Here is a 144,179-nt window from a genome sequence, read left to right as displayed (position 1 = left end):
AAACTCCACACAGAAAGGCACGAGGGCTCCGGGAATCGAACCCAGAACCTTCTTGCTGTGAGGCGACAGTGCTACCCACCGCACCACCAAATGTCACACAAATATTGTGACTTTAAATCGGTCCATGGTGCGACAAAGGATGGGGACCACTTTTCTGTGGGTTTCATCTTATGACTTCGTATGACTTCCATAAAGGTTGCATCCTAAATAATATTTGTTTTTTAAATAGTATCTTTTCATAAGCTAGTATTTATTGCTGGAATTTGTAAAATATACAGTTATATTTTACTAAAATAATTTCGTGACTTCACAATGTGTAGAAACTCTGTTTAACTCATAACTGTTTTGCTTATTTTTGTGGTCCTTATTTTTCCTCTTGCAGTCCTTTTCTAATAATCTTCTGGTCAGAAGAGTGTGGATTTTACAGACAGACTTTGGCTCATAATTCCAGCATTGGCTCTGTTGGTGGTGTCATGTTGACAAACAGTGTTCCTGTGCCATTTAGCATATTTATTCATTAATTTGACATTTACTGTTGAGGAAGCAGATGGTCTGAGTCTTGGTTACAAGTTTTTGACACCCCAAGGACTCGGTGCATCGATTACCAATATGTTTGGAAAAGCTCATAAGTGTGCGCTTTTCAAATCAGTGACATATGAACACTATTAAAGCAGAGATACTAAAAGGTACATCACTCTCTAATGAGGGTATTTGCATGTGTGTATGTACTTGCATATAATCCCCAGCATTTACTTTAACGGGCATAAAATTCCAGATGGTTGGTTTACAGCATCCACAGGATTCATATTAACACAGCAAAGTCCTGAATGCAAAATTAACTTTCAGAACTTTCCAGTGAGAGTCCAAATGCCCTGGTCACCAAGAATTGCTTGGACAACATCAACATTTTTATAATTACAGTGTTCATGAGTATACTAATTCTTGGTAGATTAAAAGATAACTAACATAAACCGTCTTAGTAAGATGTTGGTTCACTGCACACTACTGAAATCCACTGACAGCGAATGCAAATTAAATGCAAGTGTCACTGAAAACAGAGAATTATAAATAAAACCAAAGCAATTACTCCTAATGCAGATGAGTGCAGATCATGCAGATGAATGACAAAAGATAGATGATAATATTTTTATTCGTGTAGTTAAAGCTGAAAGCAGAGGGTAGGTAGAGCAACATGGGCTGCTATATGACCGCTGCTAATAAGCATGTGATGAATCCAGAACAGTTCTGGGCCACGGTGGTACACTCAAGATGGAGGAAATTAAGGAGTTGTAATTATGTTTTCCTGTGGGGCTGCTGCATCGACAGCCAGATTATTCATCGGAGTGCACTGCAGCGTGTGTGACTGCTGCATGCTTACACTAATTTATCATTGGGAGTCTGCTCTTTCGTCACCTCTCTGCTACAGAGATGTTTTCTTTCATTGAGCTGTGAGCTTTTCATGACGCATTTGATCATCGTTAACTTCTAAACACGCACATGCTGCTGTGGCTGGCTGGTGGGGAGCTGTCCGTGCACTGTGCCCCAGCTTGAAGACATATTGAGCTTTCCCAGCAAGCAGATGCCTACAAAATCAAATTCAGGAGTCTTGCCAGTATGGAAAACAGTGTTGTCTCCTTTTTACTGCTATAAAATCATTGATGAGGAAAAGCCAAGTCATGCTAGCTAGCCAGAAGCAGCTAATACTGCAGGCAGCAGCCCATGTCTGACCCTTCAATCACACTTACTGCATCAAATGCGTCACCCTCTGATGAAAGGCCATTCATTTCAAATGAAAATCACAATTTTACTGCACAGACTTAAAGCAGGGATCTGCTTTCCTGAACTTTATTCCATACCTCTCTGTACAGCTACAGGCTGCATGAGCTGCACTGCATTTATTTACAATTAGATGCCTTTTTAAGTACAGTGTGAAGATGCAAATGTGTAAATCTCTTTTATTTTTCTTGATATTTCATTCCTTTCATATAAAGCTCTACTAGTAAATCTAATTCCACAGAAAGTAGTAAATTATTGTGGATTAAATCCAGTTAATGGTAGGGATTGATTGTTTGTTTGATTGTTACTCTGGACTCTTTACTGCTATTTAGTCTGGTTTGTCTTGAGATCATGTTGATTACTTCGGGCCCACAATATAAATGTAATATTTTATTTATATTTAAATTTCTATCTATCTGTCTGTCTGTATATCTGTCTATCTATTATTTTATTTAAATGTTTTATTTTTTTTTTTTTATGTTTTATGTGAATGTGGTGTTATTTATGTATTAATAAAATAAATGCAAGTGTCTCAGTTTATAAATGAATGAATGAATGAATGAATAAATATATTTTTAGTATGAGACACTTCACTTCAGAAAATGCAAATGAAAGAACTGAAATGTTATTACAGTGGCTGATTAAAGAAAACAAGGACCCTTTGCGTAAGATTTAGAACCAGATATATCGAAATATTTGTGTGAAATTGCAAAGATGAGAGAGAAAGACAGTCAGACACCAGTTATACAATCTATGGCAGTCTTTTCAAACATGGCTCTCTTTGGATGTTTTAAATAATCTGTGCTAGATCATCAACAGGTTTTACATTTCGGAAACATTGTGAATTGGAGTCACGTTATTACGTTTATTATTATTATTATTATTATTAGCCTACCTCAGGTCACCACTATGTGTTTGTTGTGCAGTCACTCACTCTCTTACACACGTAGGGAATTAGCTTTTCTATATCAAATAGGAGAACGCTGCATAGTGACAAAATTTGCTGTTCAAGATCTGTTACTCTGAGTCGCACCACAAATTTCAAGGGCAACTGTCCAAAAGACATACTCAACAGATTCACTACAGCATGCAATCTCTCAGAACTATTGGTGCACTCTACTGTGCACCACGAACTCTGATAGATATTCCCCAAATCCTCGCTCAGCCTTCACCATAAAAGTATTCACATTAGAGGAGAATACAGACAAGCCAATATTCATCGGCTCCCTCCTCTTTGATCCTGTGCTTGCAGTCTGGTTGCAGCGGCATTAGCAAACTGCTCAGACTGATTCTGATCCATTACACTATAGCTGAACACTGGGTGAAGATAAATTAGTGGATTGGCTACTTTGGCAAACAAGGCAGATCTCAATCATGTAGCTGCAGGTGTGTTTTAGGTGGATGCTGCAAAGAGAGGCGGCACACCGTAGTCTCAGTGGGCTGATTAAAACCATCACTGGACTTATTTCACAGGGTGAACGTGGTACTAATATTTCAAAAAACTATTAGAAGTTTTGACTTCTGTTCCAACAGTTTTTCACAATGTGTCAGACAGCATCCAATAAAAAAGAAAAGAAAAGATAATGGTGTGTGGTTAAGTGTTTTCGACTACAGCCTAATATGGAATAACGTTTACAGCTTCTTGATGAACAGCGTGACTGACAACACCTCATGATTGCAGGGAGGTGGGGAGTTATTTCCACACGCATGCCCCACACATAAATGGAGCATGATTTTGGCAAAGCAAGGATTTGGCAAACAAAAATACCTTAAGGACTTTCTCTTTGCTCCACAGCAGAGGAGGTGGAGCGGGGCGGAGAGAGATTATTCTTATCCTGTACGTTAAAAATGTTTAGAGTTCATTGACTTAGGGGTTTGGGATTTATGGATTACATTTCATTTACATGTTTTGCTCACATCAGGTAAAAGTCAGCAGAGCTGCAGCAGCACAGGGGTGTGTTTAAATGGTGGAGTTTTGCATCAAAACTGTCTCTGTAGACAAGACTGGAAAAGTACAAAAAAAAATCTATTTAATTTAGTAGTAGTAGCCTCATTAACATGTTTAATTATTAGCTAGAAAACTACCAAAAGATAACATTTATATGATAACAATAACCCATCCCATATATGTAATTAAATATGTGTGAATCATTTCCAGATTCTGAATACATATGGTGAATTATAGCTGACTTCTTCTTTAACTGTGGAAATTTTATTTAACTTTACAAGCCAACAATAAAACATTAATTTAAATATGAATGAGTGTCTCACTCTACTTTGATGGCTGTGGAGCATTCATTGAACATAGGATGTCTTTACAGTGAGCTGACAACTTGTGTTCCTGTACCCAAGAGTTCTGTTTCAAAAGGAAATGCTTGAGAAATGCAGTTGGATGCGCACCTTCTGACCACTTTACGAGATGCGCCTGTAATGTCCACTAATTCAAATGCACTGTGTCTGAATATGATTTTTGTGTTTTTAAGTATATTATTTCTTATTCCACAGAGGGCACTGAAACAATAGACCCCCCTCTGCATTTAATTTAACCTACATGTGTTTGGAAGGTAGGAAACCCACAGAGGCACGGAGGGGACATGCAACCTCCACACAAAACCACCCCGGGAAGCCTGAACCCACAACCTTCCTGCTGCGAGCTAACGGTGCTAACCGCTGTATCACCTTTCATCCTGCCTACGAAAAAGCCAAATTTCATGGCTCAGCCTAAACAAGCAATTATGCTGCACAGCTGGCCTCCTGAAATAAAAACAGAAAGAGGACCTGTTATGTTAGCAAAGTAAATAAGCAGTTTTTTTTTAAGGGTGATTACATATACTCTGTGTCCATGAATACAAATACAATATTCAAACACATTACATTTAACTTTCTTATTACTTACTTGGAGCTTTTGCCTTCAGATTTTTCTCAAATCCTCCGTTACAGCCTACTTTTAGATCAGCGTGTATGTATCAATCGTGTGTCGCAACCTGAATGAAGAACCTGCCCTGAGAGAGACCTTGGTGTTGTGTTCTCACATGGCATTGTTGAGTTCTTCTTTTTTGCGCCCCCAGTCATGGCATAAAAGAGAAAGTCATAGACTGTTCATCTGACTCCAAGCAAACTATTTTTCTCTTTTTGTTTATACCGAGCTCATACATTAGAAAATCCTTGTACAAACATTCATTGAGGTACCCTCAAGCAAGGCACTCAAATCCCAATTGCTGATGTTCGGTTGCCAGCAGGAAATACTGTGCTGGTACCTTTTGGATGAGTGTGAAGCAGGGTAGTGCACTAAACCTGCTCCAGTGCTGAACAAACTGGGTCTGAAGGAGCCGAAAAGCAAGAAATGTCAACAGTCACATCAACACATGACTTACTACATGACTTACAGTTTCTGCCCTGGCATTCTTTCAAATCCCTTTTTGAGTACAGATAAACAGAACAAAGCGCTGTGTACTATATCATCACTGAGTGCGAACGGAATTAATTTTATTTTGAACTTTGCTTTCTTAAACCGTTATAAATCAGACTGAGGCCTCTAACTGGAGCTTATAGAACTTGAACGTCCGGCTCTCTGACTGACTCCCAGGACTACTGCAGTCTCTTCTAATGTACTGTGTCCCATCCTCATCGGAAGGTTTACTTCTGAAAATAACAAGCGCACAGCTACACACTTCAGTCAAAAAAACAACAGTTACTCAAGGCTAACCTAAATTCTTGACATTTACAGAGATGGTGTTCAAAGCTGTGATTCACTTCTTCAACCTTAGGCATGGTTTGACTCAGCCTTACAAGTCTGATCGTATAAGCCTAATTGTAGTGTTTAATTAAACTCTGTCGTAAAGCAGTGTCAAGAACGATCAAAATAAAATGCTATATGACAAAACATATGTTAAAAGTATTTGTAATCCTGTAGGCTTTTGGCAAAATGAAAGACACACTTTATGTAGCTTGTTCTGTATGTTTGTAACGCTTACTTCTGCTCTAGCACACTAAATGTCAAGCATAGATTATACGTATTGAATCTGTTACATTTCTTTCTGTTGACTTGAACTCTTACTTTTTTATAGGATGAAGTATGATTTTCAGCCAGTTGATTCCCTTTGTTACACAGACCCTTCACTTTGATACGTCGCTAAATTTGATTAGGGTTTATTCTCTGTCCTTTGACAAAATTACATTTCCATATCTTCCTGAAGTGTCAAGTTGAAGCTCTACCAAAATATTTTTAGAGGAGATAACAGAAATTGTTAGAAAATCAAATGTCCTGAATGGGTGTCTGAGGATTTAAGTTCCTACTAAAAAAAGAAAGAACCCATAAATGCAGATTTTTGCTATTGTTACACACACAGCTTCATCTGCAGCAAATGCAGCAAATACTGTGAGCACTGAGCGTTATTAACCGTTCCCAGCAGTCAGGTGGTCTTTTTTCTTTCACCAGTCAATACCTGTCGCTCTTGGTGTACCTGGTATAACCCGGTCAGAGAACCCATGTAAACAGAACAAAGGCAGAAAATTAACTGAAAATCAAGCAGGTGAATGTCTAACACATCACAACATTGGCTTTTTCATTTTCACTTCATCAACAGGAACCGTAACTAGTGCAAAAATTAGAGCGATCCTTTTTCTGCCTGAAAACATTTATATGTAGCGTCCTTCCTACTTCTCTATTAAGAGATTTTCAGCGTCAGCTATTTAAGGGAGGATTAGCAATCATTGGTCATGGGGTAAAAATCTTCACATGTACAGCACTGGTTATTAAAATTATTCTGATGTAAGCAGTTTTGTTCAAGATGATGACCTGTTCATATTTAAATTCTTACACATCATCCTATGGCAGGTGGAACACCAGAAAACTATGTCCAGATTCGAATGACTGCAGACTTTGTCATCATAGCAGTGTGTTCAATTACTGTGCTCATATTGCGTAGCTAATTGATTATGTGCTGGCAAAGACAACAACACATCCTGGAAATCTTGTACTGATAATACTCATGCAGGCTCCTAATGTTCTCATTGATGAAAGCGGTTGCCATTCTATTGTTGACACGTTTTGTCTCTAAACATAATGCGTACTTTTGGTTTTTGCAACCTTGGAAGAGGAAGGAAAAACATAACCAGAGTATTTTCTGTAGCACCCCAACACATTGGAATTTCACTAACACTCCGTGTACCCTCTGCGCTATCTAAGCTTCCCCTTTCACTCACAATTGGACATAAATCCTACACGTGAGCATATGAAATGGGTTAAGTCCCCTATCTATGGTCAAACCCCATTCAGAGGGGATTTTGGTTGCAGGCATCGCACTGACTTACACATGTGAGGCAGAGAGACTGTATGGGAGCAGGAGAGACAGTCTGCATGATTGAGAGAGAAAGAGAGAGGTAGAAACTTTTTTTCCACTTTAGTCCTCAATTGGTTCTGGTGCTTGTTGCCTAGTAACCACAGTTTCCTTTGAAAGGCACTCTTCCTTGCTGAAAATATCACTAAAGATATATTCACATTCTGTCTACCAGACACTCTTATCGACAATGGGACAATAACGTTCATTTTGAAGAAACAATGCATGCAAGGCCTTCTTTTTCATTGAAATTTCTTTCTTCGAAGATGGTCCTGTATTGCCGAGTTTTCCGGCTAAGCTCGCTCAGTAGCCTTTGTGCGTAATGGAAGATAATGACTGCTTTCTGGCTGAAAAGCGGTAGTTTGCTGGTATGTTGGGTGTAATTGCTACAGCCGTATGTGACATACTGTTGGCAGGAGGCAATGTGGAAAATTTTTAATAACTCACGTTAAGTGCTATGGTATAGAGTGCGTTATATGTTAATCCGCTGATTACTGTCAAATCAGTCTATGCTCTCACACTGCTTTTAAGGCAGGTCACTAAAAAACTGTGCAGTTTACCCCAAAGCCCCCCCCCCCCCTCCCCCGCTTTACAATAGGGAAGCACAAGCCACACATACTGTAAGGTTGCAGACACAGTGGCCACTTTAAGAAAACCCAGCAGTCCACAATTGTAGCTGCTGACTCAGTCAGTTTGTAAAAACGTGTCATCACATTTGTACCTTAAAAAACAAAAAATATTATTATGGGCATCGATTCTAATAATGTTGAAACTCATGACGATTACTGTATGCATTGGATTATTGATTTAGCTGAATGCACATACAATAGTACAATGGCCTATCAGTTTTTTCTCTGAGAAAGGAAGGCAAAAATACAAGGATGAGTGGATCAATACAAGCTATAATTTGGACCATCACTAGATTATTATTATAGTTGGCTACTGTTATGGCAGCCATTGCATAATTACTGCATTGATACCTTAAGGTGAACTGCATTTCTACTGTTGCTTAATTTCATTACTTCTTGTCTTCAGAGGCTCTAAATTTATTATAGAACATTTCTTGGACACTACAGGCAATTAGGTATTGTTTTTCCCAAATGTATCAGATAGCGAACTGCTACTTACACAGTAATGAATCAGAATTAATAATCCTAACGGCCCTCAGCTAGAAATTAATATAACTGCGTGAAGCATAACAACAGTGGGAAAAATACTTTACAGTATTTCCATGTTAAGCTCATCTTCATCAAGTACTGTAATGTGTATATATGTGTGTGTATTTGCCAATGAGTGTATTTTCTCTTTTTTATGAGATAAAGCTGTGAAATATTCTGTGTAACAGTGTAGTCTGAATGTTTATTAATATAGTCATCCACAACAATCAATCATTCATCTGACTAGAAATCTGAACCTGGCGTTTACCATCATCATATGTCAAACTGAGTCACAGTGTTATAAAAGATGTGGACACTTCAATTGTATTTTGAGCAGATGATTTATAGGCTTCTGATATTTTATTGTGAGGACTAGCTGTCCCTGTCTTTATACTATGACTGCCCCAATGCTGAAGCAGAAGCCTGCCCTGCCCTGCTGAACGTGACAGTTTGCTAGAAAGCTGGAACACACATTGTTTTTTGATGGAGCTGGTCTTTTCTGTCAGTAACCCGTTGGACACTGACTTGCAGATTCAATCCACTAACCTGTCAGGTTCTATAAATTGCCAGCAAAATTGCAACGAATGTTGACGCGTGGCTGACGTGTAAGTAGATTCGACATAAATGTGATTGGGAACTTGATCAAAAGCAACAGAGATCCAGTGTGGAAGGGCAGCGGTGCTCCTTCACAGTGCTCGGGGCTGAATAGCAGACGGGGCGAATTCATTCATAGTTTACTCATGAGTCTAAAGGATTTACAGCCTGATGTTAACTTGTGTTGGTATAGGTGTTTTTACTTGAAATGTCTCCGACAAAGATGTTTGTGAGGCACAGAACTAAAACAAGTCAAGACAATTTATTTTCAGTTAAATCTATACACACCATGGAGAGGAAAAAAGGAGTTATTTTTGTTCAGCAACTCATTAAAACATGCTTGAGGGTATGTGATTGTATCACATGTTTTTGAGAGGATGAGTGTTGCATGCTCAAAAATAGGCCATCCAATCCAGTGAGGACTTCCCGAGTGAAGTTTTTCAATCGGATAATGACTGACTTGTAAGATGCAAACACATCCCCCACTTCTGATGCAAGTAATTGTTCATTTTCACACAGTTAAGATAAAACATGTTAAAGTGATGCTCTCTAAGTGGCTGTATTTGGACAGTACGCTGCTATTTGAAACATCATGGTTCATGAAACACATTATTATGAGATGGGAAAGCGTATAATTTACAGTTTGCTTTTTCACTTATTCTTCAGATAATCACAAATACAAATATTAGGATTTGTAGTAAATAAAACATAGCTGTGCTGTTTATGTGTACTGTGGAGAGTTTTGCAGAAAAGACAAGATTCAGAACCTTTGGTGTGTTGGCCAACACATGCAGATAGTTAATAAAAAGCATCAATTATCTGGTATAGGAAAATCTGTTTGTTGGTTTGTAGGTCTTTGCATGACTAAGTTGTTTACAAAGCTTTGCAACATGTGGCTTTCACTTGCAGTCATTCTCTCTGGTTTGAGTGAGATCATAAAAGGTTGTGTGAAGCAACAGTATTCATTTTCACATGTCTTAACAATTTAGTTTAAATTTAAAAGCTTGAGGGTATTGAAAAAGGCAAATTTGAATTCCATCCTTCTATGTGTGAATGAATATAAAACACAGTAAAACTATTGTTGTGTTGTTTTACTGTTTATTGTCCATTGAGTTGTCCCCATATTTTCTCCACTGTAACGCCGTTGGTTCTGAAGAGCAGGAGCATCATTTTCACTCATCACTTTTATAAAGTGTTTAATTTCACATAGAAATTTTGTCTTATGTGAGTAAAATCATTAGGATTGCAGTGACGCTCTTTGGCCAATTACAGTATTAATTAGGTACGATGACAATGGCCATTCATGCTACAAACATTTTCTAATGATCCTACTTTCTGTTTCAATCTTAGTCAGTTTATTTATTAAAAACTCCACACTCTCAGATTTCCTTCTATAGTAGTTTTGCAACATCTTCTTAACCTGGCTGATGGGGTGGCTAAGTGAGTGGGCACTAGAAGAGGCTTGAGCGCTGGTTGTATTTGTGTGTGAAGTAGGAGTTGCCCTTTTGCCCTAAGTGGGATAATAAGGGCATGTGCTCAATCTCTCCACACGCTGATACAGGATATTATTAACTCAGCGTACACTTGAAGTCAAGTGTGTGACTCTGCCATTGTAATTTGTGAAGCCAAAGTTCACCAACCTTTTAAGCTTTTGTTATCTGAGAGCGATCATTGCAGATGTATGCGATCTTGTCTTCAAAAAGGTTCGTTTGACTGAATCAAGCAGCTTTGGCTTCCTGGAGGCTGAGGGTCTCGGTGGGTACGGTGCATGTTATGACAGTCCAGGGTTCGTCACATCTTGACAAATGGAGTTGTTTACATCAGACGCAGCGTACACAGGACATGGCAGAATCAAGACAGATGGCCTTCATTTTTTTACACATTCTCTTTCATCTCCCTAATAAAACAGTGCAGGCTGAGGGGAAACGTCAAGGAGGCTTTCATTTACATCCACAATAAGAATCAATACTGTCTTTTTTTATTTTTAAAGATCAATCTTTCTGTGATTGAGATGACTTTTTATAGTACAGTGTTGTAGAGGAATGTTGTCTCCTTGTCTTTAAGGTTTATCCAATATATTTTAGGCAAAACTTCTAAAACAGTTTTCAACATTTTGTTCATGTGAATTCAGAAATGGTCCCTGTGGGTTCGCCCATCGCCGTCTCTGCTAGGAACGTGGCATATCCAGGGAAATGTAAGGAGCTGGCATGTCAGTGTAGTCCTGGCTACCAGTCAAAGTAGCAGAAATCCCCAGTTTGCTAGAGGAAGGAGGTGTACCACAGGAGAGAGAGGCCGTGTGGTTAGCACTCACTAGACAAGAAAAGTAGGTGGATGCTCGATAAACTGAGATGAGATCACCATCAATCTTTCACCCATAGGGAGAAATGCATAGGAGTCCTGTGGCTGAGGATGATGAATTGTGGCTACTTGAAGAGAGGAAGTTGCTATAATATTTGGCATTGTCTGGGGCGCTGTGTTACTCCACTTTGGAGACAAGCCTCAGTATGTTGACAAGCCAGAGGGCACAGCAATGAAATCCTCAATGTCTGTTGTGTTGCTTATGCACTGGGGCTTTGCGTTCAGCTGTTTATACATCAAGGTATGACAAGAATAGAAATCGAATGGTAGCGCTTCCATTTTTTAAACATTACCTAATCGAGTCTCATACAACAATATGGTTTGGACGCTTTGGGATTTCCACCATACAGAAGTAGAGCGCACGCCAACAGACTGTCAATCAAAAGTGATCCATCTATTACACACATGTGGGAGGGAGGCGAGGAAGCCATCTCTCTGCATTTTGGAGGCAGACGTCTTGGGGGGAGTCACGGTGCGATGGAGAAAAATGACCCTTCATTTTTGATGGCAGTGAGAGTGAGGGAGAGCTGACAGTTATCCAAACAGCTTTCCGTGCAGATCTGTGGCTCCGAATCAGTCACGCAGGCAGTGAGTGTGGTGAACTGGGAGGACGGTGACCCCTGCCAACAGGGCCCCCAGAAAAGAGGCTGTCAAAGAAAAAGACACTTTACACTTAAGTGATGTCTGACTCGCCTCTGTGAGTCAAGTGCTCTCTGCATGCAAGCATGCAATTTTATCTTTCTCTAATAGCGCCAGATGCTTGCCCACATTGATTTTGGTACCACTGTGGTAGCAGCTGCTGGTCCGGAGGTAGCGGTTTTCTATTGATTTAATAGAGTGACATGATTAAAATATTGAATCTTTTTTTATTTCCAGTTATTTTGTTAGTGCTACGTAATCTAATCACAGCAGACTATAAATGGCGTGCCTACCTCGCCAGTTAATAGCGCACTGTGACAAAAAATTATTCAGCTGCGTGTTGTCGGAAACAATAAACCGTCACTCAGTCAAGCATCTCTTTTGAATATCTAGTGCGTGATGGCTCTGCTTCTTACACAAACTGTCTCTCCCAATGCAATGAACAGCACTGCAACAGTACGATAACACTCCAATCTAATACTGTTGGAGGCAAAGCAGTCTCAGAGTTCTCACTATCATAATTGTCTTTTAGTCCAATTTACAGCATCTAATATGAAATGTTACCATCGCAGTAATTGTCTATCATTAAGGGAGTGTAGGACTGTGTTTATGTCCCGGTTTCTTCTGTAAATAGTCTTGGTTTACAGTAAGTCATTTTTGAATCATTAGGTAACAACAGGCCAAATATTGTTTGAAATTCATATCAAAGGGTTTAATAGTCTGTGACTCCATCTATCTCATCAGCCTGGATCCGTTAAATCAGTCAACACTGACTCATGGTTGACTCAGTTAGACCTTTTTTTACACTAATCCAAAGAAAAAGACTTGTTAAGGTCGAAACACATATTTTTGCTGAACGTATTTATATGGATTATAAAAATGCAGTTGCTGGTAAATTGGTGTCCTTGATAAAGACAAACAAACGTTTGGGAAAAGGGGTTGTTGGAAAGCATAAATGTGGATATGGATATAAAAAAGAGATGTATTCACTGAACATCCCTTGAAATATCTCTACAGTTAAATCCGCCATGAAATAGAATAAATATGAGACGTGTACAGAAGAGGTCTATTGAAGGCGTCCAGACACCTCCTGTAGGTTGTTCACCAGTTGACAGTGGCAAATAGAAAAATGCTTCTTATAAATCTCAAAGGGGATGTGAGAAATTGAAAAATGATGTCATGATCAAGCTACTGCTACATATGACATATTTGGTGTAAGGCGTGACATTCCTATCACATTATTCTCCCAATGAAGATATTTAGGCGTCCTGTAATCCTAATACATTGTGAATATTTTTTGGCCAATTACCCAGAGGTAAAAACAGCCTTCTTAAGTTCCTACCTTCCCCCAAAACAATTTTTTTTAAGAATGAATCATCTTTAAGTGCTCGTGTGCCGGCCCAAGATTAGTTAACCCCACAAAATACAAGTTCAGCCCCTCAAAAGTACGAAACTCTACCAATCACAGCTTTATTCTCACTTGTGAATGCTGTTAAGAGGATTCGATGCAAAAAATGCCCCTAAAGGTCAAGCCCATAATTACACTTCTTTTATCTAAGTGGAGAGTGTCACAAATCCAATCATCACCTGAATGAGGGATCCCCAATCTCCTAGTGAAAATGAGTTGGTTCAGAACTATGCTCTTACGTTATTGCACTTACATTATCCACAGTGAGGCACGAAACACCTTTAGCGACTAGTGGCTCTGTCTCGACATAATTGATCTCTCTCTCTCGCTCTCTCTCTTGAGCGCTGAGGATTCAAATGAGTCAAAATAATGCTGTATGTTTTTATACATTTCTGGTCCTCCTCTATTAAATGTCAAATGTTTACAACATGCCAGATTTGTGCTGCATTGCTTTATGTTATTGCTTTGTTGTCTTGTGGCCTACAGGTAATGGCGGATTTTTAGGCTAATTGTTTTTGTGACGTGTAAATGGGATGTTTCTTCCGTTTCATCTGGTTTCTTCTGTAGTGGGTGGCGGGTGGGATTGGCAGGTTGGTGTCTCTTAATGTTCATAGAGATCAGTCAAAATCTTTTCTAACCTCCAGAAACAATCATCTTCTCATGATACACCCAGTGGATTCCTGTAAAGAGAAGTGTTTTTTCCCCTGCATGGCAATATCTGGCTCAAAAACACATTTTCCACCAAGCACTAAGTAGTAGACTTTATTTTGTGGTACACAGCCTCACAATGGTGGCACACAAATGGCACTTAGAAAAATGGACTGTACTGTAAATGAAACAGCACAAGCTCACCATGCACTTTGCAGCAGCAACAGCACTGCATATTGATTTAGAGTGGAAAGTTAAATGAAATAGGTCAGAAAAATTGTAGGTAAAGATGGAGTTGCACAAATGTCAGCATGCTTTGGTGGTCAGATCCTTTCCCCACTGTTTACCTGAGTGCACATTTAGACAGAAAGAAACTAGTTTAATGGCAAAATGGTCATTGATTAGAAAATAATAATTGTTTTGGGGTTTTACCCAACAATGTGGCTCTGCAAATGTAAAAGTACTGTAGCAAGCAGAGGGGGAGCTGAAGCACGTGGAGCTAAAAGCCATACTGACTGAGGATTAAACCTCACGAGCATGAACGTTTAAGATTGCTTGATTTACATAACAGCATAAAAGTAATTGCATTCATGTATTTATTGCATATAGAGGTGTCTTTGTATTAGACTTTGTGACAGCAGTTCATCATGAAATACAACTCAGCACATCGGCGCCCTGGCTTTGGTGACATTAGCACAGACATCCTGCTCATCCAGCTGACTGTGCCAGAAGGCTACAATGCATGAGATTGCAGCTTCCCAGGGATCTCTGTAAAGATCCCCTGAAATACTGTAAAATAAAGTCTCCCTTCGATAATTGAGTGTTGTTAAGAACCAAAGCGATAATAAAGGATTACTGAGTGCATACACTTGGGTGTTGGAAGCCATGTTAAAAATGCAGTGTGGACTAGTTTGCTGTGTGGTGCCAAAAACAAAATTACAGTCTGTTCTTATTTTTAGGTCATGATTAATTTGTGGTGGTGTGGGTTTTGTGCTACGTGTTAATTAATGCAAAATAAGCAAGACTATTGAATTTATGAATAACATCACCACAAAGGGAGAATGGTTGTGCTTACCAGCCTAAGGCTTATATTCAGTCATACTAAGAAACATTGTTGTCTGGCTATGACAATTATTCGGCCTGCATCCTTATGAAGCTTATGTAAGGTTGTTGAATATGAATATTTCTTGTTAAGCAAGTTCAAACCTGTTCATACCAGACTGTTTGCTGTTGTCTTCTGCAATATTAGTTTCATCCACCGAAATCAAATGAAATGAACGCATTCTTCTCCAAAGCATTTTGTTTGTCCTGAAGTTATTTTTGTAAGCTTAATGTCTCCTAAAGTTAGTGTGTCATGTTGATACCTAGAGGGAAAAATATGGACAAAACTCAAATGACTCACCTCTTCGCAGGCCTAAGGTTGTCCCTTTCAATTTGGATCATGGCTGTTTTGGTGAGGTGAGGCCATTTTGAAGCCAGATTGTTTATGCTGCGTGGTCATTGGGAGTTCATGCTGAGCATCAAAGCTCACTTTTTCAGCGAGTCAATTTTGCGGCATTCCAGAGGCTACTCTCTCAGATTAGCACAATGGGGATTATCCCACCCAGCCGTCTGTGATCCTTCAACTGGCTGAGAGAGGCAATCGCAGCTGCACTCTGAGCAAGGAGGTGTGGATTGTGGATGGAAACAGGAAAGTTTTCAGACTGATTGACTATGGACATCAAGGACAAAGACAGATTGTCCAAATGTTGCAGGCTACATACAGTAATTATTACACACAACATTCCTCAATTCTAAAACATCGCAGTGCTTTTAGGCTGCAGCGCTTAGTGTTTTATCCAACAGACTGTACTGTAACACTATGCTCTGGCCTCGTTTACATTCATGGCTAGTGCTGAGGTTTGTGTAGGACACCACCAGCATGGTACATATAGAGTGGATTCAACACTCAGACTCCACCGCTGTGTATTTTCTAGCAGTGGAGTGACAGCCCTGTGCATTATACATATAGCTACTGTTGAAAGCGAATAAAGTAGCAACTGCATCAAATGATAGCTTTCTATTTGTTTGGTGACAAGCAGTCTTGCTTAGGTGTGATAAGTGATATGTATTGTCTGTATTTTCACAGTAGACTGCATGTTTCTTGGTGTTTAAAGTATGTTATGTTAAAGTCTGTGTCTGTATCCAAGCTGTCAGATGTTGGTATGTCAGAAGTGTCGAGGCATCCTGTGTGCGTGACAATTTGACGGAGCGTTCTGGTGGAGATGCACTGAGAACGCAGAGGGTTAACTGTTGCAGTAATTGTGGTCTTGATTGAAATGCAGTGATGGTTCTTGTCAGCACGTTTGTCTGCGCCACCTCTAGAGTATATTTAAGAGGTGTCATGCAGGATTCCATCCACAAGCTTATGTTGACAATGAAAATAATAGATTTGGATGGCTTTCAAAATTAAAATGCCAAAACCTTTTATTAGTAATGCACCACTGTCAAGCACATGATGACATGCCCTTCTCTGTCATGTAATGCCTGTCCTTACTGCAGGTGATACAAACTGGCCACTTTTCTGAAATTGTCCACACTGGTTTACAGTATGTATAACATGTATGATACAACATACAAGGCCATCCCCAAAGGATTGTGTTGCTACTGGTAAGGTTTATACAGCTTTATGTCATGATACAAAATCCTGCATCATCAATATGTGTGTAAGAAAAAACAAATATGAATTTATCGCATGTACCAAATTTTAATTATTACATATTAAAATGCTAAAGTACATCCTAAATATTTGATTTGTCAAATATAAATGTGTGCATCACTATAATGTGACTTGAAGTATTACTCACATCATTTTCTGCTCATCGAAGCACAAACATGCAGATAACGTTGACTTTTACTTAGACCCACTTTAGTGCAGCAGTGCGGTATAGGCCTAATTTGAATCAAATGTTATTACCCTTTAGCATATTTAACGTCTCGTAGACCAGTAATAGTATTATTTACAAAAGCTGCCTGCCTGAATCCTCACACTACAATTTTCATCCACAGCCACTACTTATGGATTCAGACCCACAAAATATAGATGAGCGGTAGCAGTCAGTTGAGTATGCATAATGCTGTGCAGTGAGTCACTCACACCAAGGCTGAATCCCATTGTGTGGACTCTGGACTACAGGGCGAATGCTTACAAACTTAGATGACACATTGCTGAGATCTCAAGGCTGAGTCCACAAGAGGCTAAGTGTCTGGGTTAGAAGAGAATGTGCTAGTCACGGTGAATCATAAGGAGGAGTAAATGTGATCTTAGCCAGACAAATGTGGGAGATTTCAGGACAAAAATGAAGGTAAAATATGAATAAAAGATGATTTTAAAGAGTGGGTGAATAAATAGTACGTGCGTACATTCTCTGTCACAATGCAATTCCAGTTCAACCTTAGTTTGGAGCTTCAGATTTGAGTGTGCGTATGTTGTTGTGGGCATAGAGTGTTCTGTCAGTTAGGCACGTACAGTATGGCACCTCCAGAAGTCAACAATGAATCACTGAACCGCCCCCATCACAGTGTACGCTACCTGCCTATAATTATTCACAAAAGTCAAGGCAATGTAAACATGTAATTGTGTGGAAATTTCTCAAAAGACTGTTGATGTTGTTGATCAAGCTTTTTAAGACCAATTCAGAAAATTCTAAATTTTGAAGGCCCGATCAATAAACTGTAGTTTGAATATGAAGGCCGTCTGCCTCAACTGGTTGGAGCTGGAGTGGATGGAGATGAGAGAAACAACAGGAGACCAAAGCAACAACAACAACAACAACGACAGGCAAGATCAGAACACACACAGGATGATTGGGCCAATAACTGCACACTGGAGACACAGCTCTGAGTCTGACGCTACCTGTAGATGAGGACAGGGAGAGACAGGACAAATAAAAGCATGGTTAAGTTAATTAATCACACGTTATGATGATGGCATGCAGGACGATAGGAGAAAAGGTGAGGAAAACAGCAGGTCAGTGAATGAAGGAGAATCCATGGAAGCTTAAGGAAGAGATCTTGAGCATCTGTAACTAAAACGCGCTAGCTTAGCTGTAGCTGCTGATGCTAAGAGAGGAAGACGCTTCTTTCCACCTCTGACAACTAATGCTCGCTCCGTGAGCCTCATTGTTTTGATGTAACTGATTGTGAACGTCTTCAATCACGTCATCCTCCCTCATTTAGCGCTGGCTCCAATTGAAAAGACAGAGCAAATGATATTGTTCCCTCACACTTGATCTCGCACAAGAATGAAGGATTTCCAATAACAAAGGCAGTTTAGTGCTTAAGAGGGTTTCTTTTTAAATTTACACCAAAGACATATTCTGTGATTGTACATGGGATCTATGTGTGTTACAGTGTTACAGTAACACCATGGAGCTCGTGGCAGCCTGCAGGCTTTCATTCTCTTGAATGTCATGTTCTCACATTTGGCCTCTACAAAGAAAAGCCAAGGCCAAGACAGAAAAGGATGTTTCTTACACCGAGGAAAAAACGGTTTGCTTTATCACTTATTTACAGTTTACTTCACGTGGGTTAAAAGAGCAAATTGTTTAATTATGTGAAAACGCCCTTAAACGAATAGACCCATTTTCATCTCTGTGTTGGAAACACTGCTGGAAGCCATATTAAAGGTCCTCAGGTCCTGACAATGAACAAATGGCAGAGCAGCTCCTGAAATGCAGCTGAGCAGGACTGAATTAGTACATTTAGATTGTTTGAAAGGGTGATTTCACTGCTGACTATCCTGCTCTAGATCTACTGAGAGAACGCCAGGTGACTCCAGCAGCGCTCTGGCACAGATATTCCAACAAGACCCAAGGTGGTGCCACAGCCGTGCCAAGTGCACCAGCGCCGCATCTGTTTTGCTGTTAAGTCCTGTTTTCTTGCCTGGCTGTTATGTGTGAAACCTTTTATTTGTCCACAGCTTGTGGACCTTCCTGACAATGCCATCTGTGGTTAGGGAGGTTTGTGATGCAGCTGCAGCGCTCTGGTTCATGACTTGCAGTGATGCCAGTGTAATTTTGATGCTGCCATATTAGCTTTGTTTCCAACTCTAGCATAAAACTCACTCTTAAAGTTTCAGGTCCTCTGGGATGGAAGCCTCTGTTTGGAGCTACAACTGGCAAAGGGATGTGTGATATGCATGTACAGCTCACTCCTTTTTTTATTTCAGGACAGTTTTACACATTAAATATGTAGAAACCACTTCATATTAACAGCAATATTATTCAAAAGCATGATTTAGTAAATAGAATATTATTTGGGATATAAGCCTTGACTGCAGAATGGGTAATACAGTACTAGGACTAAAATAATACAAATGTATACTAATACAGCAAATACTTAATGTCTATAATCCTGTTAAGAACCACTCCAATAACTAGACAAGATTTTAGATGAATCCAGCAATTCAGTAATACAGTTATTTTTTGTGTTTTTTCTGATTGTCAAACATCTGGGAGGCTTGTATTATTGCATCATACTTCCAGTTGATGCAAGAAGTTCATTGTAAAGTTATCCTTCCTAATGGCCAATTTGGAAGTAGCATCAACACAGCAAGCGCGTTATTTAGACCATACATTTCTTTGTAGTCATCCCTCACATATGACCCTCATTACATGAAAGGTCATGGGACAACTGGGACGATGGGGTTTTTGTTAAACACATTTTGGCACGTTTGTCATGCAAATAAGGGATTGTAAATTCCAAATTAGTTTTCCTTCCCCTGTTTCCCACTATTTCTCATTGTCACTCACATCCAGCCATCACCTTGCCATCCACCTCCCTCAGAGACGTTCAAGTTTGATGGTCTGATCCGACAAAGAGGAAATTACTATCATGGGATTTTCTGATTGATGGCACTGGCTATCCATCAGTACACAGAACGTGGAGAGCGGCTTCAGTGTGTCATTTGTAATATAAATTCAGCACAAACTTCATTGGTAGTTTTGGTGCAGTGTCATCTTCATACATTTACACTACTTAATTCCACGTGAACATGTCCAGTAATTTAGTATTATTGTCATGCTTGTCTTATTTCTTTGCTTCTGTAATACATCACAGTATGACTATTACGCCAGCAACCGCCACAGTGACACATCGCTCCTCAAAAGGGGGAATGCAGGTGTCGTCTTTGAAGAAAGAAGAAGGCGGAGTATATGAGAAAAATATTAGCATGGGTTTACATTTTATTATAATTATAAGAAAAGGAGGTACCATTAATTATTGCTGCTAATTATGCTACCCCAAATAATTAAACAATTATAAAAGGGCACCATCAATGACATTCACCCACTCTTTGACATTTCAAAATATCACTTAAAACAGCAACATTTAGATTATGGATTTTCTTTTACAGGCAAGACTGTGTATGTTTTTGATCATTTACAAAGAAGACAGGCTTTACTGTATAATAATTAATCTGACTTACAGTAATCTTTTTCTTTAAAAGGATTGCGGTAACGAGATGAGGCCAAGAAAACAACCCTGCCTCTTTTGTTTGTCTTTGTCACAGCAGCAGATGCCCAGGGAAAAGAAAATGATAGCCACTTGTTTGTGAGTAGCTGTGTACCTCCAACGCAAAGTCTTAGTCTTGGCTTAGTGACGACTGATTCTGTATTTGTCTGCGGACTGAGTCGGCAGGATCTTGTCATGTTCATTTGCTTCAAGAGAAGTGTAGCGGCCGCGGCTCCTGCATCCGAGCCTCTTTCTCTCTTTCCCTCCTTGTCTGTTGCTGGTGTGTGGCGGCACGCTGACTTGCACCTAAAAGGTCTTTGCCAAGTGCGTGAACAGAAAATTGTGCCCAAACCTTTGACTAAAGTCTCCCTAAACAGTGGGGCTCTGCCTGCAAGCATGAATAACATGGGCTCTATTTGTGGCACTCCTACCTCAGTGCCCTGGTGTCCTGCTCGAGAGAACAAGGCTAGAAATGCAACAGTGCCCCCACTTGGTCGAAGGGAGAAGCGCACCAACAACAGCCTGTCATTCTCGTGAGTACGTCAAGTAAAATGGGCTGGAAATTTGTCAGGGGTTGGATTGAGGAGCAAAGTGGCAGGAGATGCTTGAGGTGATTTGTGGGACTTTCTAGACAGCTGTGAACAGGTTGACATCATTGCAGGGTCTGCGGAACGTTCAGCTTCCTGACAAACAAGGCACAGAGGGGGTGGGGGGCTCCAAGGAAATAGAGCTATCCCGGAGGTAAGAGGTGAACGCTGACATGGTGGAAATTAATTCCAGCTAGTGGCTGGTGTGTGTGGTGACACGTGTTGCATTGCTTTTGATCTCTATTAGCTGGCTGCCATGTTGGCTTTGCTGAGGTGCAACGGTGGAGGAGCCGAGAGCCAACTCCACTGGACTCGGAGAGCTTTAAAGTCCATGTAAATGTGAGAGCGTACGCAAACCGTTCTGAAAACATGTCAATCATGGTAATGATTTCTTTTTGCTGTGTGGTTCCGGCGTATTTACATTCGCTGGATGTGATAATGAACAGCACACTGTTCCTCTGTGTGGGCGTGTGTGACGATTGAAGACTGACAAGGCCCATTTAATTAAGAGGAGACATTTCTTCTCATCTAACCTTTTGTCTGCTGCTATGGTTAAATTTAAGCAGAAGTCAACAAACTGAAAAGCCATTTTTCTATGACATTTTATTGTAAATGGTGATGTCCTGCAGTAACCATGTCTGTAAGCAAAGGAATGCAGTAGAAGTTAAAATTCTTTAAACTTTCCTCATCTCGCTCACATTCAGAAACTTGTCACAGATGACCTTGTTTTCTCTGTGGCCTTTCCTTAAATAGCCTAAAAGTTTCCCAAGGTGAGTTGGAAAGTACATTATTTCAAAATGCAGGGTAAACTGCAAAGGGGGGGGGGGGGGTTGACCCTCGAAATTCAACTGGCCTTCTGAACCTTTGTGTTAAGAAGTCGTTTAACATTACTGCTGCGTTTATTTAAAGCTTCCAACAAAAAAAAAGGGAGATTTGATCCAGATTTACATTATTTTAAAACTTACATTTGTCAGGTAATGAAGTATCAGGACCAAAGAACAAAACAAACATGCAAATCCTTAAGAACGAGAATAATTAGTGTCCACAAATGACTTTTACAGTTTTTTGACAGTTGTACTTGAAGATGTCATTGAACTGGTTATTTACAACTTACTGGCATTAATCAACACATCGTCTTAGTCTGTTTCACAGATCAAAGTCTAACTGACAGAGAGTGGAGTTAAGAATCCTTTGACCCAAAACTTCGGTTAGTATTCTGTGCACACAAGCTTCCAAACTGTGCCCATACAAAGAGCCGCACTGTTTTCACTTCCTCACACTGATGTTTGCTTACCCACAAGTAGAAGACGAAAGATGGGTAAATTATTATTTATTGGCGTTGGATCAAACCTGTGATGTATAAAATGTGTGAATGTCTGTTTACGCCGAGTACTGGACATAAACACACATAAATAATGAATTGCTCATCATAAAGTATTTGGCACAGAGACCACAGTTTTCCCCTGAAGATTGTGTGACCTCCAAACTTCACCATCACCGAGGTGTCTGTCTGGATATATTTTGAATATTTCCTGTATACTGTTTGACAGATGGAAAACAAACAACAGCCCCTGGGAGAAACTTCCCATGTGAGCTCCTTGCTGTGCGGATACACATCCAAAGACAGTGGCGCGCACACTCTCTCTCACACGCACGCAGACACACAAGCCTCGTGCTTTGTCAGCAAAGGTCATTTAATTCTCAGTCATTTCAAAAGCGCATCTCTGTCTGTGTTTCTCTCACTTTCTGCCACCCAAATGACCCCCCACGCAGCTCACCCTTTACTCGTCGATGGTGTGCCTCTGCTAAGCCTTTAGTTACACAGCCCTCTGCTCCCTTTGATAATCTTCCACCGTGTCTTCCTTGCCTCCAGTTCCCCTCCAGTGTTGGGTTACTGCCGGTCCAGCTGGCTGCTGACTGACTGAATGACTGACTCATTGCTTCATATATAGATGTGCTGCAAGAGCCGCCTCCTCTAGATCCCAACCGAAGTGAGCCTGTGTGTAGTCACAACAATGTGACGAGTATCTTTTCATTATACCCACAGAGGTTGATTAGAAGCCAGAATATATAGGATAATACAGGCTCAGTGTGAAATAATGGATAAACCCAATCAGTCATGTATAGTTCAACTTTCTATTTTAAAATAAACCTAGGTGATAAATACCACAATAAGGGTGTAATTATTGTCAAACAAGTGATTCATAGCTAGAGAGGGATGCAATAAATTACCTCCAGGTAGGGTTAGAGCAGTATTAATAGCGCTCGGTGATTCATCCTCATGGGTCCAAATCGCGTGCCTTTTCCGAGGCTGTGGTTGAACAGTAGCCCAGGCCAGCACAAAATAAAGCAGCTCTTTCACTCAGGCTGACTGGCTGCTGTGTTGATGCTGCATGGAGCGCGGCCGACTGCCGCTCTGATGAGAGGAGCTGGGCTGGTAAATTTTGAATAAGATGCTGGTGGCTCAGTGTTTTGGTTCGCAGAGGTGGCAGAAGGGACCGTTTTTTTCAGGTGAAGCACAAACAAAAGCATTTTAAGCAGATGCGGCTGCGGCTGTCAACGGCCTGAGAGTTCAGTGCAAAGCATTGCTAAATTCAGCAACATGTACTAATGCGTAGGAATCAAGTAGGAACAGCTTCAGGTCTAAATCGAAGTCTAAATCATGTTCCCCTTGGAACTGACCTTTTGCAAACTTTAAATAGCTTTAAAAAAGTTTTTTGGTTACTTCATCAGCTGTTACAGTATGAAAATGAATCCTCACATCTGCACTTTTTGCCAGACCAGCTGCAAAACGTGTCCAAAAGCTATGAGGCAGATGTGGAGCCGCATTCAAGCTTGTTGGCAAAACTGCAGAGGACAACTTGGGTTCAGCAATTAGGTCAGCAGGCGAAGGCGTCAGAATGTGAGCTGAGACAACAGAATGTGCAGAAGGTGTACTTAAAAATGGGGCTGTTAAGGTTTAGTGGGACTTAAGAAATTCCCAGTGTAATAAAGTGAAGCAAAAGAGACAGCTGCATGGCGTCAACAAATAGTAGCTATGAAATAACTGTTTCATCAGACGAATATATGGCTTCATTGATTCAGTCTGTTATTTTGCAGCATCTGTTTATCACAGCCATAATCCTGTGGATTCCCTGTAGGGGAATATTCACCAACTACACAGTTTTTTTTTCTTCACAAAACTTTAAGCAATGCAAGCACGAGCTGACTTTAAATAAAAATCCGCTTCTCTGAAAACAAAGCAAATTTTTCTTCAGGAAGTGATCAAAGCATGCTTAATATGTCAGAATGAATCTGAGCAGAATGATGAAACTGGCTGCAAACAAACACAAACCACATTTCAGACCATCGTTTTGCTTATGAAGCGCATTATTTCAGCGACACACACCCCGCATAGCTGACGGCGCCTACGGTTAGACGAAGCCGCCAAAGGCCTCCAATTATCAGGCTCGTGTGCGTCTGTAGTGCAGCGCATCCATAAATGCAGCAGTCACCTTCCTCACTTTAGCCTAAGAACCCTCCTGTCAGCTCAGAGTCTATGGAAAAACATCAGTGTATGAAAAACCTCAAGGACAATCAATAATCTAGTTGCGGCACCTTTCTCAGACACAACAACATACAGTACAAGGCTAAATTGGTTGACCGGAGTGTATGATGAAGCATTTTGGAGCCCTATTGGACTTCAGTGGCCACCACAAAAAGCTCTTATTCCGCACCAGGTAATGGTTAGCTGCCATCCCCAGCAATATTAGATGTCATTCAGTTGGCTGCTGTGGGGACATCAATTACCCCTGTCCTAATGTGCGCCTGCCCACTTCATCCCCACTGCCCACTGGCCCCGTGATGTCTGCAGCTGGCTTCGGCTGGACGCTCTGTTTGCAGCAGGGACCTCATCAGACACATATCCCCCAGATTAGATCAGAACTCTGACCTGCACGTCGGAACACACTCGGCCTTCATCTAATGGCCACAGCTGGCTAGAGAGCAGGTGTAAACCTCAGCGTAGACACCAGTGCCTGAATGTACGAGTACACGCTTTTAACAAGAACATGCGCGCACCACAATGGAGCAAAGCTGCATGGGAGCCATTTACATGTTCCGCTGAATTAGAAGGTGTTTTGTTTATTCTAGTTTTGTGATTTCTGTGATGATGGGCAGAAGTGAATGTACCAGAGTGAAGTGAGTGAGTTAGAGTGAAGACAGTAAAAGTTCATATGGCTAATAACCCTGGAAAAACACAAGCATGGGCCCAGGAGGCCTGTGTGTGTGTGTGTGTGTCTTCTTTAAATCATCTTTTAAATTCATAATAAAAGTCCAGCTACTCTTTTTTTTTTTGTGCGCTGCACTCAAACATACTGTAGCGTGTAGTTACACTCTGCATCGCATGCAGTGGGCACTGGGGAAATCATCTTCTATAACATCAGGCAGGAAGTTATGGGCTAAATGCATCTCTGCCAGCGAGCGCGCATGACGTGTATTGAAGGCACATTCTGAGCATAAAGTAGCAGCAGATGGGAGACACAGAGGATAATTGCACTGTTTCTTCAGAGACAATATAATCAGATTTTGATCACGCCATTAGCGTGTGAAGATGCAGACACACAGTCACTCTTCCACCAAGGGTAGTGACTCAGGATATTACCCCGGCTCCTTGACTTTTGGCTGCTCTGTTCTTGCACATCACAGATGTAGCTGCCAATCAGCCTTTTTTAAACCCAGAGACCCAGTCACAAGGGTCCCCACCAGAGTCAAGACTGCGACCCCAATTTCTACTTCAGTGAGTGAAGACTGAGAGCTGTCACCTTTGTTCAAAACCAACAGTGCATCCGCCTGCCTTTGACACTCCATAGGAGGCTGTGTGTGGCTCTTTTGTGCCCACATGAAAGGATATAAGAAAGTGTGCCTCGGTTTACTGTGTATAGGATGAATCCTTGTCAGAGAGGAGACGGGTTACTTCACAGCACGAGGCCGGATCTCCCACCTGTCCCTTAAGTCCTGCAAAACTACAAATAAAGGCACATACTTGTGGGATTAATTTTAGGGAGGAAAATGTAGCAAGTATATGAAAATTAGCAGTAATTTTACAGGAATCTTTATACATATAGTGATAATAAGATATAGTACAATTTACATTTATTGTCACCACCTCAATTAATCATTCTGGTGTCAGACTAGTATGTTGATGTGATGTGATACAGTACGCAGAGCTCGATGATGCCCGTGAGCAGCAGTGTCGCGTTTGGACGTTCCCCATGAGGAGGTGACAGGAAATTGAGATATTTAAAGATCTGGATTGGATGTAAAGCTGGCAGCGGATCTCTGGCTAAGATTCTCTCCCCGCTGCCTTGGGATTGAAAAAAAGCAGGGCGCATATGTTTTGATTGCAAAGCAGGTTTATGTAGTCAACATCAAAAGTGGCGCATAGTGCACGTCATAATAATGTAAAAGCTAAATCTGATTCCGCTTTAGGCAACATCAAGGTTGTTAAAAGCACTAACTCAATATCATCATTTTTATTTTGTCCCTTCTTTTCCTGTAAACATTTCACCGAAAGGTGATTAAAGTGAGGTCTGATACTATTGTGCTTCAACTGCATTTGAGGTGAAGAAATTAAGCTAATGGGCCTGTACTAAATGTGACCAGTACCTGCTTTTATACCCTTGAGTCCTTCGTGATTTCTCCCACATTTACGAACCATCCACCACTTCTGAATTACAGAGAAAGCGTTTCTTCCGCCCCTCCGTACAGCTGTGCAGCTAAATGGTAGTTTAGTTCACTTTATTTCTTCTGTTGCGTGTATCTTAGAGCTCAGCACCACAGGTGCCCTTTCAAGTAATCCATTTCCTTGTCCCGTATTTGCATACGTGCATAATGCATGACAAACTGGCATCCCTAGGAGAGGATCCAATGAGCAGGCACTATTTTTAGTATGCACCTGGCATCAGCAACACCCATCCTGATATCTCAGTTTTTGTTTTAAGCAGTGATGAAGGGCTGAGGTGTGTGTGCATTCCAGGGATGGATATTCCAGCTCTGAGACTGCTCTCTGTTCCAAAGAAGAGATCGTTCACAATGCAATCAGGCAAATGGAGGAAGAAAAGTTTGAAAATCATCAGTTTCATCTGTTTCTATCCTCATCACTTTGTTTTACTGGTCTGTCTTCTAAATATGCTTGTATGTATCAAACTATTGAAATGAAATAAAATTGATTTGCCTTCAATATTTTAAAGCACAGTACATGTAGTAGTAGCAGAAACCTGCTTTTCTTATGGATGACTTTCAGTGTTAGGAACATGGGTCATGTGTTAGAGTGGGGCCGTGTCCCTTATGAAGCCATTATCTGTGCTCAGACTGCAGGGCTTTGTTTTCTTTCCAGTTTTGTAGTGGCTGATGAAATGTAATTTACTCGTAATCAAGTCGAGACTGAAGGTGTTCTATATAATTTTGTTGCAGCATGATGGATTTCCGAGACGTCGTGAAGAGCCTGATGTGTAGATGTACATGCCGGTATCTGTGTACATGATGACGCTAAGTCTACTGCAGCGTGCGGGGACAGACTCAGATTGCTATCTCCATGATGGATTGCCAAGTGCAGCTACTTTAAAATACTATTAGGACATAGTTCCCAGCTTGCTAAAGGGTGTTCGCTAATGTATTGCTTCTCCTGGGAATGAGTTTGTCTCTGCTCCATTTTAAAAGTTTGCAACAAATGCGCCGGCAGAACGAGACAGCAGGGCTTCATTGTGTGCACGTAGGGGCCTCTTATTCAGAGGGAGAGAAACAGCAAGTGCAAAACCCGCCCTGTCACACTTCCAGCGTTGCGTCTTCGGCCTGCCTTGTTTCGCTGGAACAGTTTGGCTGTGCAATTAAAGCATATAAATTGATAGCACAGCAAAACAACAATCCCAGTTTAATTCCTGCCTAATGACACTGCTGCTAAGCGGACCCCTGCCTCTAGAGGTGTAGCACAGGAAAAACCTCATTAGCTTTTTTTGTGTGTCCCTCATTATTTCTATATAGAACAGCCCACCCTTATCTGCTGAATGATTAGAAGTGCAATGAGGGAAATTTTTAGTACACATGTAACCCACACAAAGCCCAGCAGGGATGACCCCCAGAGAGATGCAAATGATGCTGCTTTTCTCTGCATAAACGGCCAAGGAGCGAGGACTAGATGCTAGTGGCACTTCATGTTAGAGTAATGATGGCGCCGCATGCGGGCAGCCATCGCACTGTAATCCCTATATGTGTTTTGGTTTGCTTTTTCATTTTTGTGCTTGGCATCATTTGAAAACGCTGCTTTCAGCACAGTCCAAGTATTGATCGTTGAGTATTGACTGAAGACCAAGGCATCAGGCACAATGGGGAAAGCATGGAGATGCTATACTAATGTGGTTTTGTTTTGTGCTCATTAAGCTTCGGTCCTCTGAGCTTTTTAGTCTGTTGTTGTCTGACAGCAACATACAAGTGGTTTGACAGTTTGATGGGCTTTATTTTGAGCTACAGTAGCTGAGATGCTCGCTTTAATAAAACTAAGTGGCAAGAAATAAAGCAACATGTTGGTTTTCAAGGAATGAGCTTCATCTGAGAATAGGTTTCTGTTTTAACATCCTGCAAAGTTTAGCGTTTATTTCTGTTATGGCTTTGCCTTTTATGCATGTCCTTTTACCTTGATTATGTTTTTACTTAACTCCTATTTGGGAATAAAAGCACTCATGTCTGAGATGTTTTTAACCCTCAGTCTGTTATAGTTCTTCTTGCTGGATTCAATCATTTGTGCAGTCTTGTCAGGAAGGCTGTAATGTAGTTTTCGTACACAGTACTGTATTGAACATTTAATTTTGTGGGGACAGTACAGTACATTATGGTGACGTCATCAGACCATTCTCCTCTTTATTGAGAAAAGCCGCATGTTTGATCGTGCTGCTGATTCCATTGCTATGGTGATGTGGCTGTGTCAAGCTACAGGTCCATCAGAATTAAAGAAACAATCTTTGTAGTCAAATACTGAGAGGTCCTTAAACAGATCCCCCTCCTGAGTGCAACCGATCCAGCCCCCAGTGAAATGATGATGAACCTTTTGACAGTTACTCATACACACCCCCGATCCCAGACTTTACCCTCCTCAGAATGTTTGTTTGGAGGCCTGAGTCTGGCAGTTCACAGATGCCGCCCATTCAGTCAGATAAAGCTTGTAAACGTCAGGACTAATGGACCTTGGTGCCTCAAACCTGGCGTGAAAAGCTTTTAGAGACTTGTTCAAGAAGACATGAAGCTGTAGGTTAATAGAGTTAGAGGCCAGAATAATTAGATGAACAAGACATTACAGGTTTTCTAAATTTCATACAAGTAGGAATGATTTTACGGTTATCTTTTATCTCCAACACAAACATCCGTGTGGGTTTTGCGTTTGTGCTCCCACAAGTCAGTGAAACTTTTAAGTATCCTGATTCAGGTTTTCATTGACTGGGCTGTTCTAAGAACATGTGCTTATCTTGAGCCTTGCGGGCACCCGTGGTAATCCCTGGGAAAAGATGACATCAAATGGAAGCAGAGCAGGGGATTATGGGGTATGTTGTGGAGCATGATCAACTGCCACTGAGACCCTGATGGACAGGTAGGAATCCTTCTCTGATGAGAGAATACAAACCCCCAAAATACTGTGAAGTGGAATTAAAAAAACGCAAAAGCAAGAGAGTATGAATTAGTCATTACGAGACATGGGAAAGCTTCACCACTGCCAAAGCAGCCAGACTTCTGCATTCATTATAATCACAACCGTATAGCTCTGGAGCAGCGTTCCCACCACAGCCAGTCGTTGCAGAGTCCAGATGCTCTACTTTGATGACATCTTTGACCAATTTACATCAATCTTCAGTTTAGCGTGACCTGCCTTTGCTTAGTCGGACTACACATACTCACGGTATGGATAGTACGTAAGATATAGTTAGCTCAGCATCTTGAGGAGCACCGGTCCTTCATGAAACGTGTCATCCAGTGTAAATGCAATGGACGTTACTCATCAGCTGTTAAACACATGAACAAGCAACATTTGCTAACAAGATTATAATATCAATTTATAATCCGAATATTGGTTCTGCTCCAAAGGGGCCAAAAATGAATGATTCAAGTTTTAATAATTAATTTTGAAATGGTGAGTAAACAAGTGAGAAATACACCAAAGCAACTAGAGTTGCATGCATCTACTGTAAGTAAGTTATGTAGTAATGTACTGATCATTTACAACGACAAATACAAGACAAAACTAAGGCTTTTACTTTGTCTATTAACGATAAAGAACAAGAAATTATGTGACACTTCACATGTCAGGACCGTGTAATAAATGACTCTGCAACTCACTCCCGTCACCTGAGCTCAGCGTTAAAGCTGAAACCCGGAAAACATTAATAATGCCACACCGAAGCTGATCTAATGAACAGAAACACTTGTTAAATGTTTGTCACGTACTTTTCTCTAATTACACATTAATGGGCCCATGCTGAGTTCATTTGTCGCAGTGTGAGCGAGCAGTAAATAATGGCTCTTCGGGGTAGTTCGCTGGAGACTCGCCTAATGTAGGAAAGGCCTCGCCTATTGATCTCACCTTGACTTATTTGGCTCACTGTGCGACTTTCTGGTAAAGGTCTTTATTTATCAGTGTTTGTGGTAATCAGGGTAATTCAAATGTGGAGGAAACCGAATGGGAAGTAAAACAAGGTTGTGTGTTTAAATTCATATAATGGGGTCAGGCAGAGTTCACGAATAATTACTTGTTTCAGTCACGAGAACCCTCAGATCTTCTTGAAGGGGGTGTTTTTGTTTGTTTTTCTCGTTCTCACTGTGTTTACTGTACTGCTACTTATGTAACTGACTTCTAACTGACTTCTGACAGCGCTGGAGATTTTATATTTTAAAAAAGACTTCTTATCTGTTAATTTACATTGTGTCAACGTGAGTGCAGAAGTCCTGTAAGTTCAAAGTAGCAACTTTTCATGCAATTAAGACGAAACACATCTGTTTCCCAAACTTAAACAACATAAATAATAACGGTTATTTACAACCAGTAATCCTCTGAAGACCGATGAGGAGAACCACAAATTCTAACATCCCAAACAATGTAATGAGAGAAATTACAGTAATCAACCTGGATTCTTATTACGCTTATGAACACTTAAAGTGTAATGTCCCTCATAAATCATGCCTCATTCTGGTGTCAGGGTGACCTGGTAATTAAGAAGAGAATCCTTCAGCCAAGAAGATTGGGTTCAGACACCTCTGACAGCAGCCAGGTACTGTGCTGACACAGCGTGACCCCACAATGACTAGAGTGTTTCTGCTTTGAGGATTAATAAAATCACTGCAGCACATCACACATCCAGAGTTCATTCACCAGGAGCAATTCTCGTGGGTTTTTCTTTTCAAAAGAAAACATAATTGACATAGCAATTTCATTTTATCTTCACATTTCAACTTAAAAATGAGTCTGATCGTTTTTTCTTTAGCTCCTCAAAGGTCTTCAGTTCCTTTTCATGGTTTTCTAAAGTTGTAATTCATTTCCTTAATGATTTAATTAGCGTTTTGAACAAATCACAACGCTCTGGCCAGTGCAGTACATGTACTGTACCTAATGTCCACGTGTTGATTTTAAACGCGCTCGCTGCACTGGTTGGTTTGTCGTCTGTTGTGCTCTAGAACACTAATGCTGCTGCAATGCAGTGGCTTAAATCCAGTTTTATTTAAAGTTCAGTTTCACAAATTATCTTTCAAGGGACTTTATAGTCTGTACATTACCTCTATCTGACAAAGATGTGATGCGTTTAAACATTCCTCTCATAACTATGCCCTTCTTTAACATATGAAGGTCATGACATGGCCATTACAGGGTCAATTAAACATCTCTTACCAAAGGAGTCAGTTTTTTTTATAGCATCGTTTTATTATAAAACACTCTTCAGCAGCAACCTGACTGTTGAGAGCTGCAGGCGTTCAGGTGAACGCCATTTTCACAATTAATTGTGTGGAATAGATGTTTTGAATTGGCATCTTGGGAATGAAATAATTTTCCATACCATTTTGTTTATTATTCTTAGACAATGGTGGATTCTAATTATAAATCCGAATGAATGAATGAATGGATGGATGAAAGGTGCTTTAGACAGGATGCGGCTACGTGAGCCGGCAGCAGCCATGTTATGAGTCTGTAGCAGCTGGACATAATGTGTCCACCAGCAGCTGATGTTCTGTACCATGCGTCAGGCTGCTGGTTTCCAAACCACACAATGTACTGTATCAACATCAATATAACAGCATTTAATAAAACCTTAATTCCTTATATATTGTTCATTGGGTCTGACTAGTTAATTAGAGTTTGAGGATGTTGCTCCAGCGCTGTTGGTTCACAGCTGCTGAGGAGGTGGATAATTCTGGCCTCGCACGTAGCATTAAGATCAGTTCCTGAGCGGTTTGGTGGTTGCTGCTGTCAGACAGACACTGCAGAAGGTTATTCTCACTGGTGAACGCACAACATCCAATATTTGTGGAGTGTCATCATTTAGGAAACACTGGCTGTTTTCATACAAGTATTATCAATGGTGTAGATAGAAAGTAATAACACGCGATATTACTGTTTAATTGGATATTAAGTAAAAGCCTGGCTGGTTGCTGATACTTTCCAGTCTAATGGTCACGCCCTGGGCTGAACCCTGCACCCGACACCTGTTCAGCCTATTTTAAGTGCTGGCTCCTCCGGTCCAATAGTCATTCATCATCACTTTACCAATGCCTCTCAGATTGTGCACATACTGTATTAATTCAAAGGAAGTGATATTAGCCAGATTAGTAGAACATCTATTAACTGATGTGATAAATATAATATGGACTGTTTAACGGACCATTATGATGCTGCTATCGTCCTCTCTGTGTTTCTCATGCTACATTTTTTAACCGCAGCAATTTGCTTCTACAAGCAATTACCCGTTTACCACCAGTGGATAAAAATCGTAGCTGCTTCCATCCACTATGACCATGAAGATAAGTAAGTCGTCATGAGCAGTAGAGGGAAGCTGTTTGTTAAGTGGGAGATAGATGAAGGTTGCTGAGGTCAAAGACAACACTTGGCTGCTTCACGCTAATTATTTTCCAGAATGTTCATTAGCTTCTAACAGACTTGTGGGTATGGCTGTCCTCTCAACCTACTTTAGTCTCTCTCTCACAGGAACGGGGCCCTTCCAAAAACCCGCTCAGTCCTGGCCTGCACCCAAGAAGAGGCTGCGTCTGCATTTCTGCTCATGCCGGCGCGTTAGTTGTTGTGTCATGGTTCATCACCACCGCCTCTCTGTGTCTGAAGGCAAAGGGGGCCAGCCGGAGCGGCACCACGGGCTCTGCTCGGTGTCTGTGGAGACGCAACCAGAATCAGATGGATTTCTAAGCCAAGGGGACCGACGTGTTTACCTCATCAGGCACGCAACTGAGTGGGGAGCATAAACAAAATGAAAGGAATAAAAGAGAGAGTAGGGTTATCATGTGTGCAGCGACCCTCCAGTAATGACACTCCCTGCCTCTCCACCTGCACCTTGCCAGTTCTCATATTCTTTCCTATCGCTAGAAGAGTAGGTGGTTTGTTGTTAAAATTCCTTGTGTAGCTAGATTTCCTCTCACAATTATCTTCCCAAAGCACTGAGTCCATCCTCTGTAGAGAACATGTGAATTGCTTCAGTACGAGGCCTCCTTTCTTTTTTGTTGATCTCCCTCATGGCCTCCGCTCTGGTTTGTCAGGGAACGGCCTCTGGCTTAACTTGCATTATCAGCCCAGTTGATGCAATCTCTGTCTCCGAGACTGTCCCAAAATGGCTCTCGGACGGCTTGAGATTTGACTGCATCTCAAGGATGCGCATCCCTTGAGAGGTTGATGTGGTAAAAGAAAGAAATGGAAAACTACCGTATATTCAGATAAATGACAACAAATCTGGTGATTTTCTGATTTCCCAGTAAATGTATCAAAACCACTAGATGGAGTGTTTGAGTTCATGAACCATAAGTTGAAATGTGCCTCATCCCAGTAAGTTTGCTCAAGATGAATATTTAGCTCTAGTTATCATTTGTAACTTAATTTCATACTGCGTCTGGGAGATCCATGTTCCCTCTGTATCAGATTTAAATATGTGGGAGTTATTAGAGGAGTTAGTGTCTTTGAAGGGAAGCGTAACACCAATCGTGTCATTATGTAAAGTGAATCTTGTAATGTGTTGTTGTATTGTCTTTTTGAAGTCTGTGCAAATGTGCAAAAGTCACAAAGGCGAGAGAAAACCCTCTTTGAAATCAAAGAGTGTTAGAAGTTTGGTCTTAGATGTTAATCTGACTCTAAGTAGCCATTTACAGACTACAAAGACAAAGCATGGTGTCAGTGTTTGGTGGTAAATTTTCCATCTGCATGCAAAAGAGGAAATAATGATGCCATTATGTGGTGTTACCAAACAAGGGAACAGCTTGATATGTTGTAATATCCTCACTGAGACCTCTGTTAAAGCCCATTTCCATAAAAGAAGCGGGGAGCTGGACTTATTAAAGCTGCAACAAGATGCCTTTCTTCAGAGAGAGACCAGAGAGGTGTCTGTGCGCCGCCGTCTGCACAACCCCTCCGTGGTTCCCATTTCCATGCCGAGGCTTGTTTCTGCTCGCCCACAGAACGAAGGTATTACCGCCCTCCGTTCAGCAAGCTCCTGTGCACATGACAGTTCATTTTCTGCATGATCTCCCGAAAGCCGATACGATCTTGTAAAGACAAATACCAGATAGCACGGGCTAACTGATGCAGTTTTGGGGGAACGCCATTAATCATGCTCTCCTGGCTGGGCAGTGGTGAGGTGCAGGTCGACCCAGAAAGTCGTCATGCATTAATAAAGTGGCGAGATGATCTATGAATGAATTTGCAACTGGAAGTGCCTTCATTACGCCGGGTGCTGCCGGTTCTGCAGGCACAGGTTGGTGTCAAAGGAGCAGGGGGGTAATTGGAGAAACCCCCACTGATACGAGGATGTGTTTGCTCAATAGAGAATAATCATGGGGAATTTCAGTCCATTCAGTAGCATTGCTGTAACACACGGGTACTTTCTCCAATAATCTCCCCTTGCATGGATCAGATGAATGGTTTCACAAAAAAATAATTAGACTTAGACACTTTTCTAACTTCTACAGGAAAATATGTTTGGAGTGACATGCAAACCAGACCTTGGCTGGTGTGGGATGATTATGAATTGTGATTGGAACTCGTTAAGTGAATGCAAAATATGGAGCTGAAATAAATATGTGCTTTAAAGATGCACACCCTTCGCTTCGTAAGGTGCTTTTATACAGAACACTGTCCACGAAAATAAACAGTGTCTAAGACATGTGCCATACATTTCTAGAGGTTTGCATGTCATAGCTCACTTTTTTCAATTTCTCCTGAGGAGCAGAGCTGCTGGAGTGTAACGGGCATTCAAATGATCTTATGAGAAACTAACCATACTGTGCAGCTGCTGGCTCCTATATGCAGCACTCACACTGTAAGAGGCGCCATCACGCTCCTCCCACAGAAACACTCATGTACCACTGCTGACAGAAGGCAATTTATTCTGCTGAGGAATAATTATTAAATACTATTATTGTATGTTGCTGTTGCCATGATTCCAGATCCTAATCCAAAGAAAGCGCCATCAGCCAGATTAGCGGGAGGTCCATTAAGAAATTTGTCATGATGAATAAATTATGGCATGTGAAGAGGTCCATTATGATCGGGTCACTTGTTCTGTTAGATTGTTCTTAACGCATTTTCACCAGAGAGGCTAAATGATATTAAATAGCTACCAGTGCTCATCGTGGCGCCTCGAGGAGCTGGATGTATTAAAAAGCTCTGTTGTGATGTTTACTGCTACTGGTCGGCAGCAATTTAGGTACAAACATATAGTAGCTTTTTTTATTATCCATGTACAACGCTCTTTGGGGTTTTTCTTTTTGTCTTTGACTTTTCCAGGAGCCTGGTCATAGAGGTTTCTAGTTTTATCCGTTTATTCATTGTCTCTATTATGTGATACTGTAAAACTAAAATACAGCAGATGGCGTATAATTACACAGAAGAGCATTTTTCTCTTAAACGACTCTTGACATCAATGAGGAATGTGACAAATTCCTAGTGACCCATCTATGAGCTTGATACTAGTACATTAAAAAAATACCATTACAACCACAGTGAAATTAAAAATGGGCAACTAAAAGTCAGAGCTGTGGCAGGTCTTCTATTTATTTGACCTCAGTCTTTCTCTCTGTTAGTAAAATCCAGCACACAGAAGGGTTTGTCACGTCATGTCCCTAACATGTAACGGATCCAGATTCATGCTGGTAGAAACAAAATGTTTGTCCTCCGTGTTTTACTCGTCCACAGCAGTAATCTACAGACTTGGAGCTCAGATCTGCATGTGGGTCTTGTCACTGACTGATTTGATTACGTTTCTACTGAGTGTCAGCAGCCAGGCGACACTGACCTCATTACACTTTTGGTTCATTAATTCTTATGGGAAGCTATAAACTGTGCAGCACCTGTCAAGTGAAGCCTCGTGTTCATGAAGTAATATTCTATGGGACGGCTGTTAACATTAGACAACTATTTAATGTGAGCACACATGAAATCTAAGCCCACCAGCTGTTGTCCAGACATTTCACATCTTTCTTGAATTTAACTTTAGCAACAATAACAATCATATTTTTAGTTATTGTAATTGTAATATCATGAACTGTAATGACTGAAATGTTTAAATATAATTAACATGTGACTATTGTAAATATGTTCATAATAAATGGTTCAGAACATAAATGTGGTGACTTTAGGTTTAATTGAAATCATCAGCTAAAGCCTTAGCTCCAGCTCTTGAATATGAGACGTGACATCCAACCATCTGATCCAAGTCATAGTTTGCTTTAATTGAACTAATTTACCCATCATTCTACAGCAAGTGGGGAATACTGTGTTCTGGCCAGAGCTGGAGGTTTAGTGGTACCAATTAGTGGCCTGTGTGTGTCACTGCCGAAACTTTGAAAATAATGAGAAACACTGGAAAATGGATGAACACGTGTTCGTCTGCTTTTCAAATTCAGCTCTGAGTTTCTAAAAGACAATGATCTGACACTGATCTCTGTGCATCTTTTTAACGTGTACTCTCCTATACATCTATCCATCTACTATTTAAATGAATACAAACACAGACCATCTCGTTTCTTCTGTCTCAGAAAATATTGCTTGGACCCTGGAATAACTTCCATTGTATTTGGAATAAACTGTTTACAGTGAATCAGTTTGAAGTAGAAATGCAATGAATCTGTTTACCCTCATAAATAAGCACCATAACACTGCCTTGATTCAGAATTATGAAGAGCTCTTCAATTGTTGGCAATTCATAGCAAAGCGTTATATATAAAGCGATGATGAGTATTAATCCCCAGCTCATGCTGTTGTGCTGTTGGACAAAGTGGGAAACCCAGACATGATGCATGTACAGTAGGAAGCCACCGAATCTCAGGAAGCCATCGACAGACAATGTAAATGGTTAAAAACGCAGCGCGCCATACAAATGAAATACAGCGTAGAATGGAAAGCAGCTCCATTTCTCATGCATAGTGATTTGCATTTGCTCAAAGAGAATCTAATTTGCTCTCCACATACATTACTCTGTCTAATATAAATTCTGAGTGTTGCTCATCTTTCGAGATGCTTCATGTGCCTAAAACTGGAAACACAAGCTGTGATAAATAATTCATTGGATATTTTCAAAAACAGTAGCTTATGTGGCTTTTTGTGCTACTTTTCCATCTCCTTAATGATTTACACTTACAAGTCATCACCTCTTGATTTAACTCTGAGTAATGTTCACTTGATACTTGGTTTAATAGCGATCGACTGACTTGGGAGCAGCTCCTGAATTGGGAGCAACAATTCATCGGAGTGCTCCGCCAACAAGATGTAGACGCATCAACAGAGTTGATAACAATGTCATTAGCATTGTTAGATCCCAGAATACAAGAGCGTAGACACAGAGCAGTGAGTCACTCTCCATAAACAACAGCCTCACAACCACCATGAACTTTATTTATCCTCAGGGGAAGTCGATAATTGCTACAAGAACACAAGTGGGCCAAAATATAGAAACAAAAGCAACTTTGTCATCGTGATAGTGAGTTTTCTGTGGTAAGAACGAGTCTTTAGTGTTTCCTGTGGGAGTCACAGATGACACCACGCTTCCATTCATAAACAGCTTATGAACCCCAACAAGAAACGCTGACAAATACTGTGTGATCTACAAAAGAGTGCTGTGGCTTCTGCTATTTAAGGTGTATGTTAATCCTAATGTTTGTAAACCAAGAAAAAAAAATTAACAGAAGAGCATATTGATTTAGCCGCCATTGTTCTCTGTGTCTGTCCGGATGTGAGGCCAATCGACGTGTCAAGTTCTTCAGAATTCAGACAGAGCCGTAATAAAATAAGCTTGGCCGGGTTAAAGACAATAAAAAGGTCAGATCATGAAAGGGCTTCTCCATGTTCTTGAGTCCCAGACCTCTTCGCCCACACGTTTGTTTCAGATGTATAACAACGATCACATGGAGGATACTCGTCTGCTGCCAAGATGTTGCTGTGGAATTAAGCTTCAGAATCATTTCAAAATGGCAGAAGCTGCAGAGATGGAACAGGTCAATGGAGACGCAGAGACCTCAGCATCACCAATGGAAGAACAGACGCAGATTTAGCAAATATACTGTAATAATCTTATTGCTCCTTTGCATAAACTTGTCCTGAGGCGACCGTGTCCGGGCCCCGTGACTCTAATAGCTCAGGTTTCCTCCACAGCTCCATCAGTGTGCTGCGTCCATGTCCACTCACAGCCGCTGCATTTAGCCATAAAATATTTGCTTTATCCTTTCTGCAGGGCTCGTATCATTTCAAGAATGTGCTGTTGTGGAGAGAAATCCCATTCCAGCTGTAAATTTTTACAACTCACCTAACCGCGCTCCTTCTCCCGACTCCTCTGTCCTTCCCTCGTTCTGCCACTTCCCACTCTTTTCTCACCAGCTTCCTGTGCCCTCCAAAGCGGGTGATAAGTGTAATCATAAGTGACTGCTTCAGCTGCTGCCGGAGCTGCAGAGTCTTGATGCGTTCTCATGATATCCAGGCACAGCTGTAAATGCCAGTGCACGATTCTCACACACACACACACACACACACACACACACACACACACACACACACACACACACACACACACACACTCCAGGTAGTTCATTTTGCGAGCCAGTTGTTGTTTAAATGCCATAAACATGAGCATATTTACAACAGAAGGCAGTTAGGGATCATTTCTGCTGCTCTACAGAGAGTCCTTCTGTCTCCGGGGAGAAACGCTCTGCCACAACTGTCTGCCTATAGCTTTCCTGTGGTCATTAGCGTCTTTATTTGCACACAGAGAACACGGGCCTCTCGTACGCGTGCACATGCTCAGATCTGCGTGAGGAGCTGTGGGTGTGCGTGAAGCGTACACTTCCAAATTCACAATAATTACCTCTGGAGCAGTTGCCGTGTGTGGCTACAAGCCTCCCACTATGCCATCAAACATTGTTAACCATCAACAGCATGGGACAGAGAGGCCAAAGCATGACTTGTTTACAGAATGAAAGAGCTGGATTGGAATTGGCTGCAGGGCTCGTAGAGCATTGCCACAGTACTTACCTATTTCATCTCTCACTGATCTTCACTGAACAGGCAAAGTGATATTTTAATTGAGTGTATGGACAATGATCAGCCAATAGGAATCATTTTTCAATGAGATGGGATTTAAATTGAATCCCTGATAAGGTTTTGCACTTTCGGACGAGATATCGATCGCGGACGAGGCGTCTCCTCGTGCGCTGCTCCCGTTCGAACGCGTGTGTCTGGTCAGCGTCGCTCCATGAGATGGAGCTTTTTAAGGGAGTTCCCACTCTATTCCTCAGCACCGAATGAGTCACCAGGGGAAAGATGGAAAGCTCTTTTCCTCAACATGGCACCTGCACTTAGTATCTGTCAGTGGCTCGGCCGCATATCCTCAGGCTCAATTAATCAGAAGCCCACCTTTGGAGGATTGTGCCCTGGCCCGTGTTTAAAGGTACCTGCCGCCGTCTGTGCCAGTTGTAACCCTGGCAAGGGACAAGTGGAACAGGTTGGCCCGACTCGGCGGCGGCGGTGGGGGTGGGGGTGGGGGGGGGGGTAAGATGGTGTTAATACAGACTTTGGGAGATGATTTCCTTTGAGGGAGATCCAATCCAGTGTCACAGTGTGGTGCTCAGGAAGCGGTCGAGCCTCCAACTGCTACACTTTCTAATTCAATCTGTTCCAGATCTGCGGTGGAGGTGTGGTGGGGGGTGAGGGGGGTGAGGGGGGTGTAGGTGTCTGGTCATGGTGCAAGCCAAGAAGTAACCTCCCATTCTGTTCAAAATGTTGAGCCCATTGATGAGTGCAGCGCTCAGTGTGTTCAACAGAGATGCTGATGAGTGTTTGTCCCTTTCTGTTAATGTGTCGACAGCTTGAGCTGCAGGAAGCAGCTCCGCACGCTGTAAAACAGACACAGCCACGCACTCTGCACCTGCGTGTCGGGCGAAACGCGATTTCACCCTCATTACAATGAACACGTCGCGCTGATCTCGTTAGATATGCCCACAGAATAGTCTGATACATTGCTGCCATCTAGTGTTTTAATCACGTGTAAAGGCTGATGAGCGTTCAGTATAATAATAATCAGCTGTTTGAAACAGAGGGGAAGGTTTGTTGCCCAGAGTCACATCAAGGAAAGAGATCTATTTATTAATGCACACGTGCTGCAGAGTTGTGTTAAAATGAAAAAACAAATCATTATTAGTTATAATCTAGCCTTCATCCAGTCTTAATTCTCCCAACTCACTGGGCCTGGTTGGTCTTTCTGGCCTCGTAACACTGTGACAGTGCTGTTTTGTACCATTCTTGCCACCATGAAATTAAGCTTATTTGGTCCATAAATCAGCCTGTGTTGTTTTACTGGTTTCAGCCTCCTTCGCGGCCTGGTGAGTGCACACAGGCTCTCGGGCTTTTCGCTGAATAAGATGAATAAGTTGGCATTTTCCCTCAAAAGGCAACGCACAGGACAAAAACGCTCCTTTTCGTGTGTGGACTCGTTCATGCATCCTGCTTTGGCCCGAGTGAAGCTTCACATGTTCAGATAACAGATACCGAAGCACTGATGGCATTCACGCAGAGGTGATTGGTGCGTTCAGCACATTAAGAAACCAGATAGACGCAAAAAGCATCTACTGAGCATGCGGACGGTGAAGGGTTAAACACATGAACCTGATGAGACCGTCCGCCCGGTTCCTCCTTTCTTCACCTGCAGGAATTCATAATTGCCACCGCTCGGTTTTTAATCAACCTCTCCTTCGGCTTTATTTAAACTTGTCCGACTAATCAAAACACGTGTGTTGACTCAAACGGAAACAGAAACGCCTCCAAACGGAGCGGACGTTGGAGGGCTTGAATGTAGCGTTTCATCGGTTCGGTGACGCTGATGATCCCTGTTAAAGACGAGGACGAGCGGCGCAGACAGTTCCTCCTCAGTGTGATCTCAGGTGTTTATCACATTATGGAGGTTTCTGCCTCCGGGCGTCTGTCTGTCTGTCTGTTTCCCTCCCTCCCTCAGCCCACACACAGCCACAGATGCTCCCACACCTTCCTCCTCCTCCTTCATCCGTCTTTATCTGATTCCTGGTGCCTTCATCAGCGTTTCTGTCTTCTTCATCTCTGGCCTGCTCTTCTTCACAGATCCTCCTCATTTCCTCCCCTCTCCCGTCTACGCGCCTCTTCCTCCTCCAGTCTTTCAAACCCATCCCAGCTTCTCTCTCTCCATCTCCTCCATTTGCTCAGATGCCGTCCTTCGCTCCCGTTTCACTGCCATTTTATTATTCTTTTCATCCCTCCCTCCTTTCATCTGCCTTCTAGTTCACTTGTTCACTGGCAAAGATTTTTGAAGTCTTGAGGTCATCGCGAAACTTATTTCGCTCCTCTGCCTTTTTTCTTATCTCACTCTTCTTCCTCAGTAGTTTCTCTTTCGCTCTCTGTTGAGTTCATCTCTGTTTTTCCTCCCAGTTCAGTTTTCAATTCTGATTGTGGACTTTTTCTTTATTTAAACTTTGTGTGATTGTTGTCTGTTTCTCCACTCTTTGTTCCCTTTTCCTTTGTGCTGTAATTTCAGTGTTTCCTGGTGTTTCTGCTGCTGCTGTCTTTGTTGTTTATTCTCTTCATTTATTTCCTGCTTTTCTTTTCACCTGTTTCCAAGCTGAGCTCATGTTACAGCTTCCTAACTGTCACCTTAACATTTAATTGTTTCTCCCAGATCAATTCCAGATACGGTCACAACGTGACGCGCTGCAGTGGTTGCGTGATGATCTTCCGTCTGTCACGTCAAGGACACAACAACAACTCATCGCTGTCCTTGGGCTGAAATCCTTTAACACACAAAAAATGACTAATGCATTAATTACTCAAAGCACCCGTGCATGATTCCATGACACAAATGATGTGTAAATGTCTCATTAAGTTAATGTCACGTAGATTCTGATGGGTTCATTAAGTGAAAGAAGTGAAGACGAATCGAGAAAAGGTCGAGGTGTTTTAGTCACGGGAGGTTTTGTTTTATAAGATAATGTGGAGGAGAGGCTTTAAAAATAGAGCTCCAGAGTAATGCTTAGTGTTGTGTGTAAACAGTGCAGTGCTGCCGCAAAAGGAAGACGCACAGCGTGAGTTTGTTGTACGCGTCAGGTTTAACAAATATATGCTGTCACCGACGAGCACTTAGCTCCGAGTGCAAGTCTCGCAGCAGCTCCGCTCGTCTGCTTCGCACAGATGAGCTGACAGATGTGTGCGGCGCCGGCCGCGGGACCGCAACCCCCCCCCCCCCCCCCCCCACACACACACACACACACAGGTAAATACCAACAGTATCCGCCCTGATTGCCACATCCACTAGACCCGAGTGACAGGCGAGCGCGGCGGCGCAGTGGAAGCGATTACGCTCAGAGCCCCCGGTGATGAGTTCAAAGCCGTCTGTTGGCGTGAGGAAAACCTTTGTGACAAAACTCACAGATTTAATAATTACGACACACAGCGGCGCTGAGTCTCTGCTTTACCTTTCAGGACAAGGAGCGATACACTATGTACAGAATGTTCAGCGGTGAGTCTGAGTGAGCGGAGCTCAGCCGTCAAACTGTTCCTCTGCGATTTCTCCTTTTTCAGCGTGAGACGGCTCTTCGTGAAACACGCAGAGGCCCAGTGAATATTCTCTCCTGACTCCACGTCATTCTTAGCCTTCTATTTACTGTGGCTTGGTAGCAGGGACTACCTGGGGCCTGTGCATGGCAGATGGTAGATTAGCGCTCTGGAGGTGACAGGCTGGAGCTCCTGCGCCTCATGTATTGTAAGTATCAATGTTCAATTTAAACTGAAGCTTTATTGTCGTATGGATCGAAGTGCTGTCATCGTCATTACTGCTGATTCATTTCCTGATCAATCTACAGAATGTTGAAAAGACAGTTTTCCATTCTCTGTGTCTGTCTTCATGACCTCAAAGGCACCTGAGGATCTGAGACGCTGTTTAATTAGTTTTCACTGCCGAATGTTGATCATAGTGAACGTTTGTAAGTGTTTGCTTTTTAATTACCCCATTGATAATCTGTGTTTTCTTCATTCTTTATAGAAACCAATTACAACCAATTTCATTTAGTGAATGAAATGATGCTGCCCGTGACTTTGTTCTGATTAACCGCTCCTTGTTAAACCACTCCAATGAATCATACATTAATTTAATTAGTTCTTTTACTTTAATTCACAAGCACAATTAAATTTGTGTTGGCACCAAAGGTTAATTCTTTCTGACAGTTTTAAAATTTCTCTCCTCTCATCGTTTCTGCCGCAGCCTCAAGTGAGGACCGTCTTTTCTCAGTCTATAAAGATGACATGAGCTGGCTTTCAACAGCAGCATTAAATAGCATATTCGTGCCATCCCAAATTAAGCCTCTACTTGTGTGCACGAAAAAAGCACAACTGGCACATTAGCACTGATAGCTGCAGTCACATATATTTAGGAGAAGGCATAATTTGCTAAGAAATGAGCGTCTCGGCAGCAGCAGAAGGCAGCGGCCTCCTCGAGTGTGATGTGGCTGTTCTGTCTTTCAAAAGCACCGCAGTGACGGCGTTCAACGCTCCCGCTGCCCGCGGGCTTTTAATCTGCGCTGTGAACCTCGTTTTCTCTCGTCTGAGTTTGTGTGTTATCCCTGGAGCGTCGTGCAGCCATAAGGACACGGGGTCGGGAGTCACGGAGGAGGAGGAGGAGTGTGACTAACAGAGGCGTTGTGTGAGGTGTTCACGTACATATACTGTAACAAAGGCTAAGGAGACATCGCATTCAAATACACAGTAACCATTTAAAAAGACTCTAATGTTGAGATTTTGAATGTGTAACAGACGATTGTCTCATTTTCCTCCAGTATGAAGACATTTATTCTCTAGACGGGTCGACCTCATTGGACTCATTCTGACCTGATATTCAAGCAGAACGTTTTCAACTCAGCAGCCATGAAATTCTCGCTCCGGAAACACATTCAGCGTGATTTAGGGCTGGACTTTGACAGGGCCATTTCGCAACTTTTGAATTTCCTCCTTTGCTTTAGTCACACTGATGGTGGGCCGGTGTCTCCGATCACTTTCCTGGAGTTTGACCCATTTACACCTTTACTTAAGCTGTCCTGTAGAATAGGAGGCTTTGTACTCACCGCTGTGCAGGATCCATGGCTAACCCAATAATTGCAAGCATCCAGATTGCACCGAATCATGCAGCTATAATCCCTCAGACATATTCTTTGACTTACTTCCATAAGTAAACTGGATGGAACTTTATTCTTCCAGACTAGAACATCCCAGTTTTAAAACTGCACTTAGGATGTTGCTCTACTGTTTATGTGCCACGTTTCAAACAGAAGTACTTATTGATTCCTTGTGCTGTTGTCTGCATGTACACGGTGCATGTGCAACCTGCAACCTACAGAGGTCACCATTGACATGCAAATTTATAAAAAGCTTGATTACTTGTTAAGCCATATGGACCAGAATCAGTGCATTTTTTACTTGTCAATGAAGACAACATTTCTGTCCAAATTTAGGCGGATGTGTGGAAAGAGTGAGACAGAGAGACATAGAAAGAGAGGGAGATGGAAGTCATTTTTCTATAGCTTTTACCAAAGACAAATTGGGAAAAAAAGGCATGTGTGTAGTTAAAATGACTGGTTATCATATGATGTTGCGCCCTCTGGTGGCGGTGGTGGAGATCAGCAACAGCGCATCAAGTCTAATTCACAACACAGTTTGCCACAATAATACATTTTAAAAAATCATCATGTTTCCAATGAGTAAACAGATTCTTGGAATAAATCATATCAACTGTTGCAGGAACCAAAATTGATATGAAAACAAAACAAAACCAAAAAAAAAAGAAACCGACTCTCCTCAGGTCTAACCTCAGGACAGAAAATAAGAGCAGGCAATTATTCTCATGGCCGCGGGACTTGAGCGTGCTCGACCTTGAACGTTTTAGTGGAGGTTAATCTCAGCCTGGTCCGAATGATCAACTAATGAGCCTTGAAGTGTTTTGGTGGCACAGCCGTGGGATAAGGAGTGTGTGTGAGAGAACAGGTGTGCGAGCGTGTGTGTAGGCATGACGGCTAGCGTGTGAAGTGAACGTTTCCCAGCACACAGCTGATGGTTGCCATGACAACCGACGGGGGCAGATGGTGCCTGAATGTTGCCCAGACAACCCCGTCACACACCCTTCTATAAAAATTAGTAGTTTGTGGACGGGAGACGCTGAGGATGTTTATTTTCCACCGGTGTTTTTCTGTGATGCCGCCTGTTGCGTTAATGTAGGTGTTGTGTACTTTGGCAGGTGATGAGTTCAGACATGAAACATCAAACATGAGCAAACACGCGTCCTAACTCCGAGAAAACAATTTGGCCTGCATCCATTGACTTCTGCCTGGCGCCAGCAGTTGAAGTGTGTTTTCTTCCCCTGAGAAACACACACACACACACACACACACACACACACACACACACACACACACACACACACACACACACACACACACACACACACACACACACACACACACAGCTGTTTAGTGAACATCAGACTCACTTGTGTCGTCTTTTGGTCATGTAAAATAAGGGTGGTTCTTAAAACCGTGCTGCTGTGAGTCTATATGAGCATAAATATGAAATTTACCAGCTTCAACTGGGCACTTGCTGAAGACTGAAACGTATCGGTGACCTATTTCTGCAGATTTATGTGTTGAGTGGAGAAGAATGGGCCTGGAGCTACGAGGGAGACACAAAGTGGAGAATACTGACGGACAGGATAATGCGTTGTTGGTTTTAGTCTTGTCTTGGAATTTGTTGACCACAGTAAAAATACAGCATCTATCCAACCATATCCCCCTGACAGGCAGCAGTATTCACCCAGTTTGAAACGCTATATGCAGCCAGCGCCAAACCCAACAACACATATCTCAAGATATTTTCTCTCTTTGGTCCAATGATAACTAGGCTTCATCAATGTGTGTGTGTGTGTGTGTGTGTGTGTGTGTGTGTGTGTGTGTGTGTGTGTGTGTGTGTGTGTGTGTGTGTGTGTGTGTGTGTGTGTGTGTGTGTGTGTGTGTGCGATGCAGCACAGAGCCACAGCTGAGCCTCAGGGCTTTGGCTCCAGAAGTGTGGCAATTGATTTGGCCCCGCGCACAAGGTCAAACTGTGGAATAACAGACAAACAGAGACGGAGAAAGAAGAGACGCTGAGAAACTGAGAGGAGACATGACACCCGGGGTCGCGTATAGGGTCATAGACAGAGAGGGACGTGAACAAAGGTGTCATGGATTTGGTATTTTAGGTGAATTATGTTCTTATTAGTCCCTCATGACAAAAACATAAGAAGGCAGACAGGAAAGGAGGTGCAACACATAAAGCATATAAAGGCCCCCTGCTGAGAGCTGAACTGGGGACGCTGTGATGGGATGGATCTGAACACACACACACACCAAGACCAAGATTAGAAAACACTTGCAAATGCCCTTTACCAGAAAGGAACTGCAAACATAGTGTCAGTGTTTCTACTGTGGCAGTAAATGACTTTTAATGGTGATGCAGTTGCACATCCTCAGGGTTTTGAATCAGTCTGTTGTCACGTACAGTAGCTGCTTCCTGCGACCTGGATCAGGTGTGTGTGTGCTGCGTAGACGCACGGGGCCGACGGACACGGAGGGTTCGACATCTCGGGCCTCGCTGGGTGTGAAGCTGGTGAAGCAGCGTGGGCTTCGCATTGCGTGTGCATTCCAGCCTTTCTGTGTGAAGCTGAGAAGTGGTGAGTGTTAACATGCGCACGCACACGCGCACACACACACACACACACACACACACACACGCTCTGTCGGACACCATCTGTTCTCACCAGTCAAGCCGTCTTGGCAGAGCCTCCATTCTGGGCCGCCATCAATGACTCTCTTCCACACATGCACTCACGGCGTTAATAATTGGCCACAGACTCAGACAGGAGTTTGACGGCGCTGCGTGTCGGAGCGGAGCCCGTTCCAGCGCTGAGGGCTCGGCTGCAGGAACGGTTCCCCGTGGCCCCGCACACCCCGGGCCGCTCGGAGAACCTGTGTGACGTCGTCCTCCAGGAACGCGTCGTCCTCTTGGTTTGTTGCAGACGAACGCGGCTGATGCCGTTTCTTCCGCGCTCCCTTTGCTGAAGCTGTGGAGGAGGAGGCCCGGCTCCGCTCCGCTCCTCAGCACACGCCCCTTGAAGGAGTGAACCTCGGGGCTGGACGTGGACTTTCAACGGGCAGTTTTATGAGCATGGAGTTGAGGGATTGCAGCAAAAAGAAGCTTACAGCACAGAGCGCTGACTTAACAAACCCGGGCTTACAGCGCAGTAAGCTGACGAAGACATGGGGATAACCACAAAGTACACAGTTCGCCTTTCCTTCTTAAGCTCCGCAGGCAAGTCAAACAGGCAGCGGCACGAACGGGCAGGGACGAAAAGGGTAAAAGAGGAGCAGCCAACCTTGATAATGGAGGACACGTCCCAAAATATACAGGGTGTATTTAATCAGCTGGTGAAGGTCTCTGAGAGGACCCAGTACCAGGACCTGCATCCAAATGGCCCCAGGCAGAAGTAGTGGAGTGGGATCCTGCTAAAAATACACGTTTGTTAATTTAGCCGAGAAGCAGACGGTGGGAAACTGAACATGTTGTGGAGCACGAGACAAAAATCAAATCCTGCAGGGAGTGTCGGGGTCTCGGCTGCTGCTTTTAAACCACATTATCTCGGAGCGTCGGCCGACGGCAGAGCGGCGACATCATCGCCCGTCAGCGCATTCCACCAAAGTGTGCGAGTTCGAGGCGCCTGTCACGTGTCGGACTGTGTGCGTCCACATCCTTCATGCTGGTTAGCGCTTTATTCCACGGAGCCCCTCGTTTCTCACACCCTCCCCCCGTCACCACTAATGCACATAATAATGAATCCTATCGTCCAAATCCGCTTCGCCCTTCGTGTTATTCCCTCTCCTCTGCCTCTTTTTTCCTCTCCGCCCCCTTTCATCTTTGCCATTGTCCCACGTTTTCCTCCATCACTTATCTGGTCTTTGTGTTTTCTCTAATCCTCCTTTTTTTTAAGCTCCACGTCTCCTCCTGCTCCTTCTGATGGATAACTCCTCTTCCTGTGTGGACGCGCGGCTGCAGACGCCCACTTTCAGTCACTCCCTTTTACATTGTGACACTTTGGCCTCCAGGAATGAATCTCAAATCCGACTTGTCGACTCACTCGTCAAGGTCACATCTCATGGCCTCCGTCCCTCCGTTCTGTCTCTTTCATCTGTTGCGCACACACTCCCCGTCATCCTTCTGTCTCTTCATTCAACGTAGCTGACTGCGGATCAAAGCTGGCAGGAGAAAAAACTGTTTGTTGGATTTAATGGGAGCATGAAGTACTGGACTTACTGTATAGTCTACACTGAATCTAAATCACATTATACTGTATATCGCTTGTTGACCTCGCTGATCTCAATGCATTTTTCATTTGAAGTTATCTTCTTGTCTTTTTGTGCATCTGAAACATCAGCTGTTAGAAAATGTGAGCAGCCAATGACATCTGTTAGGTCGTGTGTAAGTAGGAAATCGGTTGATGGCATGTTTTTGATCCAACTCTACAGCTACTTCTGCCCATAAACCACTTTATTTATAGAGTTACACACACACACCAGCTGAATAGACTCATCCTATCTCCCCCATCACACGTTTCAAGTTAAAACACACAGCATATTTGTTGAAATCTTGTTCAGAGTTATATGAACTTCCTGTTATAGATCTCAGTCACCGACTAAGTAGCCAGAGTTAATAAACTGTGTTAAAGCAGCCTTTGGAGAAGTTCTCTGACAAGGTTTGTGTTCTATGAGCATCTGCTATTGACAGGGCTGACCTCCCACACCGTCCTTCTTTCTGGACCTCATTACTCTCTCTCATGCACACATCAGAGCCCAGGCTGGCTTTGTGGACCTCATTAGTTTTCCAATTAGCTGCTGTCATCTGTCAACTGTCCTCTCGGTTACTTTGGGCAGCTCTGGCTCCACAGCCCTGATTCGTCTCACTGGGAACAGGTGGACGTCCTGTGTGTTCTTCCCGAATTCAGTGCTGCAACTAAAAGCAGCAGAACAACAACACCCTTTGGTAGAAAGTCATCAGTCTAGGAGGCCGGTACAGGCATCCTGCTCCTCCTGAATGCTGCATAGTTGCACCATTTCACACACACTGTGTGTTGGAGACTTGGGTCATGTGGCCTCATGGACAGAGCTGCCAGGAAAAGGAACCTGCTAATGAAAATGAGAAGAAAATGGAGGATTCTGCCAAAATTAACCAGACGTGCTCTTGTGTAACAGACAAAAATGAAGATAACTTCATGTTCCTGCAGAACATTGACCCCAAGCTCCCGACTCCTCCTAGTACTCCAGTACTACTACTTTCAGTACATGAAAGCCTAAGATTTATTCCACTTCAGCAGATGAAAGGTCAGTGCAGTTTACTTGAGCTAAAATTCAATACAAACCACAACATGGAGACATCACAACAAACACAGTTGCCAGGGGTGTGCTGGTGTTTCTGTCCACACTCCTCTGTCATTATGTGAATGTAAAAGGTGTGTTGTGGTTTAATGATGGGATGATGGGTGGGAGGAAAACTATTATTTTCTGCCTCAGGTTGAAAGCTGGATTAAGAGGTGTGGCAGGCTAGCAGAGACACGCACAGGCAAACACACGCCACGCAGTAATAAACTGTTCTGAAGCCCACGAAACCTGTGGTCTCACTGCAATCAACCATAAGTCGCACAAGTCAACACAAATGTTCAGATACATAGAGTCTGGATAAACCTGGACTCACTATGAAGTCTTTGTGAAGTGATCACACTATTTAAACCACCCAAACCCCTCCCCGCTGCCACATCAGGGTGGATAAACCACACGCTCCTGATTCGGCCTCATTCTGACGCCTCCTCAGCGTCCAAGCAGTGTTTTTTATTCTCAGTTTGTTAGTCTTTTTAACAAGTTAAAGTTTATATTGATGAGTTCTGTGTCCTCAGCGTTGACTTAACTCATGGCTGGAGGCGAATTCTGTGCAATCAAGCCCAAAAGTGCAACTCAACACATGTTTGCTGCCTCTTAGTGTCTTTGTGGCTCAGATCAAACGTGACACACTTCAGACTTGGCAGCTGTTGTCTGCATGTTTAAGGCACGCTGTAAAATCATTTAGCCTTTTTTCACTAAGTGCTCGTCTGTTGCCAGAGACGCCTCCGGGGGCTGCGCGTGAGAATCTGCGTTCGCATCTTCCTTCTAGTTTGAAGAACGGGAGCATTTCATTTACACACAGACTGGTCCCAGTACGCAAACCAACTCAAATAGTGCTAAACACAACCTCAAACCCTGTTTCTGTTTGATGGTTCTGAGACAGAAGCAGCAGCAGCTGTTCATTGAAGGCGCTTCTGTTTGTGTGGTCAGACACCAAGAACCTGAACATGAGCTGAAAGTAGGTTTTCTAATCCGTTACCACAATTACAGAAATGGGACGGTTCTAAGCTGAGGAAGCGACTGTTACCTGGTTACTTTAGTTCCATACATGTAAAAGCCTAAACAAGCACCGTTCTTCTCATCGTCTCTTCAAATGCCACACTTTACTTAGCAGCTGTCAAAAACCCAGCTTCTGTGTTTGGTTTAGTACAAACTCCATCAACAGAAACACAACAGTCACAGATTTACTTTGTAACAGTCTGATGGGAAACTGCTGCGTTTAATGCCCTTCGCAGCCTGTTCCTAATCTTCTAACCAGCTCATTTCTCCTCTGCTGCTGTTTCTGCAGCTGGATTTTCCAAACTGGACGTTCCAACCAGGCTTTTTGCTGTTTATTCGCCAACGAGGCCAGCGTTTGACATTGGAGGATCCCACAGCGTGTGCCATCGCACTCAAACACAGGTTGTGTAGTTCTCAGAACGTGTGCAGAGCTTTCTTCTGGCCGTATTTTACCCGTCCAACATGTCACATGCCATTTGCTCACTTGCTTTGTATTTTTCACAATAACTGGAGGGAATCTGTGAGTTAAGGAGTGACAACAGAAGTTAACAGCATGAAGTGAAATCACAGCTCGCTCTCTCTCGCTCCCTCACCCCAGGGCAGAGCCATCTGGCCCTGTCACCTCTCCATTACAGGACGCCAGCTTGTTTTTCTTTTCTTTGTGCTTCAATAATAAAAATTCATCTTAGAAAATAGAGGCGTTTTATTAGATTCATGCTTCCTAACTTTTCTCTGCTCCTCTGGGCTCTCAGCCGTCAGCTCTGCCTTTAATAACAGAAGCATGCAGGTGTATCGTTTTACACTTGCTCTATCAGCACACAAATGACCTAATTGTGTGTGTGTGTGTGTGTGTGTGTGTGTGTGTGTGTGTGTGTGTGTGTGTGTGTGTGTGTGTGTGTGCTTGTGCGTGTGGGTGTGCGTGTGTGTGTGGGTGTGTGAGAGAGAATCATATATCAGAGCACCTTGTTTGTAACGTGTGCCGGTGGCTCCCAAAGCACAGAGCCACTGCTCTATTCCCGTCAGTGACGGAGGGCGATGGTTTGTGTCTGTGTGATGTTTTCCCAGCGGAGCTTTAGACAAAAGTTTTACATGAGGCCAGGTTTAAACACATTCAGTTAAATGCTATCAGACAGTGCAGTGTTGACTTTCCTGTCCACAGATGGGACTGAAGTCAAACTCACTGGTTCTGTCCTTAAGAACGTGAATGCTAAAATCCCACACCTATATGTGTTGCATACTAAGACATACAGGCATTAATATGCAGTAAAAGCAGCTTCTGCTCCTGCCTCAGGAGCATTGCAGACATCAGGCAGCGATGCGTGATGGGTAATGCGGTCTCCCAGCTCATCACAAAGGTGGATGAAGTTACAGCCCAGTGTTGCAGTTATGTACGTGGATTTAGGTCAACAGACTCCCTCAAAACCAAAGTAAATGTAAACTTGAGCCTAGTGTGTCTAAAGTATCGTCTTGCATGAACTCCCAGCATGCATTCTTACAAGCACATCTTTGTTGCAGTCTTTCTGGAGGATCACGGCCTGCGGCCATCTGTAGATCATGAGTGATGTTTGTATCATCACAGAGACAAAGCCAGTGGCTCAATTACTGGTGATGATCTGCCCCACAGTGCTACTAGGAGTAAATGCAAATGAGCTGAGATGCTGGTTATTTAACAGAAGAGAATGTGACCATGAATGATCCAATTTACTGCAGCTACGTGGCACAGAGCTCCACATAAATGCAGTTATGGAACGTTTCCTATTCAGGGACTGTACAGTCTGTTTTCCCACAGTGTTTTCTCTGACATGTGTCATCAGTGGTTGACCTCATAACACTCACTCAGCAGCGGAGAGACTTAGTATCACATAAACCACCTTTGAAGTGAAGCGATTACATAACTCTGGCTCCTGGAAGTACAGTATTGTTGAGCCATTAACAGCTGAGCTCGTGTCACTGTCTGCAGAGGATCTGTAACTAAATGATGACACAAATCCTCACGTTTCCCCCACACTTCTTCCAGAGTGTTGTTCCAGTGCGTGTTTATTAGTTTCTCGTCTGAACGCTTCTATTCGTCCCGCGTGTGTGTTTTGCATCTTGTCAGGAGCGTCAGCGAACCCGGCCTAATTTGTAGATGCAAATGAAGAAGAAACACCAAGAAATGCGAAACTGCTAGCGAGCTGCGGTCGGGCCCTGTCGTCCCACTCCGGCTTGTTTTCCGTCATTCTAGGAAAATGTCAGGCTTCAGCTTTTTCCCAGTAGAGGAAAAGGAAAGGGCAGGAGGTTCTGAAACGAGGTATTAGCTTTGAAGTGTAATGATGGACGGCAGCGGCGCTCGAAAAGCTCCACGGAGAGTTTTTTCATTAAGTCCGGACTCCAAACTTGATAAACCCGCCTCCTCCTTCATTTGCAATGTTTTCTCTGGATGGTCTGGCGTGGGCTGGCTATTTACATGTGTTCCCTGGGCGCTCAAGCAGTTACACTGTGCGTTTAGGACTCAGGAAGGAAATCAGGCTGCTGATGTTCAGAATGTCAGATTATCCCTGTAATTTACAACCGTGTCCTGGGAAGAAGCTAAAGGCAGACGTGCCACAACCTCACAGAAAGAACGATGAACGTCCTCCTGCTGCTTATCAGAGCTGATGGACAGAACAAATGTGCTTGGAGGTGTTTTAAAGACTTATTCTCTTGTTGACCGGGCAAAGAATGGTTAATCTCACATTAAAATGTGCTCTTATCTGTACAATGTGGATGATTTCAGCCTGTTTGGATAAAATACAGATTCCAGTAATTATCTACTCTAGCTTTTGCCAATTTGCCATGTTCTCCTGTTATTCATCACTAAGAAAAACTACAGAAATTCTGAAAAGAAGGATGACACTTATGCACAGATCCCATAACAACATTCCAGTCTAAATCAGCACCAGTTAAAAGACCTGCAGGCCTGTAGTGGAGCTCCGAGTGCAGCTTTATACACAGACACACCCCTGTTAGTATAAAGACAACCAGCTTTAAAAGTCAGGGCTTGCATAAGTTCATAACCATCACAAACATCATTTCACATCAATGTTTTGTTGTTTACACAGCTTTGCTTCATTATTCTGTAGTTCGTAAATAGAAGCCCCTGATTATAGGAGCGAGTATTTGTATTGGACAATACAGATGAATATGAATTTTGTTTCAGCTCACTATTTTAGTTGATGCCGCAGGACTCTGCATAAAATATTGCCACTGTATTGCAGCATCTTCACTGTTAGAGGCACAAAATACAGGTTCTTGAGACAAATGCTCCACATGAAAGTGGAGCCGGCTCTGATAGGATCTTAATAGAACTCAGATAAAACACTATGCAAGGCTCATAAGTCACCAAACTCTGGGTGCTTTGAAGCAGGACGCTCAGATTCCTGGAAAAGTTGTTCAAGGGCCGTCAGTGGTTTCCTGGGAATCTGAGATGACTGGTGAATAGTTCTGTCTCTTCAGACGTCACCAGCGTCTAAAGCCATGACAGCAACCAGCTTCAATTCCTCTGTTATTAACCTGGACTGCAAATGGCAGGGCTGTAATTGATCCTCTGGCCTTTAATGAGTTCACCCTTTGAGTGTATTGATGTGAACACAACAAAGCAAGACCTTGCATAGTTTTCAGGACAGGTTTGTTCACATGGCAGAAAGCAGACGTGCACCCTCTTATTTTGTCTTCAATCAAAGGATTAGAAGTTTATAGCAATAGTCTGTCAGGAAGCCGTGTGCTGTGGTGCATTGGCTCATAATTCTGTGGACGACAAACTGAAATAATTCAAACTTGCACCAGAATAACTTTTTAATTGTTTTGTTTTTAGTTTTTGCTTTTGCCTCCAAACTGAAGGAGTTGCCTTTCGTCCTTTAAACAAAAGCTAGGCCTCATGCTTTCATTGAGCTATTTACTGCCTAAACCTGCCACAACAACACAAACAGCTGAAACAGGCCTCCACACAAACAAATGCCACACAATAAGCACGCCACGATCCAGATGATAAAGAGCATTTCACACTAACACACACTAACACAGACCTCGAGAACAGTGGAGAAAGAAGCTGCTCTAAATGTCTGAAGCAACAGAGGAAAACGAGCAGAATGAGGCAGTCGATGCCGCGGCGCTGAATGCTGAGCGGATGGAGGTGGTGCAGGGACAACAGGCTCAGCGCGGTGCACGTGAGACGTGCAGAAGCGGGGTGCGCTCGGAGACCACGGCCGTGTTTGCAGGCGATAAGCTGTAAACTGTGTGTGAGGCCCACGTGAACATGTGAGAGCGGTGATGGTGCAGGCAAAGCCAGGTCCTCCTGAGGCGGAGGAGACACTGATGATGAGTGTGGATGCACGTGAGGTCGAGCGAGAGAAAAACAGAGGGGCGAGAGAGGAAAAGAGGAACCATGGGAAACAATGAGCGGTGCCCAGAGAATTCAGTCAGACGATGAGCCTCCCATCGCATCAGCTGTTCACCTGTCCTCATGCAGGATGATGGAAACCAAACCTTAGCGACAAGGTCGGCTTGTTTTGATTGATCCTCCTATACTTCTGCGACTAGTGAATGCATTGTACTATTTGTGCGGCGTTTACTCTGTCACAGTCAAATATATCTTTCTATTTATCTGGTCGGGGCAGTACCACCTCCACCAGGCACGGAGCTCGGGTCCAGGTAGACACGAGTTCAGATGCTGAGCCGCTTTTTTCTGATGCGCTGCGAGGAAATGAAGCCTCAGATCTCATCACTAAGAGGATTACTTGGAAGAGGTCTGTGATATCTGGGAATCGCTGCAGGGGAACGCACACTATGCTCATAAATCCCTCTGTTATTCATCATCTCAGGGTACTGGAACTCTTCCAGGACGAGCATTTCCCCCAGCGCTTTTCACATAAAATCTAAAAATGAAAAGCACATGGATTGAATGGGACCGGTACTTCTATAAACAGTAACACGCAGCACAAACATGTCAGAGGACCGGTCGTAGCGGCCAATCCTGATGTCTGAAGCTGTCTCCCCATCACTGAGTCCATCAGCACATCAGGCCCGTGGACCTGAGCCCAGGATGGGTCCAGTTGTCTCACCTGTCGCCTGGTTTAAGGCACCTTCTGTTTGGGTTAATGTTATGGAGGTCAACGCTATAACGTTTGTTTGCATGGAGGGACAGCATCACTACCGGCCTCTGTTACAGTAGCACAGAGAGCTTCACCTTCACTGACCCCTGGAAGTAGAACAGGGAGCTGCTGGAGTTTGTTCACCAGCACACGTGAGGTACCGCCCTCCTTTTTCTGTCAATCCTCCGACTGTCTCCATGCAAATCTGATGACAATGACGATACGCTGGTGAATGGCTGCCCCGCCACGAATCCCACTTCCGCTCCGGGAGCAGCTCCGCGCTCAGTGGGCGCGGACCGGATTCTGAAGTGCGTCGCACGGGAAAAGAAAAGGAGCTTTGTTCGCTGCCGAATCGCTTCCCACCCAACGCAGACGCAGCATGAAAGCATCAGAGTGACTCAGATTTAATAGAGATGCACATTGTCATCGTAGCCCGATTCAGTGAGAGACAAGCGAGCGCTGACTCCACACAGACGCCGCTGAATGCGCTGTGCGCCCCATTCTTCCAACCTTTTGTGTATTTTTGCCTTTGCATGAGTCATGAACAAAGGCGGTGAACGCAAGCAGGGGCTAAAGGTCAAAGTCTGTCCTGTTCTCTACGTAAAGGGCAAAAAGTGCCGCCTCCTTCCTCCAGCTCCGTGACATCACGGCCACGAGCTGAAGCTGCAGTCGGACATCGGGTTCCATCTGATCGGTCAAAGAGATTTGTGTTTAGCTTTTATATAACTGTGGATGGAGTTCATTCTTCTGTCTTACAATTGCCCTCATCCTTGATTTCCATTTCCATGTTATATCCCAGTGAAATTACAAACAGGTGGACATGTGAGGAGGCTTGAGAGCCGTGGCTCCTCATGGACTGAAATCAGACCTGTCTCCTCCATCGTGTGTGTGCAGCTTCCCTCATTCACGTGTTTGTTTTTTTTCGAGGCACTGACTCGTAGATGGAAACAGATACTGCCGCTGCGGCTCTTATCTGTCGGCGCCGGCTGTAGCTGCAGCTCAGCAGCCGTTGCCCTTCGACGCTCCGCTTCATCGGGCTCAGAGTCGGAGCCGAGCCCTTGTCTCAGCGAGGGGCTGGAAGCTGCGGTGTCTCTCAGTGAAGGGCTCGGGTGTCGCACTCTGTGAGTGGCCGTGTGTTTGGAACCTGCCAAGCGGCTCCTGACGTCATTCTGATGAGGTTCCCGCACGTTCGGGTCACTGTGGTGAGAGTTCACGAGGACAAAAGCCTCATCAATACCTAATGGCCACGTTGTCCATCAGAGTTTATCCTGAACGTGTTGGTAAAACGTTCTACATTCTACTGATGGAGGTTTAACAGCTGCTCAGGGGCAAATTTAACCAAGCTGCATGTGCGTCCTTGTGTTTATATGATGTTATCCGCACGTTCTCTCATTCCTGCAGCGGCTTCTATACGTTGAATTTAATGCTGAGGAAGTCTCTCGGGAAGTAGCTTTAATCCGCTGAGGGTTTTCTTACCCCAGACACCTTTTGTGTATTGGTCTGTTTCCACGTTGCCAGCGTCACATCCCAAAAGCTCCCACTTAGTGCCCATTGTGTGTGATACCAATCTCTTTATGAGATATGTCAATTATTCAGCAGTGCGCTAGTGTTTCCATGGGTGTGCACCTGGTCTGGTGCCAGCAGTGGTTCTGAGGCTTACAGTATATCATGTTCCAGTCATCAGCCTGCTACATACAGTACTAGATTGTTTGGAATCGAATGACGAGGCTTGTCTTGTTGTGACCTGTACATGTAAATGTATGCTTTAAGCACGTTGAAAGACAGCAGTCTGTAATCGGTCCTGTTTCCTCTGAGAAGCAGGGTTATTGCAGCATCCGACCTTTTCTCAGCTCCTGAGATCAGAAGGAGTGAACAGTCGTCTCCTATGTCATGGTCTGATGTTGCTGGAAGCACGGTTGTGTCAGGAGAATATGTGTAAATTCCTGTAACAAATGGAAAAAGCGTGAGGTTTGAACAGGCTGTGATGAAGCCCGTGTCCGTTATTCAGATCAGGTCATTATTGTCTCTGCTCAGGTGGTTTCACAGTCATTTGCACTTTGACTCACGCGAAGCCCTGGTTTAAGACACTGCTTGGCCACGCAGGCGTCAACAGTCCTAAATCAGTGCCTGCGTTTGTCAGTGAGCATAAAATGTGAGTTTCATTAGTAGAGCGTCTGCAGTCTTTGCAGACCTGAGGGAGGAGCGCTCGTTTGCCTTCCTTGGCCCAGTTTCCTCCACTGGCCACTTCTCAAAACGTGTGCTGTAAAAACCTGGAGGAACAGTTTGTTTTCATACCAGTCTGACGCTCCGCTCCTTCTCCCGGGAGCACGTCCAGCAGCTGACGCTCGATTCTTGTAAGACAAAGGACAGACGGGAAGCTACCATCGGGCTGAACAGATACGGGATCGTACAACTGTCCGCGCTCCACCCTGTTGTCACCAAACAGGGGTTTCAGGAGATGCTCTGAGTCACACGTCCACATCTGTCAGGGGAGTCGGAGTCAGAACCCACAGGTGTGTCCCGAAGCAGAGCTTCACTTGAAGCGCGTGGAATAATAAGCGTCTCGTGGTCCGAGCCGCTCACATGTGGGTGTTTAGGTTGTGAGATGCAGAGCCAACATGGCAGCTCTGCAGCCTCATTAGCATCCGAGTCTGGCTGCTGTTTATTTATAGAAGACTTGAACAGTATAGTGTTGCTGCCAGGAGCAGGCGCCCTCAGGTTTTATCTGCGCAAACACTGCTAATCACATGACACAGTCACTCTGGACCGCTGCCACACACTTTCACGCCTGTTCCAGGCATTTCCATGTTCACATTCCTTATTTGCAAACGTTCTCTCACTGTTTTCATCTGTTTGTCTCTGTATTTCCTGGGTGAATCCGCCCTTCATTTCTGTGTCACTAACTCTTCTCCAGTTTAGCGATGGAGGCCCCAAACATCAACCTGGCGCTCAAACAGAGCAGTTACTGCAGGTGCTGCTTTACGGCGCAGAAGGAAACGACGTTAAGGAAACTAAAAGAGGTCATTTCAGCTGCTGGTGAGTATAAATCAAACAGAGACGTTCCACTTTTTGCTTTGACCCAATCCCACATGCTCCGTGCTCCTGCTAAGGCTGAAAGGATCCCATTAGCTGAGCGCTAAGACCAACTTCAACCCTGGCCTGAACTCTCAGCTCCATCCACTGAGTGTGGACTTCTCTGAACCTGTTGTTAATCCTCCTCACTCACTCCTGTTTAAACAAATCTCCCTGTTTCTGTTTCATCCTCGCTCCCATCACTAGTTCCGTGCCTCCTCCACCGTGTCCCATCCAACTTTAGAGTCTGCCTTAATAAAATGTTACATAACATCAACATAAGCCAGGATCAGTGTCATAAAATACCTCAGAATAGGACTCGTCCTGGGACTGAACATGACTGCAGCCGGAGCGTGTGCTCAGTAGTTTGGATGTTTTCTCCAGCTGAGCGAGCGTCCAAGTCCTGAGAGACGTCTACTGCACACACACATAGAGGGTGAGCTTAAACAGGTGTCTGGATCATTACATAATAGGTTTAACGCTGTGTTTCTGCTGTGGTGTTGATGGTTTTCTTATGGAAACTCTAATGTGTTGAGCAGTGTCCTGTGCATTCATGTCTGCTTTGCTCATTTTGAGGATTTCTACCTACACACTTGCACATTTCAACTTAAATGCTTCCTCCGTTTCTCTTATTCTTTATCAAGACACTGGATGCAGTTCTATTTTGAATGTCTTCAATCCTAAACAGGCCCAGACTGACGGTGGAAAGAGTTTGGATTCAAGGTGAGCTTTGTTTCCTGTTCAAAGTGTGCGAGGCAAAATAAATAATGTAGTGGTTGTTTGCATCGTGCGTCACAGCATAAGAATGCAGAATAAATCTCATTGTGGTTTAAATTAGCATTTCCTTTTAAACCCATTCTTTTAGCTGCATATAGATACTAAATACGAATGCAGTTACGTGCCTCTAAACTGCCAGAAGGTGAATACTTGTCTGTGATCCAGCAACAGCTGGAATTACCTCCAACGCCTGTGAATACGGATAATAGATGTTTGACTGCAGGAGCAATAGGATTCGCACTTTGGGGAAAAAGAATCCAGCCTCCAGTCACTGTCTCATTACAAGCCCTCTCACAAGTATTTAGCCTGATGGCTGTAAACTAATGAAAACAAAGTGTGATGTGAACATGACAGGTTAAAGAGCGACATCTCCGCCCAGGGCAGGAAGCTCCACCTGCGTCTCTGCAGGGAGTTCAGTCCTCTCGCCTGCGTTCTGCACGTCTGTCCACCACCTGCAGAAAACCAGCCTCATGCAGAACTACGGCCACGTTCTAATGGCCACAACTTGAACTGTAGCTGCCACCTCCTGTCCAGGATGCTGTTTGTATGCAGGGCTCCTGCCTGTCTGCCGCACACGAGAATAAAGACCATCATTAGAGCTCATAACTGCCTTCCACACCTGCCAGCCTATCTGTCTGTCTGTCTGTCTGTCTGTCTGTCTGTCTGTCTGTCTGTCTGTCTGTCTGTCTGTCTGTCTGTCTGTCTGTCTGTCTGTCTGTCTGTCTATGTATCTCTCTGTGTACTTGTCTGTCTGTCTGTCTGTCTGTCTGTCTGTCTGTCTGTCTGTCTGTCTGTCTGTCTGTGTGCCTGCCTGTCTGTCTGTCTGTCTGTCTGTCTGTCTGTCTGTCTGTCTGTCTGTCTGTCTGTCTGTCTATGTATCTCTCTGTGTACTTGTCTGTCTGTCTGTCTGTCTGTCTGTCTGTCTGTCTGTCTATGTATCTCTCTGTGTACTTGTCTGTCTGTCTGTCTGTCTACCTGTCTGTCTGTGTGCCTGTCTGTCTACCTGTCTGTCTGTCTGTCTGTCTGTGTGCCTGCCTGTCTGTCTGTCTGTCTGTCTGTCTCTGTGCCTGTCTGTCTGTGTGCCTGTCTGCCTGTCTGTCTGTCTGTCTGTCTCTGTGCCTGTCTGTCTGTGTGCCTGTCTGTCTGTCTGTCTGTCTGTCTGTCTGTCTGTGTATCTCTCTGTGTACTTGTCTGTCTGTCTGTGTGCCTGTCTGTCTGTCTGTCTGTCTGTCTGTCTGTCTGTCTGTCTGTGTGCCTGTCTGTCTGTGTGCATGCAAACGCCCACAGTATTTATGTCACCAAAAGCACGAGCACCTGAAGAAGTACAACATGCAAATGAGTGGAGGTCAAAGTAGAATCTGCTGTTGATGTGGAGCCTCCAGTTCACACTCGTTATCCTTTATATTTGTCCCTGAATGACACAATAAGTGAGAACTGTCACTGTTTTTATTTAATGTCCATGTGTAAAAGCCTAATATCAACTTTTTAGCTAGTGTTTATCATGAAACAGCAATGTTTCAACTTTTTTTGCTTTCTTTGCTTAAATCTCTTCCAACACCAACTCTTTGCTTTGATCCAAACCCAAATTAAAAACAAATATCGATCGACTCACACACAGGAAAATCCATCTTTGATGAAAACAGCGAGTTATGTTTTAAAAGGAGCTGTTGAGGAAAGTGTGTGTGAGCAGATGATGATTCATTATTATCGTTAAAGACATCTGACCTGTGGAATGGAAAAAATACATTTAGTGAAGTCTATATATTCTTTTTAAATTGTTAAGAAAGTTCTGTGTTTTATGTGGAACGTTTTCATTAGAAATGTCAAAGTTCGAGCTGTTGGGTCAGATTCTTACCAGAAAAAGAACCTGGATTGAATCCAGACCCAAAGCTGGACATTTTCTGTTATAACAGCTCACACACACACAAGTGTTATGGCTGTTTTTGAGACTTGAGTCTCTCCCTCTCTCCTGCTGCTTTCTTGCTCTCTCTCTCTCTCTCTCTCTGCCTCATGTCGTCCCAACCAAAACAGGCCCAGCACACGCCATGTTTAACTCTGGAGTAAACTGTATAATTTCACCTCCCCTCTCCGCTGCCAAGTCTAAACACCATCAGAGGCAGGTTGTGTGTGTGTTGGCCTGTGAGGTCACACAGACCATCCACTTCACTGAACCTAAACAGAGCCTGCAGCTTAGTGACAAACAGGTTTGTTCTGTGGTACTTGTGCAGTAGCTCGGATATTAATAGTTTGACTAGATTCTATTTTTTTGTTCTCTGTAGCATCTGTTTCAAATTTTGGTACAAATCAACTAATTGTGGTTTTCAATACTGATGTTCCCAATGTTCGCTGTGAGGTCTTGCTTAATTTTCATCCTCATTCCAAGACAGATTCACTTTGGCTGAAGTCCCCGTCCTGTGATTTTAACTGGTATCACCGCCTTTGTTTTGTTCCCTTTGTTACCCAGCGAAGCCGTCGTGATCTGATGGATGAAGACAACGGATGTCCAACAGATTGGCGGTTGCTTCGGCTGAGGAGCCGAGCCGACGGCTCGCCAATGTCTTTCATCCCCAGATCAAAAAGACTTGTGGAGCCCTCACTCTGCATCAGTGTCTGGCAGGGTGTACAACCTAATATGTCTGGGTGTGTTGTAAATGACTGGTGACATCTTGTCCTACCGTCGTCATGACGACAGTGAACAGAGGAGGCGAGCAAACATATAGATTTGTTTATGTTTGTGGCTCAGGGTTTTCAAACATTTTGGCCTTTCGCACCCTGAGGTGAGACTCACAGCTGATCTGCGCACTATTCAGGTTCCACACACACATAAACTAGCATTTTAAAGATGCATTGACGTAGATATACTGTATAGGTATGAACAGACACTCAGACCCACACACACACACACACTCCCAGGCCCACACTGGCGCCTCATGGCCGCTGGTTTGAGCGATGACGGAGGCTGATTGCATCAGCGTCCAGGGCAGGAGGTGACGGCACACAGGAGGCAGCGGCACCGCACATAAACACGCGGATCCTTCATGATGCAGGTGATGAATGCTGCTCAATCCTGTGGTCAGGGGATCTCCCGTGGGAGGGGTGACACCTTCTTCTCAGGGCTATCTCTTACAGGCCAAAGGTTCGGCCGGACGGCGGCGCCGCTAACAATGGCTGCATTTATTCATACGTAGAGGAGACGATCGGGAACCACTGCCCTCGCAGAATCAACTCTGAATTAAATCATGTGCTGACGTTTGATGAAGGGAAGCAGAACCCTGTATGTGACAGAAAGTGCTGGTGACTCCTAGTCATTAGTCATATTAGGAAAATAAAGCTGTGGCTCTTTGTAATAATTCAAAACAATCACTTGTTGACATGTGATATAGATTTCTGCTCACTGATAAAACGAGTAAACTACATTGTAATGTTAAAACTATTAATTAACTTATATAAGTATTAGTAAATAGCAATTAATACCTGCTAAGTATTATTTGACCACTGGCGACTGCAGGTGATTAATGTTAAACACTACTTTGTGCTTTCACTTGCATCTAATGATCCCCACAGCTGATGGACCATCACTGTAAGGTTGTGCAGTTCTCATTTTAGCAGAAGCAGAGACAGTTGTTGCATGAAGCCTAGAATGAGTATCATTAGTATTTTCTTTTTTTTATTTATGGTCACCATCAGCCATTTTGTCTGTTGGCCTACAATAAACATGAATAAACGTAAAAAAGTTGGTACTGAATCATAGAGAAATGTAACTTTGTGTATTTCCCTGAATACCCTGTTTTATTTGTCACCTGTTTTATATGTCACGGTCTTTACCAGATGTTTGAATTGGCGTTCAATTGGATAACATAATAAGTGGTATTAGGTTCTGTCTGTTTAGACGGGCTGCTTCATGCTTCAGATGTTCTCGGTCATCATGTAACACGTCCTGCTCTGACGTGTTGGTGGACGGACCGTGTTTTCGGTGCTTTCCCCCCGCTCCCTCCCTCCACCGTGTTCTCCGCTTGTGCCTCGCAGGGCCACAAGTGTCTGATTCGCTGTCTGGCCGTGCATGTTAATGAGCGGGGGACAGGGGCTGCTGTTGAGAGAGAGAGAGAGAGGGAGAGAGACTGAGAGAGGGAGAGAGAGAGAGAGAGAGCAAGAGATAGAAAGAAACTCCGAGGGAGGGAGGGGGGGGAGACAGAGAGAGTGGGAGAGATAGAGAGAAACTGCGAGAGAGGGAGGGAGAGACAGAGAGAGAGAGAGAGAAAGACTGAGAGAGTGGGAGAGAGAGAGAGAGAGATGGAGAGAGAGCGAGCGAGCGAGCTAAACGCTAAGCGGCCGAGCGCTCGGGACGCGCAGGAGGAGTTGCACAATCAGCGCTCCAAAGACTCCAAAAAGCGGAAAGCGCCCGCGCTCCCTCACTTCAGCATCCGACACTCAGTGCAGGCGGATAACATTTACGTAGCGGAGGACTTTATGTTGATATTTTAAGCCACTTTCGCGTGTTCGCCCTTTTGGAGAGCTCGTTCTGAGGCGCTCGTTCAAAAGCTAGAGCCCGTGGTTTCATTGTGAAGACATGCGTCGGAGCAGAGCGCTGCTGCTTGTCTTAGTGCTGGCCTTATACGTCCTGAGTGTAGAAGGTAAACTACACTGTTGTTTGTTGTTATCTTGTTTTTTTTTAAGTTGTGGTGTTTTTTTTTCACGGGGACTCTTTTGCGCTAAATCGGCGGTGATGTAACAGACGAAGTAACAGTAGGTGGAGACGTATTTACGCGCGGATGTGTTGAGCTTCAGCAGCATCACTTCGCGTTACCGCTTTGTTTCAAACAGAAGCCAAGTTGCTCCTGAATATTATAAAAATATCATCGTGCAGGTTGAAAAAGAACTGGTGTGTTTGTTGAACGAGTTCATGTGGACATCAATCAAAAAGCCACCTGCTGCGTGCATAAAGACGCTGTTTGCCATTTTAATCCTCCTGTGCAGTAATAAATATGGAGAATTCAACCCCAGTGAGTAATGAAGAAGTCTCTTTTACAGTCTGAACGTCACGGGGACATTTGTCCAAAGAAACTTGTCATACGTAGCTGAAACTGTTTAAAACAGTTTGGAAACAACGACAGATTATTAAATTTGACTGAATGACCTTTGTGCTGTTTTCACTCATCCTGTGTTTTTGAAAGGTGCTGGTAGAAAGAAGCGCTTGAGCCCATCTGTTCCTGTGTGTGTGAAGCGTTGAGTTCCATCCTCACACAGCGACGGGATCGTTGCTATCGGTGCCGAGCGCCGGCTCCTCTGTGGGGTTTGTGACAGGTTTAGAGGCCGTGGGTCAGAACCGGTATCAGGTGATGGAGGAAGGAAACCTCGGACCGTCCACCACAGACATTCAGTTTAGTGGAACTAATCTCCTGTTTTTTTTAGTGGCAAAGCAACTGGAAAAGGTTGATGAATATTTGTGTGCAGAAGTGGGTTCATTAGCTCAGCTGCAGGACGCGTGGAGCCACATTCACTGTATGTGAAAATATGTTCCTGCCTTTGCTTTGTCTGGACGAGAGTTGGACAAAGTTCACCCGACACACAGGTTTAGTGGTGTTGTTGTCGGCGGCAGTGATTGGAAAACCGTGGAAGCTGATGACGATTGGGGGGAAATTTTCTGTCGCGCTGCAAAGAATTAACTTCTCTATGAATTCGACATCCTGTCATTTTCACAGCTGGAAGCGTTTATGAGGCCGGTGTTAATCGCGTGTCACGCTTTTCAGATGGTCTGCGCACATCACGCCAGAGAACTGACAGTTGCGGCTTCATTTAATGGATGTGTCTGATTTCTCCACAGCCTATAAGTGCAGGTGCACCAGAAAAGGCCCAAAGATCCGATACAAGGATGTGCAGAAGCTGGAGATCAAACCCAAGCATCCTTTCTGCCAGGAGAAGATGATATTGTGAGTTTGTCTTTCGCTTTGCGCTTGTCATGTCGTTTTTTTCTACTTCTTTCTACTCCATCATGTATTTCTTCATAGTTGTCATCATTTGTTTTCGTCCTCATCCGTGCATGCGTGACCTTTTCCTGCCCATTTACGTCTCTCCTCGTCACCTTTTCATCTCCTCATTGTTCCGGGTTTCTCCTTCTTGCCTTCCTACCTGGCTGCACTGCATGTGTTCTCACCTTTGTGAAGCCCTGATGCCCTCTAACGCTGTGCATATAATAAATTAAACAGGAACAATCAAAACATCCACCCATCAGCGCTTTAAGCACGATCAAAATAATTTAATATTTGCTTAAAACGGTGCAGAAAGAATAGTTGTCCTAAGATTTCAAATACTTCCCACTTCCTCCTTCATAGTCTAATAAAGGAGTGAGATCCAGAAAGTTAAAGATGCATTAATGCAGAAAGCGTCAGCGATTCCTCCTCTTACCTTTTCTCTGCCCTCTGACCTTTAACCCATTAAATCACAGCCCCAGCACACAGACAGCGATTATGCTCAGTTTGAGCCATTGTGGAATGCAGCAGGAACGTCTCTGATGATGATGATGAGACCTCCAGCCGTCAGTAAATAAACGCGTATGCACTGTGGAGCTGAAACCTTCCTTAGAGCTGGTAACATGAGATGGGATTTCTGTGTGGAATCTATTTGAAGTTTCCCGTCAAAGCTGCCGACGTTGTGTCAGTTTCCCTGGAGTCAGTTTTGTGCTGGAGGCGCGAGCTCTGCTGCCACCTGCCGCCACAGTGCTATGTCACACTGTGAACACAATCTGTGTGTGTGTGTGTGTGTGTGTGTGTGTGTGTGTGTGTGTGTGTGTGTGTGTGTGTGTGTGTGTGTAATCACTAATGACTCACACGACAAGGAGTTTTGGCAGAAATTCCATTGAATTAGGTGACAATTAAAACAAGTTATGCACTTTTTCAAGTGTTCCCTCAACATATTGTTTCAGGATTTGATGGAGTGTGTGCTTAAAATAACAAATAATAAAGTTCACAGATAAATGAAGATGAACTGGGTGTTTTTGAAGGAAGGCCTACAGTAGGTGTGTGTGTTGTCACTGTCATCCTGTGTAATCAGTGAATACAGAAATAATGAGGCCTTCGCCCTTGGCCTGAGCTCCAGACTGAACAGCACCCTGTCCTTCTGACTCCAGAGGATACATAAATAAACCACAGCTTTCCAATTTCATGGACTTTGGCCCATTTATCATTTGCAGTGTCAGATTGTCAAATCCAGCCATTCATTCAGGGTGGAAGTCGATGCAGAATACAAAAAGGCAGCGTCGCATTCACGGTGGACAGAAGGAGCAGATGCAGGATTTATTAATATTTATTTTTACCTCACGTACTGTAGATGGACATAGGACCAGATACAATCAAAAACAGAACTTTGTGTTGCCATTGACAAGTTATAAAAGAGAATCAGCTCACTGAGAAGTACCAGTCTGGCCACGTGTGCTGTCCGTGTCCTCCACCACACGGCCATTACTTAAGGTAGCTCTATTAGCATGAGATGGAGGCCACCAGCCGCTGATGCCCTGTGAAAAATGAGCCCCAGCGGGTTCCGGAAAGCCACAGAAAGAAAGCGAACGGGACAGAAGTGAGCGGGAGCCCCCACTCCGGCCTTTGTTGGGGCTGTTTGGCTTATGTTGCTCAGTTTGGCCACTCCTCACCATAGACACGCAGGCCAGGAGCCGTCCTCCTTTCCCTGCAATGACAAGTATTCAGATCCTTTAGTTATGTAAACGAAATCAAGGAAGCAAAATGCATTGCTTGTTTTTTTATATATTATTGTTTTTTTATATTATGTACTATCAGATTTAGACATCACTTTATTTTAAATACACTTCCAACCTTTGGCAGTTTATTTAATATCATCTTTAATCTAAATCTATGTATTTTTACCTCTTAATGTACTGGACAAGTAGCGTGAACTTCACTTTACTTCCTATTTCGCCCCTGATTCTTTTCATTTTACATTTACTTCTGGACTTTCTCGCAGTCTGGCTCCCTTCCTGCGCTTATGAAACATTTTGCTAACCATATTAGCTTTTGGAGCCAGTGGCTGCGCTTCGGCTGCCCAGCTGAATGGTAATGAGAAGGAACTAAAGCTCAAATTAACACAGTAATTAGGTTAAATTTCACCCCCGCTGAGCGGCCAGGGATAAACATTAAGGGTGCGTTCAAGTCCGCCTTGCAGATATGAGTCCACTGGCGTGCACCCACACAAAGGCACTTTCATGTTCTTGCTCACTCACTCGCTCAGCGCTCACTCCTTCCACCACAAAGCGCGCGGAGCCGCCCGGCTAAACCCCCGATAGCCAAACAAAGTAACAAGTGAATGGGCAGGAAAATGGATGCAAAACTCTTTAATCTAATCCGTATAATCACTGAATGCAGCATTTCAGCCCAGAGAGATGTCTTTTCTCCTCCAGTCAACTCATTTAACATTCATGGCTTGGTGGCTCTTTGAGTGTGTCACTGGACGGGGAGGCCCCATGGCACGGTGGGTGTTTTTTTCCCACATTTCTCTTGTTTGGCCTGAATATGCCACATGCAGGCAGACTGTCGCTAGCGTTGCCCGAAGCTCGGAGTTAGCGACAGACCAATAGATTCAATGAGCTTTGACGCCACATTTCTAAGTGGCAGCTTCATAATATTGCTCCATTGCCCACAAACCGGCCATTCTGTGCACGCTGATCTTTTGAATTGGGAGAGTGTTTAACTGTGAAAGTGTTATTGAGTGCAGATAATACCTGGTGCAAAAAGACGTCAAATGTGCCACGGATGACTGACCGGCTTTCTGCTGCTTGAAATACTTGTGAACGTGTGCAAAATTAAAAGTTGATTGCATAATTTGCGCATTTGCTCCACCGGCCCCGAAGTGATTACACAATAGTCATGGAATTCTGGAGACAGGTTATTCTGAGTGAATATTTCGGCTGCTTGGAGAATAAATGTACTGTTTGGCCTGGTGGTTTGTACAAAGCTGAACTCTTGACTCTCACCATTCTTCACCTGATATATTGTATCTGCTGTTTGTATCGGAGCATTAATATGTTTTCTTCTTCTCGTGTCCCTGTGCTGCTCCTCTCAGTGTCACCATGGAGAACGTGGCTCGGTTCAAAGGCCAGGAGTACTGTCTGCATCCCAAACTCCAGAGCACCAAGAATCTGGTCAAATGGTTCCGCATCTGGAAGGACAAGCACAGGTAAAACATGAAGCGCCTCAAATCCTGTCAGGTTTTGTATTGTATACGTATGAACCACCACCGTGAACAACCTGCTGTCAGAAACTCTCTTACTCTGTTTATTTCTCAGAAAGTGCATGAATCCACACAGATGGTGAATATTAGGTTTACATTCATTACATGACCACAGGTGAAGCTGATGTAATTCAGCCTTGACTGACCATATGAATAAAAAGTCTGTTGGTGAATTTGTTGAAGACGTTGTCCATATTATCAACAATCTGCTTCCCACAAGTGGCCAAATATGTCTGTTGTTGCCAGTTTTCTGCAGCAGATACACTTCCGTGCTAGATTTGCACCCTGCCTCTCACACACAGTCCTGTTTTATGTGCAGAGACCGACTCTGGAGTCATAGCTCGTACTATGGTGCTGTATTGATTTGTTTTTAATGAAGCTCCACTCACCTTTCCACCACAGCAGAGGGGTCAGAGGTCAGACATTCAGGATTTTGATAAATACACAGAAATAAGTCCACAGGAGCTCTGTGTGCTACATGATGCTACCGGGTGAAATACAAGAAACTTAATTTAAACCTCATTATGTTACATGAAGGGGAGGTGGGAAGTGGAAACTCAAAGAGCCTTTGAGAAGAGTTGATCACAGAGAATTTATTGTTTGTTTCTTCCACAGGGTGTACGAAGCCTAAAAGCCTGACTACGCAGCACAATGGATCAGCTGAGACAAAAACAACGGCAACACCAACTGGAGTGTTCTTGGGGAGTACAGGATGTCGTTGGCAATCAAACCGTGCTCCTCCATCTTCTGCCTGAGATCTGTCAGGACAAATCTTACCTTTGTATTTAGGCTGGTCGGCTTGTTTTTAATCAGTCTAGTACCAGTCACTCTCCTCCAGTCTGTTACAGCTATAGTTAGACTTGTCAATAGTGGACGAGACACCACGTGTTCAAACAGTTGTAGGCTTCTTCGGTTATGATTTAAAGGGACTTCTCTTTTGCTTTGGGTTTTAGACTTCTTTAAAAGTGAAGAATGTGTACAAATGTGTCTCAGAGAAAACAGGCGACCTCCCCTAGAATGAACATTATAGCATATTACAATGTGGGTGTTTAGTGTTGGAGCAGATTTTAGCTATTCTGGTTTCTATATTTGTTAAACAGCAACAAAGAGGTCATATTCGAAATGCAACAATAAAGGTTCTTCTAGAGGAGAGGGAGATGGAGTGCTTACATATAATACGGACACTACTGTTGTCCAGTTACATGGAGGAGATCTGTGTGCATTCATCATGTGCATGCTAGTCATATGTGTCAAACAACCACATCTATAATTCATTGCAGGGTGTAGTGTTGGTAGATAGTAAAGAAATTGTTTCTGCCACAGCTACATAAACAATCTGTGGATTGGAGTTCATTAAAAATAAACTAATAGTTAAATACACTTTAAAGTTTACAGCAATATAAAAAAATTTAAAGTCATTTGTATGATAGAAACAAACATACATACATTTACCATTAAAACTGACTACAGTGAGTATAAGAATATTGATTCAGTGCCCATGATTTAACTATAGCATTTTAGCCATTCATGTGGCTGAAGAATTAATATTGTGAACCACAGTCACTGCCCACATGTCAAACAAAACTCTCAGATGTTTAAATATGTGGCTGTCTGTTTGAACTGCTTAGGATTTGTTCACTGTCCCATGTGGATGATGACCCCCTGCTCTGCTCCTAAAAGCATCTCCTGTCAACTGTGTTTATTTGAAAGCTATGGATACATTTTGTAATAATGCCTGTTGGCCACAAAACTTAGTACTTATTCCCATATATAAGGAACAACACATTTTCTTTATCTTTTCAAGAATGTGCATTACTCTTGTTTTATATATTACATATAAATATATATAAAGAGGTATTTTGTAAATGGACCACTATAGCCTATATATTAGTGACAATGAATTTACCATAAGACTTTATAGTGTCATGTATATTGTATTACTGCATTAGAGTTGATTTTGCTATTTAAAATTGGTTTGGTAACAGATATTTGGAGGGTTGGTGTTTGGATGCTCACCCACAAATAAACACACACAGTTAGACATTCCATTGAGTCTAAAACAGTAAACAAAGCAATAAAGTGTCTAAAATAGTGGCGCTTGTGTTTGCATTGACTCTGTGAGTATTGTAACTGCACAGAAAGCTGACGCCATGCTGCTGTAGGCATAAGAAGCAGAATAAGCTTCTACAGGAGATGTGTAGTGAGGGACTCTGTCCTCAAGATGGCGCTAAAGACAATGACATAGAAACATGATGACGTTTGTCTGTAACACAACGAATAATAAAATACCAAGTGTAATTATGACATATAGGCTGGTCACACGTGATAGTAGTTTTATAAATTATAAAATTTATAAATGTTTAAAAACAAAATTCAGGAATGACATTCAACTTTATTTTACTTAACTGTAACTGTAGGTGTGTATAATCGTATCTGTATTTCTTAACATCAGCATAGCTTTATAGCAGCTTATGTCTGGTTACGGTATTTTCTAAAGAAAGTAGAGTTCAAACTGAACAATTATAAATTCACAGTTTACTGACGTAGTTCAAAAATGTCCTCCTGAGACCAAATATTTGGAATTTAGTCTACTACAGGAAGGGTACTTGCACATGTTTGAATATCAGTGTATTTTAATGACATTTTATTTAAATGCTACATAAAAAAATAATTACGTACCGTTTAATAGGAGGATGCGGCTCATGCTAAGTCTCCTGCGAGGCGGGGTCAGTATTTGGCAGCTGTCTCCCGCTGTGTTCAGTGGAGGAGGCGGGGTCAGTATTTGGCAGCTGTCTCCCGCTGTGTTCAGTGGAGGAGGCGGGGTCAGTATTTGGCAGCTGTCTCCCGCTGTGTTCAGTGGAGGAGGCGGGGTCAGTATTTGGCAGGCTCGTCTCCGGAGGGTGTGTGAGAGACTCGCTAAGCAACGACCTGCGAACGGGCATCAGAGCCAGTCCCAGCTCCAAAACAGGAACCGCTTTCTTTTCGAGTGCCTTTGCAATGTTCTCGACGATATCTCTACGTCGCCTGCTTTGATTTCGTCGACGTTGCCGTCTGTCCAGGCGTCGGCTATCGAAACTAACCAGGAAATTGATGCGTCTTGCTGCGCGTTCCTGTTTGTTTTGACCTGGTAAGGTACCCGGAGCGGCTCATTAGCTCCCTCTGCTAGCATCGCTCAGCATCTCAGTGGCTAATGCTAGCCAGCTAAGCTAACAGCGTCTCACACTTTGTGTTGTCTTTCCATTTATTTATGGCTTGATCGCAGAATATTACCGTGTCTGTTGTCGTTGTATTTTTATCTTGAGACTATCATTCAAGTGCACAGGGGGTGATAAATACCATTTGTGACTGTTTTTATATTCATTGGGAGCTAACGGCTAACTGCTAGCAACTGTGGTACTTCTTCTATCACATCTGTGGCTGATCCGCAGACACAGCAAGCTAACTCGGAGACAGAAACTGTCCTAAATAATAAAATATATCATCGCTTTTTGTGTCGTTCGTAGACCTGCACAGTCCCTCGGTTTCCAGGCGTTTAGATATTTCTTTCTGCAGTTGTTATTAGTTAATAATGTGTGTCTTATTGCGTCTGGATCTGAGTGTCAGATGTAGGTTATCGATACTGTAAGCGACCATTTACAGTCACCTGATATGTTTCGTTATTTGTGCGAACACACGCACACATCCTGTTCTTTTCGGCACAGTTTCGTTTTCTCTTACGCCTGTGAAAGCACCGAGGCGCTTTCTTCCTTGTACCGAAGGTCCAGCCCGGTTCCCTGCAACTGTCTGTGCTGGAATGTTCTAGTGTTTTGCGCCAGTGTTCGCTGTTAAACCATTTAAGACTAATCTAATTTACCCCTTATGCCGAGTTCTTCTGGTAAAAATCCATTTAGCGACTTTTTTATGTTTTGTGCTAAGTTTTATGTATGTAATGATCTGGCTTTCATATGTCGGCGCTGAAAAATCCATTTACATATTACATAATCATAGAGGACCACTGTTCTGAATTAGCATGGCTTGGTCCCTGCGTGCAGCGGACTGTCTACAGTATATACACGTTATATGTGTTAAACTCTCAGGATCAGAGCTGGAGTCATTACTCGGTCAATTTGAAACTATGAATTAGATTATTATTCCAGTTTCGCATTCGCTCCGAGGAACCGGTTTATTTGTCACTCCATTGTTGCTGTTACTTTTTAAACAAATAAGCCAACATTATCTAGCTTGTGCTTCGAGTAAAACAAATACATTTGGACTTTGAACAACAAATGACTCAAAATGACCTTAAAATATTGTCTTAAAAAGTAAAAGATTAGTAAATGAAATAATAAAATAATCTTTAGCACCTCTATCTCAGGCCAACTAAAATTAAAACTAGATACATAAGTTTTGAGTGATATGTTTGGTTCCCACTATTCACTTTGAGAAATTTATTACGGACATAAAATCTTTAAGCCATCGTGGCCCAAGGTCAATAAGATATTTATTGCATTTAGCCTTAGGTCATTCTGATGAAGTGTACCTGGCTAAGCTTGTGGTCTTTTATGTGCGAGATCTCACGTATGCACACACCAGCAGTGTTCAAACTCTCTGGCCTCCTGCAGTGTGAGATAGAACTGTGTAAAAAAGACAACCCACACTTTTAATATGGAGGGAACATGCACACAGTAGTGTCATAAACACACAGCGGCCGGCACTGTGTGGAATTGTGGTTGCCAGGTCGGTGAGTGATTGTTTGACTTTGTGGACATTGGCCAAGCTAAGTTAAATGTGGTCCAAATCTCCAAAGCTGAAACAGCACTGCTAGAAATTCACTAGATTTAAAATGTCTTAACGCGGCCCGCTAATGTTCACACCTGCCAGAAAGATGTGTTGCACAACGTCTTGGTTTGCATTACACTAATGGCTCTAATGACCAGCAAGAATTCAGGCAGTATTTTAGAAAAAGTTGCTTGTGGTTGCCAACGTAAAAGAAGTCTTTATATGAGAAGCTGTGGAAGTAAGAACATTACCCGCTATTGTACATGGAGGCAGAATGAGCCAAAGGCAGTTTCATGCAGTGTGACACTGACCTAGCCCAGAGTCTGTAATTGGAGATGGGACCATTAGTGACTAAAGTACAGTAACAAAGGCATCGGCGAGGGAAAACAATGTTTTCATGTTTTTGCTGAGAAAACCACAGACATGTACGGGCATGTCGCCGTCCACTGCTGAGATGCATGTAGATTTAAAGATTTGTTAATGTGGCAGCTTTTAGAAAAACTTAAATACTGTTACATGTTAATTGTATTATTTACATAAACAATGTGTTTCCTAACAAACAAATAAATAAATGCAGAAATAAATACATATAAATAATAGAGAACTATGTGGAATCTCAGTTACATTGCTTGAAAGCTCAAGGTGATGTAGATGTAGACCGACTGAAGACCAGGACAAATTAACAACTGGAAAAATCGGCATGAAACATCAATTAATCAATTCTTTAGATTATCTGAAAAATACTGCTAGCTTAATTTGAGCTGCAGGAGCTGAAACAATTGCTGACTGTCAAGATCATTTACTTGAACACAAAACACAAAGAAGTGAAAGGAATTTCTTATTTAAAGGATTTTTGAATTACTGCTGAAACTGATGTTGGCGCTGGTGCTGTGTTCTTCTTTCCTTTTTAGGTTGCTTTGGAAAAGAGTGTTTGTCATATGATTGAGAATAAAATTGAAAAAGACATTTGAATTGAAGCTTTTTCTAATCAGCTGTGGTCGTATGTAGGTCGTTGTGCAAATTAGTGAGAGATTGGAAAATTAGATTTACAGGATTTAGAATCAGTTTAATTAATTTCCTTTATTAAGTATTAAATCCTGGATAACCCCTAAACAGACCACCTGGCAACTGTAACATAATTTGTACTTAATTAATTTACACATATTGGAAGTCATGTACAGTGTTGAAAATAATGTTTTTATTACTGAAAGACATTTGCCTCTCATGGTTTATATTTGGTGTTTTGTATTATTTGTTGTTAGAAATGCCCTCTGCATTTTTTTATAGATATCAAACAATCACATATTCATGGTGTCATGTATAAGACCCCATTTGCCCAAAACCAGAAGGCTGAGGGAGAAATCCTCCACGTAGCAGCTGGATAGACTGAAGTAACCTGGTACAGTACGAGTGTGTTCTCAGTGGGTTAAGAGGCAGCATCTGCTAAAAGTGTCAAACCACTGGAGAGATTACACGATCACAACATCCCATGACTGGGAATACAGGATGACGAACTGTCACAGTCTGTATCTGTGACCTGTGGCACCATTTTACTGTGGTTTGAGAACAGAAGTATAACGCAAAGTTTAACGCAAGATGATTTCTATTCTAGCACAATATTTAAAAACTATGCTTAGTGCTTTATTAATTGCCTGTTGACTGATTAATTGTGAGTGTCTCCACAGAACCGTGTCCCAAATCTATATTTAAAGATCTAGATCTAGATTTAGATTGAGCGGACTTTCAGGTCAGTTAGTATGCTTGATCGCTCGATGTTGGAAAGTAAACTTGTTTGACTATGACCTTGGAGTTGATTGTGATTCTGCTTAGCATGTATTGGGCTGTAAAGCAGCCTGTTTTCCGCCAGGAGCCTCACTAATAAATCCAACCAAGCATGTAGGTCATGTTAAACCTTTTCAGATATGGAATGCACACACTTGGCTTCATCCATCTGTTAGTTTATGGCTTTGTCACAGTAACACATTGGTAACTGTGTTAATGTTCCTCACAGCTTCCTGCAGACTTACGCAAAGCTTCTGATTACACTGCAAAGAATTAAACATGATGCATGAACAGCAGCAATATGACAAATATTTAACGTAACCAAGTCTGATGCAGTAAATTAATCGAGGTGAATCAATCTGCGTTTTGAACCATCAATGTTAGAGCTCACAAGTAATTCCTGCTAATCTCATTGGCTCATGAAGGCGAGTTAAGGCCCATGTGGGAAAATAAGGCAGTTGACTGGTTGCACAGCACTCAACTTTGCATCAGAACATCACTTATAACTATATTGAAATGTCAGAGTGTAAATTCAAAGACAACGTTTAATGATCTGTGACTTTCTGTATGCTCGTCACTCATGTCACTCGGTCACTATTTACATGCTCTTGTGTTTAGTCATCTGTCAGCATAGTGCCAGCTGTCGGTTTGATCTATTGTTTATACACAGATGAAACAACAAGACTGCTTCATGGAAGCTATTTGTTCTGTCAGTTCAGACCTCCTGTAAAGAGCAAAGACTGCGTATTCAATCATATCTAACAAAAGGCTTGTGATCCCTGTAGCTTCTTCATTGCACTATTACTGCTTTCATAGAGCTGCCTGGTATGTAAAGACAACTGATGAGATGGATTTCTTTTTTTAATGCAAGAAAGTGAGTTTGTGTTTTACTGTGCAGTGGCCTGGAAATGTCCGTGTGTTTCAGACAGTGAGAGGGTGTGGTGATACAGATACTGTACATACTACACCAATAAAGTGCGGTGTCATTGCCTAATATGATCCTGGGCCTAGTGACTCTGGCCACCTCTGCTGAGATCTGAGCAATAAATAATCTCTGATGCGCCGAAGCTGGTGGAGGTTATACGTTTTTTTATGACCGTACCACTGCACCTCTATATCTAAGTATAGCAAGAAATATGCCGTATTATTGATTATCTCTGGATGTATTTCTGAGATATCACCTTAACAGTAATGGTCGGCAGGAAGGTGTGTTGCTGTGGAAACACCTATCATCTATAGACAATAGCAACTATATCGCTGTTTTTCACTTACCTACCACAGGTTTCAGTGTTGTTTTAGTGTGTACTTTAAGAGAATATTGTCATAGTAGAAAATGTAAAGTAGTGAAATAAAATGAAATACATACAGAAACACCAGGCTTGTCACATAGACCATTACAATGTTTCAGTGTTTAGGTTAAGGACCAACAGAAACTATTATACATAGTGCATAAGCTGGAATCTACAGTTTAAGAACTAAAGGATTCTCGTGGCGGGTGCTCAAAATAGTTTTGCTGATCATACGAGGGCAGAAGTTAGCTGACCGAGGCCAAACCCTATTTAAAATAACGATTCGATAACGATGTAAATTTAACTCATAAAAATCACCTATTTGGCCATTTTAGGGGGGCAGTGTGAAGTGTTAATGCAGTCGTAGCCATTGGAATTTATTGTTTCCTATAGAAAAATGTACGATTTATTTTTAAGTTCGGCAGCAGGTCAACATGCATACAGTCATGAATCTGCGTGACTTTTCACCCAGCTGGCTCCCAAACAAACTTTATGCTAATGTTGCAGCTCCACTCCTACAGTTGCCAACACAGAGCTGCGCTTGTGCTCTTGTCTGTGGGCATCCATGCCTTTGGTTTTGTTTTTTTATAATAAATTCGAGTAGGCTTTGGTAAAGTGGAAACCATAGCAGCCAGACTGAAACGTGAACATGACCAGTTCAGGGAAACACCCTTGTTCTGTGTAAAATGCTATTACTGTGGGTGCTGGACTTTGAAAGAGAAAGCGTGTAGTGCTACAGTAGTTACCAAGTAGCTATGGATATCTTTTGTGTTACAGAGGAGGAATTGTTCATAATGCAAATGAGGGGGACGTTGCTGAATGTAGCATAGGTATGTTAACACCTTTATGAGATGACTAGACAGTGACCTCTGACAAAGATGGACCACAATAGTTTTTCTCAACAAATCTGGAGCTGAATTTTAAAATACGTTGACATTTGACAAAATGTCTTCAGACAATTTCTGATTTTATTTAGCTTTTTCTTGCTTCTAGTTTAAAAAAACATCTTTAAAACTATATTTTTCTTCTTAGATGTTGGCACTGCCTTGAATTTAATAAGAGTACGGTTCTTCTAGCAGGGTCTGGGCAAGAGATAACGAAGCCTGAAAAGGCACGTCCCCTGAAGATGTGCTTATTAATTTATCACTGACAGGACTGTGAGGAGCTGCTAAAATGGGCTAGGACACTGAACTGCTGCCACTGATTCCAGGGCAAACACTTCTTTCACTGCCTCTTTTTTTCTACTCTTGCGCTGTGTATTTTTACCTCATACCCTGTTATTTCTGGACCTTTCTGTCCCCTTCTACTTTTTTCTCTTAAACCCCTCATCTGCCAGGCTTAGATTCTCCTTAGCGCTGCCTCTCGTGCTTTATTCCTCCACCCAGCTCTCTCTCCCTGTCGCTCAACCTGACTTAACCTGCTGTTAAAGTATCTGCCTGTAAAATATTAAAATAAGCCAACACGAAATCCGTACTGCAAAAGAATGAAACTTCACAAGATTAGTGTCAAACTCTAGTACTTTCTGATTAAATCAGAACTTAAACAGAGTTTGTCAACAGCAACTGAATGGCAGTGGATTGTTATGGTCCATAATTACAGTACAGTGTACAGAGTATTGTAGGAGTAAAGTTTTATTGCAAAATGTGAATTATGAGTCTTAGAGAATTTCTGTCTTCTATTATGACACACTCCTTATCTGTGTTGATGTTAGTCTTGTTTGCCATATGTAAAAAAGCAAAGATACAGATTACATGCAAAGCAGCGGTGCTGTGTGACCAGATGAAGCAAAAAAAGGAAAAATATTCACTTCCAACCCTAGTCGTCTGCAGAAGCAGTGCAGGAAGCCGCACGCAGACACCCGCTCATTTTGTAAGTAAACTGACTGATACAGAAATAATCGGGGAGACGGACCGATGCTAAGGTGCGACAGAAAAGGTTATTTAAAACAAAATGACAGACTGATTTGTATGTTGTTGATGTCATTGTCAGGGTCAAGGTGTGTCAACGTTGCAGTCTGTTCTCACCTCATACTACCACAAGTCAAACAGGTTCAGGAGTAACGCCCTAAAATATTTACGGGCAGGTTTTAGGTCAACAAATGCCCCGCGGCTAGTTAGTTAGTCAGTGCCTAACATTATCATGGCATGTGGGCATGTCTTTGCTCATGGCTTTTAATAGACATTGCCTGTAGATTTTTTTTGTATTGTATACACCACATCCTGTCTCTTACAGTTTTGTATACAGGACACTGATACAAGCGTGTGTGCTGTGGGTGAGTGTCCAAAGAACACTTCAGCCTCTCAGGTCAACATCAGGGTCTAGTTTCATATGAACCAGGTTGTTAATACACTTCCTGTGTTAGTCATTTCAGCCTATTTTTAATAAATGACACGTTATGTGCAGTATCTGCGTTTCATATTTTCCTGTATGTAGAGTAATGAACAATGATGTTCTGAGCCCATATGAGCCAACTTGTTTATGGAAAACCAGGCCCAGTTTCCACTAGATATTATTTTTCCCTTCAAGCTATTTTATGCAAAACACCATTAATTCAAAATGTAAATGAAGCATTTACATAGCTTGTCTTTTAGTCACGTACTTGCCCTTTTCCTGCCAATCCATCAAAATAGCTTTTTTTTACCCATTCAGTGAGTCTTTTTGAGCTCATTATGATTTTAATGATTCCACCCTGTTTATTTCTGCAATGTTACTCATTCAGGTGGCTTGTTCTAAAATGTTTTATTAACTAAACAGCAGGTCTTAAACTAACTGGTGGATTAAATGATTATGTAATCAAGAAGTCATGCATTGTGTCAGTGTCACAAGACCTTTGTGTATAGATTAGATCTAATAACGCAACACAGTGGACACATGCAACGATACCTGGAATTCATTCTTTTTCTGATGGTTCCATGGAGATGTGGGTGAGAGGGCAGGGTTCTCTGAGGTTATCTGTTGTCAAGGTCTTTCTTTTTTCACCTTCTACTGGCCTGATTTTAGTTGACTCCTACTGCTTGCCAAGCGAAAACGGACTATGCATATTTTGACATGTTTGCTCTCTCTTTTTAGAGCTTTCAGAACATGATGTAAGTTGGAGGAAATATCCTAATTTATTTATAGCATCTTGTGAATATTTTATCTTCTTTTTGTCTGGTACTTTGTTTTACAGAACCTAAGCTGTTTTGCACGCGCAGATGAATCACAACGGGGTGTTTGCTCAAATACATGAGCCACACAAAAATTGCTTCATGAAAAATTGGTGTAGTTGTTTAGTATTCTTTGTTTCAGCTGCAATTATTTATTTAAAACATTGTTACTTACTGTATGACAAATTCATTGAGTTAAAATTAAGGCAGTTTGTATTGTGACTGTACAACTATGTTCAACTGTGTCTCTTTAAACCACACAGTATTGTGACCTTATGTTCAAAGATGTGTCCTTTGACTGCTGCTGCCCTTCAGACTCCTGTTTGGGTTTAATCTCTCTTTGGATGCAGGTGCTGATTTAGAAAGAAACTGAAATCTGATAAAGTATAATGTAGGCTTGTTTGAATTTACTGGCAGAGCTGATCTTTATGCAGCAGTAGTCGTTGCTAGTGTTGAGAACAGCACGGCTTTGCAAGACGCTGCCTTGCCTTTTGTGTTCCATTTTAAAGTCCTAGTGAGGTAGTGATGTTGGTTAAAGAAAATGCAGAATTGTGGGCGGTTCCTTTAACAATAAGTTGTTATTCATATATTCTCCAATGAGAATATACTTAACATACTGTGTTTGTTTATGGACGCAACTACTTCAGGTAACACCTAGTAAAGTTTAGGGTTCCACGACGTGTATGAAGCTCAGACAGAGCCTATTGAGTTGTTCCATTACAGAGATAATCCTCGCTACAGATGCCTTTTAGGGTCAGTTTTCATGGCAGATTGAAGTACTGGTTTGGGAACAGTGAGTTCCCTAATCTCCAGCTGTCATTGCCCTCGTCTGTCTGATAATGCTTGTCGAAAGCCTTGTAGTAACAGACCTATGCATTATAGTACTGTGCAAATCAAACCCTTAGAATAATTATTATTATTATTATTGTGCAACACTATAGAGTTTTTGTTTCCATCCAGTTTGCTGAGAGCAAATCCGTCTGGTTTCAGTAGTACGGCCAAGAATTTCAGCTCCTAAAGCTGATTTTCTTTAGCTTTTAAGGAGGCTAACACACCGGCGGTAATGGTTCAGTCGATTTAGGAAAGAAAGAAGGCGCAAGAATGCCTTTAAAGGATTCCGCATCTTTTTGAGCTAAGGACTCCTGAATCCAAGATTTAAAAACACTAATCAAAGGAAAAAGCAGAAAAGCATTTTCATTAGGCAGACATTTGGAACACTGAATTATTAAATACTACATTTGGTTGTTGTGAAAATTAATGTTATTTGTGTAGTTTAACAAATATAAATGTTAAAATGTTGATTATAAATGCCTAAGAAACCTAAGTATTACTGTTTTGTTTAGAGGTGTGTACCCACAGAAACCATTTAAAGCAGCATCTGCAGCTACTGGTCCTCAGCGCTGCCTGTGCTTTTTTTTAAAGGGCAGAAAGACTTTTTGTTCTTTGATATCTGACTCTGGCACAACAAGTCTAATTGGATCTCTGCAATTTATTGGATTAATACATTTGCCAACGACTACGTGAGAATATCAACAAAACATGGTTTCCATTAAATCGCTAAACCACAAAACTGGTAGTTACATGTTCTACTAGTTTGTGCCTTGTATTGATTTTGATACAGTTTAAAATACAGACCGTGACAAGCTTAGGCGCAGACATTTATTCTCCACCAGGCTCCATTTGTCTTCCCTTGACAGAGGTGATGCATACTGCCTAAGTAGGTCAGGTGGCTTGTGTAACAGGCCACCATTGGGATGAATGAATGAAAGGAGGAACCCAAGAGAGTTTAATCTGGCAGAAAGTAAGAGTGAGGCTCGTTCTAAAAAGAAACTGTCTATGAAAGTTATGTGTCCTCTCAAAAATGCAAAACAATGTCATGTAGCTGTGCTATTAGAAGTAGAAAGATTTGAATTCACTGTGCATAACACTTCCTTTTCCTCCTCTCTCTTCATTTCACATTTCATCATCCTCTCATGTATTTATTATTGCCTCTCTGACCCTGAAACACTCAAAGGTAAACGTGTTGTTAATGTTAATGTTACATGGCCATGTTGCAATGGCCATCATCTGTGTTTTCAGACACACACATTGATCTTTTATTTATACATTAAGGTATAACCGTGCATATTTTAATGCGTTCTATATCTTATACTTGTCTACCTCATATTTACATGCGCAGCAGCTGTAAGACTGTGTACTGTAAACGCATGCAAGTGCCAAAGTGGCAGCATGTAACAGTCACACATGCTGCACATGCTGTTCCAGATTCACAGACCGTTTGCACAAGGTCTGCTTTACATGGGCATGCAAGGACATGTAGGACACACGCTGGCACGGCTCTCTGGCCCAGTCTGTGTCAGTGTGTTCAGACCGCCACCACACAACAGGCACATGACCGACCTGCAACCCTAAAATATGCCTAAAATAATGTCATAATGTGACGTTGATTCAACTATGATTCAATGTTGAAATGCCGGCTGGGCAGTGTCAAGCCTTTAAAGTAGGAATAATAGAGGAGGAAGGTGAGGCAAAGCCAAACAGCTGAGCATTAATGAATGGGATTGATTTAAAACAAAATCAGGACACATTTGTGGTCACTGCTGATACATTACATTTGTATCAGAACCAGTTTAACGTGTGGGGTGGAGTGCATCATCATAGTCAGACTGACTTTAACGGCACCACATCTGTGACATGAGAATAAAAAGCTGAAGACATTTTAATAAAAAGTGGCCTCTACTTTCTCTGTAGTGTGATCCTTTGTCCTCACGCTGTGTGTCATTGGACATCTGCTTCTATTTTGAGAAAAACATCTTTCATGTGGTTTAGTAACCATTCGCTTGATTCATTGCATCCGGTCCAGTTGCAGTAGGTTCAGATTTATAGCAAAAACCTGTGTTCATTTTGTGCTTGTCCCTTTGTGCCCGGTCATCGTTCATTATAACAGGCAGCACATTATAGCCTGACTCTTTCACATGAGGAATTTTAATTCTATTTGACTAATGTGTAGCTGTGTATTTAATCATGACTGCTTCTTTAATGGAGTTTAATTTCATGTTCAAATCAGGAAAACTGTAATAGTTTATGTATCCAACATGGAGGAAAGTTTGTTTTCGACTGCTAATTCATCACATGATCGTTCCTCACTTGATAGATGTTTGTATTGTTTTTAATTTTCAGTGCATTTATCACTATTTTAGTGTTTAGCCTAAACCAGTTAAATATAAATGCCTCAATGTTTTCTCTTAATCTGCTGTGAAGAACTAAAAGAACCAGATTCGTAAAGTTGAATCAGCAGAAGTGATAAAATCAAAGATATCCAGTTTTTCAGGAAACAGCTGCTGCTTTTAGCTCCATCTCGTCTAGCGAACCGTCTTTTTTTTTCTAGCTAACGTTCTGATGTGACCTCTGCTCCACTCTCACCTTTTCCTCTTTGTGTTCTCTTCCCTCCTCAGTGTAGCTAGAAGGGAATCCTGCTAGAGGGATTTGCGGTCCGTCAATGAGGAACTACCGGCTCATCTTCTGCCACAACCTGAAGCAGCCATAGATGGTTCAGTGGTTCACTGGCTAGGGGAGGAGCGGATAGGACACACTTTCACTGCTACACGGTGAGTACACGTTGCTTTACAGTGCATTCAGTTACCTTAGCACACATTCTTTGATGCTGACACACACACACACACACACACACACACACACACACACACACACACACACACACACACACACACACACACACACACACACAGTGTTACTTAAATTTTTTTTTCAAGATTTATTATTTACATCTGGCTAGTTGGGAAGAAAGCAGTTTGCAAGTGCATGAAAGTAATAAATGACTTTTCTGACCAAACTACTTATCCCCTACATGTATGTTCGAAATGGTTTTATTGAATTTTTATAAATTTGTGGTTTAAATTGAATGGAAATTGTGACAAAAATCATTATTTGTTTAGATTTACACTAATATTTTTATCCAACTACCTTGTAAATCCTAAATTTACACTTAAGTTCTTTGTTGTTACATAAGTGCAAATATTTAATTCCAAAGGACTCTATTCACTTATGATGCAGCAAGTTGAATATTGAATGTCATTATGTCTTCTCAATAAAAGTCATTAAGAAGAATATTGCTTCTCACATCGTCCTAAATAACAAACCTGATGATAAATGGCACAGCAAGTTGCTATAATGTTATCAAGTGTTATCTTCCATGTAAAAGAAACAAACATCTGATCACTTCAAACAAGTGAATTCTAAGTTCTTAGAACAAAGCTTTAAAATCCAGTCCAACCACACAATGCTACTCTTTATGGGTTTGTGTGGGTGGCCTGTGTTTCTGTGCCTTCATAGAAGCTGTTGCTGTTAATAAAGTAATAATTTAAGGCTTAAAAGAAATCTGTTAGTTTGACCTAATTGAAAAATATTTATAATACCTTCATGATTGTGAGTCTGTGTGTGTAATTTTTCATCTTATAATTATTATTAATAGGTCTGTTATTTGAGACAATCTTTAAGCTTAATTCATTTGGAACAAACACACATTTTCTGATAAACATTTGGCGATGTTTGTCCTCCCACGATGAGTAGACTGGACACCATCTGCCACTGTTTGCATTTGGATTACTCACCAGCCTACCATTAGAAGTGATGTTGCAGAGTTTTGTTTTTCTTTGCATTGATTTCTATTCTGTTACCAGAGGCAACTATTGATGTTCAGTTTGTACATCAACTAAGACAAAGTGATGACAGAGGGGATAACAGATGCTCAAGACGTGAATTGAATTCCTTAGGAATGGCCAATTATGTACCAGATAATTTGATAAGTGTTAAAACACTGACAGTTGCTTATAGTAAATCATGCTTTTATAATAAAATAAAACTTTCAGGTTTTACTATTTTAACCACCCTTTTCATTTTCATCTGTAAAGGCACCAGTTGTGTTAGTTTTAGGCTAATCTAGCAATTCTTTGCGTAATTAATATATTTCAATTGGTGTATTTTATTATCACATGATTATTCTGGATGCTGATTGCTTCAGCGAAATTTTTAATTAATTAGTTTATTTTGGTTTGTAACATTACATTTACTAAAGATGAAAACTAGATTCATGCAACGCTCACTACAGCTCTTCTGGTTTGAATTTTTAAATTCTTTCTCATCGTTCTCCCTCCGCATTTCTTTTTCTTTCCAAAGACGTAAGGTCTTGGCGTGGTTGTTCTTAGGAGGAGGAGGAGGAGGCCATGAGGAAGAGCGTGTCACCGTTGCCAGGCAACGAGGGCGGGAGCGCAGCTAGCACCACACGGGTTTTTGGCGTTCCTTTGGAGGAGGTGACACGCACACACACAATCAGTGGCCATGAGGTTCCTGCACTAGTGAAACACATCGTTGACTACATTGAGGAGCATGGTGAGTGAGATGGGGACTCATCGATGTTCAAAATGCTAAATATATAAAAGCATTCATTAACGTATTGATGTTTTTGCCTCAGTTGTGTGACTGTTTGTCATTAATTGGTTTTACCTATGACATCACAATAAACACATCACAAATATAGATGTCTTATAATAACCTGTAGCGAGTTACAGTATATTCATGTTACTCATATACACCCACATATGTGGTAATTGTGGTGACACATTTCCTTTTGCAGAAAGACATTATTCCATTTTATTCTTTGCTACTTTTCCTTAAAAAAGATGAGTAATAAAATTAATTGTAAATACCAAGAAAAATGTTAAACAAGTGGTTAATTTAGTTTACTTTTAGTTTTTCAGGCTTTTAAATCTTTTTTTTATGTAATGTAGTTGCATCAGGGTTAAACATCATCAAATTTGATTTGTTCAAATGCACACAACTGTAGAAAACAAAGACATGTGGTCGTACATCTTTTACCAGCCACAGCGCGTCTTTGCTTTGAATTCCACAATTAGTGTCTCTTTCATCTTTTGAAGTCTGTTACAGCTGATTGCATTTTGTGATGTCTCACTCTCCCGAACACGCCCTGCCATTCTCCACCTGTCGTGACTGCCAATGCATCACGATAAAGCAAATATGTTGTTTAGCAGACTTCCAGGTTAGGTGATGAGATGAACTCTGAATGCACTGACAAACACGGTCCTCTTCATTCAGTATTACATAACTGGTCCATCAACCGCAGCTTCAAAACAGAACAGGCTTAATTTTCTAGATTTTTTTTTTGTTTTATTTTAAAATCCTAAATGTTGATTTAAATACTCGAATAAAGCCTTACCTCTCTGAAGCAGGTTGGCGGTTGATGTGACCTCAGACCAAATCGACCATATGCAGTTATGTAATAAGATTTAATCCTTCCGGGCTCTGCTGTCACATTAATTATGGCAATTCTGCCAGTTCAGAAGTTTTTCAGTGAAAAGGCTTTAATCTCTGTTTTTTAAAGTTGCACAGGATGCTTGAGATCTTAATGGAAGCAGGAGTTTAAAATAAATGATAATATATATATATATATATATATACACATTAAAGAAGGCTTCTAAATTAGTTTAACCTCTTTGTTATGTGATTTAGACAGCTACTCTGAGCATCTATTTTAAAGTTACTTAAATATGTTATAGTTATGTGTAAAGTGAATCTGTCAAAAACAACAATATGAATTTCTTTTAGGGACATATGCAAAAAACCCCAAGGATTCTAGTTAGTTTGCTAATATATATATAATAGGAACTGTAGTTGTATAAGCAGAACATCTCCATCATCAAACATGTTTTTTACGTCTGATTCATGTAACAACACGTTACATAATTGCAAAACATAGCATTAAACAGAATGAATAAAAAGCTTCTGATGCAAAGGAGAAAAAATGTAATAACATAAACAAAAAGTGTTATGAAACTTGTCCAAGCCTTGATGGGACATTCTGTGCTGTCGATTCATCCTTTAATCACCAACACTTAGCGATGTTGTCGCACTTAGAGGTGATTACCATCAGTGAGCTCGTGCTTGTTTACGAGACCTGTTTCTTCATGCAGATAAGGAGACCATGCTGATACACAGATCCTTTTACTTTTGGGCTTATGCTGCCCTTACATAAGATGGGCTCCATTGCAATGCCTGGTTCCTTTTTATGGATGCAAAACAAAGACAGTATATCAATACATTATAGTCATATTTCCTTTCATCCTCTGTCAATTAAAGGTGCCTTTTTCACAAAGTTGGAGAATCGCAAATATTTTTTTGTATAATCCTATGTATGAAAATGTTGATTTCAGAGGCTCGAGTGACGAAGTTGAGAACTATCATGTGACCTCACTGTATGCACCAGGTGGTCAGTATATGCCATGAACTAGACTAACTGAAAGGGTTCCGGTAATATAGCATATGGAGCCGAGTGCATTATGGTCAACATTTAATTGCGCACAAAGTAAAAGTATACAAAAAGATGTGGATTTCTTGCATCGCAAAAGTCTGAGTCTGAGTTACTGAAGGTGCAAAACAGGCAGACAAGCATAGCTGATGTATTAAGTTTACTTTTTATAGTTTGTTTTAGTTACTGTGACTGATAGTAGCTATTGGCGTTTGTGTCATCAGGTCATCTGGACCTGGAGGGACTCTTCCTGGTTAATGGAAATGCAGAGAGGGTGGATTGGCTCCGTCAGTGCTATGACCGAGGTGAAGAGGTGGAGCTGGAGAAGGAGGCAGACCTGGCGTCAGCGGTCAGTTTGCTCCGACTCTTCCTGCAGGAGCTTCCTGAGCCTGTAATCCCCACAGCAATACAGGGACACATACTACAGCTGCACCAAGGTGTGTGACGGGGACTCATTTCCATTTCCAATGTTTGTTTGTTTTTTTGCCTTTGGTCCTTTCACTCACTCTACTGATTTATGTGTGGCTGCCAGTAAGAATGTCAATCTGAGCTTCTACACCTTTTGTCTATGCTGAGTGAAGCATGGATAAATTTGATTATTGCTGATGTGCATTGAAATTATCTCATACAACACGTATGGGATTGTAAAAGTTAACTGCATTCATTACTCATTCATTCACAAGTTGATGTCTGATTCTTAGACTACAGCAATGAAGAGGAGCTGTATAGAAACCTGAAGTACCTGCTGCAGCAGCTCCCCCAGCTGAACTATGGCCTGCTTCGTTTTTTGTGCCGCTTTCTGGCCAGCGTGGCTTCACTTCAGCAGGAGAGCTGGAACATCGGAACACTGGCCGCCGTCTTTGGACCAGACATCTTCCAGTAAGATTCAACACAATAACTTACATTAACAGAAGTCAGTTTTGCCATATATATCTTATTTGTAATATTGCAGACATTTCTCCCACATGGGTGTATTAACTTGCACCAAACTCAGCATCTTGTCTGTTGTCTGCAGTCTGTCGACAGAAGGAGAGGACCTCCGGGACCAGGAGTCTGTCAGCAGAATCCTGGTTGAGCTGTTGGACAACCAGGAGGGTCTCTTTGACTCAGATGACGAAGACGTCTCCACCACTAACGACTATAGCTCTATCAATGAACAAGTAATGCCCTTTTCTTTTTATTGTATATAGAAAATGATACACTTAACAACACATTTTCTGCAGTATAATGTAGTTTCACTCATTCATTCTTAACTCCTGCTGAGATCCGTCTGTTTTGCTGCAGGGGTCAGTTTTATCTTACCTAGTTTTATCTATTTTTATCATCTCTTCAGCCCCAGGGCTCTGTGTAGTTATTAGTTCTACAGCAATCTGTGTTAACTGCTACAGTCTGTAGACGCTCACGCTGTATGATGAATGACTAAGATCAGCTGACACTGATTGCACATAAAAGAACAGACTTTGTACAATAAACAAAAGAAGACAAAGCAGAACATAGAAGAATCAACACATTGTCTCTTTGTACGATCGTGGGGAAACTGAATATGAATACATAAGATCACAGTCTAAATTCCTGACATAATAGCAGTTGTGATCCATTTGCACAAAGCATCCAAATGTTCTTTATCACTGACTTTTTTTCTTCTCAGAAACTAGAATGTGAAATTTTGCTCAGCTAGGGTCAGGGGTGAAATTCCTAAAGGGTCGTCGCAGAGAACAAGAGACAGACAAATCCTCCTATAAGAAAAAATATAGTACGCTTAAACCATTTTTTGTTATTTGTCTCAGACTAAATAACAGGAAATCAGCTACTTGCCTAATATGCAAGCTATTGAAGAATACCTTTTTTTTCCAACACAGGAGTTCATTTCCTCTTTTTTTTTTTTTTTATCAACTAAGACACATTATATCACAGAAGGTAGCTTGTTGTATTACACTGAACACAGAGAATGTAACTAGACTTAACAAACTCAAAATTTCCCCTGTTGCCCAGCAACACAACCTCGTCATCAGCCAAACGAAGAGAAGCTGGATTAATGTTTTACTTACAGCCTATATTATTACATGTCAAATAAATGACACAAGGCTTTATTGCTATTTTCTACTCTTCAATCCTGTTGCCTTTGAGGGTAGAATGTAGGGTTGCAACTAATCATTAATTTTGATTGATTAGTCATTGATTATTCGTCGACTAATCGAGAACTTGTATACAACAGAGACTCCTGGGCTCCTTCTGGCTCTGAGGCAACAGTCACAGCCACTAAAAAGTAACTTTTTACGTAGCAGCACTTAATGAAGCTTCTTCACATCATGGAGACACAGCGTTTGTTACCTGCTGCTACATCCATGACAAGCCACAAGCTGAGCTGTGCATAACCTTCAGGTTGTTGTCGTTGTTTAATATTTAATGCTTAGCTAAAGAAAATAGGATGCAACCTTTCTCCTGCTGCTGGTTGATCTGTTTTCTCAGCCGTAAGATAGTAGTAAAGATGATGGTGAAATGTGGCAATGAAAATCTTCAGTCATCGGCCTGAGATGTAGCCAGGAGAGTGAAATTACACTGTTCACAGGAACTTCAAAACGGATCTTTCACTTTTTTTCCTTTTCCTTTTATTAGTGTCTTGGTTGATAACTCTGCACTACTGTAGAAAAACACTGCTTTCTTTTGGCTTTCTTTGTAATCTTGTATTTCTGAAGTCATTATCTGTGAAATCGCTTTAGGGAAACTCTAAGGTCTCCTAGAACCAGTGCTTCTTGAAAGAAAACCAATTATTTTGAAACTTTTCTTGTTATAATATCCTAAAGTAGAAATTTTTTCCCCATGCGTCCTTGACTTTCCATTTTACTCATATTGAGTTTTTCTCGCATTCTGCCATTATGTCCCATTTTTCATTTATTGGCTGATGTCAGATCAATGAGGTTATAAAATTCCTGGGACAGCAGAAGAAGAACAACAAGCAGAAAAACTATGAGAGATGTGTGAAGACAAATCATCTGTGCATCTCTCCCTGTGTCTTATGTAAGGGAGAGGGCAAGAATGTGGGTGGTTAAGAGAGAGGAAGGAGAGGCAGACAGGAAGATGGGGGATTAATGATGAGAGTGAAACAAGGAGACCCAGCTACTGATGATGTAACGAGTGCTGTGAACAGATGGAGTAAGGCTGTTTCTAACCTAAAAATACACTATTAACGCACTCATAAGTCAAATATAGATTTGGTATTTAGGCGAATTCTGTCCAAACTTTGAGGCAGCATTTTGTTTCTGGTCAAAATGAGCAGAATTCTTGTTTTAGCAGGATTCTTGCTATGCTGAGGCTCGTTAATGCCACTAGATTCTAGTTTTTAGAACTCACAGAGCCGTTGTCTCGCAGAGAGGAGAATGTTGAACCTTTCTGTGCGTTCAGTAATGAGCACAAGTTTTCTGCATAACCACATCACATCCTGCGGATTAGGAAGCAACCCATTTATGACCAGTATGTAGTGAACATGAAAGTGTTAAGAGTGGTCCCATGTATGCTTGTGTTTTGGAGCCTGTTAGTTTTACTGTGAGAAAGAACTAGACATTGGTTGTTGATGATATCCAGCCTCTGAGGAAACCAACCACAACCAGCTGTTTTCAAATAGTTTTCACTGATTCATTTCCAAAAGCTTGGAATCCAGCAATCAAACACCATTTAATTAATGGCTTAGTGCCTCTTACTTTTTAACCTTTGCAGAGGAATTACACAGGCTGTGTCATATTATTTAATATGCGTCAGCTTAGTCAAGTTCTTTTGAAGATGAGCCCTCTTTCCAGAGAGAGTTCATTAAATATAGGTGATGTCATGAAGTATTCCTCAGAGAGCAGCGGTCTATATGCTACCTACACCTATATGATGAGTCACAGTAAACATAACCTACTTGGGATGGAGCGGTCAAGACAGCAGCAACTCTGTAAGGGGACATAGAATGAGCAAACACAGGTTTCTTCTTTTCACATAGAGCTTAAAAGTGTGCAGCCCCTATTTGCTTTTCATGAGTTGTTGGAGAGAATATGAATGTCTACATAACTGCTGCCAACACATTTGGAGGTTAGGAAAAAAGCTGGATCACACACCCACTCGCTCCAGGAACGTTAGGCCAGAGGGCTTATCTCTAGTGGTACTCCTGGAAGTAAACAGTGCAGTCACACACACAAGGATGAGGAAGAACACTGTGAGAAACATAGAATTGAACAGTTTGGACCTTTTACATAAAGAGCATGAACACAATTGTGAGTGTTGTTCAACTAAAGACACAAGTCAACATGAGTGGATGATTTTTATTTTCTCAAATGATCAGCAGTATCAATCAAATAGAACTTGCTTTAGTTAATTTAGTTTCAACATCAAACATGTTGAACAGACATAAAGGTAAGTCTCAATTATCATATCTAAGCAGCCTTGTGTTCCTGTGACCACTTCTGGAAATACCATTCGGGTCAATATCCATGTCACTGTGTCCCGTTGCCATGATGTACCCATTACAGAACAAAAAAAAGACAGAAACTAAAAAAAACTACAGGTCGATACAATATTGACATAAGTTTGTGATGTAACAATGTCGTGTAGGTCTGTGTGTCCCTGATCCTGCCAGTGATTAGCCTGTTAAACTAGTGTTTGCTTTGCTAGTTCAGTGGTTGCTTTGTGCACAGACCTGAGCCATATCACTACTTTAGAGAGATGCTAACTCAGCCTTGGCTGTAAATAGCAAAAAGAAATAAAAATGTATACCATCCAACAGTTAGACACACAAACACCCACATCATCTGCATACAGGAAAATGAACCTAGAGGGCAAAAGTAGTAGATTAATATTGGTAGTCTTGTATTTAGAGTGTCACCTATAAAAGAACACCAGTAACAAAATCACTGTCAAACTTCTATCTCCCAACTGCTAAATATTTCTAGTAAATAATAATAATAATAATAATAATTTAAAAAGGTTTTAATGTAGCATTTGCTACATCAACTTGCCATTGTTGTGGCAGGACAACAGCCAAACGTATGATTTCATTGAAGCTTGTTGTTGTCTCACTTTTCCATCCTCTGGTCTCTGGTCTGGTCCTAAAACAGGCCCAAGGTCAAGACTGTTGTTCCAGGGCGTTTCCTGTCCTGCCTTTGTACTCTGGCACACAAACATGAAACAGCACAGTGAAACCTTATCTACATAATACACAGCAACAAACAGCAACTTTTCAAAGTGGGTGATTTGCAGCTTAACATGATTAACACAGTCTTAAATAAGTGGATAATATTTCTATCCCTGTGAATGACAATATCAGGTCATCCTGACTGAGGATTTAACAACTCTTATCCTTTAATGTTGTTACATCATCTAAAAGTCTTTGTAATAAAGCCCAGCTTTGATCATATTCACTGCTCTGTTCGTGCCACTGGGGCCAGTAGCCCAGAGGACAGTTGTAAGTTCAACCTTAGTTGCTCCTGCATGTTAATGGATGTATTCAGGAGAACTTTGGTTTCTACAGTCATATCTAAGTTCGTAACTTGGCTGTGACCTTGACAGAATATTAAAATATGCTCATGCATATTCTCTACATAGATATTTAAGTCATTATGTTGAAAAAGATGACACAATAAAAATATAACTTCTACATAAACAAATGTAAAGCTAAAATTGACATTATGACAAACATTACGAAATGTAAGTGTATGCTTTTAAAGGTTAAAACTACACTATGTTTATATGCATTGTATCAGGTCTACTTTTTGTATTACATAATATGTTACGTGACCATCATGGGTACATTGCTGAGCCAACCTGAAAATAATATGACTGAGCCCTTCCTTAAACCCTTCACCGCCTTCTCTTTCTTACCCAACTCAGTCCTCCACCTGTTTGCTGGGATGCTTTTCTTTAAGGGCTCTTTTTTCCCCCACTGTCTTTGATGTAAATGTGTTACTCTTTTGATTTACCCACATGTAGAGGTCAAATGGAAAGTTGCCTATCATATTCTCTTCACGTCTTGTGACTCGGTGAATGCCTTTTTCAAATCCTCTTTATCCTAAGATGTTAATATTCAAATAATCGCCACTGATGAATGAGAGAAAAATGAAGATCTAAACTGTTTACAAATAAAAAAATTGAATTGTCCCTCTTTATTTTTAATGCTTTGATCATGAGGGATTAAAGATTATTAATATTTAGCTTCCAGTTACATAAATCCTACAAACATAGATGGTTAAAATTAACTACAAACATCAAAAGGCTTTTTAAAAGGTCACAGCTCTCAAAACATCTATCAGATAAGGTCGTCTTGTAGCCACATAATGAAAGTAAACCTTTGAATGAACTATGGCCTTTAAAATGATGAACAGCCAACATGTCGTATTTTGAAAACTATGAAATTCTGGAAACTGAAAACTTTTAGGATCTATTGCTTTTAATCCAGAGCTCATCATTTATTTATTTAAATAAAAATCCTCTCATTTTGTATGGAGCACTTATTTTTTTATTAGTGTTAACTCTACTTGGGCTTTGATTAAACATGGCAGCCTTTACATGATTATTTTTCTAGTCGTGACCTTTTTCGTCGGTGTTGTTTGTGTCTACAGATCACAGAGCTGTTGGATGATGAGAAGTGTGAGGCAGAATGCGAAGAGCTGCCTCAAGACGGCGAGGAGTGTCCCTCCTCCTCCGACTCAGTGCAGTGCACAAATACTGACGGGAGCTCTGCAGCCAGGTGAGAAACAACTGCTGACATTTACATTATTAGACACAAACACAAACCATTTTCGTGTTTAACAGCAAGTAAGAGTGGAATTGGGAGGTTGTTATGTTAGTCTGTGATGTTGTGGACAGCAGCATAATGAGAACATGATCCTTTTGTTAGAGCGATTTTTACTTGGTTACACCAAGACATAGAGGGAACAGCTTTTGCGCTGGCCTGTGTGATCTGTAGCTGGTCATACACACAACAGATGCTCACTAGACAAGATAACGATCCTCCTTCCAGACTGAAGAAGCAGAGTTCAATCCGCCTGTAGTAACACCAAGGTCTTCTAAAGTTCCTCTGATCTGTTAAGTCAATTACTGAGTGCTACACTTTGACCACAATATAGACACTTGTTTATTTTACATTTTTTACTTTACTTGTACTTTATGTTAGGTTTGTGTTGTTTCACACATTTTATTCCTCTGTTGCTGCGTCTCACCTTGAGATCCTGGATTACATTTTCCCTGTAATCCAAAACCTTGTACAGTGTTAAATATACATGGAAAATGATGCAGTGACATAAATCAGCTGACTAACCCTGACTGGCCCACATTGACTAGGATGTGCTGCTGTATGCATGTGGGTCCAGGTCATGCTGCCAGACCTGCCCTACTGGATTACAGACAGTAATCCATAATCCACCCACACTCATTACTGTACTCATCCCCGTGCCTTAAACCTCAAGGGTAACATTTACAAAATAGGCTTCATGTTTGACACATTTTACACAAGGTGCCAGCATTTATTTAATTTTATTTAATTGTATTTAATTTTATTTACTTATTTTTCAGCCCACTGTCTCAGAGTCTAATATTATTATTTATTGATACAAGGTCATGAATAGCAAAGTTCAGCATTCGGTCTCATATAAATTCATAAAATTTTTAAAAAGTATTTAGTTTCAAATTGGTTCAGTAGTTAAGAAACATATTTTTTGACAGTTCTGTGTGACAGCTGTTGTGATACTTTACTCAAGGATTAAATTATGGCTGATGGAGCTATGAGAAGGTTACAAGCAGCAAATTAGTTAAATTAGCCAACAGTCCAGACTATTTTGATCTTTAGGTATTAAGTGATTCTTTTAATTGGTATTAGCTTCAGTTAGCCACGGCTAGTCTGTAGTTGTTATCTCTTTGGCCTTGTCAAGGAGATAACTAGCTTTAGTGTCTGCAGGTCATGGGAATTCGACTCACTAAAAACAGACCCCTCCTTATGATCCTGTGGCTTGTCATATGTTTTGTCACTTAAATCAATTCAATATTGACAAGAATATGTAAAACTAATTACTAAAATACCGTAGCAATATTTTAGTATTTAAGTGGTTTAAGAGTACTACAAAAATTATTATTAAAAGTACAAAAAAAGCAGCAGTTTTCAGTTTTGTTTTTGTTAACATTCAATTTGTTATTCATTAAAAACATCAGCTTAGAGGTGCATTTTTGAAGTTAACTCTGCTGACAGCAAAAAATATAGAGGAAGTTCCTGTAACTCAGCATATTAACTGAGGCTGGGTTGTTTGTCTAGCACTTGACAGACAGCGAGGTCTGTCCTCTGTGGCTGTTGAAGGGCTCTCTTAATAGACTCTGACAGCCATTACACACACCTTACGTGTTGACAGCCTTTGCTCATTTCAGATCTATATATAATCCCCGGTATTTCTCTTCTCTCCCCTGTTCCACCATCAGTATTTCTCATCTGTGGAAAGTATTTTTCTTGAAGTTACTGAAATCTCTTGGCAGACTGATGAAGAGGAGCTCTTGGGATGTACTTCTGGCCCTAGTGAGGAGGAGAGGAGCAGGAGGAAGGGCTAGATTCATGCAGAGAACAAAGAATCAGAGGGCACAGGAGGCACAGGAGGCCATGAGAGGGTGGGACAATTAGATAGTGTCCCTGCTTTGAACGACTTATTGATTTTTCAGTGTGAGTGAAAACTCAATAACAGACCTCAGGAGGGAAAAGGTCAAGTCGAAAGATGGCATCTAAATACATTAGATAAAAAGCGCACACTGGTACAATGCTTGTGTGACTGACGTATGCATTGTCTTGTATTGCAAACAGGATCCCGTGTGACTCTGATGTGTGGCTTGGTTCCTGTTTGTGGCAGTAATGTTCAAGCTGCAGAGCCACTCACCAATGTGTTTCGCCTTTTTCTCTAGCACTGTATGTACTGTGGCATCTGATGATTCATAGCACAGAAAGACGCACAGAACAGTTTTACAAGCATTTTGAGATTGGTCTCATAGAATCCTCTTAAACTGTTGAATATAACTTCAAAGCGTGCAGGTCTGTACAGTAGTGGGTGGTGGATCTGAGCCCTACAGCGGGAAAAGTGGAACACAAAGTACATAAGTACAGTATGTGAACAGAGGCACATTAGTGCAGTTTACAACTGCTCTGTAATGTATTTATGAAATGTAATGCACTTGATAATCTCCCTGCAACAAAACCCTCTTCTCTCTCTCTGGTCCCTGTTTTTTCTCACTGGGGGCCCTGTTTCCAGTACTGGGTGGTTTTGTGGGGACTGGGCACCAGCACTGGGTACAGGGTGTAATGTGATATACCAACTGACCTAGATAGCAGCGCTGGTCTACATGCATCGGTTCTCTCCGTTGGTTCTGGTGCTGGTCTCTTATCGGACCTTCTAAATAGCACTTGTGTTCCTAAATAATCATGGAGAGCGGTTGCTGATGTCCAGTTCTGTCCCACATGCTGCGGAAGCATCTTTGTTTCAACATGTTGCCACTGCTGTTGCTTTGTGTTAGTCACAAAATCAGAGATTGGCAAAAAGTAGCAATAATGTCAGATTACAGCCAAACTGAGGTTACATAACATTTATTGTTTCTTCTCATTATTTACTTTGTACAGGAACGTTTGGAATGTCAGACAGGCGTGCCCCAGACGGCAACATAGCAGAGCTTAAAACTGAACTGTGTGTATATAATATGCCGTCTGGATGCTTTAATGTTGAAGCAACATAATGAAACGTGAGCTGGTGTTAGCATGAGACATGATATTACTCTGCGCTGCCCTGCCGGGCGCTTCGTCTGTGCTGTGCTGTCTGGCGTCACAGCAGGCGTCAAAAGCACCTCTCTGCAGTGGGAATTATTTAAAACTGTTGCGTACCTTAGCTTTAGGAAACGCAGTGTGATTGTTAGAAGACCAAGAAGCAGCTGCACATTGTTCCTTCCTGCTTCATCCTGGTTCATTCTCCGATAAAAAGAAGTGCTCATTTTGTAGGTGGAGTCGTTTTTATCTCTAGAGACTAATTGTTTTCTAATTTTAGCGTGAGCCATTGTGTGGCTATTTCTTCCATGTAGAATCTGTGTTCACTATTCAAATATTTGTTCAGCATTATCTGTGATACTGATACAGATAGTTTTAGGCTGCATCTGCTGTTTTAGTGGTCACTCTGGCTAAGTTGCCTTCATTACACAGTGAGATAGGGACCATGTCTAAAGTTCCTGCAGGCTTAATAGGGTTTAAAATCAGAATATTCTTGTCCCTGTCAGCAGCAGTCAAAAATCAACGGTAGATAAAAACCTGAAGCCTAGAAACAGAACAGATGTAACTAAAAATGGACACTTTCATTTCCCATATTTGTTTTATCCTTATGTTGCAGGTGTTTCGATGTGAGAGTTGTCTTCTGTAAGATTCTGCGTCTTGTGTATATGTACGCAGTGTGTGCACAGCATTACACAGCTCACTGGGTCGTCTGTAATAATTGCTGAGTTTATAGTCGCCACAGAGTGGTCCGAAGAAATCAGCCCTCCTCCTCTTTTCTCCCTCATGATTCGCTCAGAGGTCTTATTCCCTCTTCACAATTGGTTCCCAACATCTACCTCTCCCATCCTATTGGTGCTCCTGGGGTTGTTGCCTGGTTACATCAGAAGCTCATATATTTGAGGAGGGCTCTGGATGTTTACTGCAGCGCTTTTACAGACAGAGTGAGACAGCCACACACACACACTCTCATTCAGTAGCACAAGCGTATTTAGAGGACAGCACAGAATGCACCCAGGAGACACACTGGCACAGCTGCTCAACCTGCTGGTACTGACGCTGGCACCTCAAAGTGCTCAACTGGGATAACCTGCCCACTGAATCCAAGAGAGGAGCTTGGGAGGCTGAGAGTTGATAACGAGCCCGAACAGCTGCATCGCGCTATGAGAGATGTGGCAGGGTGTTAACGGACAAAACGAAGACAAACACTGAAATTGTGCTGAGTCGGGTTGAAAATAAGGCTGACGTCTCAACTGCATATTCAATCAACCGGCTGGACCTGCTACTGGGCAGAGGAAGAGACACAGCCCTCACGCCGGAACGCCTACCGAGGAAAAAACGACACAAACAAACCAGGATACTTCACAGATAGAGAAAACAGCTGGAAACATGAGAATGGCCTGTGACATTCTGCTGCAGAGGTAACCATCTGGGTTCTGTAAATCTGACCATAAGACAGTAACAGCTGAATGAAAAAGTAATGTGTGGCTAATATGGGATTCTGCTGAGAAGCTTGGAGGAATGTTAGAATTTAGAAAGTTGGGATGTTTAAAACTTTCCACTTCTTTGTTATAAATGTAAGAATGAGGGGAAATGAGGCCGGACTGTTGTTTGTGTTAGCAAGAAGAGATCAAAGATGAATGAGAAGAGGAAGTCGGTGACTTTTCTTCCGCAGGAATAGAAACAGAGCAGCAGAAGATGAAAAGAACAGGGTCATGGCTTTACTTGCCTGCTGAGATCATGTTATGCAATCCAAGTATGAGGAGCCTGGCTGGGAATGTGTCAGCGATTTATTGGAGCTTGTCCTTCATTAGAAGGCATTTTCACGACATTCTCATCATGACTAAGCTTTTTAGATTTGGAAACTTGTTTGGTTTGTTAGATTCAGGAAATAAAGGAGTGCTAAAATCCAGACAGTGCTTCAGATGTTTGTATTGACTGCAAAGTAGCTGAAACAAGAAGTAGATTAATCTGTTAGTCCTCTTGATCCTGATTTTTTGTTGATGTCATCTTTAGTTGCATCCTGGACTATGCTGAGAAAATGGCTCCAACTTTCATCAGCATAACGACAACTCTATTAGAATAGAAACTCTATTGTCTTTTTCACACTTTCATCCAGTTATTAATGTGCTAAATGTATCAGATTCTATTCATCTGCAGTTTTTGTCACCTTCATATGACTCGAAGCTAAATGCGTCATTAGTGTCAGATGGCCAGTCGCCGAGGAAGGAGAGTTTAATGCTTTGTTGGTGAAAAGCAGCAGAAGAGAACGAATAACCATTGTTTTGAAAGGAAATATGCTCAGATCTGAAATCTGTTTACTTTAATTGGTTCTGTTTTAAAGCTTTTAATGCATCTGTTAAGATTGTGAGAGATTCTTGGCCCTGACATCAGGGACTATAAACGTTTATAGTTTCAGTGGCAGGAAAAGCTGTTTATGAGATGTAAGATGATGCTTATGATTCTGTGCGCACACTTCCATGAATGCTACTGCTTCTGTGTGTTGTTGTGTGAAGGAAGGAAGTGTGAAAAAAACGTGTTTAAAGTAAGTTTGCAAAGTGAGATGTCTTCCCTCCGTGTGTGTGGGTGTGTGTTAGTATGTGCGTGGGTGGATGCATAGACTGTAGTAGTGTGAACAGAGCAGAGTCAGGTCTGCTGACAGCGCCTCTGTCGACTAACGCGCACGGGCGTGCACAGGCACGCACACACACGCACGCACGCACACACACACACACACACACACACACACACACACACACACACACTCTTACTGTATTTTTGTTTGCTTAGTTTCTAGCCAGATTAATCGTCTCTGGTGTTTGGATGCTTCTTTTTCAAGGCGCTGCTGCTGCCTAGTTTGCGGTTTTGTTGCAGCAGATGGTTTTGTTACACGACTCGGTCAGCTGAGACAAGGTCACCAATGCAAGGTACAGCATTTTAGCTCTGCAGGATACATGCATGTTACTGACAGATACTGTTGCCCTATCCATCAGTTTAGACTAGTTGATTACACAACAGTACGTTTTAGACAAACAACATACAGATAGACAGCTCGCATGCCTGTTGCAGATAGAACATGTTAGATTGACTGTACTGAAGACTGGTAGAAATAAAATCCAATAATCAAACCAGTCAATGAGCGTATGAAACTGCCAAACGTTGTAATTACTTGGGCATGAAGTTTACAGACGGATCATTGACTGTACCACCAATATGGTAGGGTTAAATGTGTAAGCAAAAATTGCTGGTATATATAACAAAACTGTGTTTATGTTGGTCTTTTATGGCTTAGTACACACTAAAAACATCAGAATGTTCAAGTCGCTATAAAGGTGTTAAAGATTACTGCCTTTACCACAACATAGTGTCTAGTGTCATGTAGAAACTACTCAGGTTATATTTTTATTTCCCTCAACTGCTACTAAACACTATCCACCTCTGAGGTGTTTTTCTGTTCTAAGGTCATCAGATTAGTCTGATGTGACACATTTCCTCCATATAGTAAGATAATATGTGAAGGTAAAAAGTAATGGACTAATGAGTTCCTTAATGACTGATAGCATGAGGCCGGTTCCCTTAGTGAGCAGGCAGAACGTGGCATCAGTCATCCGTCAGTCATTTGTTGGCTGCTGTGACGTTAACAGAACCCAGTCGCTGCCTACTTAGGTCACTCTGAGGTTTTATAGTATTACTGGCCGCAGACTGTTGGCTGAAGGAGTGACTCCCTAAGATGTTATCAGCCTCCTAGCTCTGTCTTTGGCCACTGCTGCAGGTTGGCTGTGCGGCAGGAGCCGATCTAATCCGACTTAAAGAACTCTGCTTTGAGCACTTTTCAGAGCTAAGCCTTTAATTGCCAGCTCATGCTTTTTGGCGCTTTTGCATGTGTGCTTTAAACAAACCTTGGACTTGTTTTGGAAGAAGCCCTGACAATATTCCAGAGGGCTGCGCTACGACTGTTATTGTATAACAATGTCACAGTGATTGACTCACCTGGAGGACACTCCTGCTTTCTGTAGAAAGGTAAGTGAAGTTTGGCAAAAGGGTGAGAAAATGTCCTCCAGGTCTGTGAAGGTTGTCACGTATGGTCTCCAGGGCTCAGCGTTGGCTGATGTTATCTTTGCTGCTGAGGTATTTGAGGGAAGGAAAGAACAATCCCAAGGCCACAACAAAGCTAGCTTGATTCCATGGACATGACTTTGTGACCTTGATCAAAGGTGTCTGGCACGCAGCCAGCGGAGCCTGCGAGGGTCTGAGTGAGCCAATTAAAGCTTTAGTGTTCATTCAGCCATGTGACGCGAGAACGGGGAGCACGTCAACTGCTTAAATGTCTGTTTTCATGTTTTGCGTCTTAGAACCACTGTTTGGTAACACTTATGGATTGAACGTCTGTTGCCATAACAACCAGGTACAATCAAGAAGATGACATGAAATGGAGAAGACAACACAGTTGTTACAGTCCCAAAGTGTGACGGTAGAAAGGAGATGGAACATTAGCATGAGAGTGAAAGATGACGAAAACAGAAATAATAAAGAAATGAATAACGATGGAGCACAGTAGTGTTTTCTATCAGCCATTAATAATTCAGTCTGCATTGACTTGCGTGCGTGCGCGGTGTTGGAGAACGAACACACACAGCTTGCATAACCTGTGCCTCTGTTTTTTTAGTAAGGCGAGTGCCTGAGTTAGACACACACAGACTCTATCTGAGACTGGCTCCTGCACTTTGGCACAGTGTGAACAACCTTGTGTTGTATGTGTCGGGACGTTACATAAAACGGGAGAGCTGCTGCGGCCGCGTCGTTGTGAGGCCAACTGCTGAATCAACGGGCACACCAGAGGCGCCAACACACACACACACACACACACACACACACACACACACACACACACACACACACACACACACACACACACACACACACACACAAAGGTAAAGGCATTTTGACAAAGCGAGGACATTTTGGCTGGTCCTCACTTCTATGAAGGTGTGTGTGTGTGTGTGTGTGTGTGTGTGTGTGTGTGTGTGTGTGTGTGTGTGTGTGTGTGTGTGTGTGTGTGTGTGTGTGTGTGTGTGTGTGTGTGTGTGTGTGCACATGCGTGTGTGGTGCATTTCTTGATATTTTCATATGAAGAAACTGAAGCAAGCGTACAAACATGCGTCATTATTCTTCACCTGCTGCTGAACACACTCAGCTGCTCTTTCCCGTTCTCCCTCTCGTTTTATACGTGATGCACACTGTATGTGCTGTGTGTTGTTCTGTGTTTAGACTTCTGCTGTCCGACACCCACACTATAAGGTTTCATTTAGTCCGGGTAGGGAGTCGAGGTGTACACAATGTTCTAACCGCGTTGTCCTTTTGCCTCTCTCTCCTCTCTATAGCTCCCACCTCTCTCCTATATCCATCCTGCCTGCTGACTCTGCTGAGTAAGTCCACACACACTCAGGAGTACACGTATCCTCTTACGAACACTTGTTTGTGTGCCAACTTACATGCGTACGCTGCAGCAACTCGCGAATGAATGCAGACGAAGCGAGAGCTGCACAAAGGAACTGCAGATCATTTTGTCGGGTCGGGTCTGCAGCTCAACAGGAGTGAGTCCGTGGGTCTGAGGAAGTTATAAGGAGGAAGTAGCAGCGCTGACTTTGTGCTTCGTGTGTTGAGATATTTTTGGCATGTAAGAATGAGATTGCAAAGAGGTCTGAACTGAGATGGACCTCATACACAGACATTTCCAGTTAGCCCATACTCAGCCATAAGACTGTGTCTCTGGTTGTGATTAACATCTTCACTTTAATCCAACTGGAACAATGTGTTCATAAGGCCTTTAGTGGTGGGAGTAGAATTTATTCAAAACTTTGAATACAAAAGCGCACAAAACACACTGATTGTCTTCTGTGTGTGTGTTGTGTGTGTGTGTGTGTGAATGTGAGCCTGCAAGCGCCTCATCTTTTACTGCTTTAAGTGTTTATATGGTGGAAGTGACTGTGTTTGTGTGATGGATCATCTTTATTGCTGGAGCTTCCAGCGGGACGAGTTGCTGCTTCAGGCCAAAGGAGCTTTTGGTTCATTGTGCTCCAGGGTGTGTGTTTGGCTGATATTTCATCTATTTGCTACCAGCTCAGGACCCTTGTGAGTTACTGCCTTAAATGGACAGATTTAGGTAACTTTGCCCAGTTTAAAGTTATGTGTTAATGGCCGTTCTAGATCGCTCCTGCTCGCCGTGAAGAGTGTGGTAGGGCTTTAAAAGGTGTTATAGAATAGAAACATAAGGACAACAAGGTGACGGAGGAGATGGAGTAAAATTCATCAGGACAGAGGTTGGTGAGTTGGTTCTCAGTTCAGCTTCTGTTTGTGTCGAAGCTGCAGGAAAGACAAAGCTAACGGTCTGCTGTAGCCGCGGGGCAAATGGGAGGCGGTACAATATGATCACGCACACATGGTCAAGTCTCAATGGAGTCTGTGGAGCGGAGATTCGTCTTTGTTACCTTTTATAGGCCGTAATGTCTTCCTCTCTTCTCCCTCCTTAGCTTTAGAACAGGACCAGGTTATGACTTAATAAGGACTTCAATAGAATCATCTGTGCCTATTAGGTTCTCACAATGTTCATCGGAACATATCCATGTCATGGCCAGATATATTTGGCAAGCATGGAATAAATACATCCGTTTTAATTTGTCATTGGAGGAATTTCTATCCCCTGGAAAAACCTGGTGACTGGTGGGATTAAATGTAGAAGCTTATATAGTTCCAGAAATGAATTCATTAAGCTTTTTGGATTCAGCATAATTTAGCAGAGGAGCACATAAATTATTCTGGCGCAGTCAGCAATAAAATAAGCAGAGAGCGTTTCCATCATAAGTATTACATGTGTTGTTGTGTGAACACAGAAATCCTGATAACATTTTTTTAATTCATTTCAATGTTGTGTGTGTTTTTTTAGGATAATTCAAAGAACCATTAGAGCTGCAGTGGAGCATCACTTCTTTGAGCTAAAAACCCCCATTGACCAAGACCTCAGCAGCTTCGACAGCCAGCGGTGAGTGTGCATACACACACAAGCAAAGTACGAACCCATTCAAATCATGTCTATGCAAACGTCCTTTTTGCATTAAACCTTTTCACACACTGCTGGTAACCTTGGCTGTTGCACCTGTCGGTGGAAAAGAAGTGTGCAGTGAATTTCTCTGACTAAAGTCACAGTGACTTTTGTAGTAAACTCCAGCCATATACTGTAGTAACCAGTAGTGGACAATATTAAGTACACTTACATGGGGAGGGGATCAGACTGTAGCATTTACATTATGTTATTTTTTTAGGGTAAGTCCCAGTGAGCCTGCAGATGAGCGTTGCCATGGAGACCAGGAGCATCAAACTGACCCTGAGGACTGTCCCTGTGACACCAAAGGGGAGATTCTGCTAACACAGAATGAAAGTCAGACCGACTCACGAGTAAGTGGGTGACAGCTATTCTTCAGGAATACAATACATCATTGTTTTCTTCAGGAACTTCTTCTGGTTCATTTAGTTTTCAGTCAATTATACATGCAGGAAATCAAAACCCTTTTATGTCCTTTCAGCCTCAGTGGCTCTCACACTTATTTAAACAATAGTCTCGGTCCAAATCTCTAAATACTGGCCAGAGAATAAATGGCTTGCTCAACTAAATTCTGATTGTATTATTTATATAAAATCTATTCATGCTGCTTTGCCTAAGGATTCGTTGGACTCTGGTGCCGCCCTGCAGGAGAGCGTAAGAATGGACCTGGATGGAGAGACGGTCAGAGACGCTGAGAACAACATCAACAATGAGAGGTAAACAGACACGTTCACCCAAGCACTCATTCTACAGTGATTTATATAGATCACACTTTAGGCTTATAGTCTTTTATGTAAGTCTGTGAATAACAATGTAATGTATTGAAAGAAGACCTTCTTACTCACTAGAAAAAAAATTCTTCCCAGCTTAGAAATTAGAACATTTTAACCAACTTTGCATCTGAAGTCGCAGATATTTATTTTCTGTCCCTCTCACCACAGAGCTCGCCCTATGAGCATTGTACTGTACAGCACGTCATACTGTATCACACCTCCAGCTGATAACAGGCAGCTGCTGTTGTTGATTTGTCATGCACTGTCTAATAGTCAAGATGGCTCAGGCCATGCTGATTCACGCTGTTTAATCATATTAGTCACAACATTATATATTTGTATGTGTATTATACTTTTCTTCTTCATTCTTCGTCTTCATTTCAGGCAGGAGAATCAAACTGACTCTATGGAACAGATTCAAATTATAACATGCGTAAGTAGAAATGTGTGGGACTACTATGTTTTTTTAATCTTGTTTCTTTTTACGTTGATTTGTTTGAGACCCTTTTCTCCTCCCTACTTTGCTCCAGGACTCGGGTCAGTGCCGCTGTGATCAGAACGCCAACACCAGCAAGACCAACAGGAACCAGTTGTCGCCATGCCAACCATCCTCTGGCCATAACCCCCACCTCCAGCTTTTCCCTGACAACCAATGGGACGGTAGGAACCTGCATGTGTTTGCAGACTATGGATGAGCCAGAATACATTTATTTGTAACTAAATATAATTATCTTGAGACATATATAGTCACCAAATCATCAACATTTTATAGAAATGACAGAACCTTAATATTTTCCTTAATTAATGGCCATCAGAAAAATGTCCCAGGAAAATCTCTGCTTATCCTCATTTGTTGGTTTTCAAAACAGTGGTAAATAAATGTCTCTCTTCTTCTCTACTTTCCCTCTCTCTCTTGATCTGCCCTTGCTCCTTCTTCTCTTTCCTCCTTCCATGCGAACAGCGTCACCCCCCTCCCATCTCCATCTCCCTCCCATAGATTTCTCATGTATGCATCTGCAAAAAGAAGGCCAAGGTAAGTGGTTTCATGTGTGCCCACACATCTACATCAGTCCTACCCATCCTTCCTTTCGTCCTTTCTTACTGATACGTCTGTTTTTCTGGGATGGTGGTTTGTAGGAGAAACAGTTCTAAAATATTCTTAAAACTTAACATCTACCTGTAAGCTGCTCCTCACGTCTCATCATTTTCCTCATTTTCTCTCAGGTCATGAGTGTGAGGCTAGGAATCAGACTTAAGAGTTAATCAGGTTACCAAAGGAGAAAATAATTGCAGATTGCTTATGTTTCCATGTTATCGTTTTCTTCCCTATGAATTAAATTTTAATTTTAAATTCATTTTATTCCAACCTCTCTGTTATCTCTATTTTCTTTTTTTCCAGACCCGGTCCCTGCTTTCAAATCCTGGCAGGATGATAACGAGAATGGGGAGGCGCAGCTTTCTCCTCTGGCCGGCCGCATGGTTCCTCTGCCCCTGCTTCCCTTGGAGGAGCACGACGAAGAGGATGAGGGAGGAGCAGGACAGGATGCCTCCCCGTCCTCTTCTCGCTCCCACCCCCACCTTTTGGCTCGTCGCTTTCTTGATTTCGGAGCTCACAGCTCCCAAAGGTTCCTTCTGCAGGACCCAGAGGCCACATCACCCACCAAAACGCAGAGGTACAATGAAGAGAAGAGTTTATCACTGCTGCAGGTGTTTATTCTGGTTCAAGGCAGAGCTCAAAAGTTGCTTTGTGGTGCGTTACTCGCAGGCCTCGGCGGGCGTCATTCGGCTCCAAAGAGGCGATGAGAGGAGGCGATTCAGTGACTCATCAACTCACCAAGAAGCTTCAGCACCTGAAGAAGAAAATCAAACAGTATGAAGAGCAGTTTGAAAAAGAGATGAACTACAAGGTGAACACTAACCTGCCATAAAATATCAGTTGATTCTTTCATTCTTACCTTTTTAAATGATTTTGTTATTATTCATTGATTCTTAACCGGCCTGAGTGTGGTTCTGTTTGGTGTTTGAGCATCCTGCAGTGTTGCTGTGATCTTCTCTCTGAACTATCATCCCTCCCTCTTTCCCTTCTCCTCTTCATCACGCCCTCCTCTTCTGTGCAGCCCTCTCATGGAGACAAAGCATCAAACCCAAAGGTCCTAAAGTGGATGACTGACCTCACAAAGATCCGCAGGCAGATTAAAGGTACAACTAGTTGCTTTGTGGCGACTGTGTGTGTTTGCGTGTGTCTGTGTGTGTGTGTCAGGGTTAGAGTATCTGTGCGCCATCCTGTTCCACTGCTGGACAGCTTGACCCTCCTCACTCTTAACCTTTTGACCTTTTTTAACAACACTGCATGTTTAATACACGTAAGCCAACACGCACATGTCAGGGTTGACGTGGCTCACACCCTCTAATGTGCTGATGCGTCCTTGTGAACCCACAATCTTATCACTCGTGGGGTACGTTCAGTAAGGTGAAGCTGAATTTCCACATAAAACAAGGTTTTTGGGAATGTCAAATATCAAAGCATGTGTGTCAGTACATATAGAATATATAGAATTGGATTTCTACACTCATGGTTTCATCATACTGAACAAACTCCACGAGACCTGTCCTCCTCTGCGAGGAGACGGCTCCTTTTTGGAGAACACAGTGGCCGATACATTTCTCTGTTTCAAATCAGAATTGAAAAACAATAATCCGAACACCCCCTCTCCGCTTTCCTCCCTCCTCCTCCTATCGCCCAACGACTGATTGATTGATTGATTGACTGACTGATCGGCCAACCAGGACGCCAGCACCACCTTTTACCCAGAAGCACGTTGAGGCACCAGGCTTTGCTCCATTCACACAGACGCCACCATGCTCCCTCCTCCCCTTCTGCCTCCTCCTCCTCTATCTGCTCACCTCCCCATCACACACTCACCCCCCCGCTCCACCCCTACTCAGGCCTGAGCTCTAGACTGTTTCACCTCAGTAAGTACAAACCCCTCAGTAAGTAGACATTAATACACTACCGACAGTCACAATGAGGAGACATTGGGAGAGCAACTTGCTTGTGATTTTGTTGAAGTCCTGTTGAAACAGCATGTTGGCATTGGAAATGTGTCTGACGGGAAGTGTTATGTGAGAAAGAAAACAATATTTCAATTTTGTCTAGACAAGTTAAAAAGGAACCGTGGATTAAAATCCATTAGAAGAAGAGAAGTAAAAAAAGAAAGACCCTTTCTACTCTAGTAGAAAGAATGTTGTTTAGGACAGGTTTGATAAGTGCATCGATGTTGTGCGTGTTATCCAAGCATGTTCTTCTTTCTCCTAATATTGTGATTGGCCCACTTGAACTGTGGCAGCTTTCTGTTCTACTTCTGCATGTCTGGTCATCATTTAAGCTACCTCAGGATTTCCTTAGCTCTCTCTGCAACCACTGCCCGTGGTACTACTTTACATACTTTATACATACTTACCCTCTCTTTCATTTTTCCTCCTCCCCAGATGCCAAACACCGCACGGAATCTGAGCTTGGCCCCCAGACTCGCCCTCGGAGTAACACCTTGCCCAAGAGCTTCGGCTCCATGCTGGATCATGGTTCTTATAATACAGAGGTCAAGGAGTCGCATCCCACTAAGGAGGAAACACTGGAGCTGATTCAGCGCAGGGTCAAAGGGAAGAGGCAGGAGGATGGCTGGCCTGATGACATTAAGGTGAGTGCCTCACAGGGGGCTCTTCAAGCTGCTACCAATGCTGCAGTACAGGATTTTGATAATGTTCATGTTAATTCAGGGTGTGTTCTGTACAAACTGTAATTCATAAAAATGTTGTTTTACACCTGCAGAAGTCCTTTGCATAATTTATGATTACATGTTTAACTGTGTCTGTTTCTGTAGAAGATGACCAAAGAGCAGTTGTCCTGCGAGAAGACAGTGCTACAGAAGAACCTGCTGCACTATGAAGACTTGCACGGTCGACCTGTGAGTTAATAGACCACACACACACACACACACACACACACACACACACACACACACACACACACACACACACACACACACACACACACACACACACACACACACACACACACACACACACACACACACACACACACACACACACACCTTCTAACAGGTCTCCATCCTCAGGTGACCAGAGAGGAGCGTCTGGTGGTAAAACCTCTCTATGATCGCTACAGATTGGTCAAACAGATGCTCACTAGAGTCAGCATCACACCTGTCACAGTACGTACACATTATTACATTTACTCGACTGTACATGTTACTTATAAACTGCCTGTTTGGGAACATCTGATCACATTTAGCACATTTGCTATTACTGACGGTACCTCTCTCACCCAGGTGTCCCCCTCTAGTAAGAGAAGGAGCCAGACCCTCCAGCCAATCATTGAGGGTGAAACTGCTCATTTCTGGGAGGAAATCAGAGAAGAGGAGGAAGATGAGCGTAAGGACAAAGAGGAGGAGGGGGAAGAGGAGGAAGAGGAGGAGGACGAGGAGGAGGGAGAGAGCAGCGGTGGAGAAATGCAGAGCTCTGAGGTTATTATGGCCCTCGACCTAGTGACCCAGATGGACGAGCCAACGAAGAGTCAAAACCAGTCTGAAACACAGAACGACTGTTCAATGAGAGCCAAGCTGGAGGAGGGGTCAGGAAGGCTGGCACTGGACCTGAGACTCTCCAGCTCCAACGCCTCGTCCATGTAAGACAGCTGCAACACACACGATTCACGTGCACTCGTCAAGCCCACGGAACATGTTACATTCTCCTGTTTATCTTTATTTTAACTTTTTTATTGTTGCGCCAAAGTGACTAACAGACTCACATGTAGACATGAATGGCTGATCCACATTAGAATGTATTTAACTGAAGCTCACACTGGAGACGAGCAGGAGGAAAGCAGGTTTGTGTGTCACCGAGCTCAGACCTGAGGACACTGTAATCCTCTTCATTAGCTCAGGTTTCTACGTCTCTGGACATGATCCCCACAGCTGATCCCTCACGCGCCTTCAGTCCACTTCCTGTCCTCCTTTTCCCTTCTGACTAATTCTGTTTGTGGGTCAACATGGAAACGGTCCCCTGTAAATAAGAACACACTAGGACACAGTTCCAAAATACGATGCTTCCTTCTCACTGATTTAAGTTTTGCACCTGTGTCCTCATACTTCCCCATCATCCTCTAGGCCAGAGCTGCTGGAACAGCTCTGGAAAGCCAGAGCAGAGAAGAAGAAACTTCGGAAGTCTATCAGAGAGTTTGAGGAGGATTTCTATCAGCACAGTGGAAGGTAAATGGAGATACTCACCCAGGATAATATAGTGTGTGTCCTACTATAGTATATACTGAAAAATGGTCATAGTAAAGTACAGTACAATTTATACTTTAGATTAGATTTTAAAAGAATAAGGCTTTCATTTGAACGGACGCCTCAGCAGCAGACATTCACATCCCTCTGCTCTGACTCCCTCTGCTGTAGAAATGTTCAGAAGGAGGACCGGGTGCCGATGCTGGAGGAGTACAGAGCGTACAAGAGGATCAAGGCCAAACTGCGCCTCCTGGAAGTCCTCATCAGTAAACAGGACTCATCCAAATCCATCTAGAACCGCCGTCAGTCTGTGACATCATCAAGTCTGTGGGAGGAGCAACAAACCCAACAGCGACCACATCACATCAACATCAAAGGGGAGTCAGACTTCAAACCCGCCCCCCGGTGCGCTGCAGTCGTGTCATGGAGAGATCTGAATTAGACCCAACCTGAAATTCAGGATTCAAATTTAATGCAAACCTTTAAAATACAAGTTCCCAGTGAATTGAAGAAGTGCTCGAGCCAAACTCGTTTGGGTTTGATTGCTTGCAGCAGAACAACACAAATGCAGGCAATTAGTACATTTAATTTAATACATGGCACATTTTAACAAACAGGCCTGGCTTTTAAATTCATTGTCACCTGAGGCGAAAACAAATCACTGAACAGGTTTTAAGACTTTTGATCTCAAAACATTATTAATATCATTCAGTCATTTATTCATATCAGGATTGAAGTCAGCTACGGCACTGATCACAGCCTTTAGCAAAGCTCAGTATACTTTACTTCATACATGACAAGAGTCATTCAGTTATTTTGCATGATGTGAATCCAGCAGCTTCACCCTCCAAAAAAACCCGACCATTTCCTGCTGCCTCATCTGGAAACACACCTGCAGGTTAAAAGCAGAGGAATCATCAGCATCGCCTTTTTCTCGCGACTGGACTCTTACTTTGTTCTTCCCTCGTCTGAGGAAAGCAGATGTTTAGACTTTTTTCCATTTAAACACTTCTGTTCTTTGTGTTCTTCCCTCTCACTGGGGGATTTACTGGACAGCTCGAGGACTGGCATTTTACACTGTTGGGACTGTCTGGCCTCGCGTCTGGGAGACGAGTCTTTAAAGGCCGATTATTTGATGACGCCACATCCTCACATCCCAGATGCTTCACTGACAGATTTTAACATTCATTCAGTGAGTTTATAAAACTGTGTGTTGTTTTAAAAGACAAGACAAGTTTGACTTTGGAGCTATTGTTTAGACCGATTATGGTTTTCAGTTTCATTTCTTTCCTTTTTTTTTCTACGTTGGTGATATTTGAAACGAGGATGTTTTAATGTGAGTCTACGCTTGTTCCTGAGCTTTGTGCTTTTAAAGCGACCTGAGCGAGATGTCAGCTGTACTTACAGGCAGCATTAGGCCGAAGGGGCTCAAGCGGTGCTACGCTGCTGAGTAGATTTTATTTTGAAGGTGGTTTTGACATTTTGAGGTTCTTGTTTTTCAGCTTTTAGTTCACGCGTTTGTTTTGCTGCGTGACGACGTGGCAGGTTTTCAGATTAGTAAACACTAAGAGGAGCCAGGACCTGCGGTTGCAGGCTTCGACCCGGTCGGGTGTCAGCTCAGCTCAGCTGGCAGCTCCTGGGGATAGTTACTGGCTGTTGGTGAAAACAGCCTCATGTTTGAGGCCGATTGGCTGTCGAGGTGCCACGTTTGCGAGCACTGATTTAAAAAACCAATCTGGTTAACTGGTTTAGTCTGATGCCACAGTCCTGTTTACGGGAGTGGTGGTTCTCGTTTCCTGCTGGCAGGTAAAATGAGCTGAAGAGAAGAAGAAAGTCCAGTTTGAGATTCAAAACATTCTTCCTTGTAGAGACCAAGGGACAGAGCGTTTGCTTGACTTTTAGTCAGTCAGCTAGTGGACAGCTGTTTTAGGATGTAGAAGCCACTGACACACGATAAAAGACGAGTGCTTTTGTGCTGTGTAGATGATTTGACCCGCCGCGATGGAAGCCGGCTGTAGCAAAAAAAGATGATGGTTCAGAATTGAAGTTTGGGACAAGCTTAAAGATTAGACGCCATGTTTGAAGGATGCAATGGGGTGTGTTTGATATTTAAAAAAAATGTTAGATGCTTAAAAAAAAAAAGAAGTTATTTGCACAGCATTCAGAGGATGCAGCCCTTTGTGTTTGTCCATTTGTTTCTCTAAGAATGAAGCACTACTTCTATACAAATATAAATATGTACTGTACATAAAATTAAAAACACCCAAAGGAATTAACAAAACAAAATGTAAGTTATTTCAACCTTTACTTTCAGCCCCTTTGAATCATTACATTTGTGACATTGTGGTGACGCGTTTCATTTTTATTATAACTATTGCTATTCTAACCATTATTCTGTATGATAGTGACAATAATAATCATTTTGTATCTACTCGCCAATTGTAGACGCTAGTCTGGCACTGTGTGTGCGTGTGTGCGTGCGTGTGTGTGTGTGTGGCTACTCAAACACGCTGCGTGTAACACGTTAACCTAGCAGCAGTACTGTAGTGGGCTTGCATGGCATCAAGAACATAATGAGAAATATGATGTATTGTTTCTATTTGTGCCATGAAGATGCCGCAATAATAAACGTTTGTGGGGGTTTTACAGTATAAGGTCGCGAGTGATCGGTTGGACTACTTTCACACTGCTTAAACGGTTTTTACTACTGTTGTCAGCACAATGTTCACTTCGGCACTGCAGAAAATAAATATTATTATGAATAAGTTCAATAGGAAGGGGAACGAAGATCTGAAAAACCATGTGCTGCATCTGAAACATTCCAGTTCTCATCGTTACCCAAAAGATGGAAACTACACATTTTAGTTTTTACAGCGTAAACAGACCTTGGTTTCCTACAAACCTCCTCCCTCTAGTTTATTGTGCCTACAACATAGTGGTGTCTTCTGTCTGTGTCCAGTGCGTCTCACCTGGGATTCGTGGCGGACGTCTGTCTGTCAAAGACGTGTCACCGGTCACAGCCTCCTGTGAACGTTGGAGAGGTTTTAGTTTGGTCCAAACAGCAACACAGGAGATTCAGTTTACATGTTAAGAATCTACAAGGGGATTTTATTTGGCTCCAGTCTTGACTGGGTTTCGGTGCTTCACGTCTTTGACACAGAGTTTTGCAGTAAAGTTAGAGGAAGCAGATTCAGACCTTTTCCTCTTCCAGTCGATCTACATGATACGGTTTTATCAGATCAATACTGTACATAAGTATGTGTCTGTAAATGTTTTCTGACTCTGTGAATGTTTCTTCATTAACAAACTGGATGAGTAACAAACATTTACACATGAAAATAAAATACAAGCTTGCCTCCCCCTCTGTCTGTCTGTAAGAAAGTTAGCAGCACTGAACTGGAAGCAGTGTAAACGCAGACCAGTGTCTTCAATTCAATTCTTAAATGCAGTTTAGCTTTACACTATTTTAATCTAGCACCAGGTTTGTAACACCAGTTAGCTGCTTTCCTCCTCCATCAATCACTCACCAGCATCTTTACCAACAAGGTTACTTCCACCAGTTACCATCTGTCTCCACTAGAGGGCGACAACGTTTCTTTCTGCTTTACTGCTGCAACTGACTTTAAACGAAAATATCATAGGTTTAACTTCATTTACTTCGACAAATAAACCTGGTGTTTTTGGCAATTTATTCATTTATTCAAATAAACTTTGTGAAGCTGCAATAGGTATTTTAAACATCCTCTTTAGTGAGAATCTTCTGCCCTCTTGTGGACAACAATCGTCAATACACAAACGTTTAAAAATGTGGAACTGAAAGGTTTTAGCGTAAACGTGGTCGTTATTCTCTGCAAACAGCGGATAAACGACAGACTTTAGTCCTTACACAGTCAAGTACTTGTCAGAAGCTAAACGATGAAAAGAGAAATGACCTCACCTGCTGTGAAACTCCACGTACGAACCCTCTTCTCAACTGCTGTTCGTCTGGTTCAGGAATAATTAGTTTGGACCTGAATGGAGGTCGCCGCTAATTACACGGTTGGTCACGCCCACATCGCAGCTGGTGGAGGAGGTGGTTAAACAGTGCTTGTACTCAAATTCTAATGTCGTTTATCCTTAATTAACTGAATCATTGGTTATAAATATGATATATAATGTTGCTTAAGAATGTAAATAAAAGTCACTAAATCACCAGACCTCAAACCAATTTTCAGGACTTTTAAGAATGAAATAATAGAAAATGTTTATATCTTGAACTTTATAAGCATCTTTTTTTTCGTTTTGTAAAAGCAGGTATCACTTTTTCTTGATGTGATTTGTAGTTTGCAGTGTTTCAGGAGCAGTAAAACACAACGCTAACAAAACTGATCCTTGTGCAAACGATGGGCTGCAAAACAAAGGACAGATTAAACTTGACAGGTGAAAAACGCCTGTTTATTAACGAGCTCATTATGTAAACCATTTAACTTACAAACGAAGATATAACATCTGCACTTAGAACATGAATGAACTGGAAATCTGTGAAACACATGACAAAAAGCATCTGATTACCTTAGTAGCTTTTCTGAACCAAATCTTCAACTAATGTGGTCAAAGGTCAAGTCAGCAGCTTCGTGATCAGAGCAGGACAGTTCCTGATTGTGGGGTTCATAGTGTCCCATGAACATCAGCCACACTGGCGTTTTCTAATGTAACAGCTATGAAACGTTTTTAATAAAACGCAATCTTCCTTCAGTCCAGATCATCAGAACTGAACAAGCTGTGGGTGGTTCTTAAGTTTAATGAGCAGCATTGGCTTCGACATCTGATGATTAATCAACTGATCTGTTAAAAGAAATTAAACATTTGCTGCTTTTCTCTGCATTATTTGTCAATCCACTTAATATTTGGCTTCAGTTCTGTGCGGTGGGTAAAACTAGATAAATGCATAAACAATCAGCAGTGAAAGTGAGTGGACCCTGCAGCTTCTTCCATTATCAATATCCTATATAAAATAGTTTCTAGTCTTGGTCCTGTGTAACATTGTGAGGAAGGAGACTTTTACTTTTCCATATACGCAATTCCACTGCATATTTTCTTAAATGTCTTATAACGAGAGCGCAGTTGAAATAGTTTTTAACAAGGTGAACTGACTAAAGCATTAAATAATGAGGAGCTGCAAACTGAGGTCTGATTTAAATAGACAGATTCACAACGGCAGGTGATTTGTAACTGAACTGAACTCCTGCACCATCAGCGACTTTAAAAGCCTGGATCCTGGATTAAACGTATAAAACCAACAGTGTGGTCGGTTCAGTGCTTTGAAATGACAACGTGTCCTGTTTCTTATGTCTGGTAGAAACAGACTGGCAAAAAAAAACAAAATAAATCAAAGCTATGGCACAAAGTCGATCAGCTAAAGATACCCAACATCATGTGGAGGGATGTGAGTGCAGCAGTTTACATCTGTAGGCAGTACATGAAATGAAACCTCACTTTGAAGTGAAGAAATGCCATGTGATCCCAAACCAATAAATAGTAAATCTTAAACCTGTATTTTTTTACATTATACTTACAGCTGAGTTTCTACAGTGCATTTTTCAGTTCATTACTAAACAATAAAAACATCTCCAGCATTTCTCTGATTCTGATCGGTCATCATAGCTGGCACGTTTTGCTTTTACAATTCGTGGTTAAATTATTGGCCTTTGAGGGTCACGATAAATGCTTCCTTGAGTGAGGTCAGTACTGCGGGCAGACAGCAGGTCAGGCAGACAGGCAGACAGACAGCTGACCGCCAGCCTCAGTGCATCAGTAGCGCGTCCACGACAGCATTGAGATCAGATCACCGGGTCTGAAGAGCTTCTCAAACCTCTTTGTAAAAATACATCGTAAAAACATTGAACATAGTACTTAATTTGCATATATGACATCGTCTACATTCTGTAAATGGCCTTGCGGCACTTTTTAGCTTGACAACAAATACTTTCTGGCAACTGCATCTGGAAAGAGGCTTCGTTTAGTGGAATGTTCGGCACAAGAATCGACAACTCGCACAGAGCGAACCGTTGCTGTGACTTCTTATCTTCTATGAACCGTGGCAAAAAAATGAAGCGCTCACATTTCCAAGTTTGGGATAATATTCCGTTAACGATGTCCTCAGTATTGCATCGGTGAGAGCAGCGCGGTTTGTGCCATTAATGATTGACTGGATGTTTCTGTCAGCTGGTGTTTTGTAGTGTTTTAGTGCTTTAAGTTTGACACAGTCCCTCAAACGAACGGCACAGCCTCTAAAGCCTCCGCTCTATTACTTCACGTCCTCCTGGCACAAAGTCTTCAACATTGCAGTCCGAGTGCGTCCTCTGACTGAACCATGAAGCAGCTGCGTGTTATGTGCTATGTATCTGAAAACGTCAAAGTTTGAATGAACCTGCTCACCTGCTTCTCACTGAGTGCAGCAGGTGTCAGGAACTGACGGGGCTCTAGTGGCGGCGTGGAGACAGCGACGCAGCAGGAAGTGGTTGAGCGCCAAGCGACTTCCACGTCCTCGGGGATCGCGTCGGCCGAGGCACTTGGTGTTCGTCTTTGCTTCTCCGTTCGCCTGTCGAGCTTCAGACGTCAGTGTGAGTCTCTGTGAAACAAGCTGCCGACGCAGAGCTGCTGCGGTGGGAGGCTTGTGGTCATAGCGGCTTGTCAATCACTGCGACTCCTGAATGAGCGAGGAAAGAAGCAGCTCCATGAGCAACCGTGAAAAGGAAAACGTGCAGAAGCGCTGCTGATTGTGTGCGTCTGTGGATTCACCCGCGTAGCTGCGTCCGTTGCTCATGTTGGTGGGGATGAGGCTCCACTTATCTGTCGCTGGGTTGTAAAACTCTACGGAGGAAAGGTTACAGGAGCCGTCGTCTCCTCCAATGACATACAGCAGCCCGTTGATGGCACAGACACCTGAGGGAGAGACAAAGACCATAATGAACAACTATGTCAGACCGCTGCCCAGTAGAACTGTCCATGAAAAGCAAGCACTTATTGCTACTTCATTAAATATTAGAAAGCACTCTTCTGATTAGAACAACGATGACATCTGACCTGCGTTTCGTCTGCACATGTTCATATCACACACCAGCCTCCAGGAGTTGGTCTGTGGGTCGAACACCTCCACGCTCTTCCTCACCAGGGGTCCGTCGTGTCCTCCTGCGGCGTACAGTTGACCTCCTAAGACACCCACGCCTGGAAGGCAAAGGTGGGGGCTGACATTCACATTTTGAATCACAGCCACATACGAGATGAAGCGCCGGCCCGTTACCTGCGCCGCTGCGCCGCGTGCTCATCTCAGCCACATAGCACCACTGATTGGTGATGGGGTCGTACTCCTCCACTGTACTGAGGCACTGGCGGGACGCTCCATCGTAGCCTCCGACTGCGTAGAGCTTCCCTGGAGACACAGCTCGGCTCAGTAAATCATTTCACTCAGGCAGTCTGGCCCTGACCACAAACGACGGAGGCCTCACCGTCGACCACGCCTACGCCCACGCTGCTGCGCCGCGTGTTCATGGAGGCCACGTACATCCACTCGTTGCTTTTGTAACTGTAGGCTTCTACTGTTGACAAACCTGACGGGGACACAGAGAGGTTTGGAAACGATCCGCTTACGAGCTGAATGCGCCGCAGCAGCTGAGGTGTAGGCGTCGGCGCCTCTACCTATGCTTCCGTTGAAGCCTCCCACCGCGTACAGCAGGTCTCCCAGCACGGCAGCTCCCAGTGTACTGCGGCGCTCCTGCATGCTGGTGACGGCGCTCCACTGGTCCCTCGCGCCGTCGTACACGTCCACGGTTCGCTCGCGCAGCGAACTGTTGAACCCTCCGACCGCATAGACCAGGCCCCCCATGGACACCACGCCTGGGTAGGAAGGAAACGAAGGCGGACCATGAAACAGCTGTAGGACCACAGCCCCTCGTTGGCCTCGGTCACTGTGTCCTAAGAGGTTTTTGTGGTCGGACGTGAATCAGGGTCATTGTGAGCGGAACCGACCTGCGCGACAGCGTCTTGAAGGGAGGTCGGCGACTTGGTACCAGCGGTCCTCCTGGAAGTCGTAGCATTCCACGCTGCGGATGGCCTTGGGAGCCTGACCGCCCACCACGATCATCACCTGAGCAAAGAACGGAGTGTGGTTACTGGTGCCGATCCAGCCTCCAGCGGTGGTGGGCGTGTGCCTCGTACCTTGGGGATGCTGATAGGGGTTCGCGGTCGGGTCCTGTCCGTCTTGATGAGGTGCCGCTGGTCAGCTGGCAGCAGGTGATACTTCATTGCTTCTATGAGGAAGTCTTTACAGGTGTTGTTGTTCTTTATCAAGGCCTCTTCCTCCACGATCTGAAACAGGGACTTTATTTAACCTGGTTTTATTCAGACACCTTTTACCTTCAGGCACATCTGAAGGTTCAAGTTAAATCATTTTTTTTAATTAAACTCTTAACTGATAAATCTTGGAATCACAAAATGTGTAAGAACGTATTTCTAGCTCACATGATAGGATGGAATCCTGACACAAACACTTAAAACAGCATTTGATGTTTGCAACATGGTAGTACTGGTACTAGTAGTAGTAGTAGTAGTAGTAGTAACAGTTGTTTTTTTATAACCTTTACTGTTCGCATGCAGAGGTTTTTTACCTGCACCAGGTAATCCCTGGACAGCAGTGGAAGTCTGACATGTTCCATCAGTTTGGGCATAAACTCCAAACGAGCCGGCTTATCGTGCTTGATCCAAGCTATCATAGCCTCAAACACCTGAGACAATGACAAGGAGACAGCAAAGTGAAGAATGTGGCGCAAGACAGAAGTCCAAACTCAAGAAGAAGATGATCAACTGTTAAATTCTTGGTTCATTCCTTTTAAAATATTTTGACCTATAACATCAAAATTAGAGAAGCCTGTCAGTCCTTGTTCAGGACTCAGGTTTCTGGTCCGTCTCCCTTTCGTTCAACTGATTTTTCGTTTAAAATCAAGCTCAGATCAAATTCCGACTCTCGTGATTCAGTAAAACCTAAAATTCAAAAACGATTTCAGCTTGAAGACGGTATTTTAAAAATTCAATATTTTGACCCATGAATGAAACGAACTGGCAGTAAAAGTAGCTTTATTTGTTCTTTCATTACCACGTTAAAAACAAAATAATAAAGAAAACAACTCGTTTTTTCATTTTTCGACTTTTGATTTCAAACAAAAAAATCAATTAAATTAAAAGGTACAAGGACCATTTGTGCCTGTTCTGGTCCATTTCCCAATCATTGGACGACTGCAGACGCTGCTGAGTAAGCTGAGGAGCCCTTTGTCTGAACCCACAGACTTTTTGGTGACAACAATGTCATCCTTGTCATTAATGGCGTCTATGTGGTAGATACTGTGTTCTTTTGTAGGAGACACTGATATGGATGGTTTGTGCTTCACTCCCAGCAGGACAGCACAGTGAGAGCAGACACCCTTTGTTTTACATCTCCTATTCACACAGGTTTAGGTGTAGAGGCCACACCCTGCCAGTGATCAACGGCTTCAAATTCATTGATCCAGACACATTTATCGTTCGCATCCTGCTGCTCTGTAAACAGTTGACAGACGGTCCCTCACGTTCTGGATGAAGAGACTTAACGATGATAGAGGAGGGGATGTGAGTCATTACTCAACAACCTCCCATTCAGTAGTTTCTCCCGACTTTTGGAAACTCACTTTTTTAAGTGGAATATGAGGTCAGATTATGTCAAAATACCCAGAGAGAAACCTGGTTTTCAGGACAAAACAAGACAGAACAAAAGTGTGTCTTTGCCAATAGAACAAAACCAAACGATGTGGGCTTTTCAGAATCTGTACTCATGTTGATTTCAGCTGGAGGCTTTATGGGCCGTCAGGCTTTTTCTGCCTCTCTGATTAAACCACCAGTCACCAGCGAAGTCACTGACTTCAACGCTTCCTGTTGAAAAGCTAAAAGGAGACAGAAATGTCAGCTGCTGGAATAAGTGGGCACCAAGGTCAGCTAATCAGAAGTGGCCCCGGTGTGTGGGCCTGTGCACACGTTTCACTCCCATCACAGCTACAGTTTGTTACGCCAGTCCCTTTTCCTGGCGTCCAGTCTCTCACTAACCACGATCATAAAAGGAAAAAAAGCGATGAATAGAACTCTCCCATAACTTTTCAACCACTCAGATCAGCTTTTCTGCCAGAGTTCGAGTGTGTGACTGTGCGTGCTGTCTGACCTTCTCCTCTGTGGAGACGGTGAGTTTGTCACTGGAGATCAGGGTGCACACTTGCTGCAGAGAAAGCCCGAGGAACTCCTCTCCCTGCACCACCTCGCTGAAATGCTGCTCTGAGAGACACAAACAGGCAGAGTTACAAATTAAACAAACCACACGCACACACAGAGAGGCAGAGATGACTCAGTGAGAAGCTTACCAGCATATGCGTGGGCCTGGTTGAGGAGCTGTGTGCATGTGTGCAGGTCAGCAAACCCTCTGATGCCCAAACAGTTGGTGGGGTGAAGCTGGGACTGGAGGAACTCACAGCAAACCTGCCGAACATCCATCAGCTGCAGGAGGCTGGCGGCTGGCAGGAGAACCTGCACAGGCGTCACACACGTAAGGACGGTGGCTTTTACTAATGAGGGGTCAATGGAAGGAACCCGTCATCCGCACTGAATGCGCATACTAGGATGCATCTTCCTTCCACCGAGCTGTGGCAGAGACTCAGTTGGCAGTTCACCCAAACTAACTTTCCCCCTGTTGAATCTGGGCTTGCAGCACACAAGGAACCCCTTTTATAGACCCACACACTAGTTTAACTGGGTCAGTGAGACAGTCTCTGTCTGTCTGCACACTCACTCATCCTCTGTGAGTACCGTCTCTGTCTTTCAGCTGCCCTGAGGCTTCAGGTCCACTGTAGCTGTAGAAGCAAGGAGATTCTATGATGCTATGTTGAATTATTCAATCTGTGAACTGACTGAAAACAGAGAGCTATGTTGCTCAGCTCGTCTTATCACAACAGTATGAAATCATAGATTTTATTATTAACACAGCCAGGACTTTTTCCTGTGCGAATGTGATGCAAATGTCACATCTACTAGTGAGCCAATCAAGCAGGCATGCTGCTAAACAGTCTAAGGATTTCCTGTCTCTCCCCGTCCACATTTCCTGCACTAATAATGAAAGGAAGTATCCTGCCTGCAGCTGGATCCTGGTGAATTTATTCAACCCTGAGCCAGGGTTGAACCACTTCAAGTGCCCAGTGCTGTGCATTCAGCACAGCCCCATTCAAAACTTTTACTGAATCTTCCTTCCCTTGTAGTAAACGTTTGATTTTCCAACAGGTGTTGGCAATTTTAAAACTTATGAAAAAAAATGAAGAATTTATGCATCAGGGTTTTTTGGAAACAACATCCCTTGTAAGAAAAGGTTATAGTAGAAGAGAAGTACAGCAACAAACAAAATCTAAAAGTTCATGAAACAAAAACACCCAAACCAGACTTGACAACACAATCTCATACCTGGACATTGTCCTCTGTGACCTCGATCTCAGCTGTGTAGATGTAGTCCACCAGTTTTCTCAGGGTCTGACCATCCACCTCTCTGATCTCCACCTGATGAGCTTTGCTTTCACTCATATCACCTTCACACAGAGAAACACACGCAGTTAGGTGCAGAAAACACACAAACACACATATATTGGATAACAGGCAAACTAAAGCATGTGTGTACCTGTGAACATGGCACAAAAGTAGGGGCTACATGAGGCCAGGACCACCCTATGAGCTGGTACTTCAACACTGCCTGCTACCAGCTGGACATCACACAGCATCTTTTTACTAAAAGGGGCAATAAGCACAAGACATTGACATTATTTACACATGTTTGAGCGAAAACCGTAGCCTCAAGAGCCTGAATACATGAGCAGGCTTTGACGTATGAAGAGGACGAGAAGCCAGAGAAACAAGAATGCCTGTGTTACAGTACTTGAGTCACAGCAGATACAGCAACAACTGAATGGCTGTAAACACACTGGTTTCATTCGCTGATGGTACAGACCTCCTAAGATCATCCATCAACTGGAATGCTTTCCTCATGTGTGTCTGGTTGAAGGAGAGCATCCCTCCATTGACAGCGTCCTCCTCCGAGTCTGTGGTACAGTTTGGAGCAGCTGTGGCCGCTGTGGCCTCCAGACTGACAGGACATGAAGGGCAGGGTCTGCATCATCAGGGACAGATGGAGGCCAAACGTTACACACACTACTCCAGAATTCAAGCACTGCAGTTCATAAGCATTACATAACTTTTCAACAACAAATCCAAAACCCAGACTTATTTAGGTTTTGACTATAAATATAAATGAATATAAATGACAGAAATGCACAACAGGCAGCAAATGTGCCACACTACATTTAATTAACACGTTTCCTGTGCTAGCTTGTGTTTTATTTTCACAAAGCAGTGATAAAGGCAGCAGCTAAAACTCTTAATCCGGAACTTTTAAAGAGTGTGTCCAGAAATCGAAATGAATATAAAAGAAAACAGTGAGCTTGTTTGTGCGTCAGGTTGCCAGGTTGGCTAGCTCTTAGCACGGCTAATCATTTAACTTCACTGCTAACAAGAGCATGTGACAGCAACCGTCACACATCGTTGCTTAAACTGTGCTAAGACTCAATTTGGGGCGTATTTACAAGCCAGCTCACATTACGTAAGTCTCAATATGATGTCAGCTCCCAAATGTCTACAAATTAACTTAGGTTTCACTAGCAATATCTGTGTCAGCTGGGCGAGCAATGACGCTAGCTAACTTATTGAAGCTAACCAGTCAACAAGGCTAGCTTGACTTCGAGTGCTCGTTAAGAGCCCTTTCGCTGCCTGTGTTGGGTTTAGGGTCAGTGGATCGCGTGGGGCAAATGTTGTCCGACAGATGTGGAAGCAGCGTGAATCACAGCTTTAGAAAATAATCCCTACGGCTGAGCTAACTCACCCCAGCGCCACAGCGTCCATCCTCCCGGAGTCAGACACCACAGCAGGCATTAGCGCTGCGCTGCCACAGATCGTGTATTACAGTGAGGGCTCACTCCACATGTAAAATGAATAAGGAAGCTCAGTGTGCCGCCAACGATAGAATGTCGGGGATGTTGGGTTTCTGATTTAATTGATCGACATAAATTATTTTATTTCTATATTTATTTATTTCCTTAAAGAAATATAAGCAAAAACAGATCGAGAAATTGTTTTATTCTGAGAAAAAAAATACACAAACGTATTCAGTAGTATTTTGTGTTAACAAAAAGTATACACATTTCGAAAACGGAAGAAACACCGTGGACAACTTACTCAAACTTGTGTTATAATGACGTGAATGTGTGGCAACGTCTTGTTTGAGCTTTGGGAATTTACAATGATCAGATTCCTTACTAAGCCATTTTTATATGCAGAACAACCAATACATTATGAAAGACACTAATTGTTGGGCTTATACCTCAATAGTCAGACCCATTAAAGATGACTTCACTCGTATTGGTTTTGGTTGCTTGGTTCAGCAATCCGTGTGAATGGTCTAAAAGTCCACTCAGCATATTTAAATAGCCACCTGGCCCAGGGCAAAGTACTTTAATTGACTGAGGCAGACCCTGTGTTAAGGCCGATGTTTGAAGAATTCATCTTTATTGTCATTGGTCACATCTGTTTACATACATTTTACAACGGAATCGGACCCCCTGGGGAGAACAGTGGGCCGCACTCATGGAGGGAGACCAGCCGAAATAAAGTACAAACCATGAAACATTATGATCTTTATCCTGCTTGATGCTTTTTAGTGCAGGAAAACTGACTTTAAAAGGTACCATCTGCTGGTTTAAAATGGCCACTGAACTGGACTGAAAGGCAACACTCCCTCCTTGTGGCAGCTTTTTGAACCACAAGGTTACGAAGAAGAGGCTTTTTATTCCAGTAATGCAAATTTATCAGTGTGGAGCCACTAGCAGGGAAGAGGTTTTATGTTTTTAAATGTAACCCACGATTTAATCAAGACTACACGATAAGATCATTAACATTAAAAACTTTAATAAAAACAGAATATTGGGGTGAACTGAGCACATATTTCAAACAGCTTTAATCTAAACATAAATCAATCAATCAAATGGGACGGGTTGAGGAAAACAAAATGGTAATTTAAATGTCAGTCCGTGACATTTCTCACAAAATACTTTGTCACGAAAAGCGTTTCAGACCTAGAAACTCAAGCTCAAAGTCCCATGCTGCCGGACACTGCCACCAACTTCACTTAAAACCCTGAGTTCATGATGCAAAAATAACAGACACATCTGGCTGGTTTGCAAGACAAACAAACTCAATTCCGAGTTGAGAAGCAGTGACTGACATTAATTACGGCCCCACGGTTTGTTCAAAAAACATTTCTCAAACATAACAAAACCACAATTCAATAATTCACAATTTTAAGTTGTCAAGTCCATAATGTGGAATAGGAGAACAGATGGGTCCGGGTAGGGGGCGGGGCGGCCGCACCGCTCGCGCGACCCCTCACCCCCACCTGGGCTCGTGTTAATGTGTCTAGTTCGTTTTTAAAAATCAGATTTTTTTCCCCATAACACAAAAGTGGAGGGAGCCGCTAATACCCCCCGCCGAATCCGCCACCCCTTCCGTAACCGCCGCCTCTGTTGTACGGAGCCCCGCTCCTGTAGGAATAGTTGCCCCCTTTCATTGCACCATAACTGGATTCCTGCTGTCCGTAGCCGTCCCCAAAGTCCCCGTTGCTGTAGCCGCCACCCATCTGGCTGTCGTACTCTTCGTAGCCCCCATAGCCCCCGTAGCCCCCGCCGCCGTTGTACCCGGCGCCGTAGCCGTATCCCCCTCCGTAACCGCCGCCGTAGCCTCCTCCGTAGGCGCCGCCGCCGCCGCCTCTTCCGCCGCCATAGTTCTGCATCCCTCTCCCTCGGCCCCGTCCTCCCCGGCCGCCGGCGCTGGACATCTCCTGCTTGGTCAGGGCCTTCTTCACCTCGACCTTGTTCCCGTCGATGGTGTGGTATTTGGTGAGCACCGCTTTGGTGGCGGAGTCGGTGTCCTCGAAGAAGACAAAGCCGAAGCCTCTCTTCCTGCCGGTCTGCTTGTCGGAGATGATTTCGGCCTTCTCCACCGCGCCGAACTGGGAGAAGTACTCGGTGAGGTTCTCCGCCTCGATGTGGTCTTTCACGCCGCCGACGAAGATCTTCTTGACGTTGGCGAGGATGTCCGGGTTGTTGGCGTCCTCCCGCGCTATGGCCCTCTTCAGCTCCACGTTGTTTCCTTCGACGACATGTGGCTTAGCCGCCATTGCTGCGTCGGCCTCCTCCGGCGTCGAGTAGGTGATAAAGCCGAAGCAGCGGGACCGTCCTAGCTGCTGGTTCATTACAACAACGCAGTCGGTGAGGGTGCCGTACTGCTCGAAATACTTGCGGAGGCCATCGTCGTTGGTCTCCACGTTCAGTCCGCCGACAAAAAGCTTACAAAGTTTGTTCGTCATGACCGAATTTCGTCTGGGGACCGTATGCTCACACCGGCCCTCTTCCTTTTCTTCAATGGACGTCGCTAGGGCGGGCCGTTTGACTCATACGCCGTCCTAAGACGTAATCGCCGCTGATTGGTCATCTTGAAAAAAATCAACACCCACATTGGCTGGCGCGCTGCTGCCTTCACGTTCTGTGGGAAAGCATAGGTTCCAATGCTGGAAAACAGGGACACAGAGATTTCGACCTTTGTTCTGCTACAGTAAAATTGTTTCCCTTGGATTTTTGCCTTTTACTGTACAGCCACTGAACACAACTACGCCGCAGATTGGCATCATGGAGTTATAAAAGCAATTAAGTAATGTCTGTTTCCAAATCACCAATTTACCATTAAAACTAACCCCTAGCTGACCCAGGCCTTCCAGACCCACCGCCCCGCTTATTTTCCACCTGCACTTTCCGCTTCTGCACTAAAACACCTGATTCAGGTAAGCAGCAGTGGTGGGCAAGTATGGTGGGGAAAAAAGCAGGATGGTAGCTCTTTAAGATGAGGCAGAGCCACCACGTAATACCGGTGTTCCTATGAAGCGTAGGACACAAGCTTAAGTTAAACTATGGGAAAATAAACAAGTGTCCCATCAAATATATGGATATAATGTGATTGACTGGAGAAATTGTGTACGTGTAAACATGTAAATGTAACATTTTCTAATAACTAATTATTATAACTTCTAACTTCCTAATAACTAACTTCTAACTTCCTAATAACTAACGACCAATATTACTGTCGTTAATGATCAGTCCTGGCCAAATAATGTTATCTAACGCATACATTTTCTATATTCATTGTGTTGTGGCAGTATTAGTTGTATCGACACATACTTAAAATATTCCTGTACATTTTTATAATTGTTCATTGAAAGTCTTAACAGTAGCAGATCCTCTCCCACGTGTATGAAAAGTGCCCTACTCAAGTTGACTATACACTTTACCTTAGAACAATGTAAGGCACATGGAAGCAGATTGCAGCACATACAATTGCCAGCTACTGTAGTTCTTTCCTGCACTGTTTGTTTCTATTCAGGAAAGCTGCACCCGGTTTGTCTGTTACATACTTAAGACAATAACTCAGGAAGCTTTAAGAGATAATTCATTGATTAGGCCAAGTTCATGAAACTACCAAAGCCTTGACAAGTCACTGTTCAGACATGTTAAGGAACAGGTTGAAAAAAAAAATAATCCAATGACAATGTGTAACTTAGTATTTCTATTTGGAGTTATTTCTTATATGGATTCAAACAAAAGATGTATTTTCAGGTTTTACTCAATACGGGCAAACACTTACAGTGAAGTAGATTTGTATTTATATTCACCTAATTTCATTCAGCACGATGAAATTCCTTTTTTTATATTTGACTTTTTATCTTTTCATTAAGATATTGATCATCACTAATGTTAAACATTAGGAATGGATGACCAAGTAATTGCAATAAAAGTAATGTTAGTTAGACTTTAACTGGTTAATGTAATGCATTGTGTGTGACTACAGTTCAACTTTGACACCTTCATGACAGGCATCATAAAAACGACACTTGCAACCAGTGCAAAATAAAGTAACCTAAACAAGTATAATGGTATACAAAAATATATATATTTATTGTGAGTTCATACAACAAAGTCTTTTCCTACGATATCATCAGACGTATTGGTATCTATAAGAAAGAAGAGAAGTAAAACGTACACTCAGCATCACTTAATCACAGCTTTTATGTAGTTGTTGCATTTGATCTGCTGAAGGGCCACTGCACATCTGCAAGAATTCCAAGGAATTAACTGGAACGTTTCGAGGAAGTCAAGCTGTTAAGTTTTCTTCAACTGCCACTTCAGAAGTACTTTAAAAGCAAATCTGAGAGACAGTTTAGACTGAGTGGTATTCTGCAATTTCAAAATTTATAGAACACAGCCTTGAAGGCACAAGATCAGAGCTTGAAGCAACAACCTGATATAAACAAGGCATAAAAAAAAAATTAATTCAGCCTTGGTTTTCTTTCAACAATACAAATAGAACAGCAGTCGGACCAGGTTTGCATTTTGCCCAACTGACCAAGTCTTTAGTTGATCAGCTCATCACCAAGACAAAAATACATTTACTTAAGAGAAGTGCATTGTCAAACTTCCCCTCCTTGACACACCTAGAGTAAAACCCATGGAAAAAGGCAAATACATATTGCGAATGCATTCTGACCACACCGGGGAGTCCTTTGAAAACTGACTTCACCTGAGGGGGAGAAGGCAGAACCACCATAGTCCCCCGTCGGCGTGGAGAAACACACCCCTTCGTTTTCGGGGTGATGTCCTTGTGTCCAGGTTACCATAGCAACCTGGAGGAGATGGGAGAGACACAAAGTGAGAAACTGGACAATCTCAGCTTTCTGGAGGAGACACCAATTAACTTGTTCCATTATCTCATTTAATGGCAGAACAAAACTTGGGTCTCCATCCACCCACTTAATGTTCATTAAAGACCAAATTAAGTAACCCCACCCCATTTGTTTTTACTTTAAGATTAACTATATAAATAGACGCATTGAGCTATGTTATGTTGTTTAAGATTAAACAATGGCACACTTGTGCACCATCTCAAAGATATTCCATACATGGTTGAGCAACACAGAGTGAAGACAGGTTGATTTACATACCTAGTTTGCTGGATGTGGATATCCTAAAGAGATATTTCAGACTCCTATCACAATCGACCCCAGGTAATCAACAGGGTCCTGTTGTAGCCTACAAACAAACTGCTACGGCTATTTTGGCTGGGATAGCCTACTGGAATACGAGTAAGAAGTGAACACCTAAATATAGGAATAATCAAAGATATACATATCAGAGCCCTCATGTCGACATGAAGATAAGATATTCAAATATGTAAGGAAAATAAAGTCATGTTAGTAAAAGCTAGAAACCACAATTTTAAAAACAACGTCAAACCCTACAAAGCCTACATGCTTTGGCTGTGGGTAGACTACAACCATTCTGTAACCATTTCACCCACCTGAGTAAGCCATGTAACTAAAGAGCAACAAGACGAGGTCTTTAATAAAACCTGTGGATAAACTTGAGGAAGCCTGTAAGTAAATAAGTAAAATAACTAAGCTAATTGAGATAACGTTTTATTTAAAATGAACATACATAAGCATACCAAATTGTTTCAACATAAGGTTTTGTTCTCCAGACATTAAAGTGTACAATATACATTAGATATTGCTACAGGTAAATAGAAAATGAACAATATTTAGACTGAAACTATTACTTTGTGTGAGGAGAATACAATATTGGTAAGGAAACTGGATCCTGCAGTGTCACGGTCCCACCTTTGCTGAATAACCCAAGTAAATAGATGTACAAATTTAATGTTATGAGACACAACTATGAAATCCTTTAGCACATAACATGCGTTCTCATTCTCACATTTAGGTCACACTAGGGTTACTCCAGAAAACAGAATCTAATCTAATATCTTTAAAATGCAAAAATATTGAACAAACTTAAAACAATCCTACAATGAAATTCCCAAAAAACGAGTGAACGCAAAAAAATATCTAAACGACAACTACACGCAGTTGCGTGCGTACATAATAAAAAAATGGATCGATGTATGCAATTCTTCATTTAATGTGTCCTAGACGTACGGCAACACCGGCTGCTCGGTACTATCAGCTGTTCTGGGAAGTGACCTTCCTACCTGTTTGGGTTTGAGGTCTTCGTTATGATTAGGGGGTCTCTGTGTCCGTGTCTGCCATGGTTGGATTGCACGGCAGACGCCTCGTTACTGAATTTTGACCAAATCCTGGCAGGACGTAATTCATGGCAGGGGATGGGTGAATTTCTGCTGCGCACTTTCGCCTAGTAGCCGCCGCCATAGCCTCCCCTCGGGTAGCCGCCGCCGCCGCCGCCTCTGGCGTAGGGAGCAGCGCTCCTCTGGCCGCCGAAGGGAGGCCCCTTCATGGGGCCGTACCCGGACGAGTGCTGGCCGTAGCCGCTGCCGAAGTCGTTGTAGTCGCTTCCTCCGCCGTAGGCACTTCCCTGGTCTCCGTAGCCACCCCCATAGGGTCCGCCATACCCCCCATAGCCGCCACAGTTGTAGCCTCCGCCATTTCCGTAGTTGTAGTTTCCTCCGTAGTCTCTGCTGCCGTAGCCATTTTGATTGCCCCTCATACCTCGGCCCGGTCTGCCTCTCGGCGCCATGCCGGTTCTGTTGGCCGCCTGCATCTCCTGCTTCGTCAGGGCCTTCTTCACCTCTACCTTGTGTCCATTAACGGTGTGGAACTTCACCACCACCGCCTTGTCGGCTGCATCGTGGTCGGCAAAGTAAACAAAGCCGAAGCCTCGCTTCTTTCCCGTCTCCTTCTCCGAGATGACTTCAGACTTCTCCACCTGGCCGTACTGCGAGAAGTAGTCGGTGAGGTGGTTCTCCTCGATGTCGTCCTTCAGTCCACCGACGAAGATCTTTTTGACCTTAGCGAGGGCCTCCGGCTTGTTGGCGTCTTCTCGGGCCACGGCGCGTTTCACCTCGACCGCGTTTCCGTCGACGGTGTGCGGCCTGGCCGCCATGGCCGCGTCGGCCTCCTCCGGTGTGGAGTAGGTGACGAAGCCGAAGCAGCGGGAGCGCTGGAGCTGCTTGTTCACCACCACCACGCAGTCGGTCAGCGTGCCGTACTGTTCGAAGTGCTTGCGCAGGCCATCGTCGTCGGTGTCCACGTTAAGTCCACCGACAAAAAGTTTGCAAAGCTGGTCGGACATGTTTGATACACGACGACGCGAGTCACGTAATAAACCCAACGATCAGCTTAACTCAAGATGGTGGACGGGGGAAGAACGCAGCTGTATTTATACCGGAGGCGTGTGACGTCAGGCTCAAAAGCGGTTACGCCTTTTCCGTTTTTGACGCCTTTCGTTTTATTGTATTGAATAAAAGACAAAGATGCAAAGAACGTGTAACTACACCGAAATAAAATTCAAGCATTAAAACATTAATGGTGCGGCGTATCATTACAGACAACTACGAAATACCTCGTTCATATCCGTTCAACCGTTCGACAGGTACAGGCTACAGAATGACATCATGAGAAATACGCGTTTCGTTTAAACTATCCACAGTCGTCATATCTCTAATTTGCCTTACAACAAACACGGTGAATACACAGTTGTATTTGTTCACTTATTTCCATGTCTCCAATTGGAGCAATTGATGTATTTTTATTTTATTTTTTTATTGCACTTTAGTTCCGTCCTAAATGGTTGTTTTGGTCTGTTGTATTGGATAAAACTATTCATTTGTTTACTGTAAACACACCATAAAACAATTATTAGATTATTTATGGTGTAAATTACCAGTTTAATGTTTGAGTCTCACATTTATAATACTTCAATTTTGTTTTACAAACTATTTTTTAGAAGGAGTAAATTTACCTGTATTTCCTGGTAGGTTTCTTTTGTCACAAACAAATCGCACTGCCACATATTTCCATGTGTAAAGCTTGCTTATCATTGCAAGCTCAAACATCCTCCGCAAACATTGAGCAGTAGGGTTGTGTTTTTTTGTGTGAAAAGCAGAGAAGCAGTAAGTCGTTTACCTCAGCGTTCCTACAGGTAAAGCAGGTGGTGGAGACAACTTTGCAAGGAAAGAAACACTGAAATATCAATGTTTACTGGCATCTCCATCTCTGCTACCAACACACATACAGTTCATCCTGTTTCTTTACAGATGTAGTTGCAAATCATAAATGCACACTCATGAGGCACCTTTTAGTTTCTCACTAAACATCAATTGGAGAAAAGGTTTCACACCACTGATCGTTTATCATAAAATTGCATTATTGCACATGAGTGTTTAGAGCTGCATGTTCTCAAAACAAGCTGAAAGTCAGCTTTAGTATCTTGTCCATCCACATTCCAAAATTGCGCATATTTATTCTGTTGTAATCTCTGGAAAATACCCTAAAGAAATCAAGAATAATTTATCACAAATAAACTGTTTCTCTTTTGAATTTGCAACAAAATGTAGAATATTTCCTTTTTAAATTTGTGCCAGAAGTTTATAAATCATTCAACAACGTAACAACGTTGGTGCAATTTTATTCCTTTAGTATTGGTGCTTTAAGGGGTTTGTCTTTAACCCAAATTCAAACTTCTAAATTTGCTGAAATATATGCAAATTTCTAGAGGTGATAATGGTACAGCACTTACAAAAAAATACAATATTTCATAAAAAAACTGATGACTGTTTTCTAAACATTATATGAACATCATTAATATTAAAACAACAAAATTAATTTGACCAAGTGTGTGAAACTAAGTCTCATCAGGATAAAAAGAAATGTCTTTAGTTTATGCACGCCAGTCTTTGTCCCCTTAGCTTTATGCATGAGGATACTGAATGCCTAATATTTACATTTGAAAAGGTACCTACTGCAGCCAAACTCACACTCCAGTTTCACAGTTAAAGGGGATGGAATGCAAAGTTAGGCAGTTTAACATTTGACCTCCAGTAACCCACCACAAACACAGCTAGAAGACGAGATTTTAAAAAGCGTGCATCACATAGTGAGATGCTGCAGTAACAAGCAGCAATATTTTCTGTAAAAAAAAGAGTTTAAATCCTGCGTTAATTTGGTTAGTGAGTTAACACAGATCTACCTCTTTAACAAAAACACCACTAGTGAAAGAAAAAAGTCAAAGTAACCGCAGGTTTTTATTTGTTGTAGTAAAATCAAAACATTTACCTAGCAGTTGTTAAACCGCAGTCCCTTTAATCTAGTCTCTACTACTGAAAGTGAAGGCCTGTAAGATAATGATAATGTTGATAGTCCATGTGCTTGAATGAATCAGATCAAATGACTTTTCGCCACATCTAAAATAGAGTCCCAAAGGAGAGGGGTCCAGTTTCTGTGGGGGGAGAGTAAGAGACAAACAGATTCAACTGTATAGTGGTAGGTGGGCTGTAGGGCAAAGGGCACACTGGATCACAGCTCCACAGGTGGCTCTTGGATTAGGCAAGGTCTCAGGTGAGGGACAATAGACCATATTCAATATTGTTAACACCACCACCCGAGTGATCACATTATGTAGACCTTCTCAGCCTGAGAGAAGTTGAAGACTTCTTTGGTTCTGGGACACACAACTTTGTCATCTTGGCGGATAGACAGAAGAGACTGTTAAAAACGGAACACAAATTAGCCACAAAAACAATTTTACAATCGGTTCTTGCATTTGGGCTATATTTAAACCTGTTTTGAATGTACTTACATTGTAGCCATAGACATATCCATTAGGCAGCATCATAGGAGGGTTGTTTTCATTCATGACCTCCCCAGAGATCTTACAGACTAGTCTGGAGTTAGCACAGTGGGCCATGGGTAGTGGCTGGGCCAGTTTGTTTAGAGATTTACTGCATACTGGGCAGTCTGGGTTCTTTGAGGTGCCATCCTCCTTATAGCACTGACTAAAATGAGCATCAATGTTAAGGACTAAAATATATGGATTTTAGTGAACATACAATAAAACCAAAAGAGCAAAATCAGCTAAATGTGCAGTGCAGAGTAGCGTAGGATACGGTGTCTTGATTGCAGACAGACCAGCCTGTAGGGTGATAGTGAAGACAGAGTTGTTTCCCAACTGGTGCAGTCTGTAGTTATCATATCGAAACTGCTGGATCAGCATCTTCCAGCGAGCTGGATCCAAAAGATCCTGACGAAAGACACAAAAGAAGAATGCATTCTATATCATATAGTCGCTTAGCTCAATGCAGCAATACAAGCCCATAAAACTCTGAGCAGCAAACAAGCACGAATGCTTCCCAAGGCACAGAAGTACTGCTGTGTAGGCAAACTTTACTCCAAAAGCATAGATTTATCAAAATACATTGTGCAATTCAGCACCCCTGCAAAGCTCATTCACATACAAGGGCAATCCCAAAAGTAATAGAATAGTTTTAGAATGCCCATGTCATACCAGCTTGCCGCCAAAGTGCAGAGAGCATTGAGTGATCCGTCGACCTTCACACATGTTTTCCTCAACCTTTGCAACTGTCTGGTCAATTTCAGTACTACGAACTGTAAACTTTCTGCACCACTTGCGAAAGTTTATGACCCCCATGAGCCTCTGGACTTTGCCAAAATGCAGAGAGCATCTCAGTGAGCTGGTATGACATGGGCATTCTAAAACTGCCACAGCGTCTACAAAAGATGTATCGACTGAATTGAATAATTATCTAAGAACAGGTTGTGTGACAACCTGTGTAAGATAAAAACAGGTCTAAATTCAACGTCCAAGCATCATCCTCATGCCCCAGCAGAACAATTATTCAGGTTACAGAAACGTTACATGTTCAGAGAACTTTTGTCTGGCACAATGAAATGAAAATAAAAATACTGCTACTGTAAATGGTTGACAAGGGATAAAAGACAACAATGATTTTAGTTTTAAAATAGGACAAAAAAGGAGTGTTGCAAGATTCTGCTTGGTTGTAGGTTTGTAAAATAGGTACCTTGTATGGGGAGATGTGTGTATCTGAAGGGAAGGCTAGCATGCCCATCACCTGCCGAACCTCATCCAACTGTCCACCCTCTGCTTGGCTGAAGTGTTTTCTTGCATGTCTGACAAAGGCAAACAGAAGCAAAAGCACAGTGAAAAATCCATTGTTTAAATGTTCATTAAAATATATCCTGATCGTTTATACCTGACTGCATCCATGCGTTTGTTTTGTTTGATGAGCTCAATGAACTCCTGGATTCTCAGACTGAACTCAAGACAGCTCTACCAAACAAGGAGAAAAAAAGATTCCATTTGAGTTAAACCAATCAAATACTCTATTAGTTTGACTTTGGCACTGATCCCATTCTATTCTTAGAGAACCAAGGAGAAACTTCACAACAAATTAAGAAATTAACGTGTAATATGTTCATAAAGATGACATTTATAAGTTATTTTTATTTTAAATGCAACACCTTCATCTTGCGGAGGCGAGACTTATTGTCATGGCACCAGGCTAGACAAGTGGCCGTCTCTTGCCTCTCCAGTGACTCCTCCACCTCTTTTGCTGTGAGGAACATCTCGATGTTCACCAGATCCTAAATAGAGACGTGAGTTTACAGAAACTTTAAAAAGGACACTAGTTCAAACAGCTAAGAAAATGAAACCATTACCAACATGCATGAAAAAATGTTTACACTTAGTTTTGCCCCACTGTTATCAAATACAAAAGAGTGAATTAACTATAAAGTTTAACTCTAATTGGAATCCAAGGACCTCTGACTTTGATACATCAAAACTACATGCACTTAAAGAAAACAAAATAATTTCTCCATCATGGGATGAATACAGTCTTACCTCTATACCACTCTGTCTGGCCAGTTTAACGGCTGTGTTGTAATAACCACAGCGCAGCAAATGCTCCACCATCATGCGGTCCATGCGTTTCTTCTTCCACAGGTTAACTGAGGCTGGCTGGTCGCTGCTGTGCTCCTTCAAGTGCTCGATGCGACGTTTACACAACTTGGCACTCTCGTCTTCTGCTTGGATGGACTCAGCGGCCTTTGAGATATACACACAGACACATGGCAATTATTTTTGTGCATCCAGCAAAAAAAAAAAATTTACAATTTAAATAATGTTACAATTTCAGTATATCCAAATGAATACCTGGTCACACTAAAGTAATAAAATACAGGGGCAGTCATTGACCATCCCCTGCGTAAACTGCAGACATACTTTGACTGCACAAATGTAGTGTTACAGCAAAAAGAACAAAAGAACAACACACTTTTAAAACAAAGCTGCACAGAACTGTTTTTGTTGCGCACCGCCTGTGGACCATACTCCTTTTGTAGGCCACTCAATGCCATACTTTATTCATGTCACTGAACTACTACTCTGTCTACACCAGCCAAACCTGTTTTGGTCCAACATGTCTGCCAGGGAAACAATGCAGAGTTAGTACATGACAAGCTGCTGCTGGTAAACATGTTGGGACACGACGATAACTACATAAGTGAAAAAATCCACCAAGGCCACAGTTATGCCAATAGAAAAAAAAAATACAATAAGGTGTGTTTATTTACAGAAGTCCATAATGTTGCTCCAGCCAAAAGGAGAATCTATTTGTAGATCAAATACTGCTAGCTGTACTAAGGCCAGAACTAGAAGCTGCGCCTTCTAAAGTGAGTTTAAAATGTTCCTAAATGCACTGTATTTCATCTACTCCAAGTACAAATATTATCTTGGATTTCATAAGCCTTATAATATTTACTAAATTACTACTAGAATCTACCATCAGAGTGTTCACAGCTAAAAACCTGTGTGAATTTTGCACACACACATATCTCAGACAAACAATAAATGCCCTAACTGCAAATGATAGCAATGTTAACATTCAGTTAAACTATATTACACCTACAAACACTAACTTATACAACATGGGGCCCTTTGAAAACTAAAATGGAGGAACTTGATGACAAAAACCTCCGTCAGGTAATAGAATAGATAGAATAAGATTTACTGGAACACAAAATTATCAACCACACACACAGAGTCTTAATCTTGCCATTTGTGTTGTGTGTGTCTTCCACCCATTCTTCTGTTTCAACAGAAGGTGGTGGTAAAGTTCCCTTCACTGCTTTGCCAAATGTAACAGAACAAAAGAGAAATGCAAGAAAGGTTTCGGCACACAACAGTTTCTCAACTAAGGAACTCAGGCAATGTGTGGGGATGTCTGGGTCAACCCCGCAGTGCGTCTCCTCTTAGCTCTCTACTAAAACTTACTCCATTGCTGTTACCAACTGTGCCTGCATGTGTGAAAACCTGAACATGTGTTATTCCTTACCTTCCTTTTTAGAGCACTGAGCTTCTCCACCACTCCATCCAGCAATGACACGACAGAGTCAACCACAGGAAAGCCGCTCAGGGTCTTCTCCAGCTCTGCAACCACCATTGTCACGTGACTTGTCTCCCGGTCAATGTTTTTCTGAGCAGCTCTGAAGCGTTTGTTCAGTGTCTCGTAGGGCACCTGCAATGATAATACCAGTGGATATTTACCTTAGTGTGTAAGGTATTCAGGTTTGGCAATGTCACAGTGCAAACATACAGCTTAGTATGAATTACATCATCTCCACTCAATAAACCTTTCAGTACAGGATTCTAGGACGCCAGTCAACTGCAATGATGCATGTTTTATAATGCATTTCAGTCTGAGGGCCCGAAAGGCACACGTTTCCAGTTTTGACCTTTTTGACATATTTAACTGTTTGAACTTCAGATGATGATATTTTCTGACACTTTTTTATCAGCATTAGTAATGGGTCATGAAAGGAAGGATGTACAAGCTGACCGGATCGCAAAGATTAGACCAAGGCACAAACAAAACCAAATGATACTCAAATGATTGATAAAATCTGCAGGCCTGGCAAATGTAGTGGTTGTCAAGTGGTACATTAGGATGTACCAAGTGAACCTTTAAAAACATATACAAAATACATAGCATATATTTGCATCTTCCCTGTTGCTGTTGTGACTCTTATTTTCCCTTCCGAGATCAATAGTTTTATCTTATCTGATGTCTCATCTAACAGTGTCTGTCAATACAGAGTGAACTTTTCCTTTTGATTTGAAAGCTGGGTCCAACACTTTGGATCAATTTAACACTTACTTAATAAAACAGCAGAAGAAGTAGTCTGTAAGTAAAATTAGAAGTTTCACTGCCCATGAGATTAAATATTGTAGATTTTATACAGCAGCCTAAATTTGTCAGGCTTCCCATGTCGTTTTATGCCTATACTGTTATACAATCATATATGGTTAGAGTTCGCACAAATAAAAGGTGAGGGTTGGAGGTATAATTGATTTAACCTACAAACATTGTCCTTATTGTATTTTACATACGTTTTTTTATAAGCTGCTTAATGTGGCACAGTGTCAGTGGGTGTGGGTGACTTGATGGGAGACAAACACATGGTCGGTCTGTAGACAGTTATAAAAGTAATATATAGTACACATCAGTATATATTATATTAACTAAATATGCTGCATTACAACATTTGAGAGCGCAATGGGCCTCATCTAAATAACCAATAAGCCTCTGACCATGGTACAGTGCTAAATATAGCTATTAAATAATATAATGTAGGGGACATGAATACTAGAATCAACATTTATGACCTTTAGAATACACAAAGTAAACCATACACTGATCTGACTTAATAGTCCAAAATCACTTTGAAGGACATAGCATTCAATGCACGGTTCACTTAACAGGTAATGCAGAATAGCAGCTATCGCCACAAGCAACAGTGTGAAAGAATATTAGTGCCTAATGTATTTCTATTTGATGAACAGCTCTCTCTGCAAGTTGTAGACACAGATTTGATGCCAATTACTGCCATGACTCCTGTCTTAAAATGGTGCCCATCATCCTCACTGCAGCATCCATGCAAAGACCGACACATCCCCAAACCACTGCCACGCTTTATTAACATGTTAACACAGAAGCATCTCGCCATCGCCAGCAGCGTTAAACGCAACGTTATAATCCTCATGACACCATTAGTACCTACAGAAACGCTGTCATTACATTGCTACTCACGGATGCGCTGACACGACGACGTCGAGGCGGCTGAACACAGGAAGCAGCCCGGACTTGATTCGGCTCGTCTGTTAGCGGCGGTGTCGCAGTAACGTTAAGGAGGGACGGCGCGTATGTGCGGCAGCAATCTGTGATTTCTCTCGCTGGCCATTTTGAAGTGCACAGAGGCAGCGGCAATCTGATGACACCGCGCTAGCTAACTGGTACAATTGCTCACCACGCCATGACAGCGTAGCGTTGCGGGCTCTCCCTCCAGTGATTTCCTACAGTTTACATGCTCGACGTTACGCGTCCGGTCGACTATTCACATTTTGCGACCAAACAAAGGCTAATGCTCATTTTACAAAAAAAGCAAGCGAACTAGCAGTCCATTTAGACTGAAATACGTATTAATTAGACACCGTGACGGATGAATGGTTGTGCTTATGTCCTCTAGGTAATACCGTTATTATATCGTTAGAATTAGTCTTAAATGAATTTAACTGCCCATTCTTCGGGTGTCTCTATTAGCTTCGCCCTTAACGGTAAATGCTTTAACTTCCTTGAAGAAGTGACAGGGTTTAATCTCTGCAATTCACCGTTAAACGACATAAGCGAGCTACTCAGGTACATTACAACTAACATCCTGTGTGTCACATGTACTTACCCTGGAAGGACCATGTTGTCAAGACTGGGTTTTAACTTAACACAGCAGCTCCGCGGCCCAACACAAATTTCCGTGTGGTTAAAAAACCAATTAAAGCAATAGCTAACCAACTAGCTAGCTAAATAATGAAGTGCAGATGTTATTCAACAATATACCGAAGCCCTGTTATTGTTTTTCCAAACCCTGGCAATAAGTGGACGCTGCTAGTTGGCTAAGCTAGTCCAGCTAGCGTTAGCTTCCCAGTCAAGTTCGCTGTCCTCGCTATGCAATCTAAGCCAAATTCACTATTTTACAAGCGCGTCGTATATTTTGACAACATGGGAATTGTTAGACTATTCAGCATGTTAGTTTCGTGTTTGTTTTACCTTCAGGGTGGGATATTCCTGAACTTTAAGAGCCATGGACAGTTGAGATGCTGTCTCTTGCACCGCCATCTTGGTTTTGTGGTTTTCTTGTGGTTGTTTTTTCATAGTTTTTTTTCTCTATGAACTTAGAATGGCCTCAGAGCTCACTACCGCCACCTAGTGGGGCGGTGGCAGGAAACTGGACTCACGTTTACGCTTTAACCAAAATAATCTACAACAGAAGAAAATATTTTGTGATGTTTTTTTTCCCAAGGGTCGTATGAATATGTGCCTGAAAGGAAGCCTGCAAAGAATAATGATTTTAAAAGCCAAGGCCATTAACCACATGTTCCTGTCCACCTTAGAGCTGCAGTACTCGATCAACAGCGTCAAGCCGGGTTGAATTAAACCCTTATCTATCACTCTTTGCATTTAAATTGGACTGTAACAAGATCAGATTCCTGTTATTGTGAAACTTACATACATCTGCGTTAGAGCCAATATCAGGCTCAGATTTGATCCTGATTCTATTCCAGCTGAGAATTTGTTGCCCTTTCTGTTTTATGTAATTTTTATATAAAAATTTTTTAATTGTTTTTGTGTTAGATACATAACACAGCTAAAGATGTTGCATTCTGTTCCGCATTTTCATAAAAACAAGAAACTATATCACACTGACAGTCAGTAAAATGTAACGTAACAACAACATAAATGTTAAAAATACCTGTTCCACACGATGGCCACATTTCTGTCCCTGTGTGAGCACACTCCCTCTTCACACTAGGAACATATTGCTATTGGCTGATAGCCAATGCCAGGCTGTGTTCATTGGCTGGCACAAACCGTAGTTGCTTACAATTTGCTCATTATGTTCTGCAGGCCCAAACCCCCACACAGCTTGGAACAAAGTGGAACAGTGGACACACACAGAGGAAGGTGATGCAAGGCCTGTGTTGTATTTTTGGCCCCACGTTGAGCGCTTCCTGTGTTTGGTTCTAACACGTGTGTCTAAATATGACTATCTCTCTTAGCAGTGTGTGCTGTAGTTTGGCTGTAAACTGTGTTGAAGCTCTGGAGATAACTCTGCTCTAAGCCAAGGGAGAAATGATGCAATAAATCATGTAAATGTAAATATCAGTAACACTGTGGAACATATGCATATGAGTATTCTTAAAAAAACAGGCCGTGCTGTCTAATTTTCATTCGGAGTGGATGTTGAGTTTTGGGGCCCACATTTGAATAAATAAAGAAGGTCTGATTCAAAATAGAGTTTCCAAAATTCCCCTCCTCCCAAATGCTTCATCTTCAGTGAGGGTTGCGTAAAACTCTGATGATTAAAAGATTCTTTACAACCATCACCCAGAACTGATCATATCACCTTTTATTTTTCGGAATTCAGTCTCACCGTCCCCGAGAGCGTCTTTTTAAGAAAAGCAGTGTAATCTCGCGATCAGTTAAAGATCTGACAATGAAGTGCTAATTCAAAGGAAATGTCACTGACTTTCAACATCACCTGGGAGTGTTTTTCAGTTATGACTGTGTCCCCTGGAGGAGGAGGAGACATGCTTTACAGTTAGAATTAGAACAGTTATGTGACATTAGGAGGCTGCAGGAAGTAGCAGATTCAGAGGATCCTGTGAGGTGAGTAGAGATTAAATAACTGCCCAGTAAACAGAAGTTCAATGTTATTTTTTCTGTGTTTTGTATTGTAATATTTTTACGTGTTACACTTACACTGACTAAATTAATACTTATTTCTCAACTAATTTGCCATGAACTAAGATCTGATCTTCATTTTAGACACTGTAGCTGTGAATTCATTCAATTCACATTATTTATACAGCACCAACTCATAGCAATCAATTCCTGAGAAGATTTACTTCAGTAATTTATCCAGATTTACCTCATTCTAATTAGCATCTGTTGTCATTTTTCTCTGTGTTTATCCCTCGGTGCACTGGTTTCTATGTAGCAGACATGTATCTTTATGAATCTGTGTCCACCTATTTGTGATACAGTAGCCTGTGGGCCTGTCAGTCTGATTGAGACAGTGGCCGCGGGGCGTCAGTCGGTGCTGCTGCTCTCCAGCCTCCGCGTGGTGGATCTGCTGAGAAGGAGCCCAACCATTAGACACGCTGCAGTGACTACAGAGAAGCAGTGGGAGGTGGGGAGGGTGGATACGTATGGTGAGAAAGGCTAAGATGGAAAAAAAAGAGGGTGAAAGAGGTGGAAATTACAAGGGGGAGGTGATGGGGTGCGAATGAGATTGCCTGAGAAATAGTGAGGGACAGAAAGCAGAACGCAAGACGGGCAGATGGAGCAGCAGGAGGTGCGGAGATAGAGAGGGGAGTGGAGGGGGAGCGGGTGAGGAGCGAGGGTGTGGAGGAGGAGAGTAAAAGGAGAGATATAAAACCAGTGGGTGGGGAGCGATAAGGAGACGATCGGGTGTAACTGTTAATGTTCAGCCTCACAAAATGCACATGTGAATATCACAACTGTGTGAGGTGTGAACAGTGTAATTAAGCACGCTGCAGATCCGCCGTCCTCCCAGCGTTAAAGGTCCACCCAACCTCCGTTATTTGCTTGTTCTCGGTGTTGCTAAAACAGTCGGCGCAGCCTCTTCTGTCCTTATTTAGAAGCACTGAATATGTTTCGAGTTTCCTCTATCTCCCGGGGAATATTTGGCTCTCGCATGTAGGAGGTGGCTGAAGGGAAGCTGCCATCGGCCTTGTCAACGAGATGAATGTGTCCGTAGCTTGTTGTATTCCTGACTCCAGGTTGTCACTTTACATTTAGAGTGAGACCCAAAACCTGCAAACGGAACCACAGGCAGCTGGCGCCGTTACATTTACAGATTGAAGAAACAGGCCTCAGGAATAAATAAACTGGTTTACAAATGGATCTATTGTGTTTTACCATCACCCGTTATAGTTACATAATTAAGCATCAGGATATGTATCTGAAAAAAGAGGAACGAGCCATCGTATTTTTTCCAATGTTGATGCTGCAGACATAAGAGAAAGGTGGGTTTTATCACTTCACTTTACAAAGGTCACACAGACTTGAAAGTTCTCCTTTGCCACTGTTCAGTGATGCCGATGTGCATAAACTGAGCTCTCAATATGGTACCGAGTGGGCAAAAAAGGAGTCCAGTGCTGTGTTTGTGTGCAGTGGATCAGTAGCCAGCACTGTTTTTTACAACACAATGGACAGTTAATACGGTGGATCATTAAATGAATGCACCTACTAGTGGTATTTGCCTGCAGCACTGTAGCAGGCAGTCACAAAACATGCCAAGTCCAATGTTGTCTTGAGCCTTGATGCACCCTTGCTGGCTTTCCATTAGCTATAACTCCCATGAGAGCTCTGTGACACAGCAGTGACAGAGTGAGTTAGGAGGTGGAGGTGAGCGAAACAGCTGGAGAACGGAGGCGTCAGCACTGAGACACGAGGCTCTAGTGGCACAAACTCACACATTTACAGTTTAAAAAGACTGCTTAAGATACAAAACGAAGCCAGTGCGAAGCAACACGAAGACAGAGAAAGACTGGGATGTACGACAACGGTCATGAGTATTAGAAACCAGCGCTTCTTTGACCCTGTGCTTAGGTTTTGGATCTCACCCACCGGCTGTGTGCGACATTTAGCACCACTGAGGATATGGTGCAACTGTCATGGCTGTGCTTTAAGTAGGTTCGGCCCTGTAGTGGAGGGCGTCTGAGGCCGCTCATGCTACTGTGCTAAGCAAGAAGCCATCTGTAACTGAGGGTGACTGCAACGTTACCGCACCGGTGGTGAAAAAGGGATGTGAGAAAGCGTCACGCAGCTCAAAACAGAGGTGAAAGTGAAACGCTTAATAATTACCATACAAGTCGGTCTTATCTATATGTGGAGACAGAGCCGAGATAAAACCGGGTTCTACAAGAGGAGAAACCAGGAGAGCTGAGCAGTCGGGTCCTGAACCATGATGACGACATTAGTGCCCCTGAGTAGCGTTTCATTGTCCTGGCCTCGGTCCAAATGAGCCCCTATGGACCATTAAGTACTGGTGCATCTGATGCCACCAAGTACCATCAGTGACTGGATCAGGCCTGGGAGGAGATCACTTAGGGCGCCATCTGCGGACTCATTAGGGCCACGGCCAGATGTTGGAGGGAGTCCTACCGGCACACGGGATCACACGCACTTTACGAGTTACTGTGATTTCATTCACTCAACTCCAAGGAGCCTGTGATTTCAAACTCTCCAACAGTGATTTGTGTGCAGCGGCACATCTGGTGCGAGGCGTTCAAGGACGGCACAGGCTGCAACAACATTAGTTAGTCACTATGTTTTAAAAGCTTTTAAGTAAGTAGTCATGAGTTGATGCAAATACATTCATTTGACAAGACT

At 42.5% G+C, this 144,179-nt stretch overlaps 6 protein-coding genes and 1 long non-coding RNA gene across 16 annotated transcripts in view; 3 read left to right on the top strand and 4 right to left on the bottom strand.

Moving 5' to 3' along the window:
- The first annotated feature begins 19,785 nt into the window (after positions 1-19,785).
- On the top strand, positions 19,786-22,117 carry LOC129604752 (uncharacterized). The gene is made up of 4 exons (XR_008695934.1): positions 19,786-20,735; positions 20,848-20,944; positions 21,073-21,152; positions 21,246-22,117. It is a non-coding gene; the product is annotated as an uncharacterized LOC129604752 (long non-coding RNA).
- Positions 22,118-64,525: 42,408 nt separating this feature from the next.
- On the top strand, positions 64,526-71,517 carry cxcl14 (chemokine (C-X-C motif) ligand 14). The gene is made up of 4 exons (XM_029165472.3): positions 64,526-64,820; positions 66,011-66,116; positions 69,256-69,369; positions 70,039-71,517. Exons 1-4 carry the CDS (start codon positions 64,757-64,759, stop codon positions 70,052-70,054), a joined length of 300 nt encoding a protein of 99 aa, XP_029021305.1. The 5' UTR covers positions 64,526-64,756; the 3' UTR covers positions 70,055-71,517.
- Positions 71,518-72,291: 774 nt separating this feature from the next.
- fam13b (family with sequence similarity 13 member B) lies at positions 72,292-114,029 on the top strand. Of its 6 annotated transcripts, none has more exons than XM_029164906.3 (24): positions 72,294-72,550; positions 83,859-84,006; positions 85,595-85,807; positions 87,965-88,177; positions 88,442-88,619; positions 88,756-88,900; positions 94,331-94,458; positions 102,873-102,917; positions 104,435-104,530; positions 104,811-104,943; positions 105,209-105,306; positions 105,748-105,796; positions 105,894-106,023; positions 106,325-106,396; positions 106,763-107,036; positions 107,129-107,270; positions 107,481-107,562; positions 108,151-108,336; positions 108,853-109,061; positions 109,245-109,328; positions 109,500-109,595; positions 109,713-110,068; positions 110,550-110,651; positions 110,841-114,029. In XM_029164906.3, the coding sequence occupies exons 3-24, from the start codon at positions 85,642-85,644 to the stop codon at positions 110,962-110,964; spliced, it is 3,108 nt and encodes a 1,035-aa protein (XP_029020739.1). In that variant the 5' UTR covers positions 72,294-72,550; positions 83,859-84,006; positions 85,595-85,641; the 3' UTR covers positions 110,965-114,029. The 6 variants fall into 6 exon arrangements, with proteins under 6 accessions (XP_055368593.1, XP_029020740.1, XP_029020739.1 ...); XM_029164905.3 differs by having other exon boundaries at positions 83,854-84,006; XM_055512618.1 differs by lacking the exon at positions 109,500-109,595 and having other exon boundaries at positions 72,292-72,550; positions 83,854-84,006.
- Positions 111,236-123,797, bottom strand: klhl3 (kelch-like family member 3). Its single transcript, XM_055512619.1, has 17 exons — positions 123,640-123,797; positions 122,713-122,871; positions 122,386-122,492; positions 122,175-122,296; positions 121,088-121,250; positions 120,892-121,001; positions 119,315-119,431; positions 118,866-119,015; positions 118,677-118,794; positions 118,347-118,544; positions 118,157-118,258; positions 117,952-118,080; positions 117,735-117,875; positions 117,450-117,593; positions 117,087-117,357; positions 114,607-114,729; positions 111,236-113,693 (listed from the first exon to the last, which is right to left on the bottom strand). Exons 1-15 carry the CDS (start codon positions 123,687-123,689, stop codon positions 117,329-117,331), a joined length of 1,839 nt encoding a protein of 612 aa, XP_055368594.1. The 5' UTR covers positions 123,690-123,797; the 3' UTR covers positions 111,236-113,693; positions 114,607-114,729; positions 117,087-117,328.
- A 496-nt stretch (positions 123,798-124,293) lies between these two features.
- Positions 124,294-126,491, bottom strand: LOC114864211 (heterogeneous nuclear ribonucleoprotein A0-like). Its single transcript, XM_029164919.3, has one exon. It carries the CDS (start codon positions 126,175-126,177, stop codon positions 125,287-125,289), a length of 891 nt encoding a protein of 296 aa, XP_029020752.1. The 5' UTR covers positions 126,178-126,491; the 3' UTR covers positions 124,294-125,286.
- Positions 126,492-127,789: 1,298 nt separating this feature from the next.
- Positions 127,790-131,036, bottom strand: LOC114864209 (heterogeneous nuclear ribonucleoprotein A0-like). 3 transcript variants are annotated; one of them, XM_055512620.1, is made up of 3 exons: positions 128,860-131,036; positions 128,439-128,541; positions 127,790-127,872 (listed from the first exon to the last, which is right to left on the bottom strand). In XM_055512620.1, the coding sequence occupies exon 1, from the start codon at positions 130,961-130,963 to the stop codon at positions 130,067-130,069; it is 897 nt and encodes a 298-aa protein (XP_055368595.1). In that variant the 5' UTR covers positions 130,964-131,036; the 3' UTR covers positions 127,790-127,872; positions 128,439-128,541; positions 128,860-130,066. The 3 variants fall into 3 exon arrangements, with proteins under 3 accessions (XP_055368595.1, XP_029020751.1, XP_029020750.1); XM_029164918.3 differs by having other exon boundaries at positions 129,906-131,036; XM_029164917.3 differs by having other exon boundaries at positions 128,439-131,036.
- A 1,245-nt stretch (positions 131,037-132,281) lies between these two features.
- maea (macrophage erythroblast attacher, E3 ubiquitin ligase) overlaps positions 132,282-144,179 on the bottom strand; it is a 52,535-nt gene continuing 40,637 nt past the window's right edge. The window contains exons 1-9 of one of the 3 annotated variants that reach the window (XM_029164913.3): positions 139,809-139,942; positions 137,043-137,225; positions 135,551-135,754; positions 135,169-135,291; positions 134,901-134,977; positions 134,709-134,817; positions 133,776-133,909; positions 133,469-133,664; positions 132,282-133,374 (exon numbers count right to left, since the gene is read on the bottom strand). In XM_029164913.3, coding sequence (XP_029020746.1) covers positions 133,279-133,374; positions 133,469-133,664; positions 133,776-133,909; positions 134,709-134,817; positions 134,901-134,977; positions 135,169-135,291; positions 135,551-135,754; positions 137,043-137,225; positions 139,809-139,913 — 1,227 coding nt within the window. In that variant the 5' untranslated portion in view covers positions 139,914-139,942 and the 3' untranslated portion in view covers positions 132,282-133,278. Of the gene's footprint in view, positions 133,375-133,468; positions 133,665-133,775; positions 133,910-134,708; positions 134,818-134,900; positions 134,978-135,168; positions 135,292-135,550; positions 135,755-137,042; positions 137,226-138,797; positions 138,948-139,808; positions 139,943-144,179 lie in introns of those variants that run through there. The other 2 variants (XM_029164915.3, XM_029164914.3) reach the window with 2 other exon arrangements.

This window comes from Betta splendens, chromosome 10 (assembly GCF_900634795.4).
Source record: "Betta splendens chromosome 10, fBetSpl5.4, whole genome shotgun sequence".
In the NCBI taxonomy this organism is placed as follows: Eukaryota; Metazoa; Chordata; class Actinopteri; order Anabantiformes; family Osphronemidae; genus Betta; species Betta splendens.
The sequence above is the reverse complement of the archived record's forward strand: the minus strand, read 5'-3'. Positions and strand labels throughout refer to the sequence as shown.

Bases quoted from the DNA above. Each gene is read 5' to 3' on its own strand.
- fam13b (XM_029164906.3), top strand. From the start codon at position 85,642: ATGAGGAAGAGCGTGTCACCGTTGCCAGGCAACGAGGGCGGGAGCGCA. The intron at 88,178-88,441 runs GTGTGTGACGGG...TCTGATTCTTAG, and splicing joins CATACTACAGCTGCACCAAG to ACTACAGCAATGAAGAGGAG. The intron at 109,596-109,712 runs GTACGTACACAT...TCTCTCACCCAG, and splicing joins TCAGCATCACACCTGTCACA to GTGTCCCCCTCTAGTAAGAG.
- LOC114864209 (XM_029164917.3), bottom strand. From the start codon at position 130,963: ATGTCCGACCAGCTTTGCAAACTTTTTGTCGGTGGACTTAACGTGGAC.
- klhl3 (XM_055512619.1), bottom strand. From the start codon at position 123,689: ATGCCTGCTGTGGTGTCTGACTCCGGGAGGATGGACGCTGTGGCGCTG. The intron at 121,251-122,174 runs GTATGAGATTGT...ACGCCTGTGCAG, and splicing joins TCACAGAGGACAATGTCCAG to GTTCTCCTGCCAGCCGCCAG. The intron at 119,432-120,891 runs GTCAGACAGCAC...TCATTGTCTCAG, and splicing joins CCGTCTCCACAGAGGAGAAG to GTGTTTGAGGCTATGATAGC.
- cxcl14 (XM_029165472.3), top strand. From the start codon at position 64,757: ATGCGTCGGAGCAGAGCGCTGCTGCTTGTCTTAGTGCTGGCCTTATAC. The intron at 64,821-66,010 runs GTAAACTACACT...ATTTCTCCACAG, and splicing joins ATACGTCCTGAGTGTAGAAG to CCTATAAGTGCAGGTGCACC. The intron at 66,117-69,255 runs GTGAGTTTGTCT...TGCTCCTCTCAG, and splicing joins TGCCAGGAGAAGATGATATT to TGTCACCATGGAGAACGTGG.
- LOC114864211 (XM_029164919.3), bottom strand. From the start codon at position 126,177: ATGACGAACAAACTTTGTAAGCTTTTTGTCGGCGGACTGAACGTGGAG.